At 38.4% G+C, this 129,129-nt stretch overlaps 1 protein-coding gene and 1 non-coding gene across 6 annotated transcripts; both read right to left on the bottom strand.

The window, feature by feature from the left end:
- Nucleotides 1–52,571: 52,571 nt before the first annotated feature.
- On the bottom strand, nucleotides 52,572–96,682 carry LANCL1 (LanC like glutathione S-transferase 1). 5 transcript variants are annotated; one of them, XM_058300193.1, is made up of 10 exons: nucleotides 96,648–96,682; nucleotides 95,476–95,572; nucleotides 91,768–91,885; nucleotides 75,031–75,238; nucleotides 65,741–65,876; nucleotides 64,846–64,992; nucleotides 58,686–58,868; nucleotides 56,987–57,163; nucleotides 56,444–56,516; nucleotides 52,572–55,831 (listed from the first exon to the last, which is right to left on the bottom strand). In XM_058300193.1, exons 1-10 carry the CDS (start codon nucleotides 96,665–96,667, stop codon nucleotides 55,755–55,757), a joined length of 1,236 nt encoding a protein of 411 aa, XP_058156176.1. In that variant the 5' UTR covers nucleotides 96,668–96,682; the 3' UTR covers nucleotides 52,572–55,754. The 5 variants fall into 5 exon arrangements, with proteins under 5 accessions (XP_058156176.1, XP_058156177.1, XP_058156178.1 ...); XM_058300194.2 differs by lacking the exon at nucleotides 96,648–96,682 and adding an exon at nucleotides 95,887–96,002; XM_058300195.1 differs by lacking the exon at nucleotides 96,648–96,682 and adding an exon at nucleotides 95,865–95,895.
- On the bottom strand, nucleotides 90,212–90,318 carry LOC111766987 (U6 spliceosomal RNA). The gene has a single exon (XR_002798898.2). It is a non-coding gene; the product is annotated as a U6 spliceosomal RNA (small nuclear RNA).
- Nucleotides 96,683–129,129: the final 32,447 nt, after the last annotated feature.

The following is a 129,129-nucleotide window of genomic DNA, read 5'->3' as shown; positions in this document are numbered from 1 at the left end:
CAAATCACTTTTCCCACACACCTTTTCATAACTAAGCACGGCCTCCTCGGAAAGACCTCCCTCAATTACACTATCGTAAGCTGCCCCCACCCAGGTTGCGGGGAGCCACCTGGAGCTACGTGCACTTGCAGTCTCCAGCAACATGGCGGTTTTCATAAGTACGCCTACTCCACCCCTGTGCTTCCGCCTTCTTCTTCCCCTTTCCCCAGTTTCCCGGGCAAAAAGTGTCGCGCCTGCGCAACAAGATGTTGACCAGCATTAAAGGGTGTAACAGCATTTTATTGCCTTATATGGAAGAGCCGCTTCATCAGCCTATCACCCCCTGCTAATACCCTCCCCTTAGTATATATTCTGATGCTCTACCTTCAATAAACGGAGACTTGATCAGAATCCTGTCTTGTCTCCGTTTCTCTCGCCTCTTGTCCCCCAATTCCCACTCCCTCTTTCAGGTACCGGTTCATTTGACCTGCGGGCCAGGTCACCAGGTCATTCTTTAACCCAGGATAAGGTGTTATTTTCCTCATAGCACTTGGCACTAGCATGGTTTAAAAAAATACTTGTTTTCTAATTTGCTTTGGAAGTGAGTTCCATGAGATCAGGGATTCATCCACCTGGTTCACTAAATCTCCAGCTCCCAACAAAGATTCAGTGGGTCCAAAATAAATACATATTTGTTGAATGGATGAACAGTATGACTGTTATGGCGTTTGGTATTGGCCATTTATAATTAACTGACCCACAACAGTTTGGAGGTTCAAAATTCGAGATCAAAGAAAACCTAGATAGCTAGATGAGAAAAATGGCAGGGAGCAGAGAATTGACTGTTAGACCCCATTCTGAAAAGATAAAGGATCTGGCACTATTTAGTCCAATGAAGGAAAAATGTAGCTTAAAAGCAACTTTAATTATGTAAAGTGTCTTTTATCAAGGAAATGGTTACTGACTTACCACTCTTAGAAAATTGTCTCATCTTAAAATGCAACTCACAGGGGTGAGTGAAAGGATTTCCAGTTAAGATAAGTAACTCACTAATTGGGGATTATGAGATCCCCCAAAGTGTTCAGAAATGCTGTAAACTGTTTCCTCTTAAGAACAGATGGGTACTTAAGTGCAAACTTGCTAAAGGCCTGAGACTGGATAGTAAAGGTATTTTTTTATATTTACACTCCTTTCATCACTAAGTTTTAACCAGGGTTTTTTCTTAACACTCAATAAATCCAAACCTGTGTAAGTAGCAGACCAGTATTATTTTCCCCTTTTTGCTCTTAGAGGTACCTTGTTAGAGGTCATGCCACATTGAGGGCCAAGTTAGGACCAGTGCTCTGGAATCTTATCTTACAAGGGAGATGGCACGTAGTGTGGAATGGAGTCAGTTTGATCCTTTACATGTTGATGTGCTGCTTTCCTTGGAGGTACAGGTGTAGGGTTTCTCAAGGAAGGACATTTTTAGTGATTAAAATTGTTCAGAGCTTGCTTCATTGTGTAATTCTGATACTATAATATGTTTCTGGCAAGAGAGGAGTATGAAAGGGACAGAAAATCCCAGTGTGGCATGGAAGGGCACACGATGCAGGTGCCACTTCAAAGAAAGGGGTCGTGGCAGCAAGACAACATTTACTGATTGGTCAAATCCTTGGCCAGGAATCCTTCTTGGTTACATCCTGAGAAAGAAAGCTGTGAGCACAAATGTCCAAGGTCAATGATTGTCCATTAATCTTCTATCATTCTACATTATTCAGCATAGCTCCAAAACAAACAAACAAACAAACAAACAAACAAACAGGAAAAAAAACCTGCAAAACAGACTTTTGGGAGCTGATGTTTTTCTGGGACGCAAAGTGGTATCTTTCAGGATGAACAGGTTAAGAAGAAATACTGTACTAACCATGTGCATACCGTTGGAGTCAGTTATTCTACTCCTAGGCATATACCACCACCACCCCACAGAAATATTTACATATGTCCACAAAGGTGTGTAAAACCATCCATAGAGGCATTATTTATTGTGGCTCCAAAGTAGGAACAACTCAATTGTCCATCAACAGTAGAATAGAGTAATAAATCATCACATATTATACAATGGAATACTACACAGCAATGAGAATGAATAAACTCTGGGTGCAAATAATAACATGGACCAGTCTCACAGAGTTGTGTTAACCAAGATCTAAAAGAGTATATACTGTGTGATTCCATTACTAAAATGTTCAAACCCAAGCAAAACTAACTGATACCTTATAAGAGGATGGTGTCTACCTCTGTAAAGGAGGGAAGAAAGTGATAGGGAGGGGAGGGGCTGGAGGCTACATGAGTATGAGTATGTTCACCGTGTGATCATTCATCAAGCTGCATACTTAAGATTTGTACACTTTCCTGAGTGTTTATAATACTTTAATAAAAAATTCAATAAGGAAAAGAAGTAATACCACCCTCCAAAATAAAAATGAATGGCATCAGATGGCATTAAAGGGACAGAGGTACCCGGTTTTCACGCCTGCTTTAGGAGCTTCGGGTAGTATGCCTGTGGCTGTCTGCATTTTGAGGATGGACAACAACTGCAGGGACAAGAATAGACCATGGCTGACAGTGCATTTGCTCCTTCTCCTCCTGGTCAAGGTTTTCTAACTCGGGCCAGGAAAGTATCCATGTCTCCAGGAGGCTACACCACAGCATGTTAGGCATTCTCCAGGGAACAGCAGCTTCAGTCCCTGTGTTTAGAGGAGTTCTTCTAGAGGAGGGTCAGCACAAAGGGCACATTCGTCCTGCTGTAAACTGGCATCGGGATTTAAAAACAGAAGACACCTGTTCCCCTTCAATTATTAATTTCAACTTGAGATCTCTAGGCTTTGAATTTTCCTGACACGTTCTTTTATATTAAATAATCATGGGTTTTTCTGACATGGAGGAAGTTGGGACCACGAAAGCTGGGAAGAAGGCTACACGGAGTGACAACAGCCCCTTTTTTCAACTTCTAATCAAAGACTTGTAGTCAAGACCAAACACACGTATTGATTCTCATCAAGTGGGATTCTTTATATAACGAAAACCTTGGCTGCCCTGGAAGTGTGGCCATGGGACTGTTGGTGCCATACTCTTTCAAATGTACAGATTAAACACCTCACAAGATACTTCTTCTGACACGTCCGTATTGTATATATTAAAAAACCCTCCCCTGGTGTGCCCTTTTGGCAATTTGGATTCTTGTCGCTTCCATGTACCACAGTGTGTATACCAACTGTAAAGTTGCTTTTTTATCTTCCCTGGAATGTATCAAAGAAGAATTAGATTACTGTTTGTGGGGACTATATCTCACAAGTCCCATTTCACTAATCTTCTAGAGGCAAGAATGTATTTGGTGTTGAAAAGGGCATTGCAACAAGGCTAACTAAATAGCATGAGGTCCCTCAACACCTGACCGGCCTGCAATGCTACAGTGTGACTTCTAGGCTTTACATTTCACAGTCTTTTTCTTCAGCAAACAGAATCCGAAAGGTCTTACACAGAGACAGAATTTTAAGTCTGAACACTCAGGAAACTTGGGCTCCAAACTCTAAAGCCTTCACACTCTTGACAAGTGCCAGAAACTTTCCAACTAAACCTTTTTAGGTCTCCAGTAATAGTTAGATCCACTGTATTTTAGGTTTTACCTCAAGTTGAGCCTTTTGAGATGTATACTTATTCTTGCACGTTTCTCCAGCTTTAACACTGGTCTTGCCATCATAGGTGTATTAGATACCATGTGCAGGGTAATGGGTTGATAATGCAAGACTGGAGACTCAAGGTACCCTGGCACAGGGAGAAATATTTGATGGTTGGGACTTGGAGGAGTAAGGAGTAGAAGGTTCTGAGCCCTCAAGTTTGATGTTCAGTTTGACCCCATTTTCCCCCCTCAAATTGTAAACACTTTTTTTTAGATGTGAAGGAGGGGAACTGTCTAAAGCAGGACTTGTATGTGTGGGGAAATGTTTTTATCATCTTCTTGCTCACAATGATCTTTTTGTTCCTGTGATGTAGAAGAAAAATGGATGAGCTCCTGCCTCATTTCATGCCACTCTCCCCCTCAAACATTGGACTCTGGTCATCGGGGCCTTCTTCAGTTCCTACATTGCACCTCTGTACATCAGTGCCTTTGGACATGCTGTTCTTTCTTCATGGATTGTCTTTCCTACTTTTCTTTCAATGACTGGTTTTCCCCATCCTTCAAGTCCTGATTTACATGTCATCTCTTTAGAGAGGCCTTGGCTATTTTACTATCTAAAGTAAGTTCTACTCCCCCATTCCATATCACAATACCTCATTCAGTGGACTCAGGCATTTGTAAGAATTTAAGTTCTATATTTACTTGCTATTTATTTGCTTGTTGCTCTTTGTGCTCATTATAATGTAAGTTCCATGAATCAGAATTCATGGCTCTCTTGTTCACTGTTGTAGCTCCCTGAACTTAGTACAGTATCTAATATATGATACCAAATACAAATAAATATTTGTTGAATAAATGAGTAAATGAATGAACAAACTCATTTTGTATGAATATTTTTGTTTTTACTTTATTAGGTTTCTTCTAAGGCTAGTGTCTTAGATGCTTTTCCCTCTGGAAGATTGTTATAAATCTTTAAATAGAAAGAGAAAAATCCATCATTGCTTGAAGAAAGAGAGGAAGAGAGTTGCTCTTATTCCCTCTTTCCAATTCTGTATTTGTTATTGATTGCTGCATAGCAAATTACCCCAAAATGTAGCAGCTGAAAACAACAATAAGGATTTATTATTTCACACAGTTTCTATGGCTCAGGAATTCAGGACAAGTTTAGATGAATGATTCCGGCTCAGAGACTCTCATGAGACTGTGATCAAAATATCAACCAGCTGGGGCTGCAAGTCACCTGGGGCTGGAGGATACACTTCCCAGGAGTCTCACTCACGTTACTAGTAACATGTGTTAACGGGTATGAGTTAAGGGTAACCATTAATGGGACTGGCCGTTAATAAGACGGCTCTTTTCTTTGCCCCATGGAACTTTCCATGGGGCTGTCTGAGCGTTTTCATGAAATGGCAGCTGGTCCCTCCCAGCAAGTGATCCAAGAGAGCAAGGCAGAAGGTATAATGTCTTGGATAACCTACCCTCAGAAGTCACACACCTTTACTTTTCAATCTACTATTTTTAACTCAGCTCAGTCCTATTCAACATAGGAGGGGACTAGGTAATGCCGTGAATACCAGATGACAAGAATCGCTGGGGACCACCTTGGAGGCTGGCTTCCACAAACCCCAATATGGCTGTGCCCTTTGGTTTCTAGAGTTTTCATCCTGTTTCTTTCCTTCAGTCAGTCAAATAGCAGCATCAACACACCAAAAAGGAGATACCTCAGGACACAGAGTCCCCATAGTAGAGATCTGCATGGAAGAAACTATGTTGTTTGTGCTTGGTAATAGAAATGTCTGCACACACAGGGATCTCCTTAGACCTATAGCTGTGTCTGGAACAAATATCAAGTACAGAGAAGGTTCTGTACAAATACAATTTTAAAAAAACAAGAGTGAAGAAATAGATTGATTTTTCTCTTGGTGACAGTTTTATGTGGCACCTTGGCTGGGTCCTTGTGGCCAGTTATTTGGTCAAACACTGGCACTATTACTGTGAAAGTATTTTCTAATTACAATTATCAACAGTCAGTTGACTTATTTTTAAGGTTTATTTATTTATTTATCCCCCCTGCCCCTTGCACTCACTGCTTTCTGCGTTCATTTGCTGTGCGTTCTTTTGTGTCTGCTTGTCTTCTCGTCTGCTCTTTAGGAGGCATCAGGAACCAACCCTGGGACCTTCCCACATGGGAGGAAGGTACTCAATCACTTCAACCACCTTAGTTCCCTGGTTTGTTGTCTCTCTCACTGTTTCTCCTCTGTGTCTCTTTTTTGTTACACTGTCTCATTGTGCCGGCTGTACTGCATGGACCAGGTCTCTGCACTGGGCGGGCCAGCTTGCTTTCACCAGGAGGCCCCAGGAACCAAACCCAGGACCCTCCATATGGTAGACAGGAGCCCAATTGCTTGAGCCACAACTGCTTCCCCAGTTGACTTTAGATAAAGGAGACTATCCTCTCTAATGTGGGTGGGCCTCAGTCAATCAGCTGAAGGTTGTAATAGCAAGAACTGAGAGTTCCAGGGATCAGAAGGAATTCTGCCCCCAAACTACAGCCTCGCCTCTGTCCTGAGTTTCCAGCCTAAGGTATTCAGACTCAACAATTCAACAATACTTTCACCAGAACTTCTAGCCTCTGGCCTGGACTCGTCAGCATTCACAACCATGTGAATCAATTCCTTATGATAAATCATTAATACACATGCACACATAGATCCTGTTGGTTCTGTTTCTCTGCAGAACCCTGGCTGATACACTCCCCCAAGAACCTGAGGGCTGGCTTTGCATTGTGACATATTAACAATAGGCAATTTATAGAAATACACATCAATTTTAATTGGAAGGAATGAAGCATGCTCTTAACTTTTAACTTTCATAGTCTGGCTAGATGCCTATCAGACGTGAAATCCATGGCTGCTCAGCCAGACAGTTCTTTTACTTTCATACATGGGTAATTTTATCCCTCTCTTTTTCTCTTGCTAAAAAGCAAAACAAAAACAATTCTCTGCCACCCTGCCCCAGAAAAAAAACCCAGATGTGCATTTGGGTTTTTTCCCAATCATTAACTTTAATGTCTAAGGCACAGATTAGGTATTTTTTAAACTGTACGTATTTGCCATAGTCATGATCCCTCACCAAACATTTTTCTTTAAACGCTATCCCTATGGACACAGTTACTATCATTAAATTTACATCTTACCTCTTTGTAAAATACTTTTGGAATTTTTTAAATATCCAAAATCCAATCGTATGTACTCAAATGATCTTTCTTTAAAGGATGCTCAGAGATTCTAAGATCCAACTTTAGCAATGGCGCATCAAGTAACATCATAAAAATGCAGTTCATTACGATTCTCATTTAAGAGATTTTGTGTCTAGATCTTACAAAAGAGAATTTATAGAGCACTTCCAGAAAATGAAAATTAGGAACTCTCATTCAGTGTTTATGGAAGTATAAATTTATGGCATAACTACTTTGGAGATCAATTTAATAATACTCGGTGGGGTTGAAGTTGCTAGTACCTTATGGCCCAGTAATTTGAGTTCTGTATGTGTGTGTATGTGTTTCTGTTTACGGAATATTTGACTATGAGTATGAAAATTCAATGCAACATTGCTGTTAAAGCAAAAAAAATAAGGAAGACATGAATAGGTAAAAATACAAATGGATAACAACACAAACCAATAAAAATAAGAAATATTGATGGGATTCATAATAGAATCTCTGCTGTGAGTCTTCTTCCCTTCAAGTCCTACGTTGGGCACCAGTTGCTGCAATCAGCTTACAATAGCCTGGCTCAAAGGGAAGGCAACGCAGAACTTTATGAAATAAAGGACAGAGAGAGAGACATACAAGAGAGGACATAAAGATGGGGCCAGGGGACTCACAGCTTCTGAAACTGAGAGCCTTGTATTTATTGGAAACTACCGAGCAGCTGTTTGCTATTAGAACTGCAACATCTACAATAGAACAGGTGTAACATTTATAATAAGGAACAGGTAAGCCAGTTTTCCCACAACAAATCTCTACAGAAGCAAAAATGAATAAACTAGAACATATATCAACATAGATGAGCCTCACAAACATTATGTTGAAAGATAAGAAGCAAGTTGGAGAATTATATATAGCACCTGATTCCATTTGTGTAGCTTAAAACACAAGGAACAATATTATATATTGTTTATAGCCTAAGCACATAGAATAAAAGTATTAAGGAAAATGAAAAAATCCCAAAATCAAGATAGACATTTCCTTTGTGAGATGGAAGGATGGAAATGGGATTCAGGATGGGAGGGTGGCTATAGAGAGATTTAACAGTGTTTGTAATGCTTTATTTCTTGTGCTACATGGTAGGTATTTTGTTTCATTTTGTCAAATATTTCGTAATTTAAAAAGTCCAAATGAAGTGCTGGAATCATCTAAGAATGATAAGCTTGGTTGTTTGATAGTGAGAACTGGGATAGAGTTATAAAAATGGTTGAATGTGTGCAAACCAACATTTTATGCAATGTATTTTACTAAGGTTTCTATGCTTCCAAATTGCCTTCCCCCTCCACCCATGTGATTATTTTGTGTAATTTTGGATGTATTCCTCCCTAAGAAACTATTCTTTCACCTATAAAAATGAGTTGGTTGCATTAGGTAAGTTTTGCATGTAATGGATTTTGGGACTATAATATTTGATTTAGATATGAAAATTTGGCTGTTGAAAGTAAGGGTCCTAGAAATAAATCTGATTTCATAAAAGGGCAAGCTAATGTCTTAAGAATTTCTAAACTGCTTCCTCCACATACTCTACATTATCTTTGAAATATAAGCATTCAACAGTTATTTGCGGTTTTCCTGCTCTCTTGGTATGCCTTTTTAGTGTAACAAAAGTCTAGGGAAGGGAGAAAGGGAGATGAATGAAGGGAAATTCTCAGGGAGACTAGCTTTGTTTCTGTATGTAATATAGTTGCTGCCACTTTTACTATTAGACAGGTGCTTGGAGATTTGCAGATTAGCTTTCTGTAATTGCTTTGGAATTTCCCTTATAGTCTCTGAGATTTCTACTGTTCATTGTAGAAATATGGATCTTGATGCTGGGCATTTGCTGTCCTGGAAAGATAGTGCCACTCTAAATCCTAATATTACATGTATGTATCTATGATCTTTTTTTTAATAAAAAAAAATGACATCCATTGATCATTGAGTGAGATTTCCCGATATCCCAGCTGTCAGAAATGGAGCTCCCCAAAACTAGGAAATAAGGAAAAAAATGCTTCAGGGGCAAGGACAGAATTCCCACAGGTTTACTAAAGCTTTGATTCTTAATCTTGGCTGCACACTGGAATCACTTGGAGACTGGTGAAACAATACTTACTCTTGGTCTCACTCCCAGAGATTTTGATTTATTTGGTATGGACACAGCCTGGGCATCAGGATTTTTAAAATCCTTCCAGATGACTCTGGTATATTATTGAGTTTGTGAACAACTGCATTAAAGTTTTATTTTTATTTTTCTTCTGTAGGAGAGGGCCTCTAAGTGTGGTTCAAAACTCATTGAGTCCTAATCCACATATAGTTCTAATCCCTATTGCATCAGTTCATAAAGATTAGAGGTAACCAATTAAAGGTTAATGCTCTCCAGAGTCAGGCCCAATGCAGACAGAAGTGAGAACTGGCAGCCGGAATGCAAGGAAGGAGTAATGTCCATTCGTCCCTCTGTATGAGTAGAAGCAGAAAGCTATGAACAGTATTCCTGGGTGCCAAGCATCTGTGAAAGGGTATCATGATGAGTACTTAGCTGCATTTTGGACATAGTGAGCATTTAATACATATTCACTGGATAAACTGATGAATGCATGAAAAAAAGAAGGAAATATTGAACAAGAGGAATACCCAGTAAAAGCATCATGCTTGTGAGGATTAAAATCACCACCTAGAGATACTATAATACTTCTGTAATAAAGTAGAGAGTATGTATCTCTATTCTACTTATTCCCCTGGCATGGGTGGAAAAGAACCTGTATCTTTCTAAAGTTGATCCTCCCTAATCCTAAACAGGAATGAAGATCGCTGCTCATCTCAGTTATTGTTTGAATTCACCTGTCCTTTAATTCTCTCCCAGAGAGCTAGAAGAGAGAGGCTCTTTCTTCACTGCTGTCCCAAGATCAAGAGGCTCCCAAAATAAAATTAAACGCCAAATATTCAAGGACATTGAGGTGAGATATGTTTCTGTTTTACTTTCTCAGCAATATATTAAGTATTGGAAAGACTATTTGAGGAATGGCAGCTCTGGGGCTATTTTTAATTCTTTGCCAGCACACAAAGCATGTTCCATTCCCCACTTTTACATGCTTGTGACCCGCGCTCTGCCGCAAATGGCCACAAACTTATTTATGGAAGATGTGCTTTTGTTTATTATTATTATTATTACTAGCGAAGTTGTGACTTTACAGAACAATCATGTGCTTTTGTTTTGAGACAGTAGTTTGCTCCCTCACATCATTTCTGTTCAGTAGCGCACATGTGAAAAAGGGCTTCATCTCAGGATATTTACATGACTCAGGTTGAATTAAGTTCTCTTTAACCTTCCCAAGGGAGGAAGGAAAATATTGACATGCCTTCTTTCCCTACCACTCTGTTAAATCATACCTGATTGGGTTTCCTCTTGACTATTATATGCAGTAATAGGAAACTTTTTCAACAATTTGGAAGGGGATTAGACAAAAAATAAAGTGTCTAATGAAGTGTCTATGTATGTGAGGATAGTGGGGACAGGAAAAAAAAATCTTAGGAAGTATTATTGGTTGACTTGTTTTGGGCTTCTATATGATACCTAATGCCATGACACAAGGCTGCTCTTTCCTTTGGGCCTCAAATACAGAAGAGAAGAGAGGCAGGGTACGTGTGCGTGTTTAACTTTAACAATTGAATTACTACCACTTATTTTAGGAAAAGTCTTGTTTTTGTGTTAAACAAAAGTAAAAATTTTAACATGAAAACAGTAACGGGCAAATGATTTGATGACATAATTCCTTGGATTTGTTAATTTATTTTTAAGAGCTTTCATGTTTTTCTGTTTATGAAGTTATTACATGTTCATTGTAAATACATTTAAACACTTCAGAAGTCTATAACATAGAAGGAGTAAATTTTCCACAAATCCACTCTAGAAATAATAATTTGGCTTAGTTTTTACGTTTTTTATTCTCTGTAACCTAATTTATGTAATAATAATGGTGATGATGATGATATTTTAACAAAAACAAGATTGCATTTTACATATTGTTCTGCCCTTGCTATTTGTTTTAGTTCACAATATGGATTAGCTCTCTTTCCATCCACACTAGTGAGTGTTGTGTATTGCCAATTCTAGGTCACTTAATACAAAAAGTGCGTGCCATGTGTTCATGTCTCAATTGAATTTGAAACCTAACCCTCAGCCACTTGTCTGAGAAAGGGTTTGTTATCATGGTTATTTATTTCCACTCAGAAATAACAGCCTACTACCATTAGGAAAGGCAACACAAGTGTTTATTGAACAGCTGCCATATCCTATGTGTAGGGAAGACACAGAAATGAATAATCTGTGTTCTTGCCCACAACAGTCTGGTGTGAGAGATAGACTGATACAGGAGTAACTACAATCTAAAGCAGGGGTTCTTCACCTTTTTTGTTTCACGGACCCCTTTGCCAGTCAGGTGAAAACCACAGATCCTTACTAAGTCCACACGACACTGTGTATTATTTAAAAAATATATCATACCCACACCAACATGTCCCCACAAGAATAATGTTTTTTTGAATTTCAATTCAAGCTTATGGACCCTTTGTTAAGAACCCTTGATCTAAAGGTTATGTTTAGGTTACACAACAGTGATCTAAGTTACTTTACTTGGTAGAATAAAGAAAGGAACACCAATTCTGACTGAGGGGAATCGAAAAGACATCATAATGGAGTTTTTTTCCATTAGAACTCCAAGATTGAGCTGAATTTTGACAAGTGGGCAAGGAAAGAGCCTGGTGGGAGCAGTACAAGCTAAAGAGTAGAGTACACATGCAAAGGAAGTTGCAAAGGTATCTCAGGGCCAGAGCAAGGGCACCCTTAAACAGAAGGCTGTATTTGACATAACAGGAATGCAGAGCTACTGACGATTTCTGAGTAAGTGGTTGACTGTATCTTTTGCATGCAGCTCTATTACAGAAGATCCCATGCTGTGTTATGATTGTTTATATGGTTTGTAAGTATATTCTACAAATACAAAAATGAGCTCCTTTGGTATGAAAGATTATTTCTTAATCATCTTTATAGCCCCAATACCTAGCAGAGGGGCTGTCATATTAAGCATCTAATAATTATTGAATTGATTTTTATAAGTTATTTCTTGAGTAAATAATATGAGCCAGGTTCTTATATATGCTATTTCAGTTACTCTTATAGAAGAGGTATTGTTATCCTTCTTTAAGAAATGAGGAAATGGAGTGTCTTAGTTTGCCAGGGCTACTATAACAAATACCTGGCTTAAACAACAAGATTCATATTCTCACAGATTGAGAGCCTAGAAGTCCAAAACCAAGGTGTGGTCAGGATCATGCTTTCTCTGATGCCTGTAGGGCTCTGGCGGTGGCTTGCTGGTATAACTCAATTTCTACTTCCCTCACATGACAATCTGTCTCCTGTCTCTTACTCCTACTGTGTCCAATTCCCTAGGTTTATAAGGACTCCATTGTTACTGGATTAAGGCTCACCTGATTCAGTTTAGCCTCATCCTAATAGGATCATCAAAGATCCTGTTTACAAATGAGTTCACATCCACAAGCCTGAGCGTTAAGACTTGAACATGTCTTTGTGGTGGACATGATTCAATCTGTAAAATAGAGCCCAAAGAAGTTAAGCACTTGGCTTGGAGTCACACAGCTAGGGAGGTGCAATTCAAACTCACACCTGTTACACAACCATGCCCTGTTTTGTCTTTTCTTTTTCCTTTTCCTTTGCTGCTCCATGTTACTTTCTAACAGAAATTCCCATGCTTAAATTGGATTTCTGAGTATTGACGGTGTCTTTATAATAGTACATACTTACACAAAGAAATTATTTGTTGTTTATTTGACATTCAAACTTAACTGGGCATCCTGTATTTTTAATTTGAGAAATCTGGCAATTCCACTTAGCCTAAATGAAATCTTTTCCTTTTTCTTGCTTTTTCTCTAATATTTCAAAATTAAGCCACTATGGGTTAAATATGCCAGGGAAAGCTATAATTCATTGTACATTTCCGCCTTCAATCTTGGGCTTACTTTCTTTTATTGCTGATCTAGGCAAGATTATTTTGCAGGTTTAAAGGAATGTGTTGGAGGCCCATTCATTATGTGCTTGTTTTTAATGATATTAAACTCCATTATTTTTGGGAAAAGAGATCAGGACTCTGTTTTGTTGTTTTTGTTTTGTTTTTAAATGGATAACCACATGAAATATAAATGCCCTCTCAAGAAATCTTAATTTACATAAGAACCATCCTTGACTTTTTGCCAACCCATGCTTAAAACAGCTTCTTTGGGATACACTGAATATACCGATATTCATTATCATTTTATATTGTGACCTGTGAACAATTATAAAGTATTTCATGCTCCACAGCAAATTATAGTGCCATGTAATAAACTATATATATACTTCTGCAACCTGCTTTATACACTCAGTGTTGTTTTTGAGATTTATCCATATTGATACATGTTGATCTAATTCATTTCTCACAACTGTATGATATTTTATTACATGAACATACCATGTCATTCTTCTGTTGATGCTGAAATGAACATTTCTGTACATATATACTTGTATATCTGCTAGGGTTTCTTTAGGGCACTTAGAAATAGACTTGCTAGTTCATAAGGTATGACCATCTTCAATCTTGCTAGATATTGCTGAACTTCCAAAGTGGTTATTATCAATTCGATACTCCTAGCAACAGTGTATGAGAGTTCCTGATGTTCCAAGTTCTCACCCACACTTAAAAAGTCAGAGTTTAAAAATCTATGCCAATCTGTTTTTAATTTGCATTTTACCTATTAGTGAGGTCAAGCATCACTAGTAATGCTCTTATTGGCCATTCGGATTTACCTTTTGTGAATTGCCTGAACAGGATACAGTCTTTGATCACTTTATGATTCGGTTTTTTTTTTGTAGAATTTCTTTAAATATTTGTAATACAAATAATTTTTATATGGTTTTAAAATATCTTTTCTAGGTCTGTGTTACATCTTTTTATTTTTGCATTGTTGGATACAGGTAACTAATACTAAAAGTTGTCAAATTTATTTATCTTTTCCTTTGTGGTTTATGTTTTTTGTTTAAGAAATCATTTTTAAGAAATTCTTTTCTATTCCAAGGTCTTAAAAGATAGTTTCCCATATTCTCTGCTATATTTCTATATTTTTGAGTATGATGTGAAATAGGTATAATATTTTTCTATATGAATAATGAAATGGCCCAGGACTATGTTTGAATAATTCTTTTAAAAAATATCTTATTTGTAATAACACTTCCAAGAAACACGCTTTCATATAATTGAGAAGCTACTATCCTCCTTTGGCCTATTTCTCTACCTCTGTGCTAAAAACTCATGGCCCAATCCCTGTAGTTGTATAATAACCATGCTATACAATAGGATGACTCTCCAAACTTTGTTTATTTTCAGGGTTTTCTTGGTTGTTCTTGCCTTTCTTCCATATATTAAGCTCCATAAACAAACATTAATGAGATTTTTTGTAACTGAATAAAATTTATAGACTATATTTTGTGAAAATTATCATTTTTATAATACTTAGAGTTCTCTTTCATAAAAGGGTATACCTATCAATTAATTCATAAAATTTTATGATTAATGACTTAAAGGTCTGGCAATCATTTCATAGGTTAGTTCCTTGGTATTTGTGTATTTTTATTGCCATAACGGTATCTTTTAAAAATTGCAGTTTCTTATTTTACATCACTAGTGTGTGCTATTGTAATAAATATTTGCATATTTACCTTGTATCCAGCAAATTTTCTTAAATCCCTTAATTAGTTCTTAGTTTATTAATAGAGCACCTTGAGTGGTCATTGTAGACAATGATATTAGCATGGATATGATGGTTATTTTTTTCCTTTCTAGTTCTTCTAATAATTTTTCTTTTCCTTGCCTTATTGCATGGCTAAAGTCTCCAGGACAATATTAAGTGCTGACAGAATTAATCTTTGTATGGTTTCTGACTTTAAAGAGGCTTATAATTTTTTTTTTTAAGATTTATTTTATTTATTTCTCTCCCCTCCTCCCCTCCCCCAGTTGTCTGTTCTCTGTGTCCATTTGCTGCATGTTTTTTTCTGTCCGCTTCTGTTGTTGTCAGTGGCACAGGAATCTGTTTATTTTCTGTTGTTGTTGCGTCATCTTGCTGCATCAGCTCTCCGTGTGTGCAGCGCCATTCCTGGGCAGGCTGCACTTTCTTTCGTGCTGGCTGGCTCTCCTTACAGGGCACACTCCTTGAGTGTGGGGCTCCCCTACGCGGGGGACACCCCTGCGTGGCAGGGCACTCCTTGCGCACATCAGCACTGCGCATGGGCCAGCTCCACTCAGGTCAAGGAGGCCCGGGGTTTGAACCGCGGACCTCCCATGTGGGAGGCTGATGCCCTATCCACTGGACCAAGTCCGCTTCCCTATAATTTTTTTTTCACAACAAAATATGATGCTTTTGAGAGTTTTTGATAAACGTATCAGATTAAGGAAGATTTCTTGTTTGCTGAGTCTTTTTTAAAAATCATGAGTGAAAATTAACTATTTCCAAATGATCTTTTTCTTCATATAGTTGTTTTTCTCCTTTGATCTTCTACTGTGGTAGACTTCATTAATAGGTTTTCTAATGTTAAAACATCCTTACTTTTCTGGGATAAACCTAACCTGGTCAGGAATTTTTAAAATGTATTTTTGGATTTTATTTGCTAGAATTTGATTTAGAATACTTTGCAACTATGTTCATAAATGAAATTTGTTTACATTTATCCTTGGTATCAAAATTATAACTAGCTTCATAAAAATGAATTGGGAATATATCCTTTATTATAAGGAATTTTAATTCCTTGAAATTTTATGAATTGTACCTATAACAGCACCTAGGTCTGGTATTATTGTTTAATGAGTCTATGAGTGTGTATGTGTTTGTGTGCATGTGCATCTATGGGCATGGGCATATGTGTGGGACTTATTTGGGCTAATTTGAAACTACTGATATAGTTTAATAATTACGAGTTGATTTATGTTTTCTGTTGCTTCTAGTGCAAAATTTTGATAATTTCTAGTTTTCTAAAATATTGTTGACCTCATCTAAGTTTTGAAATTTATTGCCAAGAGTAGATATGGCTCAAGTAGTTGGGCACCTGCCTCCCATATGGGAGGTCCTGGGTTCAGTTCCCATTGCCTCCTAAGAAAATGAGCAGACAATAAGCAGGCACAACAAGCAGACACAATGAGCAGACACAATGAACAGAGACAATGAACCCACAATGAGCAGACACAGTGAGCAGACAAACAAGGGGGCCATCTCAGGGGGGGAAAATTTATTGCCATGTAATTTTCTTTGTTAGTGTTTCATGTTGCCAGAGGCTTGTCTCATTTATTAGTTTAAAAAATAAACTAGTTTTTCTCAACTGTACTTTTCGTTTCCATTTCATTACATTTTGGTCTTCTCTTTATTATTTTTTTCCTTTTATTTTTGCAGGTGGGGTTATTCTTATTTCTTTTCTACTTTAATGACTTGGACATTGGTGAGTTGGAGCTGTATTCACCCCAGAAAAACATGTAATCCATTCCTATGGATGTGAACCCATTACAAGTTATCCCTTTTGATGAGGTTACTTTAGTTAAGATGTGGCCCAGGATAGGTCTTATTCCTATTACTGGAGTCCTTTATAAGCTGAATGAAACCCAGACAGGTAGAGAGAAAAAAACAAAAAGCAAGAAGCTGAAGGTCAAAGAACCCAGAAGACAAGGGAAAGGCCTGGAGAAGCTACCGTGTAAATTGCCACATGACAGAGGAGCCCAGGACTAAGGCTTCCTAGCAGCCAGCCCCAGAACTCCACAGTCTCCAGGGAGAAAGTGTCGCCTGGATGATGCCTTGATTTGGACTTTTTGCTGGCCTCAAAACCTGAGCCATTAAGTTCCCATGGTTTAAGCTATCCCTTTACATGATATTTGCTTGAGCAGCCTAGGAAATGAAAACAGACACTTAGCTCATTAACGCCTAAAATTGTGGTTTCATGGATCAGCAACTAACATGACTCAATATATTCTACCAACTTTAGTTTTTCACTTTATAAGTGACAAAATATGCATGTTCAGGTTAATGATGACCTTATAGTATAGAGTAAAAAAGGCATTGCAACAGTAGTATATATAGTCAGGAGAGTGCATCAGAATCACCCTGTGGAATTTTTAAAACTAACTTTGACCAAGTCCTAACCTGAATTCTGATTTAGTGTGCTTGGCAAGGAGTGGCATTTTCATTATTATTTTTAAAATATCACAAAATGATTCTGCTGCAGATCTTGAATCATGATCGAGAATCATGATCGAAAGGACTCTTTGACTTCAACTTTATGAACAGTTGTTTTTGAATCCAAAATGACCTTTCAGATTCTGTGTCTTTACTTTAGCAATAGGAAATAACAACTGGAGATGGAAAGAGAAGATTTAGGTCCTTGAGACCTGTGTGCATCATAAAATGGCTTATACGTATATGGTTCTGAAATTCATTCGAGAAGACAGAACTAAGTGACCTTGAATCTCTGTTTCAGTTACTTTAAAAAATGATTCTTGGGGAGCAGATGTAGCTCAGTGGTTGAGCACCTGCTTTCCATATATGAGGCCCTGGGTTCAATCCCTGGTACCTCCTAAAATTTTGTTTTCTCTATCATTGGCTTCTCGAAAATAAAACACTTCTATTTAATGTGTGTCAACTTTATTTTAGTCTCTTAAAACAACAAATACCTTACACTATTATGGCCTTCTGGCTAAGATCAAATACAATGTATAACAGATGTTTTGTAATTACATTCGATTCTTGCCAAAGAGCTCATAAGATGATGGTAGTGGGGGATAGGTACTAAATTAATGTTGCAATGACTATGAGTATCTTGTTTTTTGTTCATTTTGAACACTAACTCTTCTAGACTTTGCAAACTGGTTGCAGTTTTGCTTAATGTTCTATATGCTTCCATTAATTTTTGCATGACACATCCTTCCCCACCAAAACAGAAAAAGAAATTCATATATCAAGACTGAAACTAAAGACTAGACTAGACTTAAGACAAGGCAAAACTGAAAACAAACAGAAACAATTCTAAGAACTCTGTTTTGGGGAATTATCATCTTTAAGTGAATTGATGGTTATGGTTAAATTAAAACACATTTTGTACGAAATGTGATCACTTTCTTTTTCTTTCTAGTTCCCTTGCTTTTAAACCTTAAAGAAGAAATTAGGCTTCAGGCTGTAAGAGCTCTTTCTCTAAATTCAAGCTTTGCAAAGCGTACTTAGCATGCTTGAAGGTCACTGCTGATGAGCAACCTGGAATCAGGCTATTAATATTCACACGACATGTCTGTACTAAGTGACATGATTGTAAAATATTCCAGAAGCCAACCTTGTAGTGCTTTCTGCTACCATTAAGTGTTTCCAATAAAATCCCATTAAAGAAGAGACATTAGTGTCACTACTAACAACTTTGTATATTTCATCTCTCCATAATTTTATGAAAGAATGAATCTTATGTATATATAATATATATATATATAAACCTTTTGTCTTTGAGAGTTAATTATATATTCTTCATTTAATTTTTCTTTTTTACCAATTACTTAGAAGTTTTACACCCATTGTTGGATACCTTTATATTAAAGAATACTTACATATGCATTTTTCTATCAACTTCAACCATTTAATAGTTTTTACTGACTTCTCCTTGGGAAAGCGCAACACTTAAACATATATACTTTCTCCCTCTCATTTCCTAAAATTTGTGGATGTAATTTGCATTGTAGATAGAGATTATTTTATTATGTGTTTCCTTCTTCTAAAACCAGTTCTTATCAATAGTCATAAGGATTTGTAGAATTCTAAAATTTATTTTCAATTTCATATCTTTCTATTCCGGGTTGTGAAATGTTCATGGGATCCGTATTCATGTTAGACTTCTGAAAGTTTAGGCAAGATTGCAATTCTTCTCACAGTAATTGCTCCATCCTCTTGTTCCCAAATCCATCACATCTTCTGTTTGAAGGAATTTTAGTGGGAATGGCAAGCACAAGAGAGAATTCTTCAACTTTTTCCTTATATTGGCTTCTATTCTGCCATTGATAAGCACTGACTGGTTGCTACTTGCCCCTACTTTTTCTCATTTGTTCCTGTGGCATTTACTCAAAATGTCAAAAATGTTTGGTGGGACTCTGATTTCCCTCAGAGATATATATGTTTCTCCATTATATTTGCTAGACAATTTCAGTGGGAAATTGGTAAGAAGAAAAGTTAAAAGATTTAGGTTAGGATGTAAAATTTAGCTTAGAACTCCACAATTTATATAGAGTTGACTAATCCTTTCTAAGATGACCAAAATACTCTGGAAATGCCTCAGGTTTGCCAAGGTATGGTCAAGCCTGGGTTGTGGGTGTTAGAATTAGGATAAACCTACCAGTAAGTGCTTAATAAATATTTGCTGAATAAATAATGCTTGAATTCCAATTAAGGCTGAGGGAGAGGGCTAAACATTCCTAGGATTTTCTGTAAGAGAAAATGCCATTGTAAGAGAAATGCCTCAGTGCTTCTTTGCTACTTCCCTTGTTGACAGGCTTCTGATTAAAATTTAGTGTTTTTAAAATTAATTTCAGAGGGGGCAAGATGGCGGCTGAGTGAACATCCCTGTTAGAGTCTTCTGCAGGGAATCGGCTGGGTGGCGTTGGAGACTCTTTGGGACCGGATTGTTTCGGGATTTTTGCTGGTCCGGAGGTGTCTGGACATCGATTTGGAGGGAAGGTAACAGAGAGGATTCGTCTGTGAAATATACACGGAGATCCCAGCTACCTGCAGAGGATTCCCTTCTTGGGTAGGCGGAGACGAGGCATCTAGCCCCGCTCGGTGGGGCTGAGCCAGGCCGGGCCGGGCCGCGGTAGCGTTTGGAGCCGGGCGGGGCCGGTGCAGGCCCCGGCGGCGGGCCGCGGTAGCGCTTGGAGCCGGGCGGGGCCGGTGCAGGCCCCGGCTGCGGGCCGCGGTAGCGCTTGGAGCCGGGCGGGGCCGGTGCAGGCCCCGGCGGCGGGCCGCGGTAGCGCTTGGAGCCGGGCGGGGCCGGTGCAGGCCCCGGCGGCGGGCCGCGGTAGCGCTTGGAGCCGGGCGGGGCCGGTTCAGGCCCCGGCTGCGGGCCGCGGTAGCGTTTGGAGCCGGGCGGGCCTGGGTCAGGCCGCGGCGGGTACGGAGCTGGGCAGGGCCGGTCCAGGCCGCGGTGGCGGGAGGTGGATGCCGGAGCCGGCTGGGCCGCTGTAGCGAGCGGAGCTGGGCGGAGCCAGGCCAGGCCAAGGCGGCGTGAGGAGCCGGGCAGAGCCGGTCCAAGCCTCCGCGGCGGGCGGAGCCGGGCCTGCGGAGGGGTTTCTGGTTTTTTTTGTTTTTTTTTTTGTTTGTTTGTTTGTTTGTTTGTTTGTTTTTTTAATTTTACTAAAATTTTTTTTTTTTTTTTTTTTTTTTTTGAGCATCTGCAGTACTGGGGAGTTCGTGGGCCCTGGGCGGCCTATTGGGGGTTTGTGGGAAGGGAGGTGCTTGCAGACCCATTTGGGCAGACAGACGGGGGGGTTTTAGGGCAAAGCGGGGGGAAGTTGTTGTTTTAGATAGTGTTGCAATTGTGACACGTGTGTACCTGTATCTCTCTTCTCCCTATCCGTTCCCCACCGTTTGCCCATCCCCTTTTTCTTTCTTCATTTCTTCTTGCCTTTCTTTTTTCTCTATTATAATTAGTTTGTTTTTTTTTTTTTGTTTGTTTTTTTTCGGTTTTCTCTTTCCCTCTTGTCCCTCATCTTCCACTTATTTTTACTTTAATTCAAGTATACAATAGGTGCTACAGGGAACACCTCACATTTGCTGGGTTTTCCCATCCTCCACTGCCTCATTTCTGTGTGAACTGATTTAGGCTACCTACACTATCCCCCTTCCCCTGCATCTTGATATCCACTATCATCTACTGTCTCTCCTATATTCCACCCCCCACCTCCCGTTCTTCGATCCACAAAGTGTCTAACTCTTAATTTCTAATACCTTTGTTCTGTTTTCTGTCTATTATCCACTCTTGAAACTATTACCTTTCTTTTCTTTTTCCCTCTCTCATGAAAACAATAGCTGTGTAGTTCATACCATATTCCTCCCAAATTCAGTCATCAACTTCATAAAAGGTACTCTACCTACAGCTATAACTCTATACAATCTACATGAATCTAACCTCCATCCTTCCAGATCTCATATTCCTGCTTTATTAACATACATCACCAATACAACTTTACACTTTTCCCTTGCTTACACAATTGCCTTTCCCCAACACTAATACTTTCCTCTAAAGTGAACTTAACCAACAACAAGTAACTAGAATAAGAAGATAAAAGTGACAAAGAGAAGATATAACACCTGTGCAAAAATAACAACTAATTAACCTCCAAGAGCAGACAAAGAAGCTAAGGAACTGATTAAATTCGTCAAAATAAAGAGATGACCAGAAAGCAACAAAAATCTACGAACCAAACCAATAATCAGGAAAACATGGCTGAATCCAATCAACAAACCAATAATCACGAAGGGGAGCAAAACTTGGCACAAGCAATGAAAGATCTCAGAACATTTATCACCGACAAAATTGATGCAGTAATGAAAGAGGTTAACAACATGAAGACATCACTTGGAGGGGAAATTGCAGACATACGCAAAAACATAACAGATATGATGGGAATGAACACCACAGTTCAAGAAATCAAAAATACACTTGCAGCAAATATCAGCAGACTAGAAGAGACAGAGCAGAGAATTAGTGATGTGGAAGACAGTACATCAGAAATCAAACAGATAGTAGAAGGGGTCAATAAGAAGATAGAAAAAATCCAATTAGGATTTAGGGACCTGAATGACAATGCAAAACGCTCAAACATACGTATTATAGGCATTCCAGAAGGCGAAGAGAAGGGAAAGGGGTCAGAAAGAGTGTTGCAGGAAATAATGACTGAAAACTTCCCAAATCTACTGAAAGAGACAGATGTACATATCCAAGAAGCACAGCGCACTCCACAAGTCATAAACCCCAACAGGCCCACCCCAAGACATATACTTGTCAAATTATCCAATGCTCAAGACAAAGAGAAGATCCTAAAAGCAGCAAGAGAAAAGAAAACCATCACATACAAGGGAAGCTCAATTAGATTAAGTGCTGATTTTTCTTCTGAAACCATGGAGGCAAGAAGACAGTGGTATGATATAGTCAAGGTACTAAAGGAAAAAAATTTCCAACCAAGAATACTCTATCCAGCTAAACTAGCATTCAAACATGATGGAGAGTTCAAAATATTCGCAGACAAACAGAAACTGAAAGAGTATACCAACAAGAAACCTCCCCTTCAAGAAATTCTAAAGGGAGTTCTGCAGGAAGAAAGGAAAAAACAGGAAAGGCAAAGTTGGAGGAGAGTATAAGACCAACAACAACAACAAAAAAGACAAAAAAAAATATACAAACAAAATATGACAAACACAAATCCAATCAAAATATGGCTAACACAAATAATTCCTTGATAGTAATAACACTGAATGTCAATGGATTAAACTCACCTATCAAAAGATTCAGACTGGGACACTGGATAAGGAAATATGACCCATCCATATGCTGTCTACAAGAGACACATCTTAGACCCAGAGACGCATGGAGATTGAAAGTGAAAGGCTGGAAAACAATCATACAAGCTAACAATAACCAAAAAAAGGCAGGAGTAGCTATATTAATATCAGACAAAATAGACTTTAAATGTGAAACAATTGTGAGAGACAAAGAAGGATACTACATTTTAGTCAAAGGGAAAATCTGTCAAGAAGATCGAACAATCATAAATATCTATGCCCCTAACAAGGGTGCCTCTAAATACGTCAGGCAAACGCTGGAAAAACTAAGTGAAAGAATAGATACATCTACAATTATAGTGGGGGATTTTAATACACCACTATCAATTCTGGACAGAACATCTCAAAAGAGAATCACCAAAGACACAAAACATCTGAATAGTATATTAGAGGAGCTCGATCTAATAGACATATATAGATCGCTACACCCAAACACAGCAGGATATACATTTTTCTCAAGCGCACATGGATCATTCTCCAAGATAGATCATATGCTAGGCCACAAAGAAAGGCTGAACGAATTCAGAAAGATTGAAATCATACAAAACATTATCTCTGACCACAGTGGAGTCAAGCTGGAGATTTGCAAGGGAAAGAAGCCCAGATTTCACACGACGATTTGGAAATTAAACAGCACACTCTTAGAAAAGCAGTGGGTCAAAGAGGAAATCTCAAAAGAAATCAATGACTACCTTGAAACAAATGATAATGATAACACAACATACCAAAATTTATGGGATGCAGCAAAAGCAGTACTGAGAGGGAAGTTTATAGCCATAAATTCATATATCAAAAAAGAAGAAAGAGCAAAAATTGAAGAACTAACTGCACATTTGAAGGAATTAGAAAAACAACAACAAAGTAACCCAACAGGAAGAAGAAGGAAGGAAATAACAAAGATAAGAGCAGAACTAAATGAAATAGAAAATAAGAAAGCACTTGAACAGATAAACAAGACCAAGAGCTGGTTTTTTGAGAAGATTAACAAAATTGACAAACCTTTAGCAACACTAACAAAGAAAAAAAGAGAGAAGATGCAAATTCACAAAATAAGAAATGAGAAAGGCGATATCACCACTGACCCCACAGAAATAAAGACTATCATAAGAGGATATTTTGAAAAACTATATTCCAACAAAAATGACAATCTAGAGGAAATGGACAAATTCCTAGAAACACATAAACAGCCCATATTGACAAAAGAAGAAATTGATGATCTTAACAAACCAATCACAAGCAGAGAGATAGAATCAGTTATTAAAAATCTCCCAACTAAGAAGAGCCCAGGGCCAGATGGCTTCACAGGTGAATTCTATAAAACATTCCGGAAAGAACTGACACCAATCCTGCTGAAACTATTCCAAACCATCGAAACAGAAAGAACATTACCCAACTCCTTCTATGATGCCAACATTACCCTAGTACCAAAGCCAAACAAAGACATCACAAGAAAGGAAAATTACAGACCAATTTCTCTAATGAACCTAGACGCAAAAATACTTAACAAAATACTTGCTAATCGTATTCAACAACACATTAAACGAATTATACACCACGACCAAGTGGGATTCATCCCAGGTATGCAAGGATGGTTCAACATAAGAAAATCAATCAACGTAATACACCATATAAACAGATTGAAGGAAAAAAATCACATGATTATATCTATTGATGCAGAAAAAGCATTTGACAAAATACAGCACCCTTTCTTGATAAAAACACTCCAAATGATTGGAATACAAGGAAATTTTTTGAACATGATAAAGAGTATATATGAAAAACCTAAAGCCAATATTGCTTACAATGGAGAAATCCTAGACTCCTTCCCTCTAAACTCAGGAACAAGACAAGGATGCCCACTGTCGCCGCTCCTATTTAACATTGTCTTAGAAGTACTTGCTCGAGCACTGAGGCAAGAACCAGAAATAAAAGGCATTCAAATTGGAAAGGAAGAAGTCAAAATTTCATTATTTGCAGATGACATGATCCTATACATAGAAAACCCTGAGAGATCTACAACGAAGATTCTAGAACTCATAAATGAGTTTAGTAAAGTCGCAGGTTATAAGATCAATGCGCAAAAATCAGTAGCATTTCTGTACACCAATAATGAGCAAGATCAGGAGGAAATCAAGAAACAAATACCATTCACAATAGTAAATAAAAAAATCAAATACTTAGGAATAAATTTAACTAAAGAGGTAAAGAACTTATACACTGAGAACTATACAAGATTGTTCAAGGAAATCAAAGAAGACCTAAATAAATGGAAGACTATTCCTTGTTCATGGATAGGAAGACTGAACATTATTAAGATGTCTATCCTACCAAAATTGATCTACACATTCAATGCAATCCCAATAAAAATCAATGCAGCCTTCTTTAAGGAACTAGAAAAACTAACTATGAAATTTATTTGGAAAGGAAAGAGACCCCGAATAGCCAAAGACATACTGAAAAAGAAAAACGAAATTGGAGGAATCACACTACCTGACTTCAAAACATACTATAAAGCTACGGTGGTGAAAACAGCATGGTATTGGCATAAGGAGAGACATATAGACCAATGGAATCGAATTGAAAGCTCTGATATAGAACCTCACATATACAACCACATAATATTCGATAAAGCCACCAAACCCTCTCAACTGGGAGAGAGTGGCCTATTCAACAAATGGTGTCTGGAGAACTGGATAGCCATATGTAGAAGAATGAAAGAGGATTACCATCTCACACCTTATACAAAGATCAACTCAAGATGGATCAAAGACCTAAATATAAGAGCCAAGACCATAAAAACCTTAGAAAGCTGTGTAGGGAAACATCTACAGGACCTTGTAATAGGTAATGGATTTATGAATATCTCACCAAAAGCACGAGCAGCAAAAGAACTAATAGATAAATGGGACTTCCTCAAAATTAAAGCCTTCTGCACCTCAAAGGAGTTTGTCAAGAAAGTAAAAAGGGAGCCCACACAGTGGGAGAAAATATTTGGCAATCATATATCTGATAAGAAACTTATAACTTGCATATATAAAGAACTCCTACATCTTGAAAATAAAAAGATAAACAATCCATTTAAAAAATGGGAAAAAGACTTAAACAGAAACTTCTCCGAAGAAGAAATACAAATGGCAAGAAAGCACATGAAAAAATGCTCCAAATCTCTAGCTATCAGGGAAATGCAAATCAAAACCACAATGAGATACCATCTTACACCCATAAGATTGGCAGCTATGAAAAAAACAGAAGAATACAAGTGCTGGAGAGGATGTGAAGGAAGGGGAACACTCATCCACTGCTGGTGGGAATGCAGAAGGATCCAACCATTCTGGAGAACAGTATGGCGGTTTCTCAAACAACTAGCCATAGATTTGCCATATGACCCAGCAATACCACTGCTGGGAATATACCCAGCAGAACTGAAAACAAGAACACAAACCAATATATGTACACCAATGTTCATAGCAGCATTGTTCACTATTGCCAAAAGTTGGAATCAACCCAAATGCCCATCAACAGACGAGTGGATCAATAAAATGTGGTATATACACACAATGGAATACTACTCGGCTGTAAGAACAAACACACTACAAACACATGTGATAACATGGATGAATCTTGAGAACCTTATGTTGAGTGAAGCAACCCAGACATTGAAGGACAAATACTACATGACCTCAATGATATGAAATAAACAAGCTGCCCTAGATAGCAAGAGACTGAACGATAGGCTTGCAGGAAATCGGAGGGTGGAGGAAGGATATGAGCCGATGTCTGCAGGGGTGGAATTTAAGACGAGATGGTGGTAAGTATGAACACAAAGAAGAGATAAAAGGGGGGCAAGGGGTTGCCTTTGCTTGGGGCTTTGCGGGTTTGAGGGTGGCTGGGGAGGGACGGGTGGGTAACGTTGCCCAAAAGTGGGGGGAGGGAGGGGTAGCATACGAACCAGGAGAGGGTCAGGTGTTGGTGGAGAGTAAAATGCCGAGAAAATCATATCAAAATATAATAAAGAGGGTTACCTGTTTAGAATGCTCGGAGGGGAGGGTCTGATGCAGGACGGGCTCCTGGGGAATGTCTAAATGCTCATTCTGCCAGAGTGGGTGACACCATGGGGTAGAAACCCAAGTAGTGAGAGTGGGGGTGGACCCACATCCTGGGGAGGACTAATGCCATCCAATAGAGGGAACTGTATCCCTCGAGAGAAAGGGTGGCTCCCAGGGCATTGGGGCAGTTGAGCAAGTTAGGCCCTGAACACTATTCCATCTATCTCTGGAATGAAAGAGCAGCCTGCCCAGGAATGGCGCCGCCCACACTTCCCGTGCCGCTGACGACAACAGAAGCGGACAAAGAAACAAGACGCAGCAAATAGACACCAAGAACAGACAACCAGGGGAGGGGGGGGAATTAAATAAATAAATAAATAAATCTTTAAAAAAAAAAAAAAAAAAAAAAAAAAAAAATAAAATTAATTTCATAATGATCCTCTATCCAACAGTTGCAGGATATTTTTTGTATTAAAATATGTTACTGGGTTTTATTTAGATTCTTGGCTATACTGCAGAAATGAGTTTTAAGAGCACACTGAGTGAGTTAAGCCAGTAATTTATTTAGGGAGGGAGGGAAGAGAAATGGGAGAGAGGAAGGGGTTGATAAGTGATAAAGCGGGCTGATTTACAGGCTACAATTTCCCATTTAGGTTATAAATGCTTGGGCTTTATGTGTGTGGCCACATGGCAGAGGAAAAATGGCCAGAATGGCTTGTAGAGGGCTGGAATGGATCCAGAGGCAAGAGAGTGGGATGTGAGCATGCTCAGTCCTCCCGGTCTGCTTTGTAAATTATTAATTATTCCACTCCTTTGCTAATGGCAGAGGAGGGGTTCCAGCTATTTGCTGTTTTGATTGATTACCCCACCCATCAATTCCCCAGTGAGGACTCAATGATAAAGTCCTTGGGGAATATCTGGGGCTTTTCTTTGCTTCTAGAAGAAGTTTTTGTTCTGGATAGCAGAATCTTGGGGGTGGAAGTTTTCCTGCAGCTATTTTTGGGGTTATTGATGTCCATATGGACTCTCTGATAAGTTCCAGATCCAACTATTAATTCCCTATCTTCCTAGGCTGCTTTATTCCCCCCTCAGAGAGTTTACACCTTTAATCTTAAAGAGGTGCTGAAGGAAGATGATCATTCTGCAGTTGCTTCCTGCTGGTTAAGGGCAGTAGGCCCTACCTGACAAGGTTCAAAACCCTCTTTCTAGTCTATCTCAGAGGAAGATGGATCTGGCATCCTGGGTGAAGCTGGATGAAGTTCTCAAATGGCTAACAAGATGTTGATTCTGGAAGAAATAAACTTGATTAGAATTTTGGTCCCACTAAGAGGATACTGGACCACAGAAGTAGAAAAGGCCAGTTGTTTGCAAAGGCTGCATTTTTTCCAGAGTTGGTGGAAAACAGTATTTTTCCTTGTTATTTCATGCTGTTGGTTAATTTTAGAGAGAAATTGCAGTAGACAACAGGGTTAGGTATAATTGTAAATTAGTTCCTATGGTAGGAGAGAGGCATTGTCCTTTTAGTTAAGTTAAAGGAGATGAAAACAGACAAGGATTTTTAAAGGGAAGTCTGGTTTGCTTTCCCCCTAGCAATAGACATTTGGGCTAGAGTTAGAGGTAACAGCTGACTTTGACATAGACACTACTTAGCTTTGTCTCTTGAAGAGGTATTTTAGGCCATCCAATGACTGGTACTCATTGTCCCATCAGGTGCTTCTGGTACACTAGCACTTTCTTGGGCAGCTGACTTCACTCAGGATTAGTGCACCAAGCTGGAAATTTTTTTGACTCTAATAGCTGTGGGAGTGATCAGAACTACAGAGTAAAGTTTCTTACATTTTGGCTCTAATTGAGCAACTCCTGGTAATTCCTTTTACTGTCTTGACCAGGCTTTGTCTTTTGGAAAACTCATTTGGCTAAGCTGGATAGGGCATTCTTCCCCAGATGAGTGGCTTGGTGAAGTCCATGAAGGGTTTTTCACTGCACTGCTCCTTGCAGGTAGACTTGAGTATTCTTAACAAGACACCCATCAGCTTTCAGGGTTAATCCCAGGCTTGCTGCCCTGGTTGGTTCATCCAGGAACTGTGGAGCTTCAAATACTGGTACAGGTGCTAGAATAAGGGGTAGGAAGGAAACCTGGGTTTGTGCTGCTGCTTTAGGAGCTGCATCACTTGAGCATTTTCTTTTGCTATAGCCAGTGCCTGTTTTCTGAGGCCCTGGACAATGCATAACTCCTACTTCCTGAGGTAACAGTACAGCTTCTAGTAAGTCTAGGATTTCTTGCCTGTGCTTAATAGGTAACCTACTGTTAGTAAGCAAGCCTCATTTGCTATGCAGCAGAGTGAGTGTGAAGGATAAGAAAAGCATACTTAGAGTCTGTAAAAATATTATCTATTTCCTGGCTGCTAGCTTTAAACTTCAGGTAAGGGCAATTAGCTCTGCCTTCTGGGCTGAATTCCAGGGGAATGAGCTTTGACTGTTACAGTTTTAAACTGAGAAACCACTGATGTGGGCTATGGGTGGGAGGCTCTTTGTCTCTTCAGAGATAACCTAAGCTGTTTGACTTGTGGATGTGATGGTAAGAGGCTGCAGTCCTGCCCTTAGTGACAATGGCAATGACTCCAGTCCCAGGAAACAGTTTAACAATGCAAGGTCTATAAACTTTAACTATTTAGGGGAAATGCAAACCAAATATGTTAAAAGCTTATCTAGAATGTCTGGAGTCCATGCTAAAAGGTTACCTAAGATGTGGAAGATATATATGCTAATTCAAGCCTATTGAAAACTTAGAAACAAAGGGACCATTTAGCCTTTCCTTTCTGTATAAAAGACATTTGAAAATCTTTTTCGTGGCTCGGGATTCATATGAAAGCTCCCAGGTCCAGCCGGCCGTCAATAAACCATTTTTCCTTCTCAAAATCATTCCTGAGTCCTGGCCTCTCTATACGCAAATAATTGAACCTCTCTCAAATTCTACAACACCACCACATAGCCTGCCTTTTAACTCCTTTCTTAATAAAATCGTTTCCATCTGGGAACCATTTAATTTCTGGGTTTACAAGAGGCTTATCTTTTAAATTTGGCCTGCTTGAGTAGTTTTGGTGAAGAGTTTCAAGGAAGGAGTAGAGAAGGGGTCCCTCAGGATCTGACTTTGGGTCCTTTTCTGGTAGTAGGGTTTCTGGCTGGGTTGAGAGTCTGACACACTCTTATCTGCACTTCAGAAGTCTCTAATAATTGAGCCTGATATTAATTAACTGGCTACCTGTAAGTCACTGGTGGCCCTTCAGCTGGTGTGGGGTAAAGACTGTAAGAGGTTGCCCCTAAGTTAATTTGGTAGCTTTTTCAATTAAAAAGGCTGTTGGTCCCACTGCTGTCAGGCAAGGTGGCCATTCCTTTATTTTATACACATATTTATTAACTATTCAGAAAATGAAGTTTACCTGGACCTTTAAAATGTTCAATGTCCTCTGTATATGATTTTAATAGAAATATCACCACAATCATCAGACATATATCTAGAGTAGGATAGAGGTACAGTACTTAATACTAATTAATGTACTACTTAATGCTTAAGTTTTTCTTTGAGCTGTAATTAATAGATTTAAGTTTCAGGTTTGCAATACCTTACATGTTATCTCTCCATGGGAGCAGGCCATAATGCCAATTGTGTTTAAGTTCTACTCACAGTATTTTGGTGATCATGGCTCCACTGTTATGTCCTTTTCACAGTGAGTAAACTGCAGTACCATTGACCCTAGAGAGAGGCTAGGAAAGTAGTTTCCAGTATTTCACTGGCCTGATGTATACCCTCTTTGGCTCTATGAAGCAGTGCCAGTCTGGAGGTGATATCCATTGTGCATTTGGCTTCAGGAGTTTAAAACGGCAACATAGTTTTTTGTCGACTTCAGGAGCACAACCAGAGATGTAGTAGATACATTTATTATTTTAGGGGTCAATGACCAATAACTCATAGGGAGAGGCAACCTGCAATGTATTGAAGGCTTGGTTTGAATGCATGAGAGAGTGACAATGCTGAAGTCTATTTCTTGAATAACTTTGCAGGGTTTTTCTGCTTTTCTAGCAATTAAATAAATTCCACTTGTGATTTATACATTAATCCACTAGCAAGGCAGTATTGACCTTTAAAGACTCATTTTCAGGTTACTTTTCACCGTTATCCAACTTGTAACATGTGACCCCCAAATCTGGTTTCCTAGGCACAAGCAAACTGACAAAGTTAAACACAGATTTCAAAGTTGAACACAGGTTATGCACAAACTAAAACAGAAGAATTTTATATCTTTAGCATTTCCAGGAACTCTGATTTTAATTGATGGCACATGAGGTTTCTTTTTTTGATCACTATTCACACTTTTTTTAGGCATGACTGAGTTTAAACTGAGAAGTTTGAGGTTTATTTCCTCATTTCTTTAAGGAGACATGACATGAGGTTTCTGGGCCTCAGATTTATTTATTCTATTTTCTTACACTAGTTTGACTGGAATTCAGGGTCCTATACAGAAGCTGCTCTTGACTATACCATGACCATGTGGACCAGAAGTATGGGGAGTTTGCTGGTATGCTAGAGACTGCACCCATTACTCTAGGAAAAATGAAAAACACCTTTTAGTTGACTGTTCTGGCATCCTGGAGTCCTAGTCTGACTAAAGTTGACTGTTCCACATAATTTGGAGCTGAAGCTTTGTCTCAGCATCCTGAGAATTTCAATTTTCAGAGCTTAACTGGCCCAAAAGTGTCTTTGTGGGTAGGTCTTGGGGGTATTTGATTCTGGATATAAGATCAATGAGCCCAAGTCAAATAGGTGGGAGGCCTGAGCAATGGCCTCAAAATCAAAGTACCTGAGATGCCTGTCCCAGGGCATATTTGGCTGCTCTCTGAATGGATGGGGCCAAGGAATGGGGGCAATTCAGTTTCCTGCTCTGGTTCTTGGCACCCCTACCTTCCAGGGTCCAAGACCAATTGACCCAAACAGAAGTTCCTGAGTTAAATCTCAGGAAACATTTGGCTGCTCTCTGATTCCCACCACCCCAGGGAATCATAAAGCTCCAGCCACCGGGCATTCCTGAGGCAGTCTGGACTTAGGAGACAGGCTGAACAGATTTCAACCTGAAGCTGCCAAGCTGAATAGTCCTCCTTCCTCCTATCCTTCTAGAAGTCTTTGACCGCAGTCTTAGTTCTATGACTTTACTATCTGACAGTTTCACAGTTAAACCAGCCATCAAAAGGCCATTAAGTGATTAGAGGTTAATTGTCCTAGCAAACAGGCTTTGGGATTCTGAGGCAATAGCTTCCTTGCTAAACAAAGGCACTTACCCAGTTTCACAGTTTTTAAAACATTCCCAAACATTCTAACACAAACCTGCAAAGAGAAATTCAGTAGCAAGAAGTAGAAAGGTAAAATATGGGTAAAGGTTAGAAATTGCAAGTGTATCCTGGCCTATGACAGCCTGGGGAAAGGAACTCCCACAGCATCCATTTTGGCTCTGCCCACTGCCTTCCTACTTCATTTCCCCAGGTAGCTGGGTGTGGTCAGATAGGAATGCTGCTTGCAAAGGCATGGACTGGGAAGCTCTTGGCTCTCTGGCTCTCCATCACTGCCCTGCACCTCCTAGGAGAGAGGGTGAGAGAAGGCAATTGTTACCGCCCTGAGGACAGAGCCTCGGCTGCTAAAAGGAAAGAGCAGTGCAGTGAGCTCCTGTCCTGTGCTCCAGCCCTCCCACCTGGGGTTAGATCTAACAAGCCTGGGTGTACAGCGTGGTCATGGAGAATTCCCAAGCCCCAGACCCTTCCCTCCTGGGATTACATCCTGTGGGGGCTCGTAGTGGAACCCATTTGAAATAGAGAACTAAAAGAAGGCATTAAACAAGCTGTACAAATACAATGGTGATATGCTTACAGAAGTTGCAACATTTGGGACTTCCCTGGCAAGTTTGAGTATGGGTTTTATCAGCATATCTACCTGTTCATTTTTTTTTCTCTATTCCTTGTCATAATTCTAACTCAGATTTTCAATGGCAGGGGTGACTGAGCTGTGTCTGACACTACATGGGACTACAGGTACAGACTTGGATCTTGATGACCAACTGCATGGCCATCCTTGTTAGAATTCACGGGGATGTTCCAGACACACACATATTACACTCTCCAGGAATTGGACCCTAAATCCCTCCTGGTGTCTCACCTTACTTCCCTGGGTCAGATTAGTGTGAGTTTTGATGACTCCTTTTACTCTTTTATCTTAAGGCACAGCTTTGACGCAGGTGAAAGGGGCCTGCTTCTATTTCCCTTTTGCCAAGGTCTTTATGAGGTTTTGGATCTTTCCTTTAAATTGCTTGAGAAGGAAGTAAGGAAATATACTGGAAAAAACACACACAAAACAACAACAACCCAAAATCAGAGAGACATCCTTAATTCTCCAAACAGAGTGGGTCTGAACTTTAGTTTTGCTTCTCTTTGTCCTATTAAGGCCTTGTCTGACAACCAAAAGGGCACCCTCAGGCCCCAGATTACCAAACTAGCTAGCTGCAAGTGAAAGAGAGGAGAGCCACAGAATAGCATCGTATAAGGGAGAATTCTGAGAGGTGCAGAGTTCTATAAGAAAGTGTTTGTGCTAGGGCCATTCCACCAAATCTTTGTCCCCTAGTAAATGGCTCAAGCATGGGCCCCTGAAGAATCCATTTTGCCCAAGGCTTATATCTGAGCTTCGCTCCTGGGGAGAAGGGTGGAGGCGGTGAGGATGGGAAAAGTCAGTGGGAAGCCTGGGAAGGTCACTTGTATCACTGTCTCAACAGTCCAAGCTGAGAACTTGAATATGTATTGCAGAACACATACTAAGTATTGCATAGTCTTTATTTTAATTTTAAATATTTCAACATAGAGAGTATCATATGCATGTGTGTGGTTCATTTTAATATATACTCTAGGAGCAGTTAGTTAATTTCTGAAGTACCTTAGTTAGGGATGCTCACTACATCAGTGGCTTTTATTTTTTTTTAAATTTGCAACAGGTGAATCCCGAATCTGATTTATGAGTTCCTAGGCACGAGCAGACTGACAAAGTTAAAGCAAGCACAGATTAGAACAGAAGAGAGAATTTTATACACTTACTTAGTTTAGGGAAAGACCTGATTTTGGACACACCATAGGGTATGTAAGGAGTGGAGAGTTTATTAAGAAACAAGAAAAGAAAAACCACACATGATCTGAGACATAGGTTATGGGCATGCTGAAGGCTGAGACATGCCCATTAGGGGTTCTTTAGTATTTGAAAATCTCTATTCAGAGAGTCCACATTCTTGAGGAGAGTATTTCAAATGTTGCTCTCTAAATCCACACTAGAGAGTTCATTAATTTACATGAGGGAAGAGAGACACGTTTTCAATGGTGAATTGAGTACTATTAAAGACATATAGATCGGCTGGAAATATAGAGCAGGCCCCTCTAAAAAGGGATTTAAAAATATGGAAGAACTGACAACCCAACACACTTCAAAAATTGCTCTGTTCCTGGGACCCTTTGTTCCTGGGTCCCACAACTTCACAGGGAATTCAGTTGCCTGCCCTGACTTCAGAAAGTTGATCATCTTGCTGCTAGAATACTTTCATATTTGCCTTGGGGCACACTTTTGTGTAAGATGCATGTCTGAACGCCTAAAGAACAGTGAGCTGGACTTGAGAAAGCTTCCCAGAACAGCCGTATGACTGCATGGCTGCTTTTGGAACTTCTTGTCAATTGATAATTCTGAGAATGAGAGAATTCCATTTGAGATTTGCTTTCATAGATAATAGACCTACTTGGTAGCAGGTCACAAGGAGGTTTGGTTCTCACCTCTCTCTGTCTCTTAATCCTAGAGGCTACTGCTATCTACCAAATGACCAGATATTTGAAAAGAAGAAATTGACTTAGGTCACTTTGCAACACCTTGAAGAATATTGATCAAATAAAGCAGAATTTAAGAAAGGTTTTCTGAAGCCTGTGAGTTTTGAGCCAAGTTACTAGCAAGCTCTAGATGAACTTGTTTCTTTGAAAAAGTGGCTTCTGCTCCAAAGTACAGTGACTTTACAAACATACTGAAGTAGTAGAAGTTATCTGCCATGGGACCCTTGGCTAGTTCTCTCAGCTCCTTGGGGCAGGGGATCTATGTTAGATAGACTGTGAGCCCTGGGAAGTCTCCAGAGTAAATTCCAGAAATCTGATAAGAACTATCCTTTGTGTTTAGGGAGGAGAAATGATAAACCTGAATACTAGAAAAGGGCAATACAGAAGTAACCTTTGAAAAGGGCAAGCATAATCCTGTGAACCTATTGGCGGAAAATCAATGACTAAGTATCAGCTTGCAATTACCCAGAAGAGTCAAAGTCCTAAGAAAGGAACAAATATGGTTTAGAAGCTTAAATCAAGTGTTTTTTTATATATTAAAAATATAATCTTTTTTCTCTTTGTGAATTGTGTTCCTTTCTCATGTGAAGAGAAATATAATTTAAGACATTTCTTTCCTAATGTACCCATGTTTTAAAAATTATTTTCATGGAATCATAATTTTGAAGCTAGAAAGGACCTCTGAGGCAACTAAGTACACCTCTTAATTTTATAGATGAGAGGTCAGTTATGTTTGCATTTATCATCAGCATTTACATGGTCTACCAGAAGACTGGTAGAATGTCAGACCATAGAATTTCCAGTTAGAAAAGATTTGGGGCAAATTGCTTAACATCTCTGGGGTCCCAGATTCCTCAAGTATAAAATGGAGACAACAATACTGCTCTTCAATTTATAGGGTGGTTGAGAGTGTTCAAAAGAAGTGTCTACCACAGTGCCTGGCTTCCTCTAGCGAGTGCTCAAAACCCTCTCTCTCTGAGAGCATGATGTTATATTAAAGATACAGGCAGCTAGCTATTTATCTTTTCTGGATGGGAGTGAGGAGAAAGTACAGTTGGATAGTGCTTGTTCTTCTGTTTCCCTTACTATCTTTCAGTTTGCTCCTTTCCCATCCCAACTTTTCCTTCCTTGGAGCCAAGGAGTGAGAAACTACCAGCCCTTGCTTCTATAGCATTTGCCTGAGCTTTAGATTCAAAGGCCTTAAGCCCAGATATAAAACTTAGGCTTGTATATAAAATCTTGTATATCAAATTCACCTGGAGATCATTTTTAAAAAGTGGCATAAGGGTGCTGAGAAGATTCTATATCTTGATCTAAGTAGCAGTAAAAGTTCATCAAGCACTTTATGTAAGTTACACTGCAATAAATGTTAATTAGAAAAATGACTTCCTTTCTTTGGATTTGTCTTAGAAAATTATCTTTTCTTATTTATTTATTTATTTTTTTGCAAATCTGGCCTTTTTATTTGAGAGCCAGTTTCCCAGTCACTAAACCAGAAAGTGAATTCTTAGGCCTTCATCACTATATTATCCTCAGCTTCCCTCGAAAGCCAGCTGGAAGTTTTCATTTTTGAATGAGTGAGGAATTCATTTTAGGATCTCTAGTTTATCATTCTTTTTGCCATTTGTTAATTAACAGAGTTAATATTTTTTAAGTGAAATGGGGCAAAAATTTCAAAGACTAGTAAGGACATATCCAGGGTGGGAATAGAGCAGGGTTCCCCAAAATAATATTTTCAACCCTCCTGTCTAAAGTGAAAGGATCAGGTAGAGGAAACAAGAATTTCGGAGATGAGTGCAAGGTAAGTAGGAATTACATTCTGCTGCTTCCTTTCACTGAGGAATCTCATTAGTCTCTTGTCAGCTATAAGGGCAAACACATTCAGGAATTAGTACAGTGTCAGGCATAGAGTAGGGTGTCAAGCAGGTGAATGACCACATTTCCTGTTTTTTTTTTTTCAGGAAGGTCCTGATTGATGCTTGTTGTTCTGACTTAATTATAAGTGTCCCTTTTTACTGTCAAAAGTGATTAGTAGGAATATTTTGACAATGCTCTTTAATCATTAGTTTAAAATGTTTAACAACAATGCAAGGTATTGGTGGTAGGGTGAGTTAAGAGATTCCTGTGTGATGCTATGTATGTTTGTTTTGTAAGTTCACAACTATTACTATACACTTATTGTTTATGTATGGTTATGTGTGAGTGATATACTTCAATAAATATTTTTAAAAATGAAAAAGAAAAAAAAAAGAAAAAAAAAAAAAGTGTCCCAGTTTGAAAGATAAATTATGTGGTCATCCTATCAAGAAATGATACTATTTGTTGAAGGTAGACAGAGTCCTAAACGTGAATAAGGACAACAGGTCAACTTTTGGTCAGCCACAGGTACGTTGTGTGACCTTGGCATAAATTGTCTAATCACAAAAATGCTCCATGTTCTCAGTTATAAATTCTGGTGAATGACAAAAATGCAACATACTTTAATCAGTGAGTTTAGGAGTAGATAAATAAAGACGAATCACTAAGAAACTTCTTGAAAAGTACTTCATAAACACAATGTTATTTTTTAGCATTAATTAATTCAATAAATATTTACTGATAGTCTACCATGTGCAGAGCCTGATTTGTGAATGCAATGCTAGTAAGACATAGCCATCATCCCCTGCAAGCATCCCCTGCAAGCATCCCCTGAAAGAAGTTTGGTCTGGTAGAGGAGATTGGTGTGGAAACACAGCTTAAACGGCTCTAGTCACATGAAAAGTTATATTTAGATGGGGGACAAGATACTATTTAGGTAGTCTAAAAGTCGAGAAGATAAGGAAATATTTCTGTAGTTACTCTGAGCTCATTTCTGTGCTAACTTCTATGGATAGTCATGTTGAATTGTTTTTGTTTTTGTTTTTCATCTTGCTATTAACCAGGCATTCCATATTACTTCTGAATAGAGCTCATTTCTACGTTCATGTAGAAATAATGATAACTTCCCCATGATCTAAAGAGCTTTTGACAAATGAATCACTGGTGAAATAATTTGATTGGCATAGATTTTCTCCAATTGGTAGCAATGGTTCTCAGTTCACAGCTGGTTAGGCATATAGGAAAACAGGGAGGGCAAAGCTAAGAGCAATCAGAATTTCCCTCTTTTTCATTTTCTCCTTTATACTTGTCTACATTTCATTTTCTTATATTTATTTATTTATTTATTTCTGGAGGGCATAAATCAATTGGCAAAGAGAAGCTGTTTCTTGTTAGAATTGATCAATTGCACCTATAAGAGGGGATTCCAGTAATCTCAGGACAATGTCATTTGCAGTTAATGTGGTCATGGGATTTCTCCTGCTATCAGAAATTTCAGTGGGTGCAGGGAAATAAGAAGAGCAAACAGAAACAATTATTTGGAGATAATAGGCATTAGTCTGAACCTTATGAAGTTGCAGTTTTTTTAGGTCACAAAACAGTAGAATATAAGCAAGCTAAGATGGTTCAACTGAATATTACTGCACTGGAAGAAAAATGATTTATGACTTGAATATTAGCTCTCTTTAAAGATGAAATTAGATATTCTTTAAATACAATAGTTTTGATGCCTCTATAAACAAAGCTATGGTCTATCTGTCCAACCTATACTTCCTGATCTTGGGGGAAAAAAACACCTTTTTACTTTAAAAAATCACCTAGTGTACTCTCTCTGAAGGCAGACTTCATTAATTTATTTTGGAAGGGAGAAGAGTTTAAGCATACCGAGACAAAGAGATGGCCTTTGTGATGTTATAGAAAAGTTGCACAATTGGTTTGCTGGCCACGGGGTGTCCCTTAGGATGGATACAGCATGTGACGCTTCTACTTGAAGAAGCTTCTCCCAGTGGTGAGGCAGTATGGCTTTCGCCAGTGAGAGAGAGTCAGATCTTAAAATGGGAGCAAAGAGAGTTGGGGACTAAAGTAAAACTAAACCAAATGGTGGAAACATGTTCAACTCCTTAATTTATCTGATTAGTGCCAACAGACACCAGCGTGTAGAACATTTGCTCCCATCCCACATGCCATTAAGGCAGCAGTGGAACTATTTCTAGGCTTGGCTCCAGATTGATGGGGGATGAGCTAATAGTGGATTTGGTTTCAGCCTGGAGTCACTGTGACAACAGAGACAGATTGCAGTCACTGCAAAAGTCTGCTGGCACCAAGTGTTTCCTGGAGCACATACCTGCCTAGGAGGGGATTCCTCAGCCCCTAAAGAACATTCACTCCCCTAACCCCAATCCCCAGCCATTCCCAGCTCCTACGGTGGATTACTCTGCTTTCTTCTTTAATCCCGAAACATGGCTGCTCAGACTACTGGACTAGTTTAATTTTCCCTCATTGACTCTTAAAATTGTACTATGTTGCTCTGGGTGAAGCTATATTTTACTGTTCTGGGATTTGGGATAGTTACCAGTAAGAGAAAAAATAAAGGACTTATTCTAGAGCCGTGTATAGAAATCCTGATAGCCCCTGTCCCCACCTTCCTAGGAGGCAACCAATCTGCCACCCACTTGCTGTGTCCTTGAATTATTTAACCTCTTTGAGACTATTCACTCTTCCACAGAATGAATGGTTTGGAAGACCTCTAAGAATCTTTGAAGTGGCAACCTGCTATGAGTTTAAATGTAAAACTACCTTTAAGAACGGAAAGTGCCATGTACAGAATTATTACATAAAAATCTTTCCAAAATCAGCCCTTTTAAATTCTGCTGTTAGGTGACCAGTATCACCTTACTACACAAAAATGTATAGTGAATTGAACTGTTTATTGAGAACCCATGGTAGGTACAGAAACTTACCCATGTTTGTTGGGCCTGAATCTTGTATGACTTAGGGGGCCCTCTTTATGAAAAAGAAACTAAAAAATACAAATTAGATGCAAAAGTGAATATTTGTTTAGAATGGGAAAAGAAATTCTAAGTTACTGGAGGCTTAGATATTTAAGGTCATTTCTTCTGAGCTCTCTTTAGGCAATTTACCAGAATTGTCAACACATTAATGTTCAGATTGAAACTGGGCTTCCTCTCCTCATCTAGATAGAATATTCAACAGCTCCCAGCAACTCCCAGAACTTAGTAGGGCTGTGCAAGTGAGTGGCCCTGCTGCTTAAGCTTTATGAAGCTTGAAGATAAATCCACGTCTAAGTTCTTCAGGAAATCAAGACACGTAAGGTAGGATTCCCATCCCCAAGTGTCTCTCATAAAGGACTGTAGTCATTAGACATCGCAAGGAAAAAATTACCTAGTGTTGTTTATCCTCCTGTAACAGATGCATGGGCCAGCAAATGATGCCAATTCTTTCTCTTACTTTAGTTTTTTATTTTCGAATAGGTTAGACTTATAGGAAAGTTTCAAAAGTAGTAACTGTATATCTTTTATCCACCTTCCCCTAATGTTAACATCTTCTAATACCTTGATATAATTATTGATATTAGGAAATTAACATTGTTAGAATATGTTTAACTGAATTACAGACTTTATTCAAATTTTACTAGTTTTTCACCAATCTATTTTTCTTTTATGATCCAATTCAGGATCCCACTTTGCATATAGTTGTCATGCCTCTTAAGATTTGTAAGAGTCCCTCCATTTCTCCTTAATTTTCATAACCTTGTAGAAGGTCTCTCACTTTGTATTGTGTGAAGTTTCTCATGATTAGATTTAGGTTATGCATATTTGGCAAGAATACCTTAGAAATGATGCTCTTCTCCTAGGCTATAATCCATTATATTTATTGTATTGCTATATGGTTTCAGAACTGGACTTTCAAGCTGCTTCAGGTTGGCTTCTCTCATATTTTTCAAGTACTTCTTTTCTTTGTAGAACCACAAAAATTTCCTGGCTCATCTTGTATTTCCCCTTCCCTAGACTTGGAATCAAACACTTCCTCAGGAAGCCTGATTTTGGCCTTTTTGGTCTGTGTTTTCCTCTTCTCTTTGTTCCTAATATCCTAGATCATGGATGTACTATACCCAAAATGACTCAGATACATTCATTATTAATTACAAAGAGTGGGTGTAGGTATTCCTTTTCTAAACTGGAGAGGAAGAATGATAATAGCAGTACCTTCAAACAAGCCTTTCAAGGTAGTCACTCTAGAAACAGGTCACCCTTGACATTTTACTTCCCTCATCTCCCATGTCCAACAGGTCCCCACCTGTCTATTCTGTCTCAGAGGTCCATCCCCTCTGCTCGTCCTCACTCTCACTTCATTGATTCTGATTCTTCTTGGGCTTCCCTGGAACATTGCAAAGCTCCTCAAGGTATCCCCGTCTTTAGTCTCTCCTTTCTCAAACCCACTTAGTTTGCCATGCTGCTATGACAAATGCCACACAGTGGGTTGGCTTGAACAGTAAGAATTTATTGTCTCATGATTTTGGAAGCTATTAATAAAAGACATGCTTCCTCCCAGGGTTGATAATGATCTAGTGCTGGCTTACTCGTAATCCTTGGGGTTCTTTGGCTTTTCCATCACAAGATGATGCCTTCTCCTTTCTCATTTTTGTGACCTCTGGGTCCTCTTTATAAGCCCTCCATGAATCTGTATTAAGATTCATCCTCATTTAGTTGGGGCACACCCTAAATTATATCTTCAAGAGGACCTATTTATAATGGGTTTGTGCCACAGGAGTGTGGATGAAGATTAAGAACATGTTTTTTCTGGGGTACATAATTCACTCTACCACCCTTGTCTTCCACATGGTTGCATGAGTAGTAACCTTTCCATTCATAAATCCACCCTTGTTCACTCTGCTGAAGTCAGAAGAGGCAATTTTTCTACCTTTGATGGTTTTTCTAATGTGTTGTGATCCCCTAATGCCTACAGCAGTAGTTCTTAAACTTTAGTTCAAATCAGAATCATCTGGAGGGCTTTTTAAAAACACACATTGCTAGATCCCACCTCTAGATTTCAGATTCAGAGAGTCTAGGATGCGCTCTGCAGATGTGCAGTTCTAACCGGGTCCCAGGGATGCTGATGCTGCTGGTTCAGGACCCACACTCTGGGAACCACTGGCCAACAGGAATATTCCAACTGCTTAACAAAACAACTAGGATTCTTTCATGATTAAGCCCTTGTGCGACTTGTCTCCCACCTCTCTTTACTCTTTTCTCAAACATGCTGTCCTCCTTCACACCTTTACACGACCTTTACACATACTAATTCTCCTGACTGGTCTGTTGGGTGCTTCTGTTTCCCATATTTCCCTTCCTTTTGCAGACTACTATCCTTGCTCCCCTCTCTTAAATCTTTCCTATTCCTCCAGTCTCATAAGACTTGTTGCTCTTCTGGGGTCCAATAACACTCGGTACATAAGTCTACTATGAGATACTTGGAATTAGATTTAATTTTTAACTAATTTGGATCTTGCAGTAGCTTATGAGTTCTCTAACAGCAGGGAAGTTCCAAGGTCTTGCTCAGCTTTGGTGCCCCAGCACCCAGGCTCACTAGATGCAGTGCAGAATAGGTATGAATGAAAGCTGAATGAAACACAGCTTTTTCAAGGACGGTATTATGCTCTTTTTCTTAAGAAAGTAATAAGGTATTTACCAGGGCCCTTCAAGATATATTGTTATTACATTCCAGGTGAGAAAGATATTTTAAATATGACAGTAGCCTAAGATAAGGAATTAGGTAAACAACTTAAGGACTGTGATCAGTGTGTAAAACCAACTACTTAGAATCGTGTCCTTTTATAGGTCTGGAATGGGCCCACATGATCAGGATTGTGGCACAGAGTAAAATGGAGATTTGCTGATTCTGCTAAGATCCAGACTAGAATCAGCCCTCATATATGCCTGGGCTGTTAATCAATTAACCAAAAAATTTCCAATTCCCCTATTTTTGCTGTTAAAATATGTCAGCTGCTACAGCAACCATATCTAATTTTTCACATCATATCCATCTACATAACTGTATAACCTGGGTTCTAAACCATCCTCAGCGGTCATCGAATAGAATTGGTAGCCCATGAATATGGATAGAAAACAATCAGGTATTAATTTCACTAAGTTCTAACTGAAATTCGTTCCCTTAATCATGAATATGGGCAGCTCTACAGTTGATTTGAAGTACCTGAGACTTTGTCCTTGATAGAAACCACCCATATTTTTACACCATATTGTAGTGGTTAGTTCTAGTCTTTATTACTCCATAATTATACAATAGATATGAGATATACTACTAGATCTTATTATTAAATATGTTAAGTAAAAAGCCCCTATACTACTATACCACACATTTTAAAATATTTTCATATCTGTATTTCAATGAATGGTTTCCTTAGTAAGCCTATGCATTTCATGTTATACATTAAAATGTCATTTACATACTTAAATCAACTTTTTATGTTTAAAACATTATTCTGAGAAAGGATTCACAGCCTTCAACAGACTGTTAAAGGAGTCCATGACACAAGAAAGGTTCTTACTTCCTTGTAGATGATAAGGTTGGGATTGATACCTGTTGACATTTGCTTTGTGGCATGAGTTTGGCAGGAGATTTTTTAAAGCAGTAGAAAAAAATTAAAGCTCACTCTATGTTCAAGTTTCCATTTAAGGAGTTCACAAAATAATAGAATGGTTAATGAGTTATAGCAGAACAGTTTCTTCTATTATTGTGCACAAGCTTCAAGTGAAACGTTGTTTGATTTCTTGGGCTGCGTGTTCACAGTGCAGTAACAGTTAAATTAATTTCTAATATGTCTCATCTCATTATAGATCTATGCAATAGTCTCTTTCAATTTAAAATTGAGCTTCAGGGAAGATTAAATACTTCAGTATTCCAGTTTGTATAAAATGTCTAGATCCATACAAATTAAACTTCCTCTGTCTAAATGACCCTAATCATTCTAATTTAACTAGATGGAGCTTATTTCCTTATGACAGAGCTTGTCATGTTGAATCTTAGCCATGGAGATGAACAGCATGCCAAATGGGTAATAAGTATTCCAGATGTTGCCTTGCCACTTTCCAGCAAAGTTATTAATAAATGTCAGTTGCTTCTTGTCTTTTTTTATTCTCTAATAGTGCTGAGAATATAAACTTCCTCTCTCACCATTAAGACATGGTAATTTAAAAGTAGAGTACATGGTCTGCTGCAGAAGAAGGTGATTTTTGATAAAAGTTACCAATCCATCATAAAGGGTACATCAGCGACTTTTAGGGCAGTTTGAGGGCTGGTGGGCCTGAAGGTGGGAGAGAGTGAAGGAAGATATGTAGAAGATTGTGAGAAAGTTCTAAAATGGGGAGTGGGAGAAAGAGAGAGGTGTGTGAACGAAGACCGTTTCATTTATTTTCTCCTGGGAATAAAAAAAAATGGGAATAGCTATCATAAAAGTTAGTTGATTAAAATGGGCCGCCGTAGTTGAAGTGTGGCAGGAAGCCTGAAGGCGTTTTAACCTGCCTTCCATCCACACCTCTGTCCGCACCCCTCGGCCAGCCCTGAGAAACTTCCAGGGAGGACTGCAGAGGTCATGCGGCAGAGTTCATGTATCTGCTTTCAAGGAACTGAGAAGAAGGTGTGGTTGGGGTGCAGAGAGCAGAGCATGGAATACTGGTGGAGGAAAGGCGCCTGGAGAGGAATTCAGGGGCCAAACAATACAAGGCCTGTTTCCAGGCTACTCTTCTCAATCAAGATACACCTTTCAACAAAGATCTAAGGGCGTCTTTGTTTCTCTTAGGTATAAACAGACATTTGGTGCCAGGAAAAGTCAGTGTGATGGTCTCATGGGTCCCTTTCAACACACTTTGAAGTTGGTGTATTTTATGTTATGTGGATTTTACCCCAAATGCCAGATGTAGGCTATGGATCATAGTAAGTGGTAATAGTCTGATATAATCTCATAATCCTGTAATGAATGTTCTACAATGGTGTGGTATGTTGGTGAAGGGATATTGTATGGGAATTCCATACACGTACATGATTGTTTTGTAAGTTCACAATCTTTGTATTAAAAATATATTAAAAAGCAAATAAAAAGTTAAATATTAAAAAAAAAGTCAAGACAAACACTTTGGGCTTCCCTTTATCTTGCACCCCCTTCCTTTACATTTAAACCCATGGAAAGGCCTTTTTATTTCTAAAAGTGTAGAGGGATGGTTTCATATTACTCCTGTGAAAGAAGAGAGGTCTAAACAAGTGACAATGGATATAAAGTAGTGGTTTTCAGAAAAGTTTCAATCAGCATCATAATCCACATTTGAATAATCTTATATACCTAGCCTCGTGCTTCCCGTCTCTCATATTTTTTTGCTCTGACAATACTTTTTAACATCCCATTTAAATCACTTTGAACTTCGAAGTGGAAGAAATTTAACATTAAGGTCATGTTTGTTTTGAAGTCAACACTTGGGAGTGTTTCCAGTATGCTCGATTGGTTATTTGACATTACTATAACCAGTTTTCTGGTGTAGATGGCATTTCCTCAAATGCCAACAATGAAATACTATTCTGAGTGCAAATTCCCCCCCCCCACACTGATTCCACTAATTTTCCAATTTCATTAACAATTGGAATTATTAAACTGACCTCTACTGACATCTGCTGGACAAAACCGGTTTTTCACTGTGTTAGCAACTAAACGCTCAAATTTTACTAATTAGATGGTTACTATTGATTGGTTGGGGAAGTAAAGCTATACTAACACACTAGAAAAGTGGACCAAGATAAAATATGATCATTAGTTAGTATTAATAAGTTTAAAGAAAGGTTTCTAACTTCATTTCTTTAACTGGTCAAACCGTGTTCCAGTTTGGAGATTTAATACTCATTTCCTGAGTGCCCTCTCTGGGTTAGACACTGCGTGGTAGTACATGGGTTCTTGGAAGGAGTCAAGGGCCAGGTGGGAAAGATGTATATCTAAACATCATTTCACAAAGTATTCTTCCCAGGATGCTGAACCCACTGTTTGAAGAACGTTGTTGTAGAGTAAATAAGCTAGAATAGGATTTTATCCATTATGCACTATAGACATAGTACCTTTGGCCTACAAATGTGTGTGTGTGTCTATTCTAAAACACAAGAAAACAGCAAACTAAAATAACTAAATTTTTAATGAAATGTCTACTGAATGTATAGTGCTAACCCCATTAATTTTTAAATTTCTTGTTCAGAAAAATGAACACAAGTTTTAGGATAGAGGGCCTCACTTCTCAGGAATTCCATATTATGCATTGCATGATGAACTATTGTCAGGTATCTTTTCACACCAATTGTTAAATGCATTACACAATTACTTGTTGTGTAAAACCAAAATTGTTAAAAGCAATTATAAAATTCTATTAAAACATCTATACAATTTTTACAGAAAAAATTAAGGTGAAATGTGCATGCATTTGGATGTATTTGAGATGACATGGAAATTTTATGATGCTTTTTTAATGGCCCTGTAGTTGAGCTAAGAATGAAACCACACCAAAAAGAAGGGATTGGGATGTCTATACTCTAAAGGTATTTCCAGGCAAGGAATGGGGAAAGCATGAGCAAAGGTGCAAGTAAGATTAATTAGATGGGGTTGGGGAAGAGGGGTGAACATCTAAGACTTGTTTCTCAAACTTGAATGTGGAGAGCTTGTTAAAGCAGGTTGCTAGGTCCCACACCCGAGTTTGGCACTTAGTAGGGATGGGTTGGGCCCTAGACTTTACATTTCTAAAAAAGTTTCAGGTAATGCTAATTAATGTTGCTGGTTCAGCTACTATACTTGGAGAACCAGTGGTCTGAGGTAACAGCCACTTTTTCTGGTTTGAGCACCTGGGCAATTGGTAAAACAATTATTGAATGAGGCAGTTCAGGTGAAGATACAACTTTGGTGGACTAGAGGTAGAAAATATGATAAAGATGGCTTTCTCAAACAAACAGAAGACCATCGAAGCCAGTACCTCAGAGAATCTTTTCACATATTTTACTAGAATGTAAAAACAACTCAATTTTTAATGGGCATGTGAGAACTTGTAAGAGATAATATAAAATGTCATGAATTTACTATTATAACTGATAGAAAGTGCACTGGATTTGTGAGTCATTTACAATTGGATCAATTCCAAGTACAGAATACTGGGGGAATATACTTATGTGAATAGTAGTGTAAGGATTAAAGACCACATACATTTGTATCAGGCTTTCAATTTTGGTAGTGTATGTCTAATGGGTGTTTCTTATTTCTATGAAATTCCTAATATTCCTAGGTAAGTCTTCTCTTAAGCATTGAATTGTCCCTGAATAAATGACCTGTGAGGCACTACAAAACCACATCACTTTATAAAATTCTCATTTAGGAACATGGCAAATGACAAGTGATGGAAAATAAGGGAAAATGGCACTTACAGTGTACATTACCACTCATAACATTTTAAGAAAAAAAGTTTTCAGAAAGAAATGTGATTGATTTACTCTTGTGTTTAACATTTTTAAAGAGTTGGATGGCTAATATCGGCTCCTAATAAATTCTAAACAAAGGGTAAAAGGACCTATTTTTTTTCTGGACAAGCCTTGAATTCAGAAGACTCAAATTAATTCTTTAGTACAGGTATTTACCCTATGTTTTAGTTACCTAGGCTGCTCAGAGCAGATACCACGAGATGGGCTGGATTTAGACAATGAGAATTTATTAATTTATAGTCTGAGGCCATGAGAATGTCAAATCAAGGCATGATCAAGGTGATGCTTTCTTCTTGAAGACCAGCTGCTAGCAAGGCACATGGTAACATCTACTGGTTTCTCCCTTATTCTTCCAGGTTTCATTGCTTTCAGTTTCTTCCTTCTGTGCCTTTCTTGCTTTTTGTCTGAATTTCATTCTCTTATAAAGGGCTCCAATAAGAGGATTAAGTCCCAACCTGGGCCATGCCTTACCTGAAGTAACCTCATCAAAAGGTCTTACAATAGGTTTATATCACAGGAATGGATTTGCATTAAGAATATGATTTTCTGAGGCCCATACAGTTCTCAACCACAATACCCTATGATTCTCATATTACCAGAAGCTTATGACTTGTGTTGTCTTGAAACAAAGTCAAAATCCTTTGTCAATTTCCCCACTAAAATTATAAACACTTATCTGTTCCAAGTCCTTTCTTTCCCTTGATACAATCATGAGAACAGAAAATTGCCCCCCTCAAGGCTGCACCCTTTGCCTTGACATTGTATGGGAATGCTTCACATCAGAAACCAGACTCCAGCCACTCAAGCTCTTTCATGCTCTTTCTACTACTGTATGTGCTCTTTGATTTCACACTTATGAATTCTTTCAACCCATCAGCCAACTCCTGACCTTCTTCCCTTCTTCTCTACTTAGTTGTAGTTCCCTGATGCATTATCCAATACAATTATACTGAAAGTGTGACCAGCAGCATGGGCATCATCTGGTAGCTTAATAGAAATGTAGAAGCTCAGGTCCTGCCATGACCTATATTTTAGAATTAAAAAAAAAAAAAAAAATGTCCGCAAGATTTGTATGCACATTGATGGTTGAGAAGCCCGCAGTGTTTCTTTAACATACTACCTTGCTCTTTTACATATCTATCTTCTTCTTTTACTTACCCACCAGAAGTCAGTCCTGGTGTGGCTCCATAACTGATTCTCTTCTCCTTCACTTAAGTTCAGTGGGGCTGAATAAGATTTTTACTTTTCCATGGTTGGCTCTCTCTGTATTCCCTTCAGTGATTTCAAACCTTTGCTATCTCCTACTCAAAACTCTTTCTCTCATTTAATAGTTATTCAACAAATATTTGTGGTAGGTACTGCTTCAACAGACTTCATCTTCTTTCACAATAACTTTGGCCATATCCTAGACTTAACCCCTGTCCCCTACATATTAATATAACCAGGCACTTCCATTTTTATTTCCTAAATATTTCTCAAGTGTATCCTATGCTCTTCACTTCTAGTTTAGATCTTTTAGTTTGCCAAAGGGCTGTCAATGCAAAGTACCAGAAATGTGTTGACATTTATAAAGGGGGTTTACTTGGGACAAAAGCTTACATTTTTGAGGCTGTGAAATATCCAAATTAAGGCACCATCAGAGGTGCTTTCTCACCAGTGTCCGCTGCTGTTGATCCTGATGTTTGGTCACGTGGCAAATCAAGATGGACCCTGATCTCTGCCTTCCCCTCTAGGTTCATATCTCTCAGAGCCCAGCTCCTGGAGCTCAGCTGTGAGCAACCAGGCATTAGGACTAATCTCTTTCTGGGCCTCCTCTATCAGTCTTGGCTGCTCTGCTTTCTTCCTAAGTTCAGCTGCAAGCCATCAGGCATATGGCTTGTCTTTCCCTAGGCTTCAGCTATTTGAGCCTATGGCGGGAGGGAGGGGACTGCTCAGCTGTGGGTGAAACTGGAGTCCTTTTTCTCACATGGCAGGATCAAACATGACAGTTCCCTTTTCCTGTATGGTCTCCATTTTTATCAGACCCAGCAAGAGTGCATAGACTCAGCCTGAGTTATGCCTCACTGACATAGTCCAGTCAAAAGGGTCTCACATCCACAGGAATGGATGTTTCTTTTTGGGATTCATGAAAGAACTTCAAACTGTCACAGTTATTATCATCTTTTGAGTGGAGTCTTGCAACTGGTCTGTCGCTAGTGTTCCCCTTAATATGGCTGCCAAAGTGAGCTACCTAAAATTTAAATCTGATCAAGCCGTTTCCTCCTTAAAACCCTTAAATGGATTAACTCCCCATCTTTTACTTGTTAAGCTTAAAATCCTTATGGTGAGGCTGCTTCTTACCTTTCCAGTCTCCGCACTTGCCACTTTCTGCCTGTACCATCGTATTCATTCGTCAATAATGACAAAGTGCTTGTTGTCTGGTGTTGTTCCATGCTTTTGTTGTAAATGTCATTCCTTCCACCTGGAAAGCCATCTTCCCCATTTCTTGGCCTTGCTAATTCCTATTTCCATTTTTGACTATGAGATTCATCATCTGTTAAAAAAATTTTTCTCCCTAAGAGGTCCCTCTTGGAGGTGAAGTGAAGCCCTAGAATATTGCTAACTCCCTCCTTAGTAACATCACACTGAAACTATTTGTTTATATTTATCTCCACTTCCAAACAATAACCCTTTTGCAAGCAGAATCATTTTATCTTCCCAATCCTAGATAGATGCTGTCTGTACTTAGCATATTCTAGTAGCACAATCAATATTGTTTAGATTGAAGTTCTTCAAGTTAATTGCCACAAAGGTCATGAACCAATTACTAAAGTACTAATGACTAATAATAGGTTGATGAACTGTCTCTTGTAAAATATTTGCATTTTAACAGATGATTCCTAGAGGAAGTGGATTTAACCTAAATCCATTAACAGCGCTAATACTGGGAATTTTTTAGAATTTGGCCAACTGGAAGTAATTTAGGGGGCAAGTGACTTATTGTCTTCAAATTTCCTTTCAATAAATTCATTACCAAGGTGGTCCAAATGATAGGACTCTGCTTATGGACTGGCTGAGCAGCTTTTAAAGTGTCTCCTCTGTGCAACAGTACTAAAACTCCCAATACCTCAAAAAATTGAGACAGAAACCACAGGTTCCATTACACCTGAGCATACTTGAGATTTAAGGAACAAGGGAAAGAGTATTTGCAGGATGTATTAGGCAGGGTTGTCCAGAGAAACAGAACCGACAGGATATATATACACATATATGTACATATTTTGAGATTTATCATAGGAATTAGCTCACAAGACCGTGGGGATTGGCAAGTACAAACTCTATAGGGCAGGCCACAAATTGGGAACTCTGATGACGATTTCACTAAATTTCCCAGAAGTTGGTTGGCTGAAGTAGAGAGAGAAATTCTTTCTGATGGCTGAAATCTAAGGTCTTCCCCCTTTAAGGCCTTCAGTGATTGGATGAGACTTTTCTCATTGCTGAAGGCAATCTCCTTTGTTAATGGTCTATGTAATCAATCATAGATGCAATCAACTAATGATTTAAATCCACATAACAATCAGGTGGGTGCTTGCTTGACCAACAACTGGACACCATAAACTAGCCAAGCTGATACATGAATTTAACCATCACAGGGGATTAACAGGAATAAAAAATATATTTCTTTATAACTGCTTGTCAAATCACCTGTCTTGTTTACCAAACAGTTGTCAAGAGTTGGGATGTCTATCTCATGTACCACAGAATCTCCAGCACGGTATCTTCCACATAGGATGTTTAATGAATTTTGGAGATAAAATGTTTTAAAGCATCATTAAATAACAGGGTATGGTATGCCAGCAGCACTTAAGCTGATAGTACCTGCTAGAGTACACCAGTGGGGGGGGGGGGGGGGGGAGGAGGGGCGGATGCATGTTTAATTCCTGAATGCTAAATCCCAAGAAAATGATATTAAACATCAAATTTCACGGTGAGCTACATCACTATTTTTTGGGTTACAAATACCTAGAATTCTTAATACTCCAGCCTCATCAGAGAAATCAGGCAACTGTGACACTACTTTATAAACTGATTTATCAAGTGTTCTCTTTCCCTGCATAATGACTAAATGCCTCACAAACGCTTTTTCTCTAACACTTATCTGCAGTGTGATAGAACATTAGCTGAAGATTTAATGTTACCATGGTTGTAATTTGCATGTGGATGAAAAGTTAGCATAATGTAGAAATGTGAAATTAAACTGGTTGACTTTGACAGCAGTCCTGCTAAGATCCATTTCTCTATCCTCATTATTTCACCTCTTGGCTTATTGTGTTTGCTGTTTTCTCTCATTACTCACGAAATTGTCAAATAAGTCCCTGAGGATGCACTAGAATAGGCTTCTGGAAAAGTGTTTGGACAGCTTACATAATGGGACTGATGAAGCCAATATGTTCTCCATTGTAAAAAAGCCAATGTTCTCTCCCTTTGTTAATTGACCCATGGCTTGAGAAGGAAGAAGACAAGTTTGGATGGGAACAGAATGAGAAGGCAAATTACCATAGGACTGACTTGTAGGTTTTTCTTAGTTTAAGCGAGGCTTATAAGAGAATGCACGAGATTTTAATGACATTCTCCACAATGAGAACTATCTTGGGAAAGCAAAATGACATGAAAATTATTCAATTCAAAGACTATGAGAAGGAGGGAGGCAAAGGTCTTCTCTAATGTGAAGTCATGAAAAAAACATAAGTCAGACTACTATGGCAAAGTCACAGGAGACAAATTACTGTTCCAAAGTTTGTTCATGAGACTATAACTGCAGTGCTGTTTGTCATTATTTTTCTTCTGAAAAAGACGAGTCAGGAATAGTAGGGAACAGTGCTAGGTAGACTTACCAATTGAAATTTGATCTTGTGAAGTTATTGGGAATGTTCTAAACATTACTCTGGAGTCTCTGGATGACCTCAGCAAGGCATCTGTTCTATGCCTCGCTGCCTGCATCTAAAGACAGGATACCATCACGTGGCTGACACTTTACTACATTTAAAGGAGCAAAATAAAAATAACCATGCATTTATCTTAGTATTATGAGTCACTCAAACAATAAACTATTAGTATGAAGGACATTGTAATAGTATATACCAGAGGACAAAATGTAATTTAAAGATGAAAACCAATATTTTATAATTTAGCAAATCTTTGTTGTGCTAAGTGAAACCAAACAGCTGTCATGAAAAGAAGTGCTTCAAAGTCATCCCAGATGATTCATTAGAACTCTTTTCCAGCCTCTGCATATACATTTTATAATTATGCCTCATTTAATCCCCTCCTCTATTCAAAGTTCCTTCAGAAGTGGCCAGCAGGGAAATCAGTTTCTAGAATTAGGCCTTCAGTTATTAACAAGAAGGTAGATTCTGACATGTTTGAGACAGTTAATACACTGTTCTGCTTGAAGACTAGTAGAATTCTCTTAATTCTCTAATGATCAGATTTAAAATTATTTTCCCTTAATAACTATTTTGAGAGAGTTCTGAAAAATTCTTTTGACTCAGTGACAAAGAAAAAATTGGAAACAAACTCTGGGAAATAAAGTGCATAGAGAAACACTGACAGAGTACTATGTGAGGCATCATTTACAACTTAAGGAAATAATTTGAACTTAAACTGAAACAAACAAAAAGCGCATGACAATATATGGTGGTGATAAAATTTTATTGAGAACCAGTAAGTCAAATCCTTTAAGGAACACAGAAATACATATGATCTCAACCCTTCTCAATAACTGCCATTAAAACATTGGGGTGGGGTTCCAGAATATCCCAAACACATTCTATTTTATCTATAGGAGAGAAATAGCTCTTCTACAGTTCAACAATTCTGATAATACAAAAATTGGCGATCACTGGCCTCTTTAGCAGAAATGGAATCGGAATGCACTATGAGTAAAAAGGACCACAGCCAAATTGAGTAGATGACTAAATGTTCATGCTTCACATTTTGTATTTCAAAATCAGCTAGTAGAAGGCAGGGCCTTATAAGATCAGGCAACGATTCACCTCAGGACTAGGCAGATTGTATCTCTCAATTCAGTTATTTAGGGAATTGGTAATAAGGAGAGAAAATAGCCTTGTATCCATTTTTATCTAGAAGTCCACCTACCATGAAGGCTTTGATGTCAAATAATTCGAACTGACATCAAAGATGAAAAAGTAGCCAAATGACTCTGAGAATTAAAGACTGACATCTCAGATGAGACTAAAGTCCAATGAGATGTGTGGAAGTGGTCATGATAATTCCCTTTTGCATGATGAAAAGTTAACTACTGCAATTTTTCATCACTATAGGAACAGAAACATATGACAGGATAAATGAACACTGCTTGGCAAAGCTTTTACAGTTTTACTACCAGTCTTTGCATGAAGATAAGAGAGGCTATTGAGTTTTCTGGGAAGGAACGTTTGGGAAAGATTTTTTTTTTTTCCACAAAAAAGAAAATAGATGAGGGAAAAATGTAACTCAGAAATAGAAATGAAAGAAAGATATTTCTTTTTAAAACTGAGAAAGCGAGTGTAAAACTTTTTTCAGTTTCCACCATGGCATTAGAGTATTGGTCTTCGCTTTGTAGCCTTCTGTGTGAGTTTAAAATTCTCTTAAAACTGTCTGTACTTTCAAGCATAAACAAAACAATGGCACAAAGATAAAAAACTGTTTATTAACAGATGTAAAAAGCTAAAGAAAAAAAAAACAAAAGAAAAAGAATAAAATTGAACTCATCAATTAATGTCTTGATGAATTCATTAATGAGTGACAGTAGCTAAACTGCAATTCAGATATTAACAAGAATCTCGTTCAAAATATAACTTTTCCTTCCCTAGAAGTCTTCTTTGGGTTAAACTAATTGAGATACTCAGAGAAGCACTGTGATTAAGTCTCCTCTGGTTATGAGGCAGAGGTGTGTTTCATTCTTTTTCCTTTAGTTAGTGACTACAGTAGCTCGAAGTGCAGAAACAGAGTAGTAAGACATTTAACTAAAACAAACAGGCTTTATTTTTTCAAGTTGGACACACAAAAGCAAATTAGCTTTGCTGTGTGCACAATTTCTACTTCTTACTGTAAATGCCAACACCGTTGACCTGAAACTTTCACCAGAAAGACACAGCTTGCACAAAGTTTACCAGCAGCACTTCAGAAACCTGAGATACACAAGGTAGCACCCAACATGTGCAAGTCACAGAAGGAGCAAGTTAATCCTAAGAGAATTGGGCAGTAGGCTGCTTTTCAGAGTGCACTGTCAGTAGCCTTTAAAGGGTCAGACAATTTCTAATATTAGCAATTTTGGTGCTAAATGGAAAATAATAAGGGACTGTTACCCATAGGAACTAGCATACATGCAGTGGGGATTTGGTTCAAAGTTCCAACAAAAATAGCATGTTTTTGTGACCAAGAGGATGTGAAAAGGTGCATATGTAAAATTCTCAAACCCTGTTTTTTTAAAGCCCCCAAATGTTCCTAAATCAGTCAAAACATAGAGAAGAGATAAAAGAAGGCTGGCAAAGGCAGCAATGAGGGAGGAGGAAGAGGAGCTAATGAGTCAAAATGTTTTATAGAATTGAAAGCACCAGGGATTTTTTGTTTACCATATAAATACCTGATTCTGACGTCTCAGAAACTGATGCATTGTTAAGCCTAAAATATGCAAAGATACAGGATCTATTTGTTCTAAACATGGCCATTGGATAATAGCTCCCACATAAACAGTATTTTTATCAAAAGCTTTAGTGTTCTCGTTCATGTTATTGGCTATATAGCATTTTTCCCTGATTTTTTTTTTTAAACAAGAGTAAGGTGCTATCTATTTAATGAAAAGACCAACAAGTAGATAAAGTGACAGAAGGGAAATATCTTATGGCTTTTACCAAACAGCCAGCACTAAAGCATAGTCATTGGAAAATAAGTAAAATATATATCAATGTTTAGAAGGTCAGTTGCACAGAGTGGGCTCAAATCCTAGGTCATGACATATTAACACAGAAAACCCACTTCGTGATCTTATACTAGTAAAAAAGAACAAACAAATTTAAACAGTTCCAAAATACATTACATCTACATTATTTTTGAGAAAATGATAAACTGTTATTGTTAGCTTACTCTGAACCAAGCTTCAAATGAGAAATGTCATAATGATCATTACATTTTAGAAGTTTTTAACTAAAATGTTGGCTTCTGGAGCCTGGATGCTTTATTGACCCCCAACAAAAAGGGACAAATTTGAAAGTGTGTTTATCGCTAGTCTAAATAGGCATTGTGGATTAAAGAATGGAGGTTTGGTCCCTAGCCCAGTTTGCAACTCCTGCAATTTTTCTCTTGGAAGCATATAGCTATATTTTTGTCCCCTTTCATAATGAACCACATAGAGAAAAGCAAAGTCATAAAACTGTCTGCTGTCCTGTTGGGAGAAAAACATATTAAAGAGAAGTAGAGGGCAATATCTAACAACAGTCATATATATTTCTTTAACTACATTAAATTTCTTTTTAAATTCTTAGAAGAGTAACAGACTGTCATACTGATAAGCTTAAATAAGAAGATTTCCTCTGAGTACTGAAATATATTATGCCCTCAAAATACTGTACATATTGCCACCGTCCCTTTAGGACTAAAACACCTAAAGTTAACAGATTTTCTTGGATACTTAGAAATAAAAGCAAATGATAAAGAAAAAGAGCCAAATTAAAGTCAAATTGGGAAAAAAATCAATTAACTCAAGTACACAGTTTGACTTTAAGTTTTGATGAAAAGCAATGAAAGTATTTGGCCCAGGTGTGACTATGCAGAAAGGGTCATGCAGTGAGTTGCAGGGGTCTTGCTTGCTTTCCTTTTATAGTTCAAATGCTGGGAACTTGGCTTTCGTGGGTACTAGCAGGTCAGCCAGGAAATATATTGTTCCAGCCATTCCTGAAGAAGGTGAAAAGACACATAGTATTATACCACATGATCAATTTTATAGGGTGTCTCCATTTTTTTCAGCATCAACAACATCATACTAATGGCAATGATATAAAAGAAGTGGGAGTCTTCTTTACAGGTTTTTTTATAGGTTGCAGTTCAACATCAGAGGAAATCACTAGTGAGGTGCTCAGCCTCTTTTCTAGGTGAGAGATAGCTGGCAGAGTAGAGCAAGACAAGTTCATGTCATGACCTTGTCATTTGACCATATTTGAGCTGCTTCACCATGGATCACCTATCTCTCTGAGCCTCAGTCTGCTCATCTGTGAAAGGAGCATTGTAATGCCTATATGCTTCTGCAGAGGTGATTTATGATGACATCTGCAAAATGCCCACCATATGCTTGGTGCCATAGATGGCAGTCGCCATTAAACTACTAGTATTAGGTCTGTGTTACTTAATTTTTACCACCGACTTATTGTATTAGGAGATAAAGAAATAGTTTAAGAAGTTGGCTTTAAAATTAAGGTGTTGCTAAAATGCAAATACAGATACATTAAGTACCAAGTGGAGAAGCAGATACAAACATTATAAGGCAAAAAAGTAATGTGTGAAGGATACCTTCAAAGAGGGAGAAGGGGGTGTCTGGTGTTCTGCATCCATGTTCTCCATAATTTAAACACCATTCAGCAAACTGAAAACAAGGTCAAGTTAAATTACTGCAACAATTTCTTTCACAGATCCCCAAAAGTTTGTAGAGATTGTCTTTAAGAATTACTCTGAAAAAGCTATCTTCAAGTCATAGAAAAGAAATTAATGCAAAGAAACAGAGGGTTTCAAAGGGAGTTTGCAGCCTGGGAGGAATTTAATGAACTGGTCTAAGCCATATATCTCCAGTGTTATCAAAAAAGAAAGAAAGGAACAAAACTACAGTACATCTTTCTCCCTGCGAGCCCCGCCTCCCCCCCCCAATGCTGATAGGTAGAATTATGTCCTTTTTAAAACAATCTAATTCAATTGAATGGCTTTGAAGGCCTTTTCTTAAATAACTGTTATCCACAGACTTGTGGTTTAAAAAATATATTAATTAAACCAGCTTAAATAAAGTCCTTTCTATGATCTGCTGGAAAGGGATTATTTCTTTTTGACAGTTCCGAATCCTACCTTACAAGCCCTGTACAGATACTTCACGTCCTGGGTGAGGTTGTACAATGTCAGGAAGGCGTAGGCATTCCCTGCAGCACCGTGGCACAGCCCATATCCTTTCTTCAGTAGCCCATGTTGCCAGATCACTTCAGCACACTCATAGGCATCACTGAGATACTGTTCCTCTTTGAACACCTTACAGTGTATATATAATAAAACATACAGTTTCATTACAAGGGATATAAAAGAAAGTTCTACCAACATTTCTTCCTGAAAAGTAGGGAAAGGGGGTGGGAAAGAGGTAAGGAGAGGGAAGTGGCTTGGCAAGAGGTGGATAGATGTATTAAATGGTGGTGTCAATTCACTAAAATTCATTAGCTTAGGTTTTTTTTTTTTTTTAATAATGGGCATGACCTTGTCTTTGCAGTCTAAGTTTGTGTGTCTGTATACGTGGGTGTTATTGATGAAATGGCACTATTTAATTTGCAACTGGTTATCATTTATCTCTTTCCAAAAAACATATGCTATCTTCTTTGATAATGATGCCTTTCAATATTAGGAAGTTGTTTCTTTATACAGGGGAAAAATTTTGTTAGAAAATTTGAGATACATTTTTACAATCTTTTGCTACTTGCTACATTTTGTTCCTCCTAAAACTTGTACCTCCTAAAACTTGAGAAATATTCTATCTTTAATAGACATTTTTTTGTATTTGTATTTTATTTGAATAGACAGTTTTAAAATCTCATTGCAAACTAAGTTCCCTTAAAAGTAGAACAGCAGCTCTTGTGATTAATGGGGTTGAGGATATGACCAAAGTGAATAGCTGGCTGCTTCCTTAGTTTTTTAAAAAATTTTCCCCATTATATCCAACTTTCAGAAATGAAGAGTTTGATATAATGAAAGATTATTAAAGCTATGGGATGCCAGCACCTCTTTATAGTCTATAAATTTATAATTTGAAGATCTGGCACCAAAGGGCATTAAACAGTTTGGTTTATTTCTTTCTACTTTTTTTTTTTTTTAAGATTTATTTTTTATTTATTTCCTTCCTCCCCCCCGCAACCCCGCTGTTGTCTGCTCTCTGTGTCCATTTGCTGTGTGTTCTTTGTCCACTTCTGTTGTTGTCAGCAGCACAGGAATCTGTGTTTCTTTTTGTTGCATCATCTTGTGTGTCAGCTCTCTGTGTGTGCAGCACCATTCCTGGGAAGGCTGCACTTTCTTTCACGCTGGGCGGCTCTCTCCTTACAGGGTGCACTCCTTGCGTGTGGGGCTCCCCTACGTAGGGACACCCCTGTGTGGCACGGCACTCCTTGTGCACATCAGCACGGCATTTGGGCCAGCTCCACACAGGTCAAGGAGGCCCGGGGTTTGAACTGCGGACTTCCCATGTGATAGATGGATGTCCTATCCACTGGGCCAAGTCCACTTCCCATTTCTTTCTACTTTTAATTGATACTTACAAATGTATCTTAGCTCTTCCACTGATGCCACAGTCTTGGCTACTCTGTCACTAACACAATTCCTACTCCATGAAATAATCTCTGCTTATGGCACAGACAGATCCTGTGAGAATGAACTATCACCCACCCATCAAAGTAATCTTGGGTCTTATAAGTTATTTATTACTCTTTTAAGTATTATGCATAAGACCAGATTTATATTATAAAATGTTAAAATTTCTAATATATTTCTAAAACAGCAAAATATACAGTACCTTATAGGCCTGGGTGAGCATGTAGATTACTCCAGGGGCACCATGACACCAATGGACAAGCAGATCTCTAGTATCATCCACACATGGAGGGTAATTGCCGGAAGGGAATTTCAGCTGGCAGACATAGTCTACACTTGGCTTGACCAAATTATGCAACTTCACTTGGCTCACTCGTAGGCTGGGCTAAAAATGAGAAAGGGAACTGCTGAGGCAGACAGACATTCTTAGGCCTGAGGGATTAGTTTTGAACAAGAAAGCATGACCAAAAGGAACTGGAAGTCATTAAGAGATTTTGGATTTCATTCAGTATTTTTGGGTGGGATTTATGTGACTTTTTTTTTAAGATTTATTTTTATTTTATTTATTCACCCCGACCCCACTTGCCACTTGTGCTTGCCGCCTGCTCTCTGTCCATTTGCTGCATGTTCTTGTGTCTGCTTGTTTTTTCTTGTCTTCTCTTTAAAAGGCATTGGGAACTGATCCTGGGACCTCTGACATGGGAAAGAGGCACTCAATCACTTAAGCCACCTCAGCTCCCTGGTTTGTGGTGTCTCATCACCTTTCCTCTGTGTCTCTTTTCTATTGTGTTATCTTGTTGCATCAGCTCACAGTGCAGCCAGCTCACTGTGGTACAGGCCAGCTCTCTGCAGTGTGGGACAGCTCGCCTCACCAGGGGGCCCTGGGAACCAAACCCAGGACTCCCCCATATGGTAGACGGTAGCCAAATTGCTTGAGCCACATCTACTTTCCTTATGTGACATTTAATTCTTAATTTACTAATGCCTTAAAATAAATGTGAGAAGTAAAGCCAGGGATGGGGTAAGGGAGAGGAGGAAGAAAAAAGTATCTTTTAAGTTTCTTGAACTAATGAGGTATGTAAAAGCATCACATCTTTATCACCCTAGACCTCTCAATAGAGATGTGTAAGAGACATGCTCTGATGGAAGTGACAGTTACAGAGAATAAATGCTGTATAAAACCTGGCACATACAGAGAACTAGGTACAGATGCTACACAGTTGGGCAGATGAAAAGTTGACTCTCCAGAATCTACTTCCTAGCAAGTGAGTAGGGGCATGAATCCTTTTCTCTTCTGAGTATCCGTCTCTTCTTCTTCAGCAGAGAATGGAGACCACACCAACTATGCTGCAATATGGAAAGTGTTGGGCAAGACTCTTTTAGAAAAGAGATTTATTTTTTTTATACCTGCTGGTGGTGTTGGCTGACCATAAGTCATTTCTTTTACTTTTGGACAGTAGTACCACATCCTGGTGATAAAATATCCTATATTTTATTTATTTAAAATATCTACTCTTAGAAGGCAGAGGAGAAGGAACACAAGGCCTCTTCAGGACCTAGACTAATGGGAAGTGGAAAATGTGGCTTATGTCTAAGGGCGAAAAAGCTATTTCTAAATCACCACAAATGAACTGACATAGATGAAAAACCCTGGCTTTTTCCATTGATAGAAATACTCACCTCTTTCAGCTTATACTACTAAATCTAAGGTTAGCTTAATTACAGCTTAGGATAACTATTACTATGCTTCTAAAGTTAAGGTGAAACGCTGTATTTCTAGTTAAGTCATTTCCCCCCCTAATTAAATGGACTTGAATAAGCTGAAAACCTAAAATCTAGGGACTCTTTATTATTTTATTTGTTAAGGGCAACCCTTAAAAGTCATCACTGCCATTTCTCTTTCAACTACAAAATTGGAAGGATATGAAATGGGCAGGGTAAGTCATTACAGGAATCATAGCAAGGGTCAATATACACCTGATTTCACCCATTGAGCAAGGAGAGTTCAAAGGGGTAGGGTAGGTTCTTTTGAGGAGAACCTAAGTATGTTTAAAAGGGAAGAATACAGTAACCTTTTTTTTTTTTTTCCTGGATGGAAGAAAAGGAACTGAGGGGGAATTGGAGGGAAAGTGTCCGTTAAGCAAATACCTATTGTTTGTGGAACAATTCTATCAGAGCAGGGAAGGATGTTGTCGATTGGTTTGTCTTTGGCAGTGATCCTATGCTTAGGTACCTAGTGTGAGACTAGAGAGCTGGGTAATGACTGAGTATAGTGAGTGAAGGTAGGCTTTAATTTCCATTGACAGCAAATGACAATGAACATAGATTTAGCACCTTGGTTTGTACTTCCTCTGCACCTGAATCACCTATCGCTGCGAAGCCCGAGCTTTAGGTGAGAAAGCTATATTCTTCAATAACATCTCTGTGATTTCTCCAGGACAGCAGTTTCTACAATCTAAGGGGAGATTCTCTTATTAGAGAAAGTATTTAACACCATGAGACTGAAGCCTTTGAAGACATTTTGTAGTGGTGACAGGTGTTTTAGTTTAGGACTAGGTTGCTTAACTAGTCAAATGCATATTATTCCCTCTTAAGCATTAACTTTTTCTAAGAGTATGAAATTTTTTGGCTTGAAATGGCATTTTCTTCTATATTTATCAGTTTTCTTAGTAGATATTAGTCTCCTCCAATATTTCTTCAAATCTTGCCCCTACTTGGGAGCTTTTCTTAGAGGCTATTTTAGAAGCCTCCTACTCCTCTTGCTCCTCTTTCTTAAGCGACAGCCCAATGGATGAGACTGGAAGTCGTAGAACTGAGGATTCCAGGTGGAAGCAGACAGCCTGGACTGGGAAGTGGATTCAGACCTGAAATGCTTAATCCACTGGTGCTGAAACGTGTCTTTTCATGTTCTAGTAGTTTCCTGTAAGCTGCTGTCTCAATCTTGAGCCATTCTGACATTGATCAAATCCTGATATTTCCAAAGGTGGCATGCCATCTTACTCTTGGTGTTCCTCAAATCATTCTCCAGCTGCCCAATGCTATCCTGGTAGCCGGTCACCTCAACGCTGTGCTGCTCCTGCAGCTCCAGAATCTGCCTCTCCAGGGACTCGTTGGCCCTACAGCCCTTCAGTTTCAATGGTGCATGCCTGTAGCTGATGCTGGTACTCGTGGACCTCCTAGTGGCTGGTCTGGATGGCCTCAGTGCTGTGTATGGCCTGCTCATTCAGGTTGGCAAACTTGGACTTTTACCATTCCTCACCCTTGGCGGCCAGGGTCTCATACTGGGCTTGGTGCGCTCTCAGTGCCAAACTCACGTCTGGCTTAGCCATAGCCATGTCCAGCTCGGTCATGGACTGTGACAACGCCTGTAGAATGGCCAGCAGCTCAGCCACCTCCTAATAGTACAGCTAGTGCACCTGAAGGCCAGTTCATCCAGCAGTGACTTCACCTTCTTTGCCAGGTCCAAGAGGGCCAGCGGGCCACCGACCACATTGTGCTGCTGTGCCTTCAGGGCACGCTGATGCCTGACTCAGGTCCAGCGTGTCCGAATTGGCCTATGGTAGGCCAGGCCTAGGCTGAGCGATGAGGCCGAGGAGCAGGCAGCCGTTGAGGCCACACTGCAGTGGGGCAGCGATTGCGAGTGGAAGCTGCCCGCCTCGCCCACCTGGGAGAGGCAAGAACTGTCCCCAAACACCTTGTGGTAAGAAGAGGTGGTGTACAGGTAGTGTTCTGAGCCTGAGCTCATGGTACCCAGACCAGGGTGGGCGTGTGGCTGCAGCTGGAGCTAAAACCAAGCAGAGTGGTGTGCCAGGTAGAGCTCCATCCAATTTTTAACCTACTTAATTTTTATCTGCAGATCATTTTGTGATTTCAAATGGGACAAATAAAAATTAAGATATTAGTTAACTCTTGAGGGCTGCTAATATATTATGTGCCTGTTATTTTTCAATGTTTTTACCTACATTCATAAAAATGATTTTCCTGAGTCAGTGCTTGAGAATTTGAGTGTAAGAAAAGTTTTCAAAGCTTTCATTACCTATAGCATTCTTTAAAGATGTTTAAGATAAAGAACCAAAAAGGCAAGTGTGAGGCAAACCAAGCACAACTATCATTATTACATTTAGAGAACTACTAAGTGGTATTTCTGATGAAAGAGGACCCTAAACAAGTTAGGAGACCTACCAGCTATACTCCAAAGTACAGTGTGTGGTCTTTCCATCAAGTCTTTCTGCAGAGGATTTTGGCCTATTATATACTCAGGTTTATTCTGATACAACAATGTATATATTTACAGGACAATTTACATAGAGCATAAGAGTCTCCATTTTTTTAGCCAATTTAGTCTCCCCATCTGGTTCTGTTCTTAATTCATTGCTCACTTCTTTAAATAACAAATTCAAAGTGTTCTTACTGCCAGCCAGGAAATGAGGTGTGTGTGTGGGGGTATGTGTGGTGGGAGTGAAATGAAGGCGAGAAAGGAGGAAGCAGTGGTGGGGAACTAAGAGATACTGATGGTACAATTTCCACAGACACTAAAAGTGTATTTTTTTTTAGGGAACATATAGATTCCACTTTATCCAAAGAATAATGTCCAGGTTCAGTTTAAAATATTAAGAACACAATGAACAGATTCCCCTCAAACTTGCAGGAATTAACTAACATGGCCTAAAAATAATAGTTTTGTTTTATATTGACACATAGATGCCTACTAGAATGGACCACCAGAATTAAAAATAAAAATCAATCTGTAGATTTTCTGATTCTTGATTCCCATTAAACAAAAGGAAAAAGAGTATTACATGCCACCTGATTATCTGTTTCTGTGAAAGGTCAATGAGGCTGTCTAGTTACTCTGTGTGACTAACTCACTTTGGAACTTCAAAAGACATGAACTCTCCTTTCCTGAAAATGTTTAAGTATCTACATTTACTTCTGGAAATAGAGAGGCCTGGAATATGTCAGAAAAATAAAGGGATTTAAGTCTAAATTTTCAAAAATCCTAATTATAAACCTACTAATTGAGAAATACAGAATATATACAATAGTTGGGTACTTACTGCCAATTAACACTCAGCATTAACTTTGCATTCAAAAGTAGTAATAATCTGGAATTTTTCAGCTTTGTTGTCTTGTTTAGTTATAGATACAGGACAGGTCCTAACTGTTTCGCATTATTATAGCTAGCTACTCATGAGCTGGTAATAATGAATATACAAGCACTCAAGTTGAACATATTAACACTTTTCTTTATGTCCCATTGTGCTTGGGATGGTGGGGTGGGGGCACCACTGCTGCCATTAAAAAACATTTTTTTTTTTTTGCCGTGAATTCTTATTCTTAGTCAGAAGTGCTGATTTCTCCTTAAAGAGAGTTGCTTAAGCTACCTAAAATCATGCTATGAGGACTCTCATGAGTCCTCTTCTGACCTCCCCTCCCAGGTTATACTTAGTGCAGTAAATTCTATTTACTATTTACCTATTAGTTTATCTGACTTTGGCTGATGTCCCCCCAATAGTATTATATCCAGAGAACTGTTGGGCAGAGCAAATTCAGCTATTTTCCAGGTAAGTTACACAAAATCCATTGAAGGCCCCTCAGCTTTGCTCTCTAAGCAAGCCTTTGGTAACATGTGCTCATTTATTTTCTATTGATTTTGTTCTTACTCCTGACATTTGTTTCAATGGGTTGTACATGAGGAATGAAAGAGAAGCAGGGAAGAACGGGAGACAATTAATGTAGAATTATAGGTCAGAACATTTTAAATTTGCACAAGTGGCACAAGGTAGGCAAAGTATGGTCATCTCAAAGCACAGTGCCTTTTATGTTTATAAACTTTATTAATTTTTTTAAAGATTTATTTTTTATTTCTCTCCCTCCCCTCCAGTTGTCTGCTCTCTGTGTCCATTTGCTTTGTGTTCTTCTCTGACCACTTCTATCCTTATCAGTGGCACTGGGAATCTGCATCTCTTTGTTGCGTCACCTTGTTGTGTCAGCTCTCCTTATGTGCAGTGCCATCCTTGGGCAGGCTGCACTTTCTTTCGCGCTGGGCGGCTCTCCTTATGGGGTACACTCCTTGCGCGGGGGGCTCCCATACTGTGCATGGGCCAGCTCCACACGGGTCAAGGAGGCCCGGGGTTTGAACCACGGACCTCCCATGTGGTAGGCGGGTGCCCTATCCATTGGGCCAAGTCCACTTCCCTGTTTATAAACTTGAAAATGCCCGTTGGGAAGCATTACCTTTGTCTGAGCCAGGTAATAAAGTGGCTGACAGAAAAACAGAATAGAACTGGAGCACCTGCCTGCCACTCAAGACAGGACAATCAGGAAGCACATTTTAAAGTCTCACCTTAATCACCACTTACCTGCATCAGGTAGTAATAAATTCCTGCCAGGCCATGAGCAGCCCCCACATAATATTCCTGGTACCATTCATACATCAGTGGAGACTTTTCTGTGAAGTTTCTCTTTTTAGCCAGGTTTTCTCCAGAGGCTAAAACTGTTTCACAAATCTACAGGGAGAAAACCGACCCAAATAATGAGAGAATTAAAATGAAAACCTTCCTGTAGAAATAAGGAACAGTTTTGCTAAGAAGTACCAGGGAAAATGGTGAATTGGACACCATCTTAGAGCCATGGAATGGCACAGTTCAATTCTGCACTCAGAGAAGTGGGAGCAACTGAATTCTTCCAAGGAGAGAGAGAGAAAAGTATGGAAGCTCTTGAACTCTTTTCACTGGAGCAGGGTTTCTTAACCTTTTTTGTTCTATGGACCCCTTTGCCAGTCAGATGAAAACCACAGACACCTTACAAAGTCCACACTACACTGTGTATTATTTAATAAATATATCACACCCACACCAACACTTCCCCACAAGAATGTTTTTTTGAATTTCAATACAAGCTCATGGACCCCTTGCACTAGAGATTACAAGAGTTCACCTGTGAAAGGGAAGCATAAACTTCTTCAGACACAAAAGGAGGCACCTGTATTTGGGAGATAAAAGCTGGTCCTGATTTTTTTCCAAAAGGATCTATGAACCCTTTCATGGAGCAGACTGGACTCCTTACTCAGAGTCACTCTCTAAAATGTGTCCAACAGCACCCAGGGTGAAGCTGTTGGTTTTCTGATCACTCCTGATTTTTACAGGACAAGATACACCTTCCCCCTACTTGGGGTAAGTAAAATTGATAGTTTAAAGCAGATGCTAAGTAAGTACAATCCTAAAAAGACTCTTATAAAGCACAAAATCATGGTACCTGCTGGATATGGCTTTGAGGAATCTTTTCTTCTCCAAAGTTCTTATTCACAAAAAGAAGAGCATTGATGTAGCCCATTCGTCCATAGAGCATTTCATTTGGAGCATGGGGATCAATCTTATTTAGATGGCTTAACCTGGGAATAAAAAACATACATGCCTAAGGTAGTGATGGGTAGTGATGTATAAGTACATCATATATATGCACATACAAACACACCATGTATTTACAACTTATAAATTTTAGTAAATTGGCTAGGTCAGGCCACAAAAGGTAGTTAGGGGTCAACGATTAGCCCACAACTAAATTTCATCTGTTTGCAATGGAACTGACAAACAAGAATTCAAACAATGAAAGAATATAAGTGAGTGGCTGAGGCTACCTGAAACCTCCCTAGTGCCTCATGGAAGGCATGCCTTAGGACTGGTAATTTAGCAGTCCAGGTCTGAGAAGCTAAGAACTGCTGGCCATTACAGCATTTAGCAGGGAGAAAAGACTAAGTCAACACTCAAAGGGTCATCTAGTTCCAGTAAATGAAATGTTTGCTGTACCTCAGTTATCTCCTTCCTTGGTTTATTTCCTAAACTATCCTGAGGCCTACCTGAAGCCTCTGTAAGCCTCTGTACAGCGGCCTAATCTGCCACAATGGATAATACATGCAAATGATATCAGAGTTATCAGCTGGTCTCTCTGCCTCCCCAGCCTCCCAGCCTTCTAGGTTGTCACTTCAGAAACAATCATGGTTACCAATTTCTTGTACATACCTAGGATGATTTTAAGTATGTATAAGCAGAAATATACATATTTGTAAAGATAAATATTGCCCCTCAAATGCTCTACATACTGCAATTTAATAATATATTTTGACAACCACTACATATAAGCACACACAAGGTAGTCTCATTCATTATAATGGCTGCATAGCATGCCATTCAATCGGTGTACTATAATTTATTAGTTACCTACTGATAGACTTGGCTTTTCAAGAACAATTTTTGGTTCTGTTTCCAAGATGGAGTAAGCCCACTTCACCCTCACTCTCCCACTAAATGCAGAGCACATAAAGCATCTATCTCAGGGCTCTGAAAACTAAATTGTAGTAGGCAGATTGGGGAAGATCAGAATTTCAAGTAATACCAAACCTTTGGTGAATTTACCATATTTTCCCCTCTGCTATTCCCTTGGCCTGAACTCAGTACAGGCTGAAACCTGATATGGCCATTGGGTACTGACAGAAGCCCTCTAGTATTAGAGTGGGGAAACTCGCCATTTTTCTTTCTTTTCTTTTCTTTTTTCTCTGTTCTTTTGTGCCCCAGGTCTCAAGCAATCTTATGGTGGGCACCAAGAGTGGTGGCAACGGGAGCCCACTGGTCCCAAATTCTAAGGGAGGGGAATCTTCCTCACAGATCAGAAGAGCTTTGATTCCCAAAGGGTGGGGCACACCTCCATTACTTTATTTCTTTCTGTCCTCCCCATCACTTGGTCCTGCGTGCAGGCACAGTCATGAGAATGGAGTGGCAGAGTTGGGTAACCAAAGCTCCAGCTTTCTTGCCAGAGAACCAAAAAGCAAAGCTCCGGGGAACCCACAAGTAGGGGGAGAGTGCAGAGAAAGAGACAAGCTCAGGAAAGCAACCATATTTGGAAGTCTGAGAATAAATTTTATTTTATTTTTTAGAAGCAGATATGATACATTGGGAAAATGTCCTTGCTATTTTAAATTTCTTATCAGATGAAATTTGAAAGGACATCTCAATTCTTCCTAAATTAACCTATAAACTTAATGTGATCCAATTTGTTATCAAAATAATTTTTGGTGAAACTTGACAAAATGACATTTATGAGTGAAGTATGAGGGAAGAGCCAGGGGTTTTCTGGAAAAGAGTAACACTGAGAGGAGATCAGCCTTACCAAATAATGGCTCTGCCATTAGGTAGCTTAGGATACTGAACAATCTATCTACCCTTAGTACTTTAAATTTCTCATGCATAAAATGAATAGCCCTTTCCCATTTTAAAATCCTCTTATTTACTGTCAGTGTGGAAATTTACTTGTAAAATATAAACAGTGTGGTTTGCATGTATGTCATCTAAATCTAGTCTACACTCTTGGGATGGTTAACACTCAAGGTATCAAAAATCTAAACTGAAGAAGACTCTATTGTTAAGTTTTAATGTAAATTCTTCAACTTGTTTAGAATTTAGATATAAAACATGCCCTTTGGACTTTTGCAAATAAGACTGGGACTAGACAGAATTATTCAGAAAGGGACAATAATGTCACAATGTAGTTGACAAACGGTAAAAAGAATGAAAGAATGCAGGTGAATGGCTGAGGCTACCTGATGCCTCATGGAGGCATGCTTATAATTGATAGTTTAGCAGTTTTTAGCCTGGAGAAAGGACTAAGTCAATACTCCAAGGGCCCTCTTTTTCCCTGGAGTGGTTGATTACATTTGAAGTACTCTAAATTAGGAATCAGCATCCAGAGATATTTAGGAAATCAGTAACTTTATTGAAATTGACCCTACAGGATTTATTAATTCAGGTAGTAAGGAATGTTAGAAAGTGTCTTTTCATTGGAGAAAGAATTGGTGTTCATATGTACCACATAGTAGTTCATGTGTACCACCGCATGTGGTACACAGGGCTTTGCCACCGTATGATGATCAATGTCTAAGAAAGGTGTGAGGACAATATGGCTTTCCCTGAGCTATAAGAACCAGGTAGGGGGCCATTTGTGTGTGTGTGCCTATCTTCTTGCTAATGCTTATATATTTGGTAGAATTTGGTCAACTGTTTGCCATTTATTTTAACGTAACTGGTGGCAAAGGCATAGCTTAGGGGGTATATAAGCACCTATCTTTAATCTATGGAGGTCATCAGTATTTACAAAAACAAAAATAAGCAAACAAAAACCTGACTAGGGTACCACCAGGCTATTTTAGTATAGTGAAAACAGACCTCCTAAGTAGTTGTGGAAAAAGAAAATAACCCTTATCCCCTTCCCTTCCAAATGTTTCACCTTAAGACTGGAGTGAGAGGTTGAGGGACAAGGCTTACAATTTAAAAAAAGGACTGTTTTAACAATCAGAAAGGCATAATTTTAATGACTGAGAGTTGCTGAAAGTTATAAATCAAGGACTCAGAAAAAGTTAAGAAAGAGTCCTTCAAGGTACTAACCCTGGTGGGAAAAGGGATTTGAAAAAGCATGGCTGGGTGCAGTTACTGGAAAAGTTAAATGTTTTTGTATTATACCTCAACAAACTGAGGCATCTCAAACTGGTAAAATGTGTAAATGCTGGCTCATGTATTTTTTTTCTTCTTTTTCTTCAAATACAGGAAATAAACTCACAATAGAAGAGCGTCTTAACTTAGGAATAGGACACAGTAGTTGGGGGTTGCTTTCAACTTAATTAAAAACACTTTTTAAACATTTTTTAGTTTTATTCCCTACCCCACCCCCATCCCCAGATGGCTCCCTCATCTGTTTGCTTGTTGTTTGTGCTCACTGTTTTTGCTTGTTGTCTGCTTGTCTTTTTTTTTTTTTCTTTAGGAGACACCAGGAACCAAACCCAGGACCTCCCACATGGGAAGTGGGTGCTCAACTGCTTGAGCCACATCTGCTCCCTTCAATTTTCTTTTAATACCTTGTCTAGAAATTTTTTCAGTGTTAGCAGGGCTATATGGGTGATAGAATTATGGGCCATTTATTTCTTTTTTTATTTTTCTATCTTAAACAATACCATATATATGGTAGGCATATGTACATACATATGTACTTTTATATATATACACATAGATATAAATACCTATTATTTTTAAAGGATTTTAGAACATTTATTAAGAAAATTCTATTTTTTCTCATGCTAGAACTGGCAGCTCAGTAATGTTGGGACTTTAAGAAAATGAAATCTACTTATTAGATATAACCTGAATTGCTGTAAAAACAGAATGAGTGTCTCAGAGTTCTGATAAGACCGTATTGTCAAGTTTTAATTTAAATTCTTCAACTTGTTTAGAATTCAGATATAAAATATGCCCTTTTGACTTCTGCAAAGAAGACTGGGACTAGACAGAACTAACCATTCAAAAAGGGACAATAATGTGACTATTTTATACAAATAATTTTCTATGGAAGTACTCAGAACACTGATTTCATTAACTCCAATAATGTTTCTACTGAAATAAAGAATAGTTAATGATACTCTTAGAATAAAACACCATTCCTTTATTTGCCAATTAGGGCCTATATTACCACTAGGTGGCAACATATAATAAGTTTTCCAACTGTTTTGCAACCAAATTCATGGACTTTGGAAATTCAAAGGCGGTATCAAATATATTCCAAATACTTAAAGTATGGCTCAGAACATCTCATTAAAATAATAACTTGCAGTTTACAGTAATAAAGGAATTATTCCAGTTTTTCTAAATTTGAATTCAAGTCACTAAAACTTGTTAGTTGGGTCTGATAGTGGCCAAAGCACGGCTTGTAACTACATGTTTTCCATGCCATATTCTCAAGATAAAATAATGAAATGATAGCATTTACAAATCATAAGGGTTATTTTATGTGTTCTTAGAAACTCTAAAACCCAGAAACACATCATTGTAGTCCCATTTACTTGTTTGATATGTTATTAATAGCAACCAATCTTTAGAAGACACAAGTCACTGAAATGCCACTGAAGGAAGAATAAAGACATAAAAACAGGACAGTCTTGCTCCACTCCTAGCAATTATTTCCCCGAGGGTGTTACTGGGGAGAGTTTGGGACTTATATTATCAAAAAGTGTGTAACTTTTTAAAAAGAATCCATTTTCTGTATCATCCCACCACAAAGGAGAGAGTAGATATTTTCCTGACCAGAAAGCCAAAGTTCTTTATCATTCTAAGTATAAAAACCTCAAAGCACTATACATGTCAGTTAGTCACTTAATTGGCTATAACACAGGGAGATCTTTTTATTTATGTAGTGGAACATTACCTGTGTAAAAGGAAGAGTAAAAATGGACATGGCATAAATCAGGCAATAAGACGACTCAATTATGATGCCAGCTAGGTGGAAATACCTCTCAGAGTTTAGGGCAATGTTCTCCAGGAGGCTGTACATTCTCTAAATCAGCATCTGCTATATGGTGCTGTTTCTCCCACTGCCAGGATTCATGGTCCAGGAATCAAGTGGTGGAAATGGGAGTGACTCCACTCACTATTACCCCTAAGTGAATTACTAGCAAACATTTTGCTTTCCGCCCCATCCCTTCAACCTTGTGCTTTGCTGGTCTAGAAGTCTTAGTCACAAAGGCAGGAATGCTTCCATTAGGAGACGCAACAATGATTTCATTGACCTGGAAGTTAAAACTGCCACCTTTCTCCTTGGGTTTGAGTTACTCCACCAGGCAAAGAACCATGACCATCTGAGGTGTTTGCCAAGGGCAAAGGAAATACAGTTTGGGTTAGTGGAAAAAGGTAATTATAAATATCATCTACAAGCACATGACCAGTTGCAGAAACAAGGACTATAATAGTTATAAATATTTCTTCCTTATTTTGTTATCAATATTTTTGTGTGTGAATATATGTTTTTTCTCTCTTATCCCCTTCTGATATAACATAAGTTATATTAACATTACATTATAGTATTTAAGTTACAGGATATAAGGGAGAAGAGTGAACACTGCCCAAAGGTTTGCATTCTCTTTTGGGAAAGGGTTAGTGTGTTTTCACTTGTACACAGTATAACTCTATACTATTACACAGCTACAAAAGGATGACTTTGTTAATTTATTTGGAGATTAAGTATTGTTTAAGGAGATGTATATGGGTGCAAAGCTGACAAAGACTGTGATAGTTCATTTTATGTGTTGACTTGGTTACATTAGTGTCCAGTTGTTTGGTGAAACATTGGCCCAAGTGTCAAATGGACGTATGGCATAGATGGGATTAACCATCTACAATGTTTACTTTAAATAAAGGAGATTACCCTCAATCATGTCTAATCTAATAGTCTTAAGAGCAGTAATGGAGGGTTCCAGATCAGAAGGAATTCTGCCTCTGGATTACACCTTCCATTCCTTCCTGAGTCTCTAGTCTAAAGAATTCAGACTCAAGACTTCAGCATCATCCTTATCAGAATTTCCAGCCTCCAGCCTCTAGAACTTGGACTTGCTATTATCCACAATTGCATGAGCCAATTTCACACACATACATACATACCCACACACACATTTCCTGTTGATTCTGTTTCTCCATAGAATCCTGATAGATACACTAATGCTATTTATCATTCTGATTCCCACTTCCAGCCAACTGCAAGGAAATCTGAACATGAACACACACACATATTCCCCAGCAGTAACATTTTTTTAGAACTATGTAATCTTGGGTCAGGGATTCTTACCTTTTGGGGAGATCAGAGACTCCTTTGAGAAGAGTAAGTACCTTTTTCAAGGTGAATATAATTTGGGGATTTTATATACCTCCAGTAGCTCTAAGAATCTTGGGGTCCAAGGTTAGGAACCTCTCCCCAAAGGAAACATTTATTTCTTTGGATTTCAATTTGTCTTTGTAATGGAAGAATCAGATTTATCATTTTGAAAGACCACACTATTAAGAAAATATAGGAAAGGTAAACTGCAATATGATGCACAGTTTCAGGCACCACACAGAGAATTTGAGTGTCTGATATCTGAAAGGGCTGTGATGTAAGAAAGAAGATTTGGTAAAAAGTAAAGCAAACAATTGTAGAAGTAGGTTTATTAAATAACTGGTGACATGAAATGATTTTTAATTTCCTAGAACTAAAGTGAAAAGATTTATGATGTTTTCCCTTTAAATGGAGGTGATATAAAAGATGAAGCAAGCTCTGTAATTTTAGAAACATTCCCTTTTTGTCTTTCTGCTCTTCCAGGAACTCCAGAAATCTGAAAAATCAAAGCTGTGGACAGGTTTTATTTTTGTTCCTATTACCTATATTCTGTGTTTTTAAACCTCAATAAGCCTACTGGCTACAAAGAAAATATTATTGAAATATCATACAATTTAAAAAGATATAAATATTTAAAAGAATACCTTTATGACCAAGGTATCAAAAAAAAAAAAAAAAAAAAAAAGGATTTCAGCTTACCCTTAAGAGTGCTTTAATGTTAATAAACCAATTTGATATATAGTAGCATTTCCCCAACAATGTTTCTTAGAATAGGCCCTCACAGTGCAAAAAAGTTAAGTCTGTCTTACACAGGCCACAAAAGACTGCCGCCCTGCAGTAAAGACTCATATTGAACTTTCTTTAGTGTTTCTCTAACTTGAATACACAACCCTTGTTTTGTTTCTTTTAATACCTTTTAATGTTCTTAACAAAGAAAATTATTAACATGTGGTGGCACATGTTTTGGGAATAGCTGGCATTATATATAAAATACTGGTAGCACTACAAATTATTTTTAATGATACTTATAAGAGTGATTCATTGTGACTTTGTTGTGGACCTCTGAAACAGATACATAGCTAAGCAAAAAGTAAAATGGGTAGTTTTTGTGTGTTTCAAGTTTAGATGGATATAGAATAGTTTTTCTTTATGCATTGGCTGGTCTTATGCAAGTCAACTACCATGGAAGGAACAGATGTTAATTATAAATTTACAGGGAAATTACTGTTTCATTTCACCTGCCGTTTTGGTCAAACTTCATGACAGGTTTTATAATAAATTCTTCCCACCTCTGGAGTACAATGCTCTCAGTTTTTTCCCTCCAAATATGCTAAGTAGTACTTTTTGTTTATTTGTAATTACAGTCTGTAATTTCTAACCTCTGATAGTTGTAGCATAGGCATGAATAAAAATAGGTACTCAAATATATGTCAGTTCAAGGAAGGAAGAAAAGTATATATGATCTAATATGATTCATAAATTATTATAGGTAGGATCAAGATACCCTGCCCAACCACCTACACCCTCCTCTTTCCAGTAGAAAAAGAAGTTACAATAAAAATAAAATATCACAGTATGGGAAAAAATGGGGAAGAGGGAATCTGTGTACATAGGCTTAAACAATGGGGGTATGGATGATTCCTTCTTTAAATACAACATAATAATATTTTCAAAGTCCAGTTATTAGAATTTTAGGCCAAAAACCTGCCAATGCAAATACAAAACAACATATAGGTGTAAGATCAACTAAGGCATTCTCAATAAACTAAATCAGTGATGATAATGCCATTCTAACAGTAACATAAAAAATAGTGAGAATCAAAAACCTGGTTAACTCATGGGCAATCACCAATTAAGAAGTATTTGGAATTCCAACTCACTGCCTTGTCAACATGCCCATTGGGAACTTAACAGCAGAGCTGCATGACAGCCAGATTTCTTTGTAGAATCCTAAAAGACTGTTTAATAAACTCTAGTAAGGCAATAATTGTGATTTATTATTATGAAAACTGAGTAACTCCTTGTGACAGTTGCAGCTTGGTGGACTCCAGAAGATCAAGTCCTTTGAGTTAATCTATTGCTCTATTATAGGTGGGGCCTTTGATTAGACTGCATGACACACAGTGGGTCTTAATCCTCTTATTAGAGCCCTTTATAAATGGAAGAAACATGCAGAGTCACAGAGAAAAACTCCTAAATGAGAAAGAAAGTCCTGGAAGCCAGAACGTGAAATCAACAGAACTGTAAACCTAACCCACAGAAGCTGAGACAGAAAGCCACAGATGAAGCAGCCAGAGCCGAAAGCAAATTCCCATTGTAAAATCCACCCCATTTCTCGTATATTGGCTTAGCAGCCTTTAGCAAACTAAAACACTCTTCATAGTATACAAGCTTCTAATGGATAGTCCTTATTTATATTAAAAATGAAAATCTGGTTTTGCATGGCATTTGCCCTCAAGAAACTCAGTTTTGAATGAGTCTGTGGTCTCAGCCCACCAGCTTCCTCGTGGGAAGCAAAAATGTAAGCCACATTTAAAAAAAATTTTAAATCACTTATCTTGGATAGCACCTCATATTAGTAATTATGTGATTAGGCTTTTGATCTCAGTTTTGTTACTGAACTTACATTTTATCTGGAACATGTCTTTTGTCATTATATCATGCAATAAAACAGGGATTATCATGGTTGTTCCTTAACTACAACATGGGACTAATGTCAGAATTGATCAAAAGTCAGAAGTAAGATTTATCTGCTGGGAGAAAAGTTTTTTTGTGTGTTAGCAATAGCCATTCTTTTGCTAACACATGCAGAATTAATACATAACAATATCTAGATGATAGTTGTCAAGAAGAAAAATGATTACCTCATGATGCAATCTTCTCCCTGCTTCTCATTCTTCATCTTGTGATACAGCACAGCAGCCACTGCTAGAGGGCCTGCATCCCCACAAAGGAAGGTGATGGAACGCTTGGTCAAACAGTTTAAACTTTGCTTTACATAGCCGTGTGCCATCTGTAGATAGACAGGGTCTCCAAACACATCATGGAGATGTAAGTAAAGCAGAGCAATACCTGAAAAGCAAAAGGGAAACAAAGAAGAGGAGCTGGTTGTATTGCTGTGGTGTGTTGCCTATTAGGCAGTGCTGACTTTTGATAAGTTGTAGGAAATACGTAAATTATCTGGAAGTTCAAGTGACCTTGGTTCTAGACTCAGCTCTATTCATAAGCAGCTCTAAGAAGCAGGCTTAGGCCAATCACTTACTTGTTCTCATTTTCCTCATTTTTACAATTCTACATGATAAGAACTCTAAGATCCTGGTCAATAAAGAAACACAGAGTTTATTATTATGAATCATTGCAGATTGATTATTGTGTTAATATAGTCTTCCTGATGGCTAAATGACAGGTCATCACCTGTGGTTACAAAAAAATAGTCTTCTTTTTATCTAATAATAAGACTTGTTTTATTCTTACGAGCGAAAGGAATACAAGGACTAGGAGATGAAAAATTCAAATTTTCTTTATATAGAAGATAATCTCCTCGGTAAGAAGGTAGGTAGAATAACCAAATCCACTACCACAGTATCATTCCAGGCAGGGAGTGTAAAAAACTATTTAAGTTGTTTGAAATACAATTGAAAATATATTCAGCTTCTTAAAATTTTTTTACCCTGTCGATGATCCCACAACTTTGGGAACTATAAAGCAAAGGCTGCTAATGACTTTTGCTTTAGGCTTGTCTTTGCTTCTTATCCAATTTATGAAACCTGCTGTATGTAACTGAGGTGCTGTCTGCATGTTCTTATACCAAATGCCTGTCACAGTAGATACAGCCTTTCCTCTGAAGCAGGTCTCAGGACACATGCAAAGATGTGGCATAGGGAGCCTTCCTGCCTGCAGCATTTCCAGAAACTCATTTTCCCCTTTAAAGTACATTTTCCATCTCATTTACCATTTTCAGAAGACACACAGCCTATGTTTAAATCTAAATTAATAGAGCCAATCTCTTTCCGGATTTCAATGCAGTAAAAATGCAGCCTGCAAAATTACTTTTCACTGTACTGAGGACAATTTTAAATTTAGATAGTTTTCTCATTTTGCATGGGTAATCTCTAAAGCTTTGTGCTACAGACAATTCAATTTCACATGTATATTAAGGCCAAATTTTCATTTCCTGCCCAAGTTAATAACCTTGTCTGCTCTTTCAAAGTGATTTGGTGTTAGTAATTCCACAAGCTGATGATCAGATGTACCAATACTTAAGGTTTGTACATGTAAGTGAACAAAACTGTAATATATGGGGTAAGGAAAAAACATCTTTTCACAAATGATCAATATCAAGAACTTCTTCTAGAATTATATCCTTAATGGGTTTCATCTCCATCTACACCATGCATCTACAGGCAATCTGTTTTAAATTGTTATCCTTTCATTTTGTCCTCCTAATCCCATTGCTGTCTGAACTCCCTAATTAAGTTATATAAGCACCATAGCCAGAAAATGACATGATTGAGATCTGAGGAATAAAAAGTGATTAAAAACAAGGATTGTTTTCCTTTTCAGACCTTTTGTCTCTTATTATCATTTCTTTTTGGCCTAAATATTTAACAAACAAAGCCCATTAAGGTTTGCAGTTGTAAGGTTTGATGTATTTCTGATGAAAAAACAGGTAATTATTTCTCAACTCTCACATTATTTCATTTGGCTAAAAAATTTTGTTTTTTCTTTTTGATCAACAGAGAATTATAAGTCTAGCTTTCTTCCAATGGGACTGTTCTGGATTCCACAACTGCATGTTCCATTTCTTTCTTCACTGCTGTTCTGGGCCTCAGTGTTTATGCATTTTTAAATAAGCAATCTTCTGCAGCTGGCTGTACGGTGAATACCTTCCCTGTCACAATACACCCACTGATGAAAAGGGCTTCAAGTGAGTCATTCTGCTAGCAATTAAAATTTTTCTGGACAGGCTTATTATAAATTAGCCCTAGATTGGAAAATAAGACAAAATACATTAAGTCTAAGATATTTCTTTGGCATTTCATGCCTCATCAATATTTTGTGCCCCATGTACCCTAATTCAGCAATAGAAAAAATGGGGAAACCACCTGTGGCCAAATTTCTTGAACCTGATCCTTATGATCCTCCAACCTTTGACAAGATTCGTGCATATAACATTGCCTTTGGGTAAATAACAAGCAGCTTAGACCTGGAGTTAGATAGTAAGTTGGGAAACGAGGAAAACTTTTAAGGCTTCACAGGGAAAACTATATATAGTCACAGGTCTGGCCTCAGCCATTGCTTTAAAACATACTTCTAAATTTAATTTTTATCAAACTATAACATGTTCTTCATTGAAAAAGTCAAACAATATTTCAAGGCTTAATACACAAACCACCACTCTCCTGCCCTACTCTCTTCCTGCTTCCCAGAGGCAATCATTTTCAGCAATTTTAGCTATTTCTTCTAATATTCACCTCCATGACTAATAATAGTAAGCTTATATGCTATTGAAAATTTTTTCTATTTCAGACAGTTTGACTCACATTCTACTCTGGAAGACGACAGTTTAGCTCTTATGATAGAGACAAAGTAATTCCTCCAAATGTATCTCCCTTTTCCCTGGATTTCCTCTGGACTTTAGATGGGCACATGGCTACCCAGAACGGCTCCTTTGCAGCTGTGTATGGTCAAGTGACTAAGTTCTGAACAGTGGGATATAGTGGGAAAAATGGGTCAGGGAAATGTTCTTGAAGGGAGGTGACTTGCCCTTGCTTTCCTTTCTTCTCTCCTCTTGGTTGGAATGTAAATATGATGGTATAGTTGGACCAGTAATTTTAGACCATAAGGTAGAAGCTCTGTGATGAGGACAGTAAAACTGCAAGATCACAGAGATTGTGATGGGGTTATACCCGTCTCTGGGTTGCCTGCTTACATGAGAAAGAAAGAAACTTCTATCATGTTAAAGCCACTGTTATTTTAGGTGTACTATCTCAAGCTGCTAAGCATAGTCCTAAAGAATATAGCTCCTCCCGAAGCTAAAGAGGCAGAAGCTAGATCACACAGGGTCTCGTATGCCAGTTAAGGATTTCAGGTTTTATTTGAAAAGCACCATTTTAAGCATGGAAAACATAATTAGATTTGCGTTTTTAAACAAATTAGATTGTGTTTCTTAAAAGTTCACTGTAAGATTTGGAGGAACAGTCAGGAGGATGCTTCGTATGTATGAGTGAGAGGTAGGCTGGTTGAAGTAGAGATGCAGTGAAATTGATCTGGAAGGTAAAATCCACAAGACCTAGTGGGAAGCTATTGTGAGAGTGATGCAGGATCACTCCCACATGTCCAGCTTTAACAGTTAGACAGGCGATAGTGCAATCCACTGAGATGAAAACTCCTCTAGAGAGGACCAGGTTTGGGAAGGAAGACTACAGTTGCATCCATTTATAACCTCTTTCCCGAATATTCATCTATTCTCTAAAGGACATTTAATATAAGGAAATGGATATTTCTTCTGGTCTCTAGGATAACCACCACCAAAACTGATCATTGGGTTGGCACAGAATGAGACATGGCATTTCATCTTTTTATTTTTTTCTTCTTCCTATCACAGAATTTGTTTATCCTTTAAAACGTGACACAAAGCATTTTCAGCCAAGTATGTTCTTGGATTTAAATCTGTATAGTAGATAAAACTTCCTTGTATACTGTTTGCTTAACAAAAAGGAAAATAATAAGATGTATACTTCTCCCTGTTCGACCTTTTCAACTTTTCTTCCAGACCAGAAAATATTTAAATGGGATTTAAAATTTGATTGCATTTAACTGTAATACTTGCTCCAAATTGTTTGAGTTTTAGAATTATTTTATTTAAAAAAAAGCCCTTCTCTCCCCTTTTTTTTGAACCTAGATGGACTTTGACATTTTCAATGATATAAAATTGAAGTTAAATACTCTTCTCTTTCTTAGCTGCCACACTCCATAAAAACTATTGTCATGAAGCTGTGAAAACTAAAACTTTTTGGTCTGATTTTTGCCATTTGGTTAGATTTGCTCACATATGACTAAAAAATACTGGCATATTTTAAAAGAATTTACTACAAAAGGAGAGGTATTGAGAAATGAGTAAAGGAAAATCTAATTACCTGTTATTTTCCCTATAATCCTAAAGTCATGGGGAATTAATGAACTATTTGGAAAAATATCCTAATTCTGGTAAGTATGCAGTGATTATTCCCTGCTTTTAATGATCTTTCTTCAATTCTCAAAGGGTAAAGTGTAAAGGAAAAGTTGTTAGAGATACTACATCTATTTTACATGAAAATTCAATCAACCAATCAAGTACATTTTAGAATCTAGTATTTCACGTCAGGAACCTTTATAGAAATGGTGTTAAGATGGAAATTCTCCATTCTGACTGCTGAAATGATCACTTCTCCTTCGAATGCCTTCAGCTTATTAGACGAAACTTCTCACATTGCTGAAGGCAGTTTCCTCAGTTAACTGTAGATGTAATCAGCCATAGATGCAATCAACTTATAATTTAAATCCAAAAATATCCGTACAGTAACAATCAGGCCAGCTCTTGCTTGACCAGTCAACTGGATACCATAACCTAGCCAAACTGACACATGAACTCAACCAACACAGATGTCTAAGGAAAATCTCAAACTTGCCATGTTCAATGCTTAGTTCCTGCTTTCTGCCCCTTTCCTACAAGGCCCTGATTTAGACCCTCTTGCCCTCGCCATATCTGGTTTCCCTCTCCCACTGGGCTCGTGGGAAGATTAGACCTCTCAACCTCATTGTAGTTGATGAGGCCTCCAGTTCCGGTCCAGGGATTGCAAGAAGAAGTGATGTGTATCAGTTCCAGGCCAAAGCATGTAATTACTAGTATGAAGCCCTCCAGCACTACTCATGTGTTATATATATGTTATATATCTAGGATCCATTTCTCTAATAAAGTTCTGCAATGTTCAGTCCTGTCTAGGAGAACCTGTGCTAACCATGGCCAGTTTACCTATGAAAAATGACTTTTTGAGCACCACTCTGCTACATAATTCTACAAGGAATTAGCACCAAATCTAAATTTCTTTGGTTTTTAATCATTTGAGTTCCCACTTTGAGACCAATCTTTAACCATGTTACCCCATAGCTTTCCTCTCTAGATGAATTTGCTCAAGTAATTCCTCTTGCTTAGAGTATTCTCTTCACTTGCTGCATTCCAACCTTTCCACATTTGAAGCTGTTCTTTTAGTCCCACACCCTTCATACTTCCTTCTTTTCCTTAACCATGTTTTCCTGGGATGGAGGGAATACTCTGTGCCCATTCCTTTACCACCAAGACAGCTTCCAAAGGTGTCCTGCCCTATGAAATTGAGACTTGTCATGGTCACATAAGCCAATTTCTATAGTAAATCTCATAATATTTACATTATACATGTATATATGTCTAAGTGTGTGTGTATCTCCTGTAGGTTCTGTTTCCCTGGAGAACCCTTACTAACACAACATCCAAGTGGAGATGTCAAAGAAGCAGTTGGATGTATGAATCTGAGTTCAGGGAAGAGGTCTGGCCAAATGTCCTCCAAATGTGTGGGAAATGTGTTAACTGAAATAATGATTCTTCAACGCACTTCAGGATCAGCTGGACCAATGCAAGTGGGAGTTGCTGGTAATTAAAAAAAAGCAAAAAACAAAGACACCACACTCATTATCTACTTTGTTGCCTGAGAAAACTAAAGAAAACCATTTATTACTCTGATCTTATGCCTCCTAGAGCCTGATTTGGTTGCTCTAGAACTACAGAGTCCAATAACTCTAACCATATATGTTTACTTAAATTTAAATTAATGGAAATAAACAAAATTTAAAATTGTTTCTCAGTCACAGTAGCCATATTTCAAGCATTCTATAGCCACAAGTGGCTAGTGGCTCCTGTCCTGTACAGCTCAGGAACATTTCTTTCACTGTAGAAGGTTCTATGCACAGCACTGCTCTGAACACCTGGGATAATTCTGCATTAGAAGTTCAGGTACTGTCTTCACAGTTCATCTTAGCAAACTGTTGGTCATTTGAAATGTTGAAAACTATTAGAAAGAAAAACAATATACTGTGAGGAATAAAAGAAACTGTTGCAATAGGAATCAGTCCCAAGCTTTCATTATGGAAACTCTGAACTAGATTTTTCTAGTCTGTTTCCTTCTGTAGCTACTACCCTGGGAAGGGAGGGTAAAGTGTTAAGGGACACTTGTAAATCTACAATTTCCTTACTCAGTATTATTCCCAATAGCACTAAAAAATACAGCCAGCTGTTGAGAAGCAACTACTACTAAGCCTCTAAATTTTTGAGGGATCATTAGTCCTAATCATCTTGACCAATCAAGACCTTGTTGCATCTCAAATGTATGTGGAGATGATAAATACCTCCACAGACAGAAACTTCTTAAAATGTCTCCGTACTTCTGCATTTAAAGATTACTTCTTAACCTTACTCATTCATTTTACAACCAGTCCACATTGATGTAAAAACCTTTGTCATAGTCCTTTAGTTCTGCAAGATATTTCTTGCAGAAGTTATATTAGGTCAGGGTTTTCAGAGACCCCTTTCATGTACTTCAGAGAGAAAAATCATGTTCAAATTGTAGGTACTGCTGGAGTCGCTGGAAGTGCTGCCTAACGTCCAAGAGTAGGTTATTCATGGTTTAGAAAAGAGGTTCTTAACCAGGAATCCACAGAACCCCAAGGGGTCTGTTGAAAGATTTCAGGGGGTCTGTGAGCTTGAATTTTTAAAAATCAACTTGATTAGATGTCCAACATGATGTGCACTGCCTTGTCAAATACACAATAGTTTTATGTTCTTATTCAAGATAAACAAGACTGCATATTGACATGGTTTAAGAAAATAAAATTTAACTTTAACTTTCATATATATATATATATATATATATATAAAACATTTTTTACTTTTTGAGGTATCAGGGAATGGGGATTGAACCCAGAACTTCGTATGTGGGAAGCCAGCGCTCAAACACTGAGCCCCATCAACTTCCCTGAGTTGTTTTTGTTCAGCTTGTTGTTTTTGTTTTTTTTCAGGAGGCACTAGGAACTGAACCCAGGACCTCCCATGTGGGAGGTGGGCATGCAACAGCTTGAGCCACATCTGCTCCCTTTCCTGTATTTTTGATGTATAGGATTACTATTTAATGTGTTAACAAAGAAGCACATATGTATATTATTATATCAGAATTATATCATGTTCTTTATTTTAGTAAATGTATTTCAAGACATGTGACTGATTTCGTCTGTAATTTTATTTTATGCATTTAAAAACATTATTCTTGTGGGGACTTGTTGGTGTGGGTGTGATGCATTTATTAAATAATACGCAGTATGGTTTTTATTCTGATGTAGAGTGTTCTGAGTGTAGTGGATAACTGCCTGCAAAAAGGTTGATAAGGATGGCACAGATGGTTTTAGGACAAGTTTAAATTTCTAAATGTTTGCCGAAAATGACCATTTGAACAGATGTTGAACTGTTATCAGGTGCTGAAATTATGGTAAAGTTGTAAAACTTAAGTATGAATAATCCTAAAATTAAAGACATGCTGATGCTGAGCGTCATAAAATGCCTGCCACTACACTCTGAGGTGTCTGTGGTTTTCACCTTTAGAGGGGTTCGTGGAACAAAAAAGGTTAAGAACCCCTGGTTTAGAACAACTAGGAACTCTCTAAAGGAGGCCTGCTGCTTCAAATAAATTGCTCCTTTGTTGAAATATTTAAAGTTTGTCGATTATGTTTTTCTCCTTCTGATTTATGAAAATATAAGAAATAAGTTTTCTCTGATGAACTCCAGAGAGTATCTGCCTCTCTTGATCAGGTTGGTACTCTAATAATGCTGTTTTTTGTAACTGTTTCTCAATTTTGTGTGTTTCCTCAAATAAATCATGGCTGCTCTTAGGGGACTCTATATTCCTAGTCCTTGTAAACTGGGCACAAATACTGTGAAGTCTGTTTGCTCAGTTTTCAAATTAAAGCTGGGCATCTTCAGCTGCTGACATTCCAAATACTCCGGTAATTTTAATATAGACAATCTGGGAAGGAAGCTAGTCTTGACTCTGTACCTTTAATTTAATAATATTGCCCCAATAAAGAGGGCAAACGAGCACTCAGATATCTTCTTGTCTCTATCTAGTCCTGATCTAAAGGGACAGAGAGGGCAGAGGGAACCATACTTTCCAGTTCCCTCTCTGGTTCCTGCTTTCTCTCTTCCCCTCTGGCTCCTCCCAGGGGTAGAATGGAAAAGTAGCCTACCTATGTGCACCTGACCACCTTTGGCTTTCTGGGAGTCTCCCCTGCCCTCAGGCTCTACCTCTTCTCTCTCCTGTTTCCCATGTGGTAAATCCACGCCATGGGCTGTCCATATGCTCCATTTGAGTCTGTGGAGGTAAGTTCAAGTGTGGGGGAAATGTAGGGGAAAGGAGGACATCCTCATTAGGCTCAGGTGGAAACAGACTCTCACCCAGCTTTACCAATTATAAAATGGATATTCTAAACCCCATCTAATTTCTGAGTTTATTTCTCAGTTGGACCAGAGGTTGAAGAGGAGAAATATGTAATTGCCCATTTCTTATCCTAAAAGATCTGAAATGAGTTTAATTTCCAACCTTCCCACATCCCACCTAGTTTTAAGTTATTGATTTTATTTTCACAGATGGTAGCTAGGGTAGTGTCAGCAGGGTACTCTGTATTCATTCATTCATTCACTTAACAATTACTTACTGAATACTCTATGGACCTCACATTGTAATGAAGCTACTGGGATGAAAATGACAGGCATGGCCCTTCTTGGTGTTGTCTATAAAACCCAAGTTGCTCAGATATGCCTCCTGTGGCATCTGGCCTGTCTTCTCTCCCTCCTGTCATTTCTCCTGACCTGTCTACAGACATGCTCAGTCTGTTCTATGTGCTTCATTCAGCCAAGGGCACTGTGGCACTTAACCCCTACAGTTGTTTCAAGCCCAGTTAGCAATCTGAGAGAACCTACAGTATAATAACATTGGCACTCTATAAAGTGCATTCAGAAATCAGGCATCACTCTTGGCACATTCATCTATCTCGAGGTCATTGTGAAGGTCTGTAAGAAACTCGATATCGAGCCATGCCCTTGTCCTAACAGAGCCAGCTGGGAGTGACAGGTGCTTCTCATGAAGGTGAAGGACACTTACCTGGTTAGGGCTCAAATTAGACATTGAAATGCTGGCTTTACTTACAAGCAGATCAAATTGCAAAGAGAAAACACCTCGTCTGAGTGATGCCTTTCAAATACATCTGATGTCAGCAGTAACTGAGACCCACATGCTCAAAACTGGAGCTCAAAGGCTATATACATTAGGCACATCAGAGGAACAGCATCTTGAAACATTATAATGACTTGCATTTAGAGTGCAAGTTAATATCACTTTTGGGATTTCTCTGCATATCCTCTTACTTAAAATGCTATCTAGGACTTGAAAAGAGGAAATATATGCCAATCTTAACCTCATTAACTTTGTGAGTTGGTTATAGAATATTGGGTCATGTCTTTTAGAACTAAAGCCCCTAGAGTCATGTGTGTGTATTTAAAGTGTAAGCTGATCATTTCTCTTAAAAATCTTCATAGTTAAGAGTGGGGAAAAAATGAAATTAAATGAGGGTTCACACTTTCCCTTATCCTCTCTTAAGGACACTGGTGAGATTAACCACCCCTTGGGTTTACTTAACATTTATACTACATTATCTGCAAAGCAAGCAATCTTTTCTATAAATGCTTATTTCTAGTGAGATCACTTCACCTGGTCACTAAATCCTTTACAGTAACAGTTCTTCAGCATCGTTTTGTGCTTTAATTTTATGAAACACTTATAAACTCTTTTCCCTGCTAGAACCAATGATCTACCTGGAACAAAATCGAGACTAACTCCCTGGCTTGTGGTGTTATATTCTTTGTTGAGTTCCCACAGATCTATGGACACCAGCTGGGGACACTGTAGTGGACATTTGGGTTTGATTTTAGAAGGCCCCATGCCTGCTATTTTTCTGAACTGTTAGCTATGCGCACAGGCATGTATAACATCTCTTGATGGGGCACCTAAATAACCAAATACGATAGCTACCCAAGCTATTGTAAAGAACTCCTGTAAATCTACTGGGAAAGGATTACGGCTAAAAATGAACTCAGTACTTATGGCTGGTGTATTTCATACATCAATATTATGAGATGCATTATACTTCAGTGTAATAAATTTTATAAAGGAGGATTTTGGTGAAAAGAACTGAGGCTGTTCATTTCAAATATCACTGACTAACAGCTGCAAGAACTACTGATTGATTTCATACCAAGAATAATAATTCATTTGAGAAGATCCTCTACATACCTTTTCAAATACAAGAAGTCTCTGCCTGGCCCAATTAATTCCCTATCCTGAAAACCATGCTGAATATATTAATATAGGATTAGGAAGGGAAGGAAACCTATACAACAACACTGGAGCTTTTATTTTCCTAGCAGTAAATGACCATAAATCTTTCTAGGGTTTACTTTACATCTAACCCTGAGTAACTTCTTCCCATAGACTTTTAAGTAGTAATTACTCCTGCTTGTCTAACAAGTGACCTTTCCTTCCTTCTTTCCAAAATCCTTTCATGCTTTATCAGGACTTATTCTGTTTTTTTAATAAACCTTAAAATCTGACTAGTCACTAGCTACTTCTAAAGAGTTTTGTACAGCATGAGTATCATGTTGTCAGTGCTCACACTATCCCATCCTATAGCTTATGAGTAGATCTTCTTCACTTATAAAATGTACACAATGTTGTGTTGAGAGTAAACACACACATACATAAGGTAAAGAGTAGGACTCTGGGAGCCAGGCTTTCTGGAGTTGAATCCTAACTCTGTCACTTATTAGTAGTGTAAACTTGGACAAGGTACCCATCCTCTCTTTAATGCAGTTTTTTCATCTGTGAAATAGGATACAAATAGTATCCACATTATGGAATAGTTGTGAGGTTTACATTAATTCACTTACTTAGAATAGTGCCTGGCATATAACAGTTCATTAGTGTATAGGCACATACTCTTGCTCCTGTCATTCAAATGCCAATCGTAGCAACATTAACAGGATCCATGCTTTAATGCTTACTGCTATCCATCAACAATCAATCACAAAACTTCCTATCAATGATCTTCAATTTCCTTGGGGACCAAACCATATTCAATATATTTTATCATTAGATTATTGAATTCTTGCTTTCAAACATTAATGTATGATAATAATTTCATAATTCTCAGTTATTGCCTGAAAATTTGATTATTCACAACACCTCATTCCTGGATAACTCTGACAGCCAAGAGGGATTTATGATAATATGCCAGATGGATGCCAATACACCACAACTGTGGAACTTTTAACATTCTTCACTCTTTTCTTTCTTTGGGTCAAGGCCTTCTAGTATTCTGTAGAGAATAAAAAACTGGAAAGTCAGGGACAAAACTTAAAAAATTGCTCTATAATAACCCACAGGTGACATTCTTGTCTGTAATTATGTCAGACTTCAGGAGAAATGATATCTGAATTCTATTAAAAGCCCCCATTAACCTCACACTCATCATTGTATTATCTTTTGTTTCCATTTTAAAATAAAAAGCCAAGATAATTTCAGGTGTAAAAGTTTTGTGAAATGAGTGAAACGTGCTATTTAAAGCACAGATTTGCTTTTTAAAGCAATAAATCTAAATTTATTATTACTAATAAAGCTATATACATGTGTATATATTTTCCAAAGAGCACACACCTCATAGAGGTGCCCTAGAAGAAAATTCTAATAAGTACCTAGTATTCATTAGTCTAATTTATGGCGAAAAGACAGAGAATGGGAAAAATTAAAGCAGTTCAAGTTTTCAAGTTTTTAAGTAGATATGTAACATGAGACACACATAGATGCTTCATCTTTTCACCAGAACCCTTTCATTTTCAAGATCAACTAAACAGACATATCCAGGTATAGCATAAATGAAGTTGGGCAGCCTAGTTTGTAGTTTTTTTTAGAGTGGTGAAGTAGAAACAGACATCAGAATATGGGGTCTACAATAGGCTGATGCATATTACAAGCAAAATAAGGATTTTATAATCCTGTGACAAGAAAATACCAGTTTGAGAAGAGTTTGGCATGAAAGGTGAGGCAGGGAACTTTAATCAAGCTGAGAAGATATTAATATGTCACAGAATTAAGTTTAGAGTCAGTTATAGTCCCTTCTAAAAAATTATTTATGACTTGACATTCCTATAATACTTCTCTTCTATGGTAGGCTTTACGGAAAGACTATTACTTATTGAAATGAACAGAAACTTAAGAAAGAATGAAAGTGTTTTGAATCAAAATCCAAATATAAGTCTCCCTAGAAAGAGAGCAGGCAAACATTGCTTAGCAAATTTCCAAATATGTTATAGACATGGTAAATTTATCCCTATAAAAATCTTCAAAAAGTGAACAGAAGTTGGAGATCCTTTTGCCCATGGAGAAGTCAAAGTTCGTTGCCCAAATGCTTTGTGCAAAATGTAGGAAAGAAGAGGCTCATTTTTCTTGTCATATAGGACTTAGAGTACAGATTGCTAAGTCTTATCCCAAAATCCATTCTCCCCTTTCCTTTAGTAAAAGAACTACAGGTAATAGACTATATTTATCATCCTTTCTTACTAACAGGTATGACTATGTGACTAAATTCCAGCCAATGAAAATAATGTGAAAAATTAAGTGGGACTTCCAGGAACTCTTTTTAAAGGGAGGGAATGCATTCTTCTTTGCTTCTTTTCTGTATCCTGAAATGTTGATACAATAGCTGGATCTTCAGCAGCCATTTTGAACAAAGAGGTGCAAGACAGTGGTGGAGGGATGATGGAGCGAAAAGAAAGGAGTCCAGATTACTGTTGACATCCTAAGGCCACCGTATCTGCCCTGGACTGCCTTTCTCAGGCCTTCTTTTACATGAGAGAAAAATAAACTTGATCTTATTTAAGCCACTGTTATTTTGTTTTAGAGATATATGCAGCTGAACTTAATTCTACTTTTAATCCTAATCCTAATTTAATGGGCATTAACTATAAGATCACACCTCTGGTGGGGAATGAAAATAAGGCAGTTATTTAAAGTTCTAACTAATTGTAATAATCATGCAATTTCCTCATACAAACTATTTGATGAGTACTATAATGTTGAACTGCAAAAGCTCTCATTGAATACTGACAATAATCAATATCAATACTGAAAAAGGAAATAAGCTTTCAAGATTTTATACAGTGAATTAGTGTTTCCAAAAGCAATGTAATTTTGGATGAGTTAGCAACAGGAAGAAACAATATATTAATATTTATAAAAACATGACTCTGAGTTTGGAGCTGAAAAAGCTAAACAATTATAATCCCTATCTCCTAAAAATTATTATTTGTTGAAAGATAATAGAGTGCACACAAAGTGGCACACAGTCTACTCTTATCTTAACCCTGCTTTGGCATGCAATGCCAAGAATTTTGATCATGTGAAGATGTTCGTGAATGCATGTTCTTGCAATAAAACTAATTATGAATAGATGACACTTGATAAAAGATAACGGGAGGAGAAAGTATTAACATGATTTTTTGTGGTGGAATCAGTTTTAGGTTTTATGTATGCTCTTCAGGTTGATTGAATACCAGCCCAAGGAAGCACTTTACTTTTCATTTTTCATTTTTTTTTAAAAAAGATTTATTTATTTAACCCCCCCCCCCCCCCCCGACCCCGGTTGTCTGTTCTCTGTGTCTATTTGCTGCATCTTGTTTCTTTGTCTGCTTCTGTTGTCCTCAGCGGCATGGGAAGTGTGGGCGGCGCCATTCCTGGGCAGGCTGCACTTTCTTTTGGTGCTGGGCGGCTCTCCTTAAGGGGCGCACTCCTTGCACGTGGGGCTCCCCTACGCGGGGAACACCCCTGCGTGGCAGGGCACTCCTTGCGCGCATCAGCACTGCGCATGGGCCAGCTCCACACGGGTCAAGGAGGCCCGGGGTTTGAACCGCAGACCTCCCATGTGGTAGACGGACGCCCTAACCACTGGGCCAAGTCCGTTTCCCCACTTTACTTTTCAAAACACTGGATGAGACAGTCCATTTCATGTGGGAACAATGACTTTTTAACAGAGTTCAATTAGGAGACATTAGGATCCTTGCCTCAAAAGCCATTAGCAAATTTATGCACAAAATTTTATGTTATGTCATAAAACAACCAGCAACTGACGATATCCTAAACTGCTTAGTAGCCAATTTTCTTTAGGCATTTGCCATATCAACTACCTTCCAAACCCAGCAATGAGTATTATAGGTATTTAAGGATAAAAGGCAGAAGGATATTTGCATTCAAAGGAGATAATGCCAGAAACCCTATGCTGCCAAAAAAGCAAATAAAAAACAAACTTGCATTTTAGTCTGGAGTGAAATTTCTTATATATTTCCAAAGAAAATTTAAGCCTATCTATTAGCCCTGGCAATAAAGGCCCTAAACTGGTAGCTTTTCCTAACATAGTCAAACTACTAATTTAAATTTGAAATAAATCCCAACATCTTTTTCCCTAAAGCAAGGTACTGTATTTTTAAAATTTTATTTTATGTTTTTTATTAAATAAGGTACCTTATAAATACCTAGAAATTTATGCTCACCTGAATGAGTAATAAGGAGAGTCATCATACTGAAATTAAGTCTAGCTATCTGTTGCAATCCCTTTTTTGTGTGTGGAATAATGACTTTAAATGCATTAGGAAAAGAACCAAAAGTCTGGGCGTTACCTATTATTACAATGTGGCAATCAAGAAGAAAGTTAAATACAATGCACTGTAATTATCCATATCCTCAAGTTTTAAATAAATAATAGTAATGTTTATTGATGAGATTAATCTACCAATAACACCATACCTGGAATACAATAGATGCTCAATAAATGACAATTGTTATCATTTCTCTCATGAAGCAAAACACTTTTTTTTTTTTTTTAAATATGGAATGCTTCATGAATTTTCATGTGATCCTTGCACAGGGGCCATGCTAATCTCCTCTTTATCTTTCCAATTTTAGTATATGTACTGCCAAAGTGAGCACAAATACTTTCATTTTATTCTCATCTCAACAGTTCTTGTGTTAAGCTTCTAAAATCCACAAACATCATAAAACTAAACTATAATGACATTAGCTAGTCCATTCCTCTCATTTTAAAAAACTGACCTTGAATATCCCTGAAATTATCATTTTCTTCGATTTTATCTGTCTTCCCCATCCTCATAAAGACAGACAGAAATCACTATTATTAAAAGAGAATTGCCAAGAGATTGCTATTAGTAAATTTTTCCCATAAAAAGGTTTCCTAAACTGCAATTCAGAGATCACCATCTGTAACAGGACCACTGAGTGCTTGTAAAATGCAGATTCCTGGGCCTTGCCAAAGTGATTGTACTGAATCAGAATCATTGCTTAAGGCCTAGAAACCTGGGTTTTTATGACAAGCACCACTGCCTTAAAATCAAATTCAAATTCCTTAAGCTGCAAATGTGTTCCCCCTTGTCCACTTTTTAAAGTAAATGGGAGTCTCTAAACCATGCTTTCTTCAAGACTATGAAGTTGTCTTTCTGTCTCTCTACATTAAACAAACTACAGATCTTTAACTTTCATTTTTGGTTTCTCCCTCTCTCACCTTTTTGACAGCAATGTACTATTTCTTCCTAAATCTTTTCTAAGTGTTTAAAATACCTCTTAACGACTGGCAATACAACTAACGCAAATCAACCAGTAATGACCATGTGGAAGGATTAGTTCACAGAACCTATACTCTATCCTGTGTTCTTGTATGGGGTTCCTATTATACGGTTAATTAAAAAACAAAACAAAAACAGACACTTCTGGACATGCTTTATTTCCTGTGGATAAATTCTCTTACCTCTGTTTCACACACTGTATTTTGGGACTCTCTTCAATCATCCCACTGCAATTCCATCTCCAAATTAACAATGTGATATGGAATTTCAGTTGCTCTCCTCAAAGTACAGTAGCCAAACAAATTTGTGTCAAGCATGGAGCTTATGATTCTGCTTACTATCCTTTAAATTCAGGGCATTGTTAAAAATCTAAAAGACTCAAAAAGCTTTTTGCCACCTGACAAAGAATTAAACACCAATGCACCAATGGGGGTACTCTTCTCCTTTGAACTGGGATTTGGCTTCTGTATATCATGCTTATATCCCAGTGTAAAATGGATCCTGGGGACATGTAAAATATACTCTCAATCTATTAAGATCTTACTATAATTTATACAGTTTCTCTCATGAAGTGAACAGTGACTTAATTCTTTTTGCGCTATTGAAAGAAAAGGAAAGAAAAAAAGAGAGGGAAAAAAAAACCTAAAACACCAAGCTAGGTTAATGGTACAACACACTCCCAAAGGCAATTATTCATATGCAGATGCAAGATGCCCTTATCGGCCAGAAAGCTCTCAAAAGGTGCCACTTCGATACTGATAGCCAATACTTGTGCCAGCTCACAGTCACCACTCCATACCTGACCAGCCAGTGTAGGCTGTGCCATCACGAGGGTCTGCTGACTTCAGGCCTCTCTCCATTTGCTGAAGAAGCTCCTGAATCTTATTATTCAACCGTTGTGAGAACTCAGGAGTCAGCTGTAGATTTTAAAGGGAAAACATAAAAAAATATGGGTCAGTCAACTTCCTAGACCACAGGCTATCCAAAATAGGAGAGTACTTCATTTCCACTTAGGCCACATTTTTCTACTTGGGAGAGGTGGATAATTATTTATTCCTAACAGTAATAACAACAACAAATCAACAAGACATACTACTATTTTCCTACTCAAGGGTGTTGTAACTTAAATGTTTTATATAAAATTTTTAGTTAAATACTAAAACAGAACACTTACGATGAACTGAATTTAAGTAATTTTCCATCTCATGGGGAACATCTATTATTTAAACCAATATTTTTTATTATAATTGTATGATGATAATTTTTATTCAATTAAGCATAAATCAGAAGATGGTTGCTTTTAAAAGATTTAAACAGCAGTAATGCTAATACCTTAAAGAATCATTCTAATTGCTTTTGTTATTAAAAAAAACACTAAAAGAAGTATATGAAAAGCAAAATATATAAATAAAATTTTTAAAAAAATCAATACATGAAGTTCCCTTCCTTCAAAATTAAAAAAGGAAGTCGCAGGCAGAGTGGAAAGAATGACAAACCTAGAATCACAAAACCCTTGCTCAGCAGACCATGTGGCAAAAAGGAGGGACTTGAAAAATATTGCTGAATGAATGAGCTTGGCTACATCCTTGCTCACTATTAGCTGAACGATCTTGCTTGACTCTTCTTTCTGCCTCAATTACCTCTGTAAATTCAGGATAATAAAGATAAAGGTACTTGGAGGATCAAAGAAGATTGCATGTCACAGGTCTTTGGCATTCAGGGATGTAAATGTTGCCATTTTTACTATTCTTAAGAAAGGCAGGGAAACGGACTTGGCCCAGTGGTTAGGGCGTCTGTCTACCACATGGGAGGTCCACGGTTCAAGTCCCGGGCCTCCTTGACCCGTGTGGAGCTGGCCCATGCGCAGTGCTGATGCGCGCAAGGAGTGCCCTGCCACGCAGGGGTGTCCCTCGCACGCGCAAGGAGTGTCCCCCGTAAGGAGAGCCGCCCAGTGTGAAAAAAAGTGCAGCCTGCCCAGGAATGGCGCCGCCCACACTTCCCGTGCCACTGACGACAACAGGAGCGGACAAAGAAACAAGATGCAGCAAACAGACACAGAGAACAGACAACCGGGGGAGGGGGGAATTAAATAAATAAATAAATCTTTTAAAAAAAAGAAAGGCAAGGGTCTATGACAAGGAATAATTTAGATGTGGATTCAAAGTACAGTAAGGCTGGGGTTCTGGGACTAGGAACATTTGTATGAAGGTCCAGCAGATGCAGGCAAATTATGAGACCCACCATTAATTTTTATTCCTCCTAAAGGTGATTAAAACAATATTTAAGTCCGTATATAATGAATATTAAGACTCTTAAAAGGTCAGTTAAATGAATCCCTCAATAATTTTAGGAATCTTCTGTAGTTCCCAAACGTGGATTTCATAAAGCAGGAAAATTTCAAAACAATGCTGAAGGATGTTAGAGGAGTACATTTTATTTCACCATGTAAGGACTGTAAAAAGCAAACCTAAACCACTATCAGTTAGCATTATAATCTCATTGTTAAAAAAGGGAAGCTTAACACTGAAAAAAAAAAAGAATATAGTATCAAAATTAGTAACAATAATAATGACAACACATTAAGTTTCAGTTACAAGGAATATCTCTGATAATGCAAATGAGACTATCAACCATGTCTGGATTATTTATTCTGAAGCGCTATGATCCCTAGTATTTATTACACGTATCCGAAGAGGAATCCCACATTTTTTTGGACAGATATGCTCCCATTATTTAACAATTTCTTCCAACAGGTTAAGACTTCAATAGGTCTTGAAAACACATTTTGTAAGATAAAATATACTTCAATATTAATAGAAAAGGTCTATAAATCTCAACTAGATACAAGAGTGCATCTACATAAGAATGTCATCCTCTGTATACAGATCATGTATAATTTATCTTGTGTGACCTTACTTCAAGAGACCAAGAATAATGAGAACACTTTGGGAAGGAAGGGAATTTTCTATTTGGCACATACTGCTTTCAATAAAGGTGACCTGCCTGAGAAAACTGATTGCTTATAGCAGACCACGAAATTATTCAAACTCTAGCAATAATTCAAAAAGCCTCTAAAAGCCTTTTTTCTGACAGAGGACAAAGAATAGACCAGTTTCTTACAGAGATATTGGGGTTAACAAATTGAGGGCAGATCTCCACGTGTCCAATCCTTTGTGTTCAACATTAAACAATTCTAGAAGTAGTATGCTAGTTTCTATCTATTTTCTGGGATCTGTCAAAAAAACGTGTTAGACAATAAATTACATTATTACTTTTGGACCAGGGGACACTGGTTTAAATTTATGAATGCCTTTTTTCTCCCTTAGAAGAGTTAATTCTGTAAAAGCATTTAATTTATAAGCATGGTAAATAGTGAGCTCCATTTTATTGAAGGCTTCTGTCATTAGCACACATCCTTTAAGTGCTGTCTCTTCACCCAGTTAGCATGAAGCAGCATGTCCTCCTCCAACAGGACCAGACATATACTTTGGCTCCAGAATCTGCCCAACTAGGCAAAACACAGTCCCAAATGGTCAAAGGAAGTTGCCTAACATCAAGACAATTAAAAATAAGCTTTGGGTAGTTCAATATTGGTCTAACTCCATATAAACTTTGGTAGCCTTCTATCCAATACCTCTTCTCAATATCTTTCATTTCTCCTACCTGTATTACTGATCCAAGTTAATCTCTAACAACAAGAGTTTTAAGGGAAAAACCAACTGAGTCATGTAAAGTTTTACCTTGACAGATGAAAACTTTCTATTTATCAAGTGTGAAATGCTTGTTGTATGACTGATAAATTTAGAATAAACTGGTAAAATTAAAAACTGTGCAGGAAGAGACCAGTCTCCACTCTAAACTCTTAGGATTTCTCCAAACAAACTGTACTGCCTCTTAACAAAAAGGCATGAAAAAACACCGGTATCTTACATCCAGGTTCTCTTTTGCACTGTGGTTGTGAGGTGCTAACCAGTCTAATTTATTAATTCTTTAAACTGTTGGAATTTCCTGAGATGAGTGGGTGGCAATGGCACAAAACATTTCAGGCCTATGTTCCTACTTTCAATTTAATGACGTCCCTACCACCACACATCCAAGTTTACTCTTGCTATTACCTGGTCCATACCTAACATTTCTATAAACATGTACAGTCATAATAGAATAAACAATGATATGCCTGTATACCATTAGGATTCCTCACCTCTCTTTAAGTAAAGCAAAACAGAACGAAAACCCAAAACCTCTCAGTAAACCCCATATCCGCCAATAGTGACAACTCATCTTTGGTTGGGGTTATTTAAAATAATATTAACAATGACCCCTTGTCTCTTAAATCCAGCATTATGCTAGAGCTCAAATTTTAACACACACACCCCCACATCTACATCCCCCAGAATTCTATATTTTTTAAAAAGGGGATGATCATCCGTTTCTTTCAAACAAATCTGAGGTCCCTTCCGAATATTGGAGGGGAAGTAGGGATGGAGGCAGATATATCCAAACTCACCCTCCCAGCAGAATCAAAGTAGCCTTCGGCCAGAGATTTGTTATAATCGGCATAGGGATTCGGGAAGGCCCTTTGAGCCATGACGCCAGAAGCGAACCTGCAAAACAGGGGAAAAAGAGAGCCCCGGTTAAGAAGGGGACGGCGACCGAGCTCCGAGGGCGGTGGCCGGCGCCCCGGCAACACCTCCTTTCCTCCAGGTCCCCGGCCGCCGCGTAGTTGGGGCGCTCCAACGTGCCCGCGGGACCATGGCGACCCGGCCCCTAGGGCGTGGCACCTCCGCGAAAAGGCTGCTAGCGCCCCGCACCCACCGGGATAAAGGGGACCCGTTTTGCACCCCACGCTCCCACGCCCGCAACTTGAAGCAAGTAAGGCTCGGGTGTCCCACAGACCAGGGTGGCCCAGGTCGCTCACCCTGCAGCCTCTGACAATAACAGAAGCAGCGCTTTCACCACCCACTTCCTGCCAGCCGGACCAATCAGAGCTTCCGCGCTATGGGAGGCCTGCCCCCTTCTGACTTTCAGTTTGTTAAAGAGACAGGAGAGGGATTTCTAATTTCTGGGTGATTTAATTTCTGGGAAGCCGGAGTGGGGCCAGATCTTAGAATAACATGTGTATGTGCCCAATATTTCCCACTTTCTCTTCTCCTTAATTTTTATTTTTCAAGAAAACAAATTCAATTTTAATCTGGAGAAGGAAAAAGACTGTTTTGAGAACTGAACATATTCATAGCCTTACTGTTTGGACTTAATAAAATTGGGCAGGGTAATTTCTCTCTAGAGATCTTCTAAACCTTTTCTTTCATTTCTTAAAAAGTAAAGTTAAGCAAAACAAAAACAAAACCATCGCCAACAGCAAAAACAAAACTCAGGGTATGTTAAAGAGAGGAGCGAGTAACTGGGGATAATTTCTACTCAAAGGCACCGGAAAGGGGATGTGCGTGCACAAAGGACAGGGTACCAAATGACAATTGAAGAAATTTCAGGAAAACATATGGAATCACGACTTTTAAGAACTACAATCTGCTCTTAAGTTTGAATTGGATTATTTTAAAGAATATCAACCTCTTGAAAAAAGATTGAAAATCAACAGCAGGAGATTCACAACATTCAACTTCAATGTTCAACATCACTATTATCTGAAATGCTTTCCTTTCATTTAAACTTAAATCCCACCTGGTACAGATTAGGCCCATTCTGTTGTTCAGAGGATTTTGGAGTTCAGTTAAAAAAGTACTAAAGAGTTATTCTTTTTTCTTCCCCTTATGTCTCAACGTGGTATCCCTAGCGCTAAATTTTCAATGTTGAAGCTCACGTCCCTCCCAAGTTTGTCTCTTTGTACTCGCCGTCCTTCATTCTATTTCTGCTCCGGCTCAGGCTCAGTTTATTCTTTTTAATTGTAACTATTGCCGTCTTAGAAAACTTATCACTGACCTTTTTTTCCCCAAAATCATATAGATTTAGTAGAGGTTCTTAGTAAATCTTAAATTCTATAGCCTTCATATTTTAAAAGATGATTGTACAGAGGAGCAACTCTATTATAACAGAAAAGGAAAACGAAATGAGTCATTTTGTGAATTGATTTTCCTTTAATTATAAAAGGCTTCTTATCAATTTATCCCATTCACGATCTTTATATGTGCAATTAAAAACGAGTGTGATATTTAAGTAAATTAATGACAGAAAGTGAGGCAAATAAGAATAGATCGTGCTTGAACAGAAATGAAGAAAGAGTGGAGGAGGAAGATGGGAGGGAAGCCTCTTAGTTTGCTAGAGCTATTATGATCTCTCTCTCTCCTTGTGTCTGTTTCTTTGGTTTCCACGGACTTCTGGCTTCGACTTCCATACTTCTGTCTCCAGTTTCCTGTTCTTATAAGGATTTCAGCCATATTGTATTAAGACACATCCTCGTTCTGTTTGGCCACACCGTGATTAATAATAACATCTTCAAAGGTCCTATTTACCAATGAATTCTCATGTGCAGGAATGAAGATTAAGACTTGAACAAGTCTTTTGTGGGGTACATGATTTAATTGCCAACAGTAAGGAAATAGGGGGTGCAGGGAAGACAGGGGCATCTTGGTCACCTTCAAGGATAGCTTCCCAACAAACAAGGAAACAGATAAGGGTGAGACTGTGTAGGGGGTTCTCAGTCTTGGCACTCTTGACATTTTGGACCAGATCCTTCTTTGTTGTGGGGGGCCTGTCCTGTTCTTTGTGAGGTTTTTATCCATGCTTCTGGCCTCTGCCCATTAAATTTTCCAATAACACTCTCTCCCCATTCTCACCTCCTGCTGTGATAACCACAGATGTCTTCAGTCATTGCCAGATGTCCCCTGGGGGTTAGGGGACAGAAAATTGTTCCCAGTTAAGAACCATGAAAGAGTGGAAACCTAAAATGCAGAATTAATTATATTGTTTGGTTTTTAATGCTGCATCATCAGCGCATGCGAGACTATTTTTTTCCCCCTCAGTCCTCCTTTCCCACCCATACTCTTCTCCAGAAGGAGATCACTATAATATGTTTGAAAATTGTCATGTTTTTCACAGGTATGTGTTCTTAATAAGTGGAATGACGCTATTAATACTCAACAACCTGTATTTTAGATCTATCTGTGTTGCTCTATGTACATTCATTTTGTTGTTTTAGATAGGTGCATAATATTTTCATAGTATGCTGCCATTTAATTTTACTTGGCCATTCCCCTAATGATGGGCATTGTCTCTCCCACATTGCAAATAATACAGCCAGGACAATCCAGTGTGGAGCTGATGTAGCACCTGCTTTGTATGCATGAGGTCCTGGGTTCAATCCCCAGTATCTCAAAAAATAATAAAAAAAGACTATTTAGGGACATGTTCTCTTACAGAAATGGGTGTATCTATGTGGTATATACCAAGAAGGTAGATTGCTAAATCATAGGATGTTTACATACTTAATTCCCTTGATACTGTTAGATTGCTTTCCTGAGCCCCTGGAATAGTTGATATTCCCTGCAGCACTACCTAATAGTTTCTGTCATTCCCACCTTCTCTCCAACACTTGTTATTATCTAGCAGTCTAATTTTTGGCATTCTAAACAGAAAAGTGGAATCTCATTGATGTTAAACTTCAGTTCTTTTATTGCTCATGGTGTTGAACTTTTCTTCCTAAACTTGACATCTTGAGATTTGCTTATTTATATCCTTATTTATATCTATTAGGTGTCAAATTTTGTCTATTCTAGATTTTAATCCTCTTTGAATTGAGATATTGCAGATATCTTCTCTAGTCTGTTAACTCTATGGTATCCTTTGTTGAATCACAATCCTTCATTTTGATGAGGTTAAACATACAATTTTGACATTGTGATTTGAGGATTTGGCATCATTTTCAAAAAGTCTTCAACCACTCATAGGCTGCAAAGATGACTTCCTACATTTTATTTTATTTAGTTTTTATCTTTTGTATTTAAGTCTTTAATCTGTCTGGAGTGCACTTTTGTATGTTGCAGAAGGCATGGACTTATTTGGCAGAGGGAAGTAGAATTGTTATTGAAAGTTCAAATATAATCAAAGCACAAGGAAGTGTTCTTTTTGTTAGCGGGAAAATATCAACGAATAGAATTACTAGAAATCATATAGAATTCATTTTTCATTCTCAGGGAACCAACTCAGAGAATCCCTTCTTGGCTCTGGCTCAAACGAAAAGTACCTGATACTCACTACCTATGCTCTCAACTGTGGTTTTGGTGGCTAAAGAGATTTGTGATTAATACAGGTTTGAATGTTGATGATTTTTCAGTTACCATCCCACTTTTGATATATTTAGAATGATTTTTTTTGGAAAAAAAATCTTATTCTGTTTCTCTATTAATTTGTCAAGGCATCTTGTGTGAACTCCTTGGAAATAACCATTTTATTATTGCTTTCATTATTTATCATTTTAAAATTTATTATTTATTATTTACTTTAGATATATAGAAAGGTTTATATTAAGTATATAAACAAGTATCTGAAGCCTCTTTAGTCCCATTCTGAGACCTTAATTTCAAAATGTTATAATGTATATCAGTTAGGATGAATGCTAAGTAGCATTACAAAGAGGCCTCCAAATATAATGACTGAAATAAATAGAAATTTGTTTTTCATTTAATTCATCTTGACTCTGCTCCACGTGATCATTCAGGATCACAAATTCCTTCCATCTTTCAGCTCTTCCCTCCTTCAGATTGTTATCCTTGTCTGCAGGATCCATGCTAGGTCACAGGCATATCTGTATTCCAGCTTGTGGGAAGATCAGGAGAACATGGAAGAGTGCACACCTGATGTCTTCAGTCCCAGGCCAGGAAGTGCCATTCATCACTTTCCCTCATTATTCCACTGGTGAGAATTTAGAAACGTGGCCACCTTGAGCTGCTCACAGGCTATGAAATGAAGTCTGTGCAGCCATGTGTCCAGCTACTCTGAAAGAAGGGGAGGATTGACTTTGGTGGGTAAGTAGAGGTCTCCAATTCAAAATGAAAATTCTAGTAGTGAATACTCTATGTCTCTTATCAAATGGTCAGCATGCTTAAGTTTCTGTGGTGTTCCCTTGGCTTCTAGTCTCCTAGCAACCATGCCTTCTCTGTTTTCCCTTAGATATTCCTTTGAACTTTCTTGACAGCTGGATCATTGACCTATGGTAGAAGACAGATTACAAGACTTCATATTCTTTCCTTCTTTTTCCCAGAAAATTCTACCCCACACCCCCAAAAGAAAAAAGAAAAGAGAGAACACAAAAAATCAAAGACAAATGCCTTTTACCTTTTTCCACATTTCTCCCGAAGTATCACATCTCTTTTTGAAGAGTATCCTATTTCCTTTTCCACTCAAAGAAGTGTAAAAGCAATTGTTATCTAAACCTGAGTTTAATGTTATCATGCTGTTGGTTTAACATCCAGCTGGGTCTGTGTAATATGAAGCAATTTTTTTTTTGCTCATAGTACAGAATGCATGGATTGACAGGAGCTATTGCCAGTGGAGGAAACAAGAACATAAACAGACATACACCATGCACACTATGAAACACACTTTTAACTTCCCAGAGACAGCGTTTCCTATTTCCTATGGCGCTTGGAGCATTCTTCCCCAACCCCCTTGTCAGGACTGTTATTAGTGTGTTGATAGATTCCTTTCTCTAAATGTACGTGCTGGGTGAGAGCTGCTATTATGTGAAACACAGGTGTGCTGGGGTTTCCAGCATTTAATCTCCTTGAGAGATTAAAAAGACTGTGAGTACAGAAAGTTGGGAAAAAAATGTACAAACATGTTAGCATTTTTTTCTCTCTACACTTAGTATTTGATAAGGGATTTTAATCAACAGCCTTAATGTATGACTTTAGGAGCAAAAAGAAAAGAAGGTTTTCCTTTTTATTCTTGAAAATGTGTTGACATTATGCAGATCCCTCCCCCCCCATTTTTCTGCTTGTAGGTGTTAGAGCAAGCTCACAACAGACAATCATTAATCAGGTAGATTATATTTGCCTCCATCTCTACCAGCCACACCAAATTCAGCCATGGGATGAGATGATATATTACCAAAGCCTCACGAAATATCGAAGTGTCCCATTTTGAGTCTCCCCCACCCCCAATTCTACAGCCTTACCTTCAGCAGGGGGAAGTAGCCAGCAGAGAGTCACACTGGTCCTGTTAGTCTCTCTTTTAAGTTTTGAAATAGCCTCACAGCAGATACTTTTCAACCATTTAAAAGAGAAATTTCAAAAATTTCCAACTTGCTTAGTAGCCACATTATTTGTACTTCAATTTTCCTTTCTGTTTGCCATAAAGAGCAAGAGTTCAAAAATAAAGGTGAATAACCAGGTGAAATTTTATAATAAAAGATGAGAGCAGTTGCTACTTTAGGGCAAGATGAATTCTACAGTATAGCCTACGGGCCTCAAAGAAAACTTCTGGAATTCAGTTCTTTCATCCTGCTGCTGCCCCATGGGACCCATCTTGCTATGGCCACGTTCCTATCAGCCAGTGGCTGCAGGTGCAGAAGGGAGGGGCTGCAACAGCCAGGGCTATAGTTGAAGGGAGGAGCTGTGTCCTTTGCCTTCCTCAGAACACCTGAGCTGAGCCTCAAAGCCTATGTCCAGGGCTGGTCTTTGAGCTGTCCGAGGAAAGGAAGGTCAGGTTCTCAGGCCTCATTTCCTGTCCTCTGAGGGACAGGACTTGGAGTCCAAGGAGTTCCTTAAAGTTTTTTTCCTTTGATTCAAGAGGTTTAGAGTGAATATGCATTTATTTATTTAAAGATTTATTTTTATCTATTTCTCTCAGTCCATCCCTGTTCCTTGCTAGACCTCAGGCTTCCAGGGTTGCCCATGGCTAATAGGGCCTCTCTCACAGCCTCCACCCTCCATTACAAATTCCCAATTAAGTCTTCCTGCTCTAAACTTGCATTTCCTTCCCTCTGAATACTTAAGAGTAGAGTTCTGCTAAACTGATGGAGATGTATATGGTGGCAGACAAACCTTGCATGTTTGCTGCAATAATCACATTAGGTCTGCTTAAACACATATTAGCTCTGTCTGTCTATTTAAGAGTTGGGCCTATGCAAGTTATATTCTTTCATTCATTTGTTGGTTCTTTTGTTCCTTCATCCATCCATTCACTCATTCTTTAAATATGTGTATCATATTACCTATTGTGTCTTAGATTTAGGGAATACTATAGTAAAATATATGATTTATGACCTAAAGTATAATCTAGTAAGATGAATGAGTAAACATTCACTGATTACAAGATGCATAAATGTCATGCGCTATAGATGGCTAGTAAACTATGGGAACTCATCGGAAAGATACATAACTTGAAGCTGGTCCATCAGGGAGATTTCCTGGAAGGTGATATCTGAGCTGAGTTGGAAGGAAGCATAGCAGGGAGCTAAGTAAAAGGGGTCCGGGGGTGATCATCCAAGAAAGGCAGAGGGATCAATTTGTGTAAAGATGGAGTCAGATGAAGCCACAAAACTGTCAGATAAATCCCAATATCCAGCTGGAGTGCAATAGAGGAGGTGGAGGCCTGGAGGGAAAAGAAGAGGCTGCAGAGAGACCCTGGCCCTGGAAGTTCTTATAAGACATGGCAAGGAGCTTGCACTTTATTCTAAGGACAATGGAATGCTTTTTAAATTTATTATAATAAATAGTGGCTATTTAAAGTATATAGTTTGATATGTTTTGACAGGTATACACTTGTGAAATCATCACTATAATCAAGATAATGATCATATCCATCACTCCCCAAATCTCCTTATGCAAGTTTGTAAACCCTCTTTCCTACCCGTTCCTTTTGTTGTTGTTGTTATTTCTTTTTTAATTTAATTTTATTATTTTATTTTTTTTTACATTTTTAAATTAAAATTAATAGATCACAAAGAATGTTACATTAAAAACATTTAAAAAAACATAAAGAACATAAGAGGTTCCCATATAACCCACTCCCCACCTCCCTACCCCAACATTTTTGTAAACTGTATTTTTTGAAGATATATACATCACAAAAAAATGTTACAGTAAAAAATATGAGGTTCCTGTATACCCCCCACCCCCCACCCCACTCTTCCCACACCAACAACCTCCTCCATCATGTGGCACACTCATCGCACTCAGTGAACACATTTTGGAGCACTGCTGTACCACACAGATAATAGTTTAGCCTGTGGTTCACAATCTCCCCCAGTACATTCAGTGGGTTATGGCAGGATATATGTAAAGTCCACCATCTGATCCTGCAATATCATTTAGGACAACTCAAAAGTCCCAAAAATTCCTCCACATCACCTCTCTTCTACCCTCTCCCTGCCCTCAGCAACTACTGAGGCCATTTTCTCCACCTCAGTGCTACAATTTCTTCTATTACTAGTCACAATAGTTTTATAGTAGAATATCAGTAAGTCCACTCTAATCCATATTTTATTTCTCTATTTTGTGGACCCTTGTCCCGAACCGGCGGGGGCGGATTCCAGGGGCCTGTGGGAAGAAGTGGGGGGGCAGGGGACGAGAAAGAATGGAGGCAAGACAGGATTCTGATCAAGCCTCATTTATTGGGGGTAGAACATGGGAATTTATACTGAGGGAAGGGAACGTGTCCATAGGTGATAGGCTGGTCTTGTGGGTGGCAGACGTCCAAGGAGGGGATTGGCTGAAAGTTCGTGCTGGGTCTGCGGAGTTTCGCGCCTTGCGCATGCGTATTGCTGTGGTCACCAGAGTTGTGGTGGGAAGGGGAGAACAAAGAAACAAAGAGGAAGAAGAAGAAGGAAATGGCGGGGCAGGGCTGTAGTAATTATGAAATCCGCCATGTTGTTGGAGGCTGTAAACAGACCTCACAGCGGGTGGCTCCCCACAGACGCTGGGATGACCCATCATCCATGTGGAATTTAAACTCCCTCTTGACCTACCCCTTTTTTTTTTGGAGGTACCGGGGATTGAACCTGGGACTTTGTACATGTGAAGCAGGCACCCAACCTCTGACCTCTGAACTATAATGGCTTCACTTCCCTACTCTTCTTGACAACCCCTATGCTAGCTTTGGGCAACCACTGATTTGCTTTCTGTTGATTAGTTTGTTGCATTTTCTAGAATTTTATATAAATAGAATTATATAGGAAGTACTCTGGTTTTTTGAATTCAGCATAATTATTTTCAGATTTATCCGTGATATGTGTACCAGTAATTCATTTCTTTTTAGTGTTCAGTAGTATTCCATTACGGATTTACCACAGATTGTCTACTCACCTATTGATGAACATTTGGGTTGCTTCCAGCTATTGGCTATTACAATAAAGTTGCTAGTAATATTCATGTACAAGTATTTGTATGGATATATGCCTTATTTTTTCTTGGGCAAATGCCTAGAAGTGCATTTTTTGGTAAGTATGTTAAAACTATGTTTAACTTTAAGAAACTGTGAAACTGTTTACTGAAGTGGTTGTACCATTTCACATTCGTACCGGTAGAGAATGAGAGTTCTGTTTTCTCCACATCCTTGTCAACACTTGACTTGGCCAGTCTTTTTAAATTTTAGTTTTCTTAGTGGATGCATAGTAATGTCTTGTTGGGGTATTAACTTTCACTTCCCTGTATTATTGATGTTGTCTTAGTTTCCTAGGATTTCTTTAACAAAATTCCACAAACTGGATAGCTTAAAACAGTGGAAACTTATTGTCTCACAGTATTGGAGGCTATTTGTCTGAAATTGGGAGGGAGAATCCTTCCTTACCTCTTCCTAGCTTCTGGAGATTGGTGGTGATCTTTGGGCTTCAGTCTCTGCCTCAGTTGTCACATGGGGTTTGTCCTGTCTGCTATGTCTCCTTTTCCTTCTTTTAAGGACATCTGTAATATTGGATTAGGGTCCACCGTAATCCAGTTAGCCTCATGTTAATTAATCACATCTTCAAAGACACTATTTCCAAATAAGGTCAGTTCAGAGGACCAGGGATTAGTACTTGAACATGTCTTTTTGGAGGATGCAATTAAAACCCATAACAGATGTTGAACTTCTTTTCATATGCTTGTTTTCCCAATATACATCTTTTTTGAGGAAGTATCTGTTCAAATCCTTTGTTCTCCCTCTTTTAAAAATTAGGGTGTTTGTTTTCTTAATAGCTTGGGAGTTGCTTATCTATTCTGAGAACACATTCTTTATCAGATATGTGATTTACAAATAATTTCAGCTTATGGTTTGTTTTTTAATTTTCTTAATAGTATGTATTGAGGAACACTTATGACTTGTCATTTATGGATGTAGAAGGGCCCTGCCCCTTTGCTAAAATCTGGGACAACTCTGAAGGGACATCCTAGCTCCAGAGCCCCCTAGTTGGGACTTCTTTCATAACTTCATAGTGGGTCATCTTTTCCTATTCTCAACCTTTAGTTCTCCACCAGCAGTCAATAGAGAAATTATTCTGCAATGACCTCTTGCATGCAAATCTCCTTCTCTTCAGTTTCCAGGAACCTAGACTAAAAAAATTCCCCTTGACTGATTTGTTTGCTTTTTAAAAAAAAAATATTTTTATTCGAGAAGTTGTGAACTTACAAAACAATCACACACATACATGGAATTCCTATACAATACCCCTCCACCAATGCACTACATTGTTGTAGAACATTTGTTACAGATTATGAGATAATATCATCAGACTAGTACCACTAACTATGGTCTATAGTGTTCATTTGGTATATTTTTTCCATACCCCCCTGTTAACACAGTACATCTTTGGCATTGGTGCAAGAATATTACAGTATTGCTGTTGACTATAGTCCATAGCTAACATTAATTGTATTTTTTCCATGCTTTTCCACTTTCTGGTTCATAGAAGGGCAGTCTTGTATTTGTTCTATTAACCAAAATTCTCATTCACCTCTGGGTTCACAATGTTATTTAGTCCCTAGCTTATTTTCTAGCTTTTTTTCAGTTGACATTTGTATCCCTAGACTACCCTTTTCAGCCACAATCCCATTTATAAACCAGCTGTGTTAGTTCTAGTCACTATAATGTGTTACCCATCAACTGTATACATTTTCCCACTTTTACAGTCAAGTTAATTAAAACTTCTACATATATTAAGCATACATACCCATTTTCAGCCCTCTTCTTATTTTCAAATAACCTATACTCTAGGTTTAACTCCATGCATTTATTCTTCATATTTAGTTCATACGAGTGAGATCATGCAACATTTCTCCTTTTGTGTCTAGCTTATATCACTTAGCTTAAAGTCTTCAAGGTTCATCCATGTTTTCATGTGTCCCAATTTATTTCTTCTTACAGCAGCAGGGTATTCCATCATATGTATATACCACATTTTGTTTATCCATTCATCAGTTGATGGACATGTGGGTTGTTTCCATCTTTTGCCAATTGTGAATAACACCTCTGTGAACATTGGTATGTAAATGTCTGTTCATGTCAGTTTTCAGTTCTTCTGGATATATTATTGGTAGAGGAATTGCTGGATCATATGGCAGTTCTATATTTAGCTTCCTGAAGAACTGCTAAACTGTCACTCACAGAGGCTACACAATTTTACATTCCCACCAACAGCGAAGGGATGCTCTTATTTCTCCACATCCTTTTCAGTGCTCATTGTTTTCTGTTTTTTGTTTTTTTTTTAAAAAAAACAATGGCCCTTCTATGCAGTGTGAAATGTTATCTCATTGTTGTTTTGATTTGCATTCCCTCAACAGCTAGTGATACTGAACATTTTTTTTTTTCATGTGTTTGATTTGTATTTCCTCTTTGGAAAAATATCTAAGTCTTTTAATGACTTTTATTTCTTTTCTTGCCTGAGTGTTGCAGCTAGAACCTCTAACACTATATTGAACAACAGTGATGACAGTGGGTATCCTTGTCTTGTTCCTGGTCTCAACAGGAAAGCTTTCAGTCTTTCACCATTGAGTACAATGTAAGCTGTGAGTTTTTCATATATGGCCTTTATCAGGTTGAGAAAGTCTCCTTCAATAATTCCTATCTTTTATAGCATTTTTTATCAAGAAAGGATGCTGTATTTTGTCATATGCCTTTTCTGCATCAATTGATAGAACCATGTGATTTTTCTTCTTTGATTTATTAATGTGATGTATTATGCTTATTGATTTTCTTGTATTGAACCACCCTTGCATGTCTGGTATAAAACCCATTTGATCCTGATGAATAATTCTTTTAATCTGTTGTTGGATGCGATTCACAATTATTTTGTTGAGGATTTTTGCACCTGTATTCATTAGGGAAATGGATCTGTTATTTTCTTTTTTCCTAATATCTTTATCTGACTTTGGTATTAGGGTGATCTGGGCTTCATAGAATGAGTTTGGTGGCTTTCTTTCTTGTTCAATTTTTTAGAAGAGTTTGAGTAAGATTAGTATTAAATCTTTGAATGCTTGGTAGAATTCACCAGTGAAACCATCTGGTGTGTGGAATACCTTTTTCCAGCCTTTCACTTTCAGTCTATTGGTATCCTTGGGTCTAAGGTGAGTCTCTTGTAGACAGCATATAGATGGCTCATATTTTCTTATCCATTCCATCAGTCTTTGTCTTTTGATTGGTGAGTTTAATCTATTAATATTCAACATTATTACTGTAAAGGCAGTTCTTACTTCACCCATTTTGACCTTGAGGTTTTATCTGTTATATTTTATTTTCACCACTCTTTTTATACTTTTAGTTACTTTTACTGATATAATCTTCATTTCTTGACTCTTTTCAAAGCCTCTCTCCTGTCTTTTCTTTTCAGGCTGTAGCACTCCTTTTAGTATTTCCTGCAAAGCTTGGTAACAAATGCTCTCAGTTTTTGTTTAGTTATGAATATTCTAAACTCACCCTCATTTTTGAAAGAGAATCTTTCTGGATATGAGATTCTTGGCTGGCAGTTTTTCTCTTGCAGTATTTTAAATATATTATATCATGGCTTTCTTGCTTCTATGGTTTCTGATGCGAATCAGAACTTAATCTTACTGGATGACTTGTACATGATGTATCCCTTTTCTCTGACTGCTCTCAGAATTTTCTCCTTGTCTTTGGTATTTGACATTCTGATTAGTAAGTGTCTCAAAGTAGGTCTATTCAGATTTATTCTGATGGGATTATGTTTTGGTTCTTGGACAGGGCTATTTTGTCCTTCAGTAGGGTTGGGAAATTTTCTACCATTATTTCTTCAAATATTCCTTCTGCACCTTTTCCCTTCCTTCTCTTCTCCTTCTGGAACACCCATGACACATATGTTTGCACATCTTTTGCTATCATTTATTTCCCTGAGATTCTGTTGATTTTTTCCCTCATTCTTTTCTTTGTCTGTTCTTTTATATGTTCATTTTTGGAGGCCATGTCTTCAAGCTCACTAATCCTTTCTTTTGCCTCCTCAGATCTGCTCTAATATACCTCCAGTATATATATATTTTTAAATTTTATTTTATTTATTCATTTAAAAAATATTACATTCAAAAAATATGAGGTCCCCATTCACCCCCACTGCCCCCACCCCACCACTCCCCCCACAGTAACACTCTCCCCAATCATCATGACACATCCTTTGCATCTGGTGAGTATATCTCTGGGCATCGCTGCACCCCATGGCCTGTGGTCCACACCATAGCCCACACTCTCCCACGTTTCATCCAGTGGGCCATGGGAGAACATACAATGTCAGGCAATTGTCCCTGCAGCACCACTCAGGACAAGTCCAAGCCCCAAAAATGTGCTACACATTTCATCTCTTCCTCCCATTCCCTGCACCCAGCAGCCACCATGGCCACCTTCTCCACACCAATGCCACATTTTCTCAATTATTAAGCACAATAGTTTATGAATAGAATATCATTAAGTCCACTCTAATCCTTACTGTATTCCTCCTTCCTGTGGACCTTGGCTTGGTTGTGTCCATTCCACAGCTATGTCAAGAGGGGGCTTAGATTCCACATGGATACTGGATGCAATCCTCCTGCTTTCAGTTGTAGGCACTCTAGGCTCCATGGTGTGGTGGTTGACATTCTTCAACTCTATGTTAGCTGAATGGCGTAAGTCCAATAAATCAGAGTGTAGGAGCTGAAGTCTGTTGAGGCTCAGGGCTTGGCTATCATATTGTAAGTCCAGAGATTCAAATCCCTTAGATATATCTTAAACCCCAGCACCAACTACAATTCCAGTAAAGTAACAGGGAAGTCTTGTGAAAAGAGATCCCATCTGAGTCCAGCTCCATCACGCAGAAACACGAGCTCCAAAGAAGGGCCAACTGACACGGCAGTGAACTCCATCTGCCATGACCATAGAACCTGTGGGTCTCTTTAGCCCTCAAAAGAACCAATACCTGGGATTGTATCCACTTTATCTGCCTCTCAGACTCTGCTCAGGTGTGCTTAAGGGCAATCCTTCTGACAACCTCCAGACTCTTTTTTAGAGACTCATAGCCATATAAACTCATTTGTCCTTTCCATTTCCCCCTTACTTTAGGTCAAACAGCATTTTTAACTCCTGTTATTATATGTAGACAGGGATATTCTGCTGGTCCATGTTGAATCTTTAATTCAAGGTCATTTTCTAGTTATGTCATCAGCTGGTACTTGGTAGTGATCCCTTGGTGCCAGGGAGGCTCATCCCCGGGTGTCATGTCCCATGCTGGGGGGAAGGCATTGCATTTACATGCTGAGTTTGGCTTTGAGACTGGCCACATTTGAGTAACATGGAGGCTGTCAGGAGAGAACTCTTAGGCACAGTGCTGCTCTAGGCCTTGTTCTTATTTCAGGTGTATAGGCTCACAAGCATAGTCATTAATATCAGGGGATCGGGAAACGGACTTTGGCCCAGTGGTTAGGGCGTCCGTCTACCATATGGGAGGTCCGCGGTTCAAACCCCGGGCCTCCTTGACCTGTGTGGAGCTGGCCATGCGTAGTGCTGATGCGCGCAAGGAGTGCCGTGCCACGCAAGGGTGTCCCCCGCGTGGGGGAGCCCCACGCGCAAGGAGTGCACCCGTGAGGAAAGCCGCCCAGCGCGAAAAGAAAGAGCAGCCTGCCGAGGAATGGCGCCGCCCACACTTCCCGTGCCGCTGACGACAACAGAAGCGGACAAAGCAACAAGACGCAGCAAATAGACACCAAGAACAGACAACCAGGGGAGGGGGGGGAATTAAATAAATAAATAAATCTTTAAAAAAAAAAAAATATCAGGGGATCACTGTTGGACCCTCATTCCTTCCTGGTCCTTGCCGTTGCACCTGGGGGACTGCTGCTGCTCCCCTAGGGACCATGACAGAGCCCCCGCCCCCGGCCAGGAACCCAGTACCCCTCCAGCTGTTGTTTTTAATTGTTTCCACTATGATTATATCCAAACATTTCCATGCACCCTGGACACATGCCCTGTATAACTCCCTGTCAACCATATGTTCCCTGTCAATAACATCCCATACCAGTATTCCTCCACCACCATTGTTGAACCACTCTGTGATCCAAAACTTCCTGAAAAGTGAAGCCCATTATAATGTCAGATTCCCTTAATAGTAAAATGGAATATAGCGATGAGTTTAAAGGTTAGCTATAGAATACATATTGATTTGGAAAAATTCTATATCCTATCTTTTTCTTTTCTTTTCTCCCTAATTATTGAGCTTCTCTTCACAAGAGCCTTAGATCACAGTAATGCATATATACAATATGCAGTACTCCCATATATCCATTATAAAACCTTTTCCCTTCCACAGCAATAATCTTTTAACTTATTCATATCATATTTACTGAAACTGATGTACAGATATTGAGACAATAGCTTTCAAACAAGGTAACATTTGTGTTTACATTGTGGTTTATACTTTAGGCTATACAGTTTTCTAAATATTTTAGTTATCCTATGTTTTACATTATTGCTTATATGTTTTTATATGTTTTTGGTGTAATATTACATGTTTTATATCCATCCTCGTGTACTCTCGTGAAACTCCTCTCTTGCCCCCACATTTACCTTGGTTCCATCCATTCAACATCCATTTTCCCCTCCCCTTGGGGCCCACAGCGATAGCCAATCTCCATTTCTCGAGGAGCCATGTCCAGAGATATTTGCAACAGTGTTCAGGGCCTGACTTGCTCAACTGCCCTAATGCCCTGGGAGCCACTCTTTCTCTTGAGAGATACAGTTCTCTCTATTTGATGGCATTAGTCCTCCCCAGGATGTGGGTCCACCCCAACTCTCACTTCTTGGGTCTCTACCTAATGGTACAACCCATCCTGGCAAAATGAGCCTTCAGACATTCCCCAGGGGTCCATCCCGCATCAGACCATCCCCTCCAAGCATCCTAAACAGGTAACCCTCCTAATTATATTTTGATACGATTTTCTCAGCATTTTACTCTCAACCAACACCTGACACTCTCTTATGTTCGTATGTTGCCCCTCACTCCCCCCAATTTTGTGGGCAATATTACCCATCTGCCCATCCCCAGCCCCCCTCAAACCCGCAAAGCCCCACCCAAAGGCAACCCCTTGCCTCCATTTTATCTCTTCTTTGTGCTCATACTTAGCGCCAGCTCATCATAGATTCCACCCCTGCAGACGTTGGCTCACATCCTTCCTCCACCCCCCCGATTTCCTGTAAGCCTATTTTCAAGTCTCTAGCTCTCTGAGGCAGGTTGCTTATTTCATATCATTGAGGTCATGTAGTAGTTGTCCTTCAATGCCTGGGTTGCTTCACTCAACATAAGGGTCTCAAGATTCATCCATGTTATCACGTGTGTTTGTCGTGTATTTGTTCTTACAGCCGAGTAGTATTCCATTGTGTGTATATACCACATTTTATTGATCCACTCGTCTGTTGATGGGCATTTGGGTTGATTCCAACTTTTGGCGATAGTGAACAATGCTGCTATGAACATTGGTGTACATATATCGGTTTCTGTCCTTGTTTTCAGTTCTGATGGGTATATACCCAGCAGTGGTATTGCTGGGTCATATGGCAAATCTATGGTTAGTTTTTTGAGAAACTGCCAAACTGTCCTCCAGAATGGTTGGATCCTTCTGCATTCCCACCAGCAGTGGATGAGTGTTCCCCTTTCTTCACATCCTCTCCAGCATTTGTATTCTTCTGTTTTTTTCATAGCTGCCAATCTTATGAGTGTAAGATGGTATCTCATTGTAGTTTTGATTTGCATTTCCCTGATAGCTAGAGATTTGGATCATTTTTTCATGTGCTTTTTAGCCATTTGTATTTCTTCTTTGGAGAAGTGTCTGTTTAAATCTTTTTCCCATTTTTTAAATGGGTTGTTTATCTTTTTATTTTCAAGGTATATGAGTTCTTTATATATGCAAGTTATAAGTCTCTTATCAGATATATGGTTGCCAAATATTTTCTCCCATTGTGTGAGTTTCCTTTTTACTTTCTTGACAAACTCTTTTGAGGTGCAGAAGGCTTTAATTTTGAGGAAGTCCCATTTATCTATTAGTTCTTTTGCTGCTCGTGCTTTTGGTGTGATATTCATGAAGCCATTTCCTATTACAAGGTCCTGTAGATGTTTCCCTAAACTGCTTTCCAAGGTCTTTATGGTCTTGGCTCTTATATTTAGGTCTTTGATCCATCTTGAGTTGATCTTTGTATAAGGTGTGAGATGGTAATCCTCTTTCATTCTTCTACATATGGCTATCCAGTTCTCCAGGCACCATTTGTTGAATAGGCCATTCTCTCCCAGTTGAGAGGGTTTGGTGGCTTTATCGAATATTATATGGCTATATATATGAGGTTCTATATCAGAACTTTCAATTCGATTCCATTGGTCTGTGTGTCTCTCCTTATGCCAATACCATGCTGTTTTCACTACTGTAGCTTTGTAGTATGTTTTGAAGTCAGGTAGTGTGATTCCTCCAATTTTGTTTTTCTTTTTCAATATGTCTTTGGCTATTTGGGGCCTCTTTCCTTTCCAAATAAATTTCATAGTTAGTTTTTCTAGTTCCTTAAAGACGGCTGTGTTGATTTTTATTGGGACTGCATTGAATGTGTAGATCAGTTTTGGTAGGATAGACATCTTAATGATATTCAGTCTTCCTATCCATGAACAAGGAATATTCTTCCATTTATTTAGGTCTTCTTTGATTTCCTTGAACAGTCTTGTATAGTTCTCGGTGTATAAGTTTTTTACCTCTTTAGTTAAATTTATTCCTAAGTATTTGATTTTTTTATTTACTATTGTGAATGGTATTTGTTTCTTGATTTCCTCCTGATCTTCCTCATTATTGGTGTACAGAAATGCTACTGATTTTTGTGCATTGATCTTATAACCTGCGACTTTACTAAACTCATTTATTAGTTCTAGAAGCTTTGTTGTAGATCTCTCAGGGTTTTCTATGTATAGGATCATGTCATCTGCAAATAATGAAATTTTGACTTCTTCCTTTCCAATTTGAATGCCTTTTATATCTGGTTCTTGCCTCAGTGCTCGAGCAAGTACTTCTAAGACAATGTTAAATAGAAGGGGAGACAATGGGCATCCTTGCCTTGTTCCTGAGTTTAGAGGGAAGGATTTTAGGATTTCTCCATTGTAAACAATGTTGGCTGTAGGTTTTTCATATATACTCCTTATCATGTTCAAAAAATTTCCTTGTATTCCAATCTTTTGGAGTGTTTTTATCAAGAAAGGGTGCTGTATTTTGTTAAATGCTTTTTCTACATCTATAGATATAATATGTGATTTTTTTCCTTCAATCTGTTTATATGGTGTATTACGTAGATAGATTTTCTTATGTTGAACCATCCTTGCATACCTGGAATAAATCCCACTTGGTTGTGGTGTATAATTCGTTTAATGTGTTGTTGAATACGATTAGCAAGTATTTTGTTAAGTATTTTTGCATCTAGGTTCATTAGAGAAATTGGTCTGTAATTTTCCTTTCTTGTGGTGTCTTTGTTTGGCTTTGGTACTAGGGTAATGTTGGCATCATAGAAGGAGTTCAGCAATGTGTCTTCTGTTTTGATTTTTTGGAATAGTTTCAGCAGGATTGGTGTTAGTTCTTTCCGGAATGTTTTGTAGAATTCACCAGTGAAGCCGTCTGGCCCTGGGCTATTCTTAGTTTGGAGATTTTTAATGACTGATTCTATCTCTCTGCTTGTGATTGGTTTGTTAAGATCATCAATTTCTTCTTTCGTCAATATGGGCTGCTTATATGTTTCTAGGAATTTGTCCATTTCCTCTAAATTGTCATTTTTGTTGGAATATAGTTTTTCAAAGTATCCTCTTATGATAGTCTTTATTTCTGTGGGGTCAGTGGTGATATCTACTTTCTCATTTCTTATTTTGTGTATTTGCATCTTCTCTCTTTTTTTCTTTGTTAGTCTTGCTAAAGGTTTGTCAATTTTATTGATCTTCTCAAAAAACCAGCTCTTGGTCTTGTTTATCTTTTCAAGTGCTCTCTTATTTTCTATTTCATTTAGTTCTGCTCTTATCTTTGTTATTTCCTTCCTTTTTCTTCCTGTTGAATTACTTTGTTGTTTTTTTCCTAATTCCTCCAAATGTGCAGTTAGTTCTTCAATTTTTGCTCTTTCTTCTTTTTTGATGTATGAATTTATGGCTATAAATTTCCCTCTCAGTACTGCTTTTGCTGCATCCCATAAATTTTGGTATGTTGTGTTATCATTATCATTTGTTTTAAGGTAGTCATTGATTTCTTTTGAGATTTCCTCTTTGACCCACTGTTTTTCTAAGAGTGTGCTGTTTAATTTCTATATCTGGGTGTGAAATCTGGGCCTCTGGCCCTTGCAGATTTCCAGCTTCACTCCACTGTGGTCAGAGATGTTATTTTGTATGATTTCAATCTTTCTGAATTCATTAAGCCTTTCTTTGTGGCCTAGCATATGGTCTATCTTGGAGAATGATCCATGTGCATTTGAGAAAAATGTATATCCTGCTGTGTTTGGGTGTAATGATCTGTATATGTCTATTAGATCCAGCTCCTCTAATATACTGTTCAAATATTTCATTTCTTTAGTGATTCTCTTTTGAGATGTTCTGTCCAGAGTTGATAGTGGTGTATTAAAATCCCCCACTATAATTGCAGATGCATCTATTCTTTCACTTAGTTTTTCCAGCGTTTGCCTCATGTATTTAGCGGTGCCCTTGTTAGGAGCATAAATGTTTATGATTGTTCGTTCTTCTTGACAGATTGTCCCTTTCACTAATATGTAGTATCCTTCTTCGTTGCTCACAATTGTTTTGCATTTAAAGTCTATTTTGTCTGATATTAATATAGCTACTCCAGCCTTTTTTTGGTTATTGTTTGCTTGTAAGATTGTTTTCCAACCATTCACTTTCAGCCTCCATGAGTCTCTGGGTCTAAGATGTGTCTCTTGTAGACAGCATATAGATGGGCCATATTTCCTTATCCAATGTCCCAGTCTGAATCTTTTGATAGGTGATTTTAATCCGTTGACATTCAGTGTTATTACTTTCAAGGAATTATTTATGTTAGCCATATTTTGATTGGACTTGTGTTTGTCATATTTTTTTTTCTTCTCTTTTTGTCTTTTTTGTTGCTCTTACACTCTCCTCCAACTCTGCCTGTCCTGTTTTTTCCTTTCTTCCTGTAGAACTCCCTTTAGAATTTCTTGAAGGGGAGGTTTCTTGTTGGCATACTCTTTTCAGTTTCTGTTTATCTGTGAATATTTTGAACTCTCCATCATTTTTAAATGCTAGTTTAGTTGGATAGTGTATTCTTGGTTGGAAATTTTTTTCTTTTAGTACCTTGACTATATCATACCATTGCCTTCTTGCCTTCATGGTTTCAGATGAGAAATCCGCACTTAATCTTATGGAGCTTCCCTTGTATGTGATGGTTTTCTTTTCTCTTGCTGCTTTTAGAATTTTCTCTTTGTCTTGAGCATTAAATAATTTGACAAGTATATGTCTTGGGGTGGGCCTTTTGGGGTTTATGATGATTGGGGTGCACTGTGCTTCTTGGATATGTACATCTGTCTCTTTCAGTAGATTTGGGAAGTTTTCAGCCATTATTTCCTGCAACACTCCTTCTGACCCCTTTCCCTTCTCTTCTCCTTCTGGGATGCCTGTAATACTTATGTTTGAGCATTTTGCATTGTCATTCAGGTCCCTAAGTCCTAGCTGGATTTTTTCTATCTTTTCATCGATCAATTCTACTATCTGTTTGATTTCCAATGTACTGTCTTCCACATCACTAATTCTCTGCTCTGCCTCTTCTAATCTGCTGTTATTTGCTGCGAGTGTATTTTTGATTTCTTGAACTGTGGTGTTCATTCCCATCATATCTGTTATCTTTTTGCGTATGTCTGCAATTTCCCCTCCAAGTGTTGTCTTCATATTGTTAACCTCTTCCTTTACTTCATTAAATTTGTTGGTGATATATGTTCTGAGATCTTTCATTACTTGTGCGAAGTTCTGCTCCCCTTCCTGGTTTTTAGTTTGTTCATTGGATTCAGCCATGTTTTCCTGATTACTGGTTTGGTTTGTAGATTTTTGTTACTGTCTGGTCATCATTTTATCTTGACGGGTTTAATCAGTTCCTTAGCTTCTTTGTCTAGTGTTGGGGATTAATTAGCTGTTGTTTTTGCGTAAGTGTTATATCTTCTCTTTGTCACTTTGTTCTTCTTATTCTAATTTCTTATTGCTGGCTGAGTTCACTTTGAAGGAAAGTATTAGGGCCAGGGAAAGGCAATTGTGTAAGCAAGGAAAAAGTGTAAAGTAGTAATTGTGATAAATGTTAAAAGAGCAACAATATGGGATCTGGGAGGATGGATATTAGGTTCATGTAAGTTGTGTAGAGTTATAGCAGTAGGTAGAGTACGTATAATGAGGTAGTCGACTGAATATGGGAGGAATATGGTATGAATTAAAAAACTAGTGTTTTCATGAGAGAGGGAAAGAGAAAAGAAAGGCAATAGTTTCAAGAGTGGATAAAAGACAGAAAACAAAACAAACGTATTAGAAATTAAGAGTTAGACACTTTGGGGATCAAAGAAAGGGAGGTGGGATATAGGAGAGACAGTAGATGATGGAGGATATCAAGATGTAGGGGAAAAGGGATAGTGTAGGTAGCCAAAATCAATTCACACAGAAATGAGGCAATGGAGGATGAGGAAACCCAGCAAATGTGAGGTGCTCCCTGAGGGCGCACGGCGGCCAGTGGGCGGTGTCAAGAGCGGACGCACAGCGGCACGAAGAATGCTGCGGAGACCGAGAGTGGTGGCAACGCGTCTGCTTTATTGAGGAAGACAAGCGTTTATATAGGCTAGGGTGCTGGCGGTAGCAAGGCTAAGCCAAATAAGGCAATGTATGTGAGGGGAGGCCGCTAATTGGCTGGGGGACGGTTGGGGGTGAGGTACGAGGGTAAGGGGCGACGTGTGGGGTGTGGATTGGCTTAAGCTGAAGGCGACCTCCGATTGGTTGTTGGAGGCTGTTGCTAGGTAAAGGGGCAGAGGTGAGGTTATCATTCTGGCGGGGGATATATGGGGGCTGGGGCAGAAAATAAGGGGAAGTTGTGGGTTGGGTTCTGGTGAGGCGCGGGAGAGACAGGCCGATTACCCTAGAGCAGCCCCTATGGAGACCGGATGCTGGGTGGAGATAGAGGAGGCAGCCGTTACGGGCAAGAGTAGCAGGGGGGCGACAATCTACCCGCACCAAGCACTCACCCAGCAGGAGACGAGGCCTCATCTCAACGTGCTGGGCCTACCCAACGATGGTAGCATGCTTGTTACCTCAGCTCCCTGTGGCATCTTCCCACGAAATCGATGTCCAGACACCTCCTGACCTGAAAAATCCCAAAACAGCCTGGTCCTGAAGAATTTCTAATGCTCAAAAAACTGTTTTTGAGACCTGCAGAGGCAGCAGCCAGAGCAGCCACAGCCTGCGCCTTCTCCTGCCTGCCCCTCACTCCTAGTATATTTTTAATTTCATTTATCTTGCCTTTCATTCCTATAAAATCTGCTATTTTTCTATGTATGGTTTCAAATTCTTCTTTGTGCTCACTCAGTGTCTTCTTAATATCCTTAATCTCTTTAGGCATTTCATTGAATTTATTGCAGAAATTTGTTTTAACATCTATAATTAGTTGTCTCAACTTCTATATGACATCTGAAGGCTTACCTTGTTTCTTTGACTGGGCCATATCTTCCTGTTTCTTGGTATGGATTGAAATTTTTGTTGGCGTCTTGGAATCTGGCTTACTAGATATATTTATCCTGGGTGCAGTTTCTCTCTTTAGTTTAAGGCTTTCTTGCCCTTTCTCCCTTGCTGGTTGTGTACTAGTAGCTGTATGCTGTGGAGTCTGAAGCTGCCCACATTGCCCCACCAACTGATGAAGCTTCTCCCACCTTTCTCCCTTACTAGGGGTAGGGAAAGAGCCAAAGCCATGTGTAGTAATCCAAGCTGTTTAGGCCAAGACTGTCTGTAGTTGCTCAAGAGACTGATGAAGCTCCACATTCCTTCGTCCTCTGCCTGGTTGGGGATGAAACTGTAGGTGTGGGCAAGAAACTAAGTCATGTGGGTCAAAAGTGACTGCTGTTGACCAGCTAGACTAACATAGGTCTGGCTCACCTCCTTCCCTGCCAGGGTTGGGGGTAGGCCCTCTGCATTGCCCAATAATCTAATCTGTGTGGGCCAAAAGTGCCTGTAGTTGCCCTGAGAGACTGAAGGAGTACTATTTCTTTTACCATTTAAGAGGTGAGAATGGAACCACAGACATCCAACAAACAAGTCTGTGCAGGTTGAAAGTACCTGCAGTTGTCTGGAAAGACTGAGGAAAAACAGCTCCCCTCCTATCCTATTGGGGGTAGGGATGGAGCTACAGGTGTCCAAGTATCCAGTCTGTATGGGCTGAAAGCTCCTGCTATGGCCTTGAGAGGCTGGTGAAACACCAGCTCCCTCCTATCTTATGAGGGGTGGGGATGGAATCAAAGGTGCAGAACAAACCTCTCCATGTGGGTCAAATCACTTGCTGTTGCCCAGAGAGGTTGAGGAAATACAGCTCCCCTCCTATTCTCTTGGGGGGCGGGGGGCAGACAAAGATGGAGCTACAGGTGGCTGAGTATCCAGCCTACCTGCAGTTGCTCAGACAGGCTGAAGAAATACCAGCTCCCTCCTGTCTTTGGGGGGCAGGGTGAAGCCCCGGGTATCTGACTATACAGTCTGTGCTGGTCAACAGCCTTCAGTTGCTGAGAGAGGCCAGTGCATGTCCTGCCAGCTTCTTCCCTGCTGTAGGTGGGGCTAGGGCCTAGGCTAGGGCTGCAATCTGATCTGGGTGGAAAGAAGTGAGTCCCTACTGCCACTGTACTTTTCAATTAGCCCTGCTTCTCTCATGCTGGGGGTGGAGTTAAAATGGAAGCTACTGGCCTCTTTCTGACTTGGACAGTTTTTAACTTTAGCTGTTCTTAGGATTATACTTTAGCCTTTACTAATTTACTAATCAGTAGTTGAAGTGAGGACCTGACCAACTCTTCCTCTCCAGTTTTTGGGAAATGGACCTTCTAATTCCAGCCCCAGAATAGCTCCCTAGGTCGTTTGCACCAGTGGAGAATGGGTACTGGCCTTTGCAGCGTGTAATGCTCTACTCATGAATCTTCACTGCAGATGGGCAGTCTGCTCCTTCCATTCTTTCAAAGATGTTGCAGTATGCTCTTCTGGTTTCCTGGGTCCTCCCAACAATCCTTTAAATAGTTCTGGGTGATTATGATCTGCCCTGTAGGATGAGCTGACTGTTGGAAACCTCCCCTCCTGGTTTTGTTTGCTTTTAAATTTGTTTACTTTGTAAATGAATACTACCCCGCAAATAAAAGTATGTACCTTGAAGCACATCTTTGTCTCTAATTATAATTTCTGGAAATGAGGTTTAACTTAAGGATATTCTTAATCGTTTTACTCTATCACTTCTTTAAATAAGTTATGGGTAACTTTCTCAGAAGACTCAATAGAACAGCATGTCATTCTGCTTTCCTTTCATGTGGTTCTACGTGTAGTTTCCTGCACTCCAAACTCTGCCCTGCTGGCCTGTTTTGCCTTCTCTTCTGTCCTCCAACCTTAACCATTTAGATATTCTGTAGGAGGAATTGTTCCCCATTGTCTCAGGTGGATGCTGATTTGTATAAATTCAACTTGAGTCTTCTGAATTTTTGGCAGCTCCATACTTTATAAATGGGAGTGGCTTAGACAGCTGGGTGTTGGGGTGGAGAACAAATGGAGTTGTCTAAACCTTCATTTGCAAAAACAGTTTTATGTAAAACTGAAAAAAATATTAGTTGTGCATAGTAAGGATTGAGGGATGAGATGTTTGATGAAAATTGCACTAATTCCTCCTAGTCACCATTTGCAATTGGTATTCTTTGAATGCCTTATTGTCCTATGTTTTACAATTTATTTTTTGGAGTTTAGTGCATTCTGATGCCTTCTTTCTTTTCTTTCTTTCTTAAAAAAAAAAAAACCAAAAAACAAAAAAAAAAACCACTAAGTCTGATTTTTCTTTTTTAAGTTTCTTTTCCCTGCAGTTTGGCTTTCCTCATTCAGGCATTTGGATAGTAAATTTACCTTTACTCGTGTTTGTGTTCCCAGCCATGCATATCCATTTGTTAAAAGCCAAACAGAGAGCAGTTTAGCATCAATGAAATGTCAGGAAAATGCCCAGAAGGCACCAATGTAATACTGGAGTTTCAAATTTTGAGAATGGAATTAGGTCACTAAATTAGTTTTCCTGACTGTGTCATGGACCATGGGGATGTGTCCTAGTTCTTTAAAAAAAAAGGGCATCAGAACCTCACTCAGTACAACTCACAGGTCTGTGCCAGGGACCTGTGGGAAACCTTTGGACCTGAAACTAATTGAATCTGCGTTGAAACTGCCTTTTCCTTTCTTTATTAAATAACTGATTTGCTCTACAACCTTTTTCTTTAGCTTGCTTGCATTATTCTTTATTAGTTCCACAAATTGGCTATTCTCCAAGGTTAAAGAAAGGGAAAAAATTGGGACTGAATCATACTGTTGGTTAGATCATAGGTAAAATGCTCCCCTTTTTTCTGGAGGAAAGAACATAAATCCACTGACTTAAAGGAAAGAAGAGCCAGTCGGCAGGGCAAAGTATTATTACACCATCACCAAAACCATAGCTGATGATAAAATATTCTTTCTATTTGAAAAATGAGGAAGGGTAACAACATGTATCTGGGCCCATGATTGTAATTCAGACACATACCATAACAACTCTGCCCCTGATTGCAGCCTGAATTTGCTCATGACCATATTTTTTTTCCCCCCAGAGCTTGACAGATTGTAGTTTTCTAACCATCTTCTTATTAGCATGCTGCCTGTTCCCTCTATCTACTCTTGCTGCACCTGCTGTGATAGTGATTGTTTTGTATATTTAGGTACCATTGCCTTCAGAGATTAAGGGCACATTGTGAGCAGAAATAAACCAATGAATTTATCAGTGCTTTACAAATTGCACCCATCTTTTGGACAGCAGCTGAAAGATCTCTCTTGGGAAAAATATGTTTTTCTTTGGGACTCATGGGTTAAAAATTTGAGTTCATAGCTACACCTATCTTCCCTTTCCACTCCCTTGTCCCTTCTATTTTTTATTTATAATTGCACTGCTAAGCCAGAAAAACTGGCAGAGAAGTGAATTTTTCATATTCTACAGAAGGAAAAAAAAAATGAAAAAAATTCCATGTAGGTTTACTGAGGTTTTTCTAGCAAATCTAGACATCTCAGTGGGTTGCAGAATCATGGTTTCCATGAACATCTTTCTAGTCCTTACTTTTATGCAAGTCTGAGAAATTAGAGAGGTGATAAATTATTAAGGATTACTGAAATTTGTTCACTGGAGAGGTAAATAAGAAAAATGTGTATCATTTTAATCTTGAAAAATTATTTGGCCTATATCTTAAATTTATTGGTGATGTGATAGGGCCCAGATCAGTGAAAGAAGCCCAGAAGAAGGAAATCTTGAGCTTGATCTACCATTTTGTAGAGAAGAATATATATTCCAGGATTTAAAGGGAAAGAGACATTCCTTTCTCCCAAATTATATTTGTCTTCTCTCCCAAATTATGTTCTTTGCATCTAGGCTTAGTTTGGCTTGAAGGAGTGAATTATTCAACTGCTGCTGACTTCGTTTTGAATTCCTGGCTGCAGAACTTTTCGGAGGGCAAAGTAAAGATCCTGTTGGGTGCATCATAGGTAGATGTGCTTTGTACTGGTTCATTGCCCTGCACCACTTAAGAATTAATACCTTCCTCACTGCATGTTGACTTTGTAGAAATAAGGCTGCTTCAGTTTTATGTGTAAAGTAGGTGGGAAATCTCCCTTCCGTGGCACATATACATGCTGGCACTCTGACATTTCCAATTTGGATGTCATAGGAGCAAGTAAATAGATACTAGGTAAAGAGCAATCAAGGACATGAAAATTTATTTTAAGCAAAGCACATCATAAAATGGGAAGACAGAGCCACAAACCAGTCTCAGGACCTCCGTCATACTTGCTTTTCTGCCACATTATCAAAGAAAAGACAAAAGAAGAAAGGAAGGAAGGTTGGAAGGAAGGAAAGAAGGAAGGGTGGAAGGAAGGAAGAAAGGAAAGAAGATATTTAACAAGTTTCACTTTCTAGATCCTGTCATTTCAGTTGGAGAGTGAATCACTGTTATCAGCATTTTCTGTGGCACTCAGGAACACCACTTAGGGAAACTCGCAGAGTTATAAACTTATTGCTAGTAGTTATATTCTGGAAGAGTGTGGAGGAATATGTCTGCTTATAGACTTACCTTAATCCTTTCTTTCCTTCCACGTACATCTGTAGTGGGAGGTCAATATCAGCATTGGTTGCACCTAATTCATGCATATGACTTTCATAAATACATTGAGAATTAGGTTCCAAGTGTTTTTATAACAGTATTTTAATTACAGAATTAAAAATTTTAAAATGATACATATAAACTTACCCATTGCCACTTGAACTCCTTCTCTGGTTGTGGAGTAAAGTGCATAGATTCAGAATACTTGCAACGAGTAGTGAGGACAAAGGGCAGGACATTTATAGGTTGATTAGTGGTACAAGGAATAGCAAAAATGGGAATAGAAGAGGCTCTCTTCCTTCAGTAGTGATCTATGGTTCTACTTAACAAAGGATGTACTACTTGGAAAATAGAAAGTGGGCTTCTTGAATTTTTTGTACCATTAAACTAGTATCTAAAAATTTGAACTACTTGGTATCTGTGTGAATTACAAAATGAACTTGTTGGTCTGTTAATGTTGTAATTCTTGAAAAGTACAATTTACACTTTTGTGTATGTGATAGATAAGAATTTTGTTCATTGAGTTCTACTGAGATTCTGGAAAGCTACATTTGAGGTCTGCTTCTGCCTCAGAGAAGTCCCTTAAAACTCCACCGTACATGGATTCTGCATCTGTAAGATGGTACAGAAAGTTTTAGAAGCAAAGCTGTAAAATCGCTTGAGGATTATGATGCTCTGGTCTGGGATGCTAGTTAATGTTTCCAGGGTGTGACTGTCTGGAGGAGATTAGTAGGATTACAAACAAATTCTTTTGAAGTGAAGGTTTGAATGGCATATTGGCAGGAATTGTTTGAATACTAGTTTGAATGGGTTTAATTGTCTATAAGAGAGTGTTTTGTTTTTGTTTTCTTTCCTTGGATGATGTAATTATTGCCTGCCTTGAGTTCCTACAGGAATGATTTAAATGTTGAACTTATTTGAGTTGCATTCCTTGTAACAATGTGCATTTGCTATTTGTGGATTTGCTTGTTTCTTCATGGTGCTTGGTGTTCTCAGGGTCCTGAGATAATGCGCAGTTACTATCTGGTCACCACCATTAAGGCACTCAGTCTTCATCTCTTCTCACATAAAGAGATGCCAGGTCACCTCAAGAGCAACTCTGTCAGCATTAGTCAGTAGCAGATGTTTCTTTTCTAAGAGGAATCTTCTGCCAGCAGGGTCCTATGTCCTTGAACTTATTAACCTGAGAAATAGACATTATTCTACCCTCTCCTTCCTCCTCAACCTGGAGGAGCTCTAATGAGTGGTGGCAGTAAAGATCACGAGAATGCAACTGAACCATTGGCAGTAACCAATGTTCTTATTTGGAGAGTTGCTAGAAAACCAAGAATCTGAAGGCCAGGACAGAAGAAAATAAAGTCAATTCCTAAAATTTAGGTTGAAGCCAACTCAATAATCCAAGGGTTAGGCTTCATGAACCTTCAAATTTCTTTTTCTGGGCTATATCATGATTGTGTAACATTTACCATTTGGAAATCTCAAAATATGTTATAAGCAATTACAGCATTTTATGAGCTGGAGAACCTTTAAACTTAATGACCCACAACTTTATGATTTTACATATAGAGAAGTAGAAGTTCCAAAAGGTTAAGTTAATTGCTATAGTCCTCTAGCAAGTCACCATAGGAGTCAGAAATAGAAGAGCTATCATGGGTAGGTACTAGACAAATTCTTTCCTCTTATAAGAAATGCAAGACAAAGCACTTCGTATCACTGAAGTTCAATCATCTGCAGAAAATAACTTTTAATGTATTATTAGGAATGATGCATCGAAGATGTCTGCCTTCTGTAACCCACCATGAAGCCCAGAGGGCCACTGGTAGCATGCAATCTAGCATAGGATATTTTGTTTCTTGCCTTTCTTGCTAATAAAAATTTCAGGATCTGCAGGTTCTATGAGAGGGATTATATACTTGGTGTATGCAATCAGGGTTCACTAATCTAATTACCATAACTAGAATGAGAAGAGAAGTTTCTCTATTGCAGGAGTTCTTGAAAGTATTTAGCATGTCATGACTGCTTTGACAGTCTGCTGAAGCCTATGGACATCTCAGAAAAATGTTTACAAATGCATAACATAAAGCACAAAGTATTCAAAGAAAACACATCACAGTGAAATACAGTTATAAAAATATTTTTAAAATTATGATATAGTAGTATGTGTGCTTCTTATTTATACTTTACAAAATAGAAACTAGTGGCAAGTCCTAATCATCATCATAATTTAAAGTAGTAATGCACACAGTATTTCAAGATATCTACAACTACAAAGGAAAATAAAAACACCTGTAGATACTATCTCTGACAAAGTCACCAATACTGGCACTGCTACTGTAGGTTGTTGCCTGCATTTATATTGGACTGGAATGCTAAATTGCAGTCACAAATTAGTGAAAATAAATGATGTCATTTCTTCTTCAATTCAAGTTCATGGATTCTTTGAATCTTGTCCAGGGACCACTCTCTGTGGGTTTTGGATTAAGAACTTCTCCTCTGATGGGTTTCCAAAGTAATCTTTCATCATTTGCTTCTCTGAGATGATATACAAATAGGAGACAAACTAATAGGTCTGTTGGAAGAAAATCGAGTGGAGTCAGCAGCGGATTTCACTAAGAACTCATAAGTTGGGTGAATTCTAGTCCAAATTGCAAAATAATAAAGTTTTTCTACTGTCCCACTCACCATGCATTCCACAAATCCTTTTTCTATGTCAGGTTACTCAGTATTTCAGAGGTGAAATTGGAAAGATTAGATTTCATCATCAGTGACAATGTTTCAACCTTTCCAGGGATGTATTAAGTAGGTATATGTATACATAGTCTGTAGAGAGATGGCATTATTTTACCCAGTGCTAATGGTGGATTTTGAGTTTTTTTGGCACCTGGCTAGATGGGCAAAGAGATTTTTTTTTTGTCTTTACAGGTGACTTTAGTCACCTGATGGTTCACTGTTTTTCTAGCCCTCTCCTAAGCCAGTGTCAGTTATGGGTTTTATTTGGCAAATGGGGAAAGTAGTTCTTTTTCAGTTTGTATTTGGTTCTACTTAGCCTGGTGGTATGATTTCTCTAGGGGCAAGAAAATATTCCTTCAAGTTGAACGTCTCATTTGCAGCATGATTATTTGAGATGATAGTAATTTGTAGTTTGTAGAGGAACAGTTTCATTCATATAAGTGAATGGATGGGTTAATAAAGCCATCTGAAGGTGTAACGTGGTTCACGGGCTATTTCAGGGCTATCCATCATGATGTCCAGTTGCTGAGTGTTGTGTTACCAATAGTCTATTTGATTATAAGCACCTTGAAAACCAGGTTTAAATGTAAGTTCGATCACGCCCATATCAACACAGAATAGAGAGGTATACTCTATTTCTAGGCTTTAAGGAGCTAAAGGAGACAGTTTTTGCAGCTGTCATGCCATCATTACACCAGGGAGAGAAAGTATTTTAAGCTTTGACAACAAATTAATTTCATAAAAAAAGAACCAAATATAGGTTTTGTGCTGTTTTAGTCTAAAATATGCTTTCTTTATTTCTCAGCTTCACAAGCTATAAAATGGCTTTGGCATCTTGCAAAAATGAAGATGACATATATGCAAACACACTTCCTAAGGAATCGACACTCTACGAGCTATCAGGGAAAGGACCCTTTAAATTTGTTATTTTAATTATGATTCCAAGTGCTCTTACTTTTAGAGTGAGCTCTCGATTTGCACTTCACTGCAGCATGCACTGAGATTTGTTTTGAGATCACATAAGAAGGGAAGACTGGAGAGAGAAGTAGTGGGAGGCTGCCATGGTCACTGGGCCTCTGAGGGGTTCTACTGTCAAAGTTTACATTGCGTGCAACACTGATACTTAGTAGAATAATAAAGTGGCTTTCTGCCCTGTTTGTACATTAGAATAACTTGGAGGAGTTTTTAAAACATACCATTTCAATCAGAACCTCTGTGAGTGGAGCTCTGTGTTTGGTATTTTTAAAAGTTCTCCAGCTGATTCTATTGTTCAACCAGGGTTGAAAATTATTTGATAAAAGTTATTTGATAAAATGGATGAACTCAAATGGGTAAGAAGCAAAACTTGATCTTTTATTCCTAACTTCAATTTTGCTATTACCCTTATTCTTTCTTATGGTTTATTGAATCCCATGGTTCAAAAACCTGTTAGAGTGCAAGTTTTGGGGGGACACAGGAGCCTTTTATTTGTAGGTGATCTGTCCTTTGAAGTTATCCTTGTGTGGCCATCATCCCATTAGCATCATCCTTGGGTTTCAGTGGTGAGCTTTCTGTGGTGTGCTTCTCCGTAGAGGCTAGAACTAGGGCTAAGGGGGCACCACAAAACTCAGTAATTACATAAGTTATATTTTAATGCAAAATTTAAAAAATATCTACATTAATGCAAAAATCCATGATGAACAAAATATCAAAATTTTAAATAAAGACAGGACTGGAACACTACCCTGCATGACCAGCCTCCTTGTTGTAGAAAATCTCTCTTCTTTAGAAACCTACAGTTTGCTCTATTTTCTTCTTATATCTTCCAGTTGAGGGACATCTCATTCAGTTTAGAAAAATCCTTCTTCCTTCATGTTTCTGGCTTTCATGTTTGATCTAGTCAGGAGAATCTCCTTTCCTCTTCCTGTCCCCAAATAAAGCCTAGACTTTTGGGAGCAAAATATGTGAAGATACATATTTTGTGGGAAATTTTCAAATTTTCTTTAGCACACATATTTCTTTTGTCGTGAGTGTGTGTGTATGTGTGTGGGAAGATAGGGTACTTTAAGTCTCCTTCCTTCCTTCCTTCCTTCCTATTTCATTCTTTTTTTTTTTTTGCTTCTATCAAAAAAAGGTAAATAAGTAGGAAGCTCTAAACATTTTCATTACTTCTCAAATATTCAGGTCCTTGTCCTCATCAAAAAGCCCTTTCCCGTAGATCAAGTCTTTCCTGGAATATGTTTTATATAGTTTCCTTACTAAAAAGGTACTGTCAATACACCATAAATTTCTATGGCATCTGGTCTTGGGCACTACAATTTGCTTGGGAGAATGTTTTGAATTTTGCTATTTACTTTCTGAAGAATTAAACAAAGCTGTGGATGTCTCTGTGTCTCCAGGGACATCCATGGAAAGAAGTCCTCTCTCTGCTCCACCCATCTCTCAGAAGTGCTCGCTTGGTGATGGTGCTGATAAAGGAAGATCCACCATCTTCTTATCAACATTTCCTGCCTTGGTTCCAATGTCTGAAAAAACCTTCCTCTTCCTCTGGCCAAAAATAAGAGTCAACCTAAGGAAGGAATTCAAGCAAATGAGTCTCTTAAGGAGCCCCTGTGCAGATGTCTGAACCTAAGACATTATAAATCTTTGAGCTTTAAGCTTGAGTCTTCTACTTCTTTCACACTCAAACATCCAATTCTTGTCAACTCTAACTCATGCTATATCCAGAATCCCTTCAACTCTCTCCATTTCTTGGTCCCTGTCACCATGATTTTCCTCTGGATTATTGTCATAGCTTTCTTTTTTTTTTTTCTCAGTGCATGAATTCTTGGCAACACAAAAGAAATTATGACTTTCACAGTAAGATATCACATTTTTATCATGCAAAATTAATGTCATGAAATTAGACATGGTTATTTTATACTTAGGTTGCTCAAATATCTGAGTTGATTTTTCTTGGTTCAAGCCAGGTTATGTCTCCTGATTATAGCTTCAATCTCTAACATATAGTTGTGAACTGATTTCTGAGTCTTTATCTTTTTTTCTCTCTTTATTATTTTTTTTAATGTTACATTAAAAAAAACATGAGGTCCCCATATACCCCCACATCTTTCTAATTGCTTGTGGGCAGGAACTGCTAATGCTTGTCAGTAGGCCTAGTCTCTCCTTCTTTGGCACGCTGCTTGTCTGCATTCCTCATTCCCATCTGCTCTTCCACAACAGAATCATAAGGGTAACTCTTTCCTCTTTTCTAAGTTTTTAAAACAATTAGGAATCAGATTAGCTTAGTGGTTCTCAAGGATGTATTCACCTTTAATCACCTGAAGAGCTTTTTAAAAAATATTGATATGGGCACCTCTTAGAAATTCCTATGTAATTTGTTTGGCATAAGATCCAGGCACTAATATGTATTTAAAAGCTCTCCAGGTGATTGTCTCGAACAGCCAGAGGTGAGACCATTGGTTTTTCTGAGGTTTCTTCTGGCACTGACATCCTGAGACTAAGGAGGTAATTTAGGTCTTCCTTCCCTTGACAACCTCTCGGAGGTTTTATTCCATGCTGCCACTAGATGGCGCAGACAATTCTTAGGATGGAGGAGATTTTGGTTTTGGGAACTTTCGTTTCCTCTGCGAAATATGTTTGAGACACCCAGCTTAGG

Source organism: Dasypus novemcinctus, chromosome 7 (genome assembly GCF_030445035.2).
Source record: "Dasypus novemcinctus isolate mDasNov1 chromosome 7, mDasNov1.1.hap2, whole genome shotgun sequence".
NCBI classification, from domain to species: Eukaryota; Metazoa; Chordata; class Mammalia; order Cingulata; family Dasypodidae; genus Dasypus; species Dasypus novemcinctus.
The sequence above is the reverse complement of the archived record's forward strand: the minus strand, read 5'-3'. Positions and strand labels throughout refer to the sequence as shown.

Excerpts from the sequence above, each read along its gene's own strand:
- LANCL1 (XM_058300193.1), bottom strand. The coding sequence starts at position 96,667 with ATGGGCCTAATCTGTACCAG. Across the intron at positions 65,877-75,030 it reads GGAGAAGATTGCATCATGAG|GTTAAGCCATCTAAATAAGA; the intron begins GTAATCATTTTT and ends TTTTATTCCCAG. Across the intron at positions 55,832-56,443 it reads CCCCTTCTCCCTCTTTGAAG|GAATGGCTGGAACAATATAT; the intron begins GTATCCTTCACA and ends CACCTTCTTCAG.